General features: G+C 38.7%; 6 protein-coding genes across 8 annotated transcripts; 3 read left to right on the top strand and 3 right to left on the bottom strand.

Moving 5' to 3' along the window:
• Nucleotides 1-994: 994 nt before the first annotated feature.
• On the bottom strand, nt 995-8,306 carry ccr6b (chemokine (C-C motif) receptor 6b). Its single transcript, XM_017690717.1, has 3 exons — nt 8,239-8,306; nt 7,286-7,531; nt 995-2,648 (listed from the first exon to the last, which is right to left on the bottom strand). Exon 3 carries the CDS (start codon nt 2,645-2,647, stop codon nt 1,541-1,543), a length of 1,107 nt encoding a protein of 368 aa, XP_017546206.1. The 5' UTR covers nt 2,648; nt 7,286-7,531; nt 8,239-8,306; the 3' UTR covers nt 995-1,540.
• Nucleotides 8,307-11,431: 3,125 nt separating this feature from the next.
• LOC108423484 (protein disulfide-isomerase A6) lies at nt 11,432-18,822 on the top strand. Its single transcript, XM_017690804.2, has 13 exons — nt 11,432-11,552; nt 12,258-12,399; nt 13,570-13,627; nt 13,707-13,833; nt 13,998-14,104; nt 15,345-15,481; nt 15,591-15,705; nt 16,468-16,608; nt 17,167-17,251; nt 17,406-17,478; nt 17,685-17,843; nt 17,955-18,051; nt 18,329-18,822. The coding sequence occupies exons 1-13, from the start codon at nt 11,537-11,539 to the stop codon at nt 18,395-18,397; spliced, it is 1,326 nt and encodes a 441-aa protein (XP_017546293.1). The 5' UTR covers nt 11,432-11,536; the 3' UTR covers nt 18,398-18,822.
• Nucleotides 18,823-18,957: 135 nt separating this feature from the next.
• Nucleotides 18,958-30,009, bottom strand: atp6v1c2 (ATPase H+ transporting V1 subunit C2). The gene is made up of 13 exons (XM_017690806.2): nt 29,857-30,009; nt 29,031-29,098; nt 27,878-27,963; nt 24,709-24,771; nt 24,359-24,468; nt 24,156-24,247; nt 23,917-24,015; nt 22,713-22,781; nt 21,262-21,354; nt 21,086-21,173; nt 20,564-20,661; nt 20,335-20,464; nt 18,958-19,470 (listed from the first exon to the last, which is right to left on the bottom strand). Exons 1-13 carry the CDS (start codon nt 29,983-29,985, stop codon nt 19,375-19,377), a joined length of 1,221 nt encoding a protein of 406 aa, XP_017546295.1. The 5' UTR covers nt 29,986-30,009; the 3' UTR covers nt 18,958-19,374.
• Nucleotides 30,010-32,155: 2,146 nt separating this feature from the next.
• On the top strand, nt 32,156-57,023 carry nol10 (nucleolar protein 10). Of its 2 annotated transcripts, none has more exons than XM_037541705.1 (21): nt 32,156-32,360; nt 32,776-32,821; nt 32,942-33,040; nt 33,132-33,209; nt 38,081-38,118; nt 38,219-38,355; nt 38,883-38,948; nt 39,181-39,241; nt 40,692-40,777; nt 41,235-41,313; nt 42,169-42,318; nt 42,417-42,483; nt 43,020-43,072; nt 44,154-44,280; nt 46,765-46,844; nt 48,102-48,200; nt 48,307-48,393; nt 48,529-48,702; nt 50,143-50,444; nt 51,398-51,500; nt 56,225-57,023. In XM_037541705.1, exons 1-21 carry the CDS (start codon nt 32,295-32,297, stop codon nt 56,363-56,365), a joined length of 2,139 nt encoding a protein of 712 aa, XP_037397602.1. In that variant the 5' UTR covers nt 32,156-32,294; the 3' UTR covers nt 56,366-57,023. The 2 variants fall into 2 exon arrangements, with proteins under 2 accessions (XP_037397602.1, XP_037397601.1); XM_037541704.1 differs by having other exon boundaries at nt 32,157-32,360; nt 50,140-50,444.
• An 18,513-nt stretch (nt 57,024-75,536) lies between these two features.
• On the top strand, nt 75,537-80,328 carry odc1 (ornithine decarboxylase 1). The gene is made up of 11 exons (XM_017690808.2): nt 75,537-75,664; nt 76,666-76,817; nt 77,176-77,310; nt 77,432-77,605; nt 77,739-77,911; nt 78,014-78,230; nt 78,335-78,418; nt 78,534-78,696; nt 78,814-78,929; nt 79,064-79,278; nt 79,452-80,328. Exons 3-11 carry the CDS (start codon nt 77,209-77,211, stop codon nt 79,588-79,590), a joined length of 1,383 nt encoding a protein of 460 aa, XP_017546297.1. The 5' UTR covers nt 75,537-75,664; nt 76,666-76,817; nt 77,176-77,208; the 3' UTR covers nt 79,591-80,328.
• A 3,890-nt stretch (nt 80,329-84,218) lies between these two features.
• On the bottom strand, nt 84,219-115,722 carry LOC108423489 (hippocalcin-like protein 1). Of its 2 annotated transcripts, none has more exons than XM_017690810.2 (4): nt 115,341-115,722; nt 90,510-91,016; nt 87,041-87,146; nt 84,219-85,786 (listed from the first exon to the last, which is right to left on the bottom strand). In XM_017690810.2, the coding sequence occupies exons 2-4, from the start codon at nt 90,885-90,887 to the stop codon at nt 85,689-85,691; spliced, it is 582 nt and encodes a 193-aa protein (XP_017546299.1). In that variant the 5' UTR covers nt 90,888-91,016; nt 115,341-115,722; the 3' UTR covers nt 84,219-85,688. The 2 variants fall into 2 exon arrangements, with proteins under 2 accessions (XP_017546299.1, XP_037397771.1); XM_037541874.1 differs by lacking the exon at nt 115,341-115,722 and adding an exon at nt 113,557-113,625 and having other exon boundaries at nt 85,648-85,786.
• Between the last annotated feature and the right edge of the window lie 6,174 nt (nt 115,723-121,896).

Below are 121,896 nucleotides of genomic sequence, written 5' to 3'. Positions count from 1 at the left end.
CTTAGACTCTGAGCTCTGTATTATCCCACATGTAAACACAGTAAAGTTTTTAATTTTTTGAGAAAAGGAAGTTTGCTGAGGTTTGGCCTTTTTGATGCAGAGAAACCTGTCCATGTGTTTGTTACAGCAGAATTGTTTACTGTAATGCTCTCCCTAGGAACACAGTACATCCTGTACAACTCAAATGTGAATGCACGCGACAAAACAGAGATCATATCACTACCATTCTGAAAGAGGATAGGATAGATTTTAAAGTTCTTTGACTAGTTTTTAAAGCTCTAACTAGTTTTAATGCACCACTTACATTACCAAATGTCTATTTAGGTTCCTACACATGATCTTAGATTTGCAGATACTGGCCCTCTGCAAACACTGTTTTTCTCTAAAGTACAGAAAACATGGAGAGGCCTTTTTCAGTTACACTTCTAAAACTGAGAAACTCAGTTCCGCCTTTTATTAGACAGACAACCTCTGCGCACGCTTTCAAGAAACATTTGAAAATGTATCGCTTTAATTTAGCTTTTAGTTAAGTCTTTACCTTTCTTATATTTGTGCCATGTCTTCATATGATTTAAATACTTTTTCCATGTATTGCTGAACAGTAGCTACATAATAGAAGAAAATCTAGTCTAAAGTTTCTTTTACTACTGTTAAACTTCACCTCTCTGTAAAGCACTTTGTGCTGCCACCAATATAAAAAGTGTTCTATAAATAAATTATCATTAAAAAAGCAAAGTGCGTTTGTGCATCTGTGTTTTGATAGGATGGCAGTAGTCATAAATTCTGCATCAGGACTAATGTAAAAAGGTGAATTATTAACCCTTTGTAACGGCTCCTGTACACAAATACTGAGCGTAGCCCTACATGTAAAGCCTGAGGTTAATGCAAATACTGCATGAATATGGTGATTCAGTTACTCTTTCCTGATCTTGTTTGTAGAATCTGTTCACAAAGTATGTTAATGAAACACCTATTTTGAATAAATACACTTGCATCAACCAACTGGAATATGCTTTTATTTCAACAACGGCAAATGAGTACACTGAGCAAGAGTTTTGAAGCAGAAATGTAGCAAAAGTGTATATGCATGCAAGAAAGTAGTATCTGTTCTCTAATCAGCTAAGCAACATTGATGATGTGGCACAGAGCTGGCACACACCACTTTGCAAGTTATTATATCTGAATGTCAGAATTCTTAAACAGTTGTACATATTTTCTTCTTCAGTTAAAAATACACAATTGTAAATAAAAACAAAATTTTAAATTACATGAAAAACATGTAATTCGGTGATAAATAAAAATATTTAAATCAGGAATCTCAATTGAAGCAGTCCTCAACATCTGTGAAGTGTGTTTTAGAACGCCCTACCTGAATCAGCTATTGCTATGTACAAAAGCTCAACCCCCCATTGATAACAAATTCCCATAGAAATCAGTGCCTACACCAGTGTTTTGATGACAAATACCAACCAAGGGTAGAATTACAGGTTTTTTGTCCTTTCCCAATTAAAAAATTCATCGCTCCCTTGTATAATGTTTGTTACATTGTAAACGAGGAAGGGTTCTCATGGTTGACTTCACTTGATTTGTGTACCGCAATGTAGAGTTCTGAAGTTTGCTGGGAGGAGCGTGCCGAGGAGAAGTATCTCTTTCCTAAGCACCACAGGTCTTCCATAATCTGACAGAAATGATTCCTGAACTTCACTCCGATAAAGGCGTAGAGGATAGGGTTGAGGCAGCAGTGGAGGTAGGCCACGCTCCGGGTTATAGACAATGCCAGCAGGATGTTCTGTTCTGCCTCGCAACTTCTCTCTCCGAACAAGCTGCCAGTGTGGACCAGAATGAGGATGTTGTAGGGGAGATGGCAGAGAATAAAAACAATGACCACTGCCAGAACCACACGCACTGCCTTGTGCCTCTGGTAGTTCTGCACCCTGAGCAGAGTTAACACGATGCTGCAGTAGGAGAAGCCCATCACAAACATGGGCACAAAGAAACCCACAGTGACCTGTGTGCTGGGTACCAGGACTCTCATCAGATTCGCTGTTGTACCTGTCTCCAAGCTGAGGACACACTCAACTTCTACTATTCCATCAAAGCTCTTCTCCTCATACCGATCATAGAAGATGAACGTTGGCAGGGACAATGCAATGGCAAGAAGCCAGATTATTGAGCAAATGAGTCGGCTGTATATCTGGGCTTTGGTGCGAATTCCAATGGAACGGCTTGCTTTAACAATGGCCACGTAGCGGTCTCCACTGATGCAGGCCAACAGCAGCATGCTGCAGTACAGGTTGATGCTGTAGGTTCCTGTTAACAGTTTACATGCCCAGCTGCCCATGCTCCAGCTGTATTGCTCGTTATATATGATCAGTGGCAGGGAAATGACAAAGAGGAGATCTGCTAAAGCCACATTGACCAGGTAGATGTCGGTCATGGTCTTGGCCTTTCTATAGAATGCATATGTGACAAGGACCAGAATATTTCCCACTAGTCCAAGGGCACAAATTAAAGAGTATACGCAGGTTAGTATTGTCAGTTGTTGTCCATGGTTACCTTTCAGATCACATGGTGAAGTTTCATCTACCCCCAAGTCATAAAATGGGTTATCATCTGTTTCATTACTGAAATCCACGTCTTGCAACATCCTAGAAAGAAAGAAGAATGAATGAAACAATAACTATGCTGGATTTTATGTCACCTTACAACAGATGCTTCTTTGTGATTTTATCTCAAGCTGCAGTGGCATAATTTAGGCATGATTCTGCTGTGTTAAATTCCGAATTAAGTAGAACCCCTCTGATTTGATGACCACACCAAAACAAGACGAAGGCATCATTCACAATTAGATTCATCACATCTCTGTGGTCATTCAATTTCCTAGAAGAAATACGCAACTCGACTTCCCTAGAATTTGAAAGCTACCATTTGTTCAGGTGATAGTACTGCTTGGAAATCGCGAGTAAATATAAGTCATACAATACTTTTATAGAAGTGAATTAGAAGTATATTAAAAATTACTTATTCTGCTATCTCGATGATGGCATATTACATCCTATTAGGACTGAAAGCAAGCCCAAAGGTGAGACAATTGAGCTGGATGCACTTTTTGTCCCAAGAGATGATTTAAACTTCTACAGTCACTGCAGAACTGCAGGAGTTAATGTCAAAAAGTGTACATACTATGTTTGGCTCGAAGACAGTTTGAGGTCCTTTAACAAAGAGACAAAGTGACAAAACTTGCATAACGTCCACATGTACATGGTACAGACGTCATAACTCTCCAAACTACCCATTTTATCTGTTTGAAATGCGCAATACACTGGTTAAGATGTTCTCTCTGGTGTCTCAAAGATGGTAGATTTCTAAGTATTTACTATGTATTTGGTTGAAGCTAATAAACGTTTCTTTGTTTTAAATTTTAAGGACATACGTCTGTTGTCACAAGTGTGGTAGATGAAAGCCACTTGTGACTATATTGTGTGAACGTTTTTCCTGCTAATTTCATCTCCAGTTCAAGCTACAAACATGAAAAGGCTTTTGTGTACCCATTTCCTCATCAGACATGCTAGGGGTGACATAATTTTAACACGGTACAGTGGTGGGATGGTTACTTTGCCAGATGATCCAGGCTGCTGATTACTGTAGTCACATTTCAGTCACTGCATGTTATCAGGGACACAGTTCTGTTACAACTGGTCACTGATTCCATTATTTATGTTTACTAAATGTGATCTTTAAATTTATAAAATAAAGTGGCAAATGCAGTTGTATCCAAAAGTTTGGACACATGTTTTTCAGATTTTCTAAATGAAAATAAATTCCACCATTTTTTCTAAATGTCTACATAATTCAGTGGTTGAAATGTAAACAATGTCATTCAGAGTGGTTTGATGCGAAATGGTTCATTTGTACAGAAACTTACTGACCCTTATTGATTCACATAGTGGTAATAGGAATCTGACAATAAAGTGTATCAGTATGATGTAGAACAGTGGTACATAAACCAGGCCATTTTTGTACTTCTACTCAAGTTTTTTCAAAAGGTCCTTTCCAAAAGAATCTATTCCAAAATAAATGATTTTAATGAGTATGAGTTTATTTTACTCCACGTACCTCTTCCGAATAGCTAGAACGTGTGTTGGGAGCTGAGCGAAAGCAAAAATGCTGGCTGTCTGGTGTTGCCTTCGAGGGCTTTGACTGCTGCTGTATTAGGAGCTCAATGGAATACCAATTCTCTCTTAATTTAGCTGTTTTACATTATCTGTACTAAAATATTGAATAATGATGAGTAATTGCTTCAACGGTGCTGTGCAAAAATCAGAGACCACCCTTCATTTGTTTAATTTCCATCAAAACAGCTACATTTTAAAATTTTTCAGGAGAAATTTCTGAACAGATTAGACATGCCATTATCCACTTGCAAAAGGAAGTGAAAAACAGCTCCACTCTTGCTCAGATCTGAGTGAATCCATGGGTGTTTTTGTCCATCCTTCCACTGTGAGAAGATGACTCAATATTTTCAGTCTGAAAGATTTTTTTGGAAATCAAGCAAAGAAGCTGCTGGTATTGTCAGGACAATGGACTGACCACCCCTTGACATATTTTAGCAGGGTATTTTAGTATAGTATTTTTAGTATAGTTTGGTGGGAGTGAGATTTTTTTTTGGGGGGGGTGGGTCACCCATCGAGCCAACGGCCCATTGACCCTGCAAGTGTGTTCAACTTAAAAGAGAACAAGTTTGATTTGATCAAATTTCTCCTTCAGTTGTTCACCGACGTGTGTTAGTCACCCTCTTTGACTAGATCTGCCAAACGACAGAGCGATCTATATTCTGATTGGCTCAACGAGAGTACTTTATAATATGCAACCGATGGATTGGCTGAATAGGGTGTGGTAACTTCTCTAAGCACAGAAGCACTGTGACCAGTGGCTGTGACTCGTTTGTAGACAGGGCGAATTCATTTTTGATTGGATTTTTTTTTAGAAAAAAAAAAATCAAGAGTGAGAAATAGCATGTGTGGCGTGTGAGCGTGTGAACTCACTGAGGTGCGTGTGTCAAATGCTCAAAGCGTGAAACTTGAGAACAATGTATTTTAGTGTGTTTGAGATCACTTGGATCTTGAGAAGCAGAAACTGCAACCATGAAACTGAAACTGAAATTTGGACAGCTATTTGATATAAAAGCTGTAATAAAGGCAAAGAGTGAACACATTAAACTCTGAAAAGAGAAATTCTTTTTAGTTATTAAAGCTTCTCTTCTGATGATATTGACAGGAAAATAAATAAATGAAAGATGGTCTCTTATTCTTGCACAGTGCAGTATGCAGTATGATAGCTTTGAAACACAGAGGCCTAAGTTGAAGCGATACTGACGACTATGACAGAAATTCTGTTTATGGCAGAATGTGGTAAGTGGGTAACCTACATGTTTGTTTCCCAGACCTGCTTGTTTCTGTTTTTCATTGAGTGAGTTATGTTCAGCAGGAAAACACTAAAAATGCAGTGTAGTGCATTACTGTGCATTACTATGAGAAACACTGTCCTAATCAGTAACAATTGAATTTGTTGAAGCTTTAACATCCAACTGAGGAACTCCCGGTCACCCTGAGACTAGCTCTGAGTTTGCTGACAGACACAAATTATGTGCTTGAACAAGAACAAAACTGTTTGGAGCTTTAAGTAATTTCTTGAACTAGTAGTTGGGACTGGCTGAAGTAGTCTACTTAAAGGAGAATTGCACTAATTTTGACAAAACCTCTGCTTAATTCAATAGTTTGGATGTAAACAACAATCATTTAGAGTGGACTGATGTGAAATGCTTCATTCTAGAAAAACGTACTGAGACTGAGTCTAAAAGCTAGCTCAAAAAAAGCTCTTAGATGAATGGTTACAATTGTTTTATGATAGTTTTGAGATTTTATATTATATATATATATATATAGGCCACTGGGAGGGGTACATATTGGCCACTGTCAGGCAAAATGCACTCTCAGAAATAAAGCTAGTAAACAGTCATTGGGGCAGTACCCTTCTTAACACTGGGTCAGGGAACATAACTTAGTCAGGGAACATAACTGTACCATAATCCACTGAAGTCATATTTTCTAAGTTGTATTGACTCCACACACCCCGTCTCATCTCCAGGCTTATTTTATTGTTCTGTTTTACATTACATTATGAAAAGGTACAAATATGTATTTTTCACCTGGAAAATGTATTTAAGATACAAAATTAAAACCACTTTTGTACCTTTGAGGGTACATTTACATTGCTTGTATATTGAACGAAAAATATACCTGCACAGAACCTTTATTTCTAACAGTGTAGGGCAGAAAGTTGCTCTACGACACACAGTTTCACAGACCAATCTGAATGGTGTTGTTTACACCTCAACCCCTGACTTATGCAGAATGTTTAGGCTATTTAGGATGAAATCTTTTATACTAACACTGGAGCAGAAGTAATTAAAGTACAAACATCTAAGGATATCTGTACTTAAATTAGGGCCGGGCAATATGATAATATTGTTATTGTTATAAATTATGTCACAATACAGTACAACATGCTTCCCTTAACATGTTGTGGGTCTCATCTGACAAACTGCATGTTTCATTATAAGGAGACCAATATTAATCCAGTTTGACTGGATTTAGTGGTACACAGTATGCCAAATATTCCGTTTCTCATTATTTATTAAATGTAGCACTACTGTTTCTTTTATCTCTGTTCCAACTGATAATAAATATCGTGACACATTGTGTATCATGACGATTTCCTGAAGTATTGCAATATTATATTTTTGCCATATTGCCCAACTCTAACCGAAACATCTACACTCTTAAAATTCAAGGTCCCGAATGGAACCAAAAATATTTTTTTCTGGATGATAGGGGAACCACTTTTGAGCCCCTAAGGAACCTTAAAATGCATGGTTCTATAGAGAACCATGATACTTTTTAAGCTTTAAAAACACATTTACATAATATTAAGACATCAAAGATCACGTCCAAACCAAGAGCCATTTAGGCACCTCTATTTGTCAGAATGTAAAATAAAGGAATTTATTGTTTTATTTCTGTTTTCCAAGTTCAGACACTTTTTTTGCAGGCAAAATGTAACACTCCAATTATCTATACCTTTTTGCCTCCAAACTAATTCCCCTTTTTTCCATTTCTTTTTGATGTCTGTGAATGAGACAACTGACCTGGTTAGAGCTGAGAAAAATAGGACATGCAGGCGTAGCCTTTTTCCTACATAGAGAACAACAAACAGGGTAGTGTACCTGAGCTACGAGTCCCCAGCTTAGATGTCCTCTTCTTCTTCTTTAAGAAGTAAGTAAACAGCAAACTGGTCTGGTTCCAACTTCAGCTTAAAGACACCTGAGATTTGGCTGTTGTGAGATTTGTATGATGAGGTAAGACTATCTGCTCTGGATCATGCAGCCAAACAGTGCTGACAGTTTGTTGTCGGTGTTGCACCTACACGGCTCCTTTTATCTGTCGAGGCTTGCAGTCCTTCAACTTCCTACCTGTTTTGGCAACATATGTATGGTTAGCTGTAGTCAGTCAGTTTCTACCCTTCTGCACCCCAGACAGCTTTTCAAAGAGCTCTGAGAACCGATCCCAGCTTAGATAGACTTGAAGTGTGTTGCTCTGCATTTTCCCCCTCATTAGTAATTACGCATTTCAATGGAAAGGCAGGGTTGCCTGTGTTATTCACAACAAATGATGTGTATTTATGCATCTGTAAAGATGCACAAAAGGGATAAAAACATTTCAAAGAAAATGCTTAACATGAAATGACCCTAAACAATTCAACTACAGTAATATTTACTGAAGAAAACATTCTATTCTTCCTACTGTTTGCAGTTCCTGTCAGTGCGTTTACACCCTGGATTGTTCCTCTTATCAAAAACAATGAGATCCTCTCTCATTTAATCTGTTTTATGTCATTTTTCAGCCTTCTGCCCTCACAATCTTCCTGCTAGCTCGAACACTGAACATATACTGGCTGAATATGTGTCTGAACCTTTAGTACTTGTCTTAAAATGTGCTGTGGTAAACATCTGTTCGCAAAAAGAAAGAAGCCTTTTAAGTGAACGTCATTTCCATATTGTGTGTTTTGGCTCCTGCTCCATTGTCAGAAAGAACTCCAGGCTTAGAATGATTCCTTTTACATTGTGAAATACATGTTGCAAATATGTATTAACCTAACAGAAACATCAGAATCACTTACCTGAGGCAGCAGAGGGTGTTGAGGAGTTGAACAAACCCAGAAAATGCTGTTTTAATTACACACAACCTTTATAGATCAGTAGGGAAGTCACACCTACACCTACACGTGGTATTGTGACATTTATAAACACGTGATTTATAATTCTTGTGTTTGAGAATTTTTTTTGTGTTTTTTTTTATTGAATATACTTTATTGTTCCCTTCAGGAAACTAAAGTATACATCTTTAGTTGACCTAATTAGTCTCCAATCTAAAATAATATGAAATTTTAATAGTGCCTTTCTAAAAATATATAATTTGTGATTTTTTCTATTTTATATATATATATATATATATATATATATATATATATATATATATATATATAAGTGTGTGTGTGTGTGTGTAGGTTTTAGAGCTGCATTGCTCTGCCCCCTAGTGGTGACACCTCAGCATTCAAAGCAATAATAATAGTGAGCAGTTTGTGAACACAGACCACTTAATAAAGCAAATACAAGTGTGATGTAGTTAAGTTCTGTGCAAGGTGGAATAACATAAACTTTTAGTTTAGCTTTTGAACCGACTGCATGAACTTGACCGAATATAGTTCACTATCTGACACAACACTGCATACAAGAAGGCCACGCTACTATTACTAAATATTCACTTTCATGCTGAAGGTGAACGTGAACACAAACCGAAAGCAGACCATTGGAACCAACAGGATTAAAAGCCTTAATGGTTACAATTAGAGACCAAGTTGTTTCCTGTAGGACACTATTAGATCTCATTAGGAAACCCTTAGACGCTTCTGTGATCAATCCCAGAACACTTGTTAAACCCTTACACTGTCATTTACACTGTGATATCAACCCATCAGGAACGTGCAGAATACCATAGACTATATGGTATAAGAACCAACCAAAACTTTTAATGGATTCTATGATGTTTTTCAGCAGGGTGACCAAATGTGTAACTATAATATCCGTCTGAAGATAATACGGCAGTTTTGTGTACAAATGTTACATAAATACCTGTCATTTTAGTTCAATTATAAGCATGAACCGTGTACCCTGATAGCACATATACATCTCAGAGACGTCTTTTGGATGTTACACAGTTCGTCTGGAATACGTATTTAATAGAGCGTGTGCTCATCGGCAATACGTCTCTGATACGTCTCTGTTGGATCGTGAAAGACCTTCAGCTGCTGCATTCCAGACCTATCTGGCTGCGTCATAATCACGCCTGCGTCTCGGAGACGCTTCTGAGATCTCTCCTAGACTATTTAATAGAGTGTCTAAAGCACAAGGTCGGAAAAGTAAGTTGAACATATTCTGTTGAACCAAGAAGAACCACAGAATTAGTAACAGTAAAAATCACAGCTTGGGTCCAAGATGTAAAATACAGCAGGTCCTGGGTTTTCTGGAACATTCTAATTAATCTCTTGGAAACCCTGAATATCCTAAAATCCAAATTACTGGGGGTCCCCGAACATAAACTTAGACTGACTTTATGCTCTCCAGTAGTGAAAAACAGACGCTCCGATCCAGACTCAGTGAAGCTGATTGTTTCTCTGCTTCTGTCTCTGGTGGTCTTAACTACCTAGAGCTGCAGCTCTGCTCTGCCTCAGGGTGGCGCTGTATCGGACCAGTTCACCCAGTTGGTCCTTCATAGCCTAGAAACCGTAACTCTGCCCAGATTCCTCTGAAACACTTTCCAATAAGCTGCAGCAGCTCTGAAAACCGGAAAACTCGTCCAATTTCCCAAGAGACTGGAGTGAAGAGTGACTGTTCCTCATTCCTCATGCTGAAGACCGAAGAGGAGACGAGGAAGATCTGTTACTGTGAGGAAGAGCGCAGAACCACACTAGAACAGAGACTCTACAGAAGAACAGCTGATAGAACAGACACTGAAGCATCAGCACCGCTATGGAGAGTCCACAGACGGAACACGGGACCTGGTGACTTAATTATTAATTAACTAACTTCAGCCCAGGAGTAAAGAGCTGACTTCAGCCCAGGAGTAAACAGCTGCCTTCAGCCCGGGAATATGGAGCTGACTTCAGCCCGGGGAATAAGAAGCTGACTTCAGCTTTGGAATAAGGAGCTGCCTTCAGCCCGGAAATAAGGAGCATGACTTCAGCCCGGGAATAAGGAGCTGACTTCAGCCCGGGAGTAAAGAGCTGACTTCAGCCCGGGAATAAGGAGCTGACTTCAGCCCGGGAATAAGGAGCTGACTTCAGCCCAGGAGTAAACAGCTGCCTTCAGCCCGGGAATAAGAAGCAGACTTCAGCCCGGGAGTAAGGAGCTGACTTCAGCCCGGGAATAAGGAGCTGACTTCAGCCCGGGAATAAGGAGCTAACTTCAGCCTGGGAATAAGAAGTTGACTTCAGCCCGGGAATAAGGAGCTAACTTCAGCCCGGGAATAAGAAGCTGACTTCAGCCCAGGAATAAGGAGCTGACTTCAGCCCGGGAATAAGGAGCTGACTTCAGCCCGGTAATATGAAGCTAACTTCAGCCCGGGAATAAGGAGCTGACTTCAGCCCGGGAATAAGGAGCTGACTTCAGCCCGGGAATAAGGAGATGACTTCAGCCCGGGAATAAGGAGATGACTTCAGCCCGGGAATAAGGAGCTGACTTCAGCCCAGGAGTAAACAGCTGCCTTCAGCCCGGGAATAAGGAGCTGACTTTAGCCCGGGAATAAGAAGCTGACTTCAGCCCGGGAATAAGGAGCTAACTTCAGCCCGGGAATAAGAAGCTAACTTCAGAAATGGATTCATGATTGTTTTAACAAAACTGCTCACTTTAACTACATTTCATTCTGTAATTCTTCCTAAAACAGGTAACGCTAGCTAACCATACATATCTTTTTATATCCCTGTGGATCGTTTATACCCCAGTAGGTCTAAATTTAACTCATTTTCTTTCTTCTCTTCACTACAGTCTCCAAATTGTATGACTCCTTTATGTATACGGTCAAATTCCTAGAAATTAGCTTGCTATGTTACCCATGGAGCGTTGCGTCCGGGACTGAGCGAAGTAGTCGTTTTTATCTGGATAGGGCGTAGGGAGCAAGGGAACGACTGAAGCATTTGGAGCAGAGAACGGTGCTCAGCTTCCAAAGCCTCCAATTGGTTTAGAATTTGGAACGCATGTAAACACCTGATTGGACCGTTCCTGGGCTGGTCGTGTTCTAAACCAATCAGAGCCAGACACGGCTAGTTTCGGTTCCCCCTACAAGCTCCGCTTGGCGCTGAGGGTTCATCTTTCGAACCAGTGCAATTCCAGCAGGCATTCAGGGTGCTTTCACTTGCAAACATGGGACTTTTACATGGTATGCTGTTGTGATTTGACTGCTTATTGTTTTTGTTCTCTATCAAGAAATTGTGTTTAAATTTTCTCGTGTCTTTGCTGCTAGTCAGACAGCTTTCTGTAGCCAGCTATAAAATATTTCTAGTACCTATCGAGTATTCAGGTGTTGTAGTTAGCATCGTCCGTATTGCGCCTCAGAAGGGTGCGAATATAACGAGCATAAGCTAATGAACGATGAAAAGGAAAAAAGATACGTGTTAATGTTACTTGAACGCTAAAGTGAGTTTGAATTTGGAGTCAAATCAGCTGAGCAAATCTACGAAGCTGAAGTCAGCTTATTGTGCCAATTTTCCCGTTCCACCTTAAATTGTGCATATGCTACGTTCTGATTGTAACTGCTGAATAGGACTGCTGCACCATTTAAGGTGGAAGGGGGAAATACCTACAAGAAACGGACGAATGCGAAGCCAGCTTCAGCCTCGTAAATCTGCTAGTGGTGCTGTTAATGTTGGATTAGCTAACGTTCATTGTCGCGCACCGGTCTTGATCACGAGCAGTTGGAGCCAAGCTTCAGCCACGTCTCGTATGCATAGCGACTGAGCTTCATTTGGCTCTAATGATAACGTATCTGACATTAGTTTCCATCATCATTCTTCTAGTAGGCAGTAGCTGTCATAAGTACGTGCACGTCTACGTGTTTTATGTCAGTGCCTCTATCTCCATCCAGGTGTTGTGGTTTCTGCCCTCATCCTTGCTGTCCATGGATTCTACACAGCCAGTGATGACGTAGTAGAGCTCAACCCCTCCAACTTCAACAAACAGGTGCTGCAAAGTGACGGTCTTTGGCTGATTGAGTTCTACGCCCCTTGGTGAGTCTTTTCACATTTCATCAGGAAACGTAGCACATACTACATAACAGCAACGCCTGTTCCTTGGTCTGAACCTTCTGTAGTGTTTTGGTAAATTGACAGGGTTTGATGTGAGTGGAGGTATAAGGGGATGTAATACCCCCAATCCCCAAAAATCTCCTTTTTTTCCATTTAGGCATTACTTCAGTTATTCTGATTAATGTACAAGACATAAGGTATTCAATAAATTCGATTTTCTTTCCTTTACTGAAAGTCTAAGTGTAGTTCCAGTTTATAAACAACAACCCATTCAGTCATGTGAGTCCTCCACTCTCCTGTAAACCATTCAACCACTGTGGGCTGGATATTTTGATTACTGAGTATTACGATACATTGGCTTTGCCATAATTGGATGTTAGGTACAACACGTTTGGGTTTTCTCTGTCATTAAAAAAGAAAGACCAAAGAGGATCACGCCAGTTGGAACGACATGGCAATCTCTAGACTTGTATTGAATACAACCCTGCCTTATGCTTATTTCACACTTAGTTTTACCACATTACTGTCCCCTTTTTTGCCTCATTTCAAATATCCTGTGTGAAATATATGGTACAACTATTATTTCACAATTATTTGGAGGACTTTGAAGGCATCTGGTCACTCACTTCATCCACATACGATAATATGAGTGCTTCTGATAAATCCTAATTATACATTTCATATTATAGCTTCAGTGTCCAGTGTTGTTCTGGACATTGGAGGATGGGTTCACTTTTTGGGTCTTGATCCTCTTAGTGGCTCATCCTTATGTTCTTTGGAGGTTTCTCCTTTTGTGTCTTGTTTCCTTGCAGTTGGTTTTCCTCACGTTTTTAATGCGTATCTGCTTTTGAGTGTTGGTTATTCTGTGTTTTTTCCTCATGCTCTTTCCTTTTCTTGGTCTTGGTTCTGGATATCCTGGGGCTGTATTGAAGGTGCTTTGTGTCAATGTATTCACTATAAAAAATAAATCTGTCTTTTAATTGAGTTTTTAACCATGAGCAATCAGATCAGATCTTTATTGATGGAACAGTTTATTATCAGTGTAATGTGTGAGAATAAGGAGGGGCAGTCCAGTCAGAACAGGGCCCAGTGTGGGTTTATTTTCAGGATGCAGTGTGCTGCAATTTCTCAAAAGTGTGTTTGTTCCCACAGGTGTGGTCACTGCCAAAGACTTACACCTGACTGGAAAAAAGCTGCCACTGCCTTGAAGGTAATTTATTGAGTTCTCAGCTGTGTCCCGCTGTTAAGACCACTGTCCATTGAATAACAGAGTTTGTTTTCATTTTCAGGGCATTGTGAAGCTTGGAGCAGTAGATGCTGATCAGCACAAGTCTCTTGCCAGTCAGTATAGCATCCGGGGCTTTCCTACCATAAAAATCTTTGGAGCTAACAAAAATAACCCTGAGGAATACCAAGGTACGTGTTGCATCATGGCTGACATCATTTGCAACTACTTCTGATGGCCTTGCCACATTCCCTTCTTTATCACATGAGATTCAACACTCCTCAGTCTCATTCACTTTATTCTGGCTCATTTTTAATCTTGCTTTTCTTCCTGTTTCTTCCTTTCCTCTGTTCAGGTGGTCGTACAAGTCAGGCTATAGTGGAAGGAGCCATGACAGCGCTGCGCTCTTTGGTGAAGGACAGACTCAGTGGCCGGGCTGGAGGCTCTGGCCAGAGTAAACAGGCATGCTAGTTTCTTGTTTCTCTTTACTCTATGGTCTATTTTTTCTAATGCATAAATAAGATTATATGAGCTAGTTAATCAAAGGATTTTGTAGGTAGAGCCCTGATGGTGGTCTTTGCTTTTGTAGAACATTGCTTTGTTTTCCTACTTGATCAAAATCGTTGGTGTAATCCTTATGTTATCTCCTCCTGACTAGAGGCTGTTTGTTTCTTGTATATTGTCACTGTCATAATACAATCTTATAACCAAAATGATAATGTGAAAAAGGAAAAAAATATTCAAAATAATGTTGGACCACTTCTGTTGGTCCTTTTGTGTTTAAACAATGTGAACGTCGGGCTCCTGAGTGGCGCAACCGTCTAAGCGTTGGCCCTATTATCAGGAGATCGCAAGTTCGATCCCTGGTGATGCTACAGCCTTACAGCCTCTGGGTGTACTCATCACTCAACGTGATACTAGTCAGCGCAGACATCTGTCAGATGACGTAACAAACCTGGCGATTGGCACTTTCCTCTGCACACGTTCGGCTGTCCCATGGTGTTGTGTGAGCGGCAGTTCGAAAAGAAGCGATGGTTGGTTTCACAGGTCTTGGAGGAAGCCTGTGCTGCCTTCACCCTCCTAGCACTGGTAGTGTCCTGTGATTGGGGCACTCCTAAGTAGTGGGTAGAATTGGAAATGACTAAATTAGGGAGAAAATCGGGAAATAAATAAATAAATAGTTAAGGTTTTGACATATTGGCAAAGGTACATAGAGAAATGTACAATAATCTTAGGCATCTAAGCACATTGTTTAGCATTTGTCTCAGCTGTATGTATTTGCCAATAAAAACACAATACACCAATACAGTAGATACAAATAAGCATGTGCACAGTAAAAAGTCACAAGAATTTAATTTTGTGAAAAAGTCATTGATATCTTGTGAGCTAGTTTGAAGAACAAAATTTGGTCATGATTGTCTCCTGAATTTACAGTCATTCATCATCAGAATACTTCATAATGTAATGAAGTATGAATTAGGCAAACCATTTGTCCATTTTCATATTATTTATATTGATTCTAATATTAGTGTATTTTCTGAGCAATTAAATGCGTATTGCGCTAATAAATACCTTTGTAATGCTCATTTTCTCAGGTGCCTAAGACTTTTTCACAGTACTGAATTGTATGTGTCATGTATTATGTAATTATACAAAATGTCTGGGATGTGACCTTGGATGATGTTGTATTCGTGTACAACAGAGTGGTGGAGGCAGCGGCGCAGGCAATAAGAACGATGTGGTGGAGCTGACTGACGATAACTTTGACAGACTGGTGCTAAATGGAGACGAGGTCTGGATGGTGGAATTCTTTGCTCCTTGGTGTGGCCACTGCCAAAGGCGAGTTTATTCTCAGCCCACACTATAACAAGCATGTTGTCTTAGTGTTAATTTATAGCTTTCAGTAAAGACTGTCTGCATTATCTAATAAATGCCTACACTCTCTCAGGCTGGAGCCAGAGTGGACTGCAGCAGCAACAGAGGTCAAAGAACAGACAAAGGGCAAAGTGAAGCTGGGTGCTGTGGATGCTACTGTGCATCAAGGCCTGGCCAGCCGTTACGGTGTAAGGACACCAGTGTGGAAAAGCACGCAGCCAAGCACAGTGTTTTATAGACCATCTAATAGACACAGTTGTGCAGCTCGTTGGGGTGTAACAATCGCAAAATTCATAATTCTGTTTGACGCAATATGGCTGTGTCCCAATTCATTATATTTTTCGACACAACAAAAATGAAGGGTGCTTGAAAATGTGAGTTATGTTAATGTTTACATTAATGTTTCCATTTTCTCTTAGAGAAATTAGAGCATTCAACATAGTAAAAGTACAAGATTGGAGATTGGAGTTTTGGCTGATCATACACAAGCTAATAAACTGCTTTCTTAGCAACATAGAAAAACTAAACAAACTGTGATTTATAGTGTAAAAGTCTAATGCACTAGCCATTAGCTAATATTTTAGCATGTGGCCAGCATGTTCGATTGGGGCTGACACTTTACCCATGATGCATCATGATATGTAATGAAACAGTAGAATACATTTATTGTTACACCCTTAGCATGTTGTTGTACAGTAATTGAGTGTGGTTTCTGCTTCATATCTAACATGCATAGTCAGGATCTGACATTTAAATCTATTGTTATTTTGAGAAATTACATATTGAAATTGAAATAAGGAGATCCTGTATGAAAATGGGCAATAAAGTCCCTTACAAATTACATTACAGAGCCTCCTCTGGTAAAACTAATCCAACTTGAATCAGTACAAAATAGATGCATTTTGTTTTATTGTTTGATGATCATAATTGCTGCATTTTTGTCTATGCAGATCCGTGGCTTTCCCACCATTAAAGTCTTCAATAAAGGAGAGAATCCAGAGGATTATGAAGGAGGAAGGACTCGGTCTGATATTGTAGCCCATGTCATGGAGCTGTTCTCTGCCAATGCTCCTCCACCTGAGGTGACTGAGGTATGTCTGCTGTGTCCCTCCTTCCCTATAAGAAAAAACTATACCAATACATGCTCTGCACAAAGTAGCAAATGCTGCTATTATGTGGTAAATATTTAAATAGTGTAACTGATTGAATTAAATTGGTGAAACCAATTATTGGTGAATCAAATAGTACATGTTCTACTTGTGATGCTCAAGGTTTATGTATCATAGCATACAGTCTTGTGAAAAAGACTGAATGAGCTTTGAGATATTGAATTTTTGTGTTGTGAGGTATTATAAATCTCTCCTCTGCAAAGCAGAAAACACCATGACTTTGGGTAACATGCATCCTGACCAGTACAAAGATCTGAAAAGTATTTTTTTGTTGTGTAGTGACTCATGAATCCCCTTGTGGCACTGTAACTGTATTTTTTCCATAGCATTATTGTGTTATCAAGAATTATGATGCGAAACTTGAAACTGATATCAAAGTCTGGTATTATAACCTTCAGAACTGCAATAATATGTTTATTACTGCACTAGGCCTTTTTTACACATTGCAAACTTGGAGCTTTATACTCTTGTTCTCCCCAGGTTCTTAACCAGGATGTTTTTAAGAAGACCTGTGATGACCACCAGCTTTGTATTGTAGCAGTGCTTCCTCACATTCTTGACACAGGTACCTCCCTCCTCACTGAATAATGGAAACAATGAAATGAAGTGAAGCAAATCAGAGTGTTCACTACAATGATTTTATTTTGAAATATTTCATTTTCAAACTTTAGTAAAGACTATCAAAACTAAGTCAAACTTGTGTTTCGGTCATTCTGTAGGTGCATCAGGAAGAAACAGCTATTTGGACGTGATGAGGATGATGGCTGAGAAATATAAGAAAAAGATGTGGGGGTTTGTGTCTGAATCCATTGATTGTTAATGGATTTTTCTACCACTGTGCATCAGCTTTTTCAATTTGTCTCAATTTTCTGTGGATTGGACGTTTCCTACAAATTCCTAGATTCGTAATTCATCCATCCATCCAATTATCCATCATGGTTCTTCTAGCTCATTGAATTTGGCTCTGTTTCTTCATTTCTGTTATACTGTCTCTGCAGCTGGCTGTGGACTGAGGCTGGAGCTCAGATGGAGCTGGAGTCCTCTCTGGGCATCGGTGGTTTCGGTTACCCGGCCATGGCTGCCATCAATGCTCGCAAAATGAAGTTTTCTCTGCTGAAGGGCTCTTTCAGTGAGACAGGCATCCATGAGTTCCTCAGGTTTGCCCATTTGCAAACTTGCCCTTGAATATCATGTTTAAAATGTACCAAACCAGCATATGTGACATTGTTCTGATGTACGTGTGATGTAATTGTGGGAAATGTTTACAGGGATCTGTCTGTTGGCCGTGGGTCTACTTCTCCAGTTGGAGGAGGAGCATTACCAAAAATTCACACCGTAGAAGCCTGGGATGGCAAGGATGGCCAGGTAAGCTCATTTTGATTCTCAGCTACTATGTTTAAATGAGCTGTTTCAAATGACCAATGCTGTTAGTCAGATATTGTATTTCTACAGTTAAGTCACGGTACAGTGATGCAAAGATATTAACTGGGCTATGATTTAGCTCAAGGTTTGCCTCAGTGACCTTCGAAAGCAAAGATGCACTGTTATATTAATGCACATTTTCTGTTATTTTTTTTTAATTGAAATATATATCTTTTATATATTATTTTGCTAATTGCTGTATCTAATTATTTCCTCACAGCTTCCAGAAGAAGAAGATATTGATCTCAGTGATGTAGACTTGGATGATTTAGAAAAAGATGAGTTGTGAGAACTTCTTGTTGTTCTGGAGCTATTCTCTCTAATTCAGGTCCTTTTTATACACTGATTTCCTCTCCTATGGAAGAGGACCAAAGGTTGAAGGTAAAACAGAGGAAAACCACTCTGCAACCTCCAAAACTTGAGTTAGTGGCCTGTTTACCACAGAGTTGTCCTCTAAAATCTGGGGTTAGGGCCACTTGCAGGCACCAAGTACATGTTACAATGCCTTAAACCTGTTCTTCTGCCTTTTATTGTTAAAGCCTTGTTTTAAAAATACTTACTATTAGCTCCTTGATTGTCAGAAATATAGAGCAAGCTGTTTCTGTTTGAGGTAATCCAGGAAAGGGAAGAACTTGGTATGGTCTTCTTTACTTTGCACATGGTGTCTGTTCAGTTAAATGGCTGTTAAGTTTAAATAAACGTGTTTGAGAGTGATACTTGTCATTTATTTCAGTTTTGTTGCATTTTATGCAGTGTCCTTTTCTTTTTTAAATATTGCGGCAGTTTTACTATTGAACCACTAGAGTGTGCCAGAACGCAATGTTTAATCCTCACAGACTACAGGTTTGACATGGAGTCTTATTTATTCAGAAACTGAAAGACATGGTATTTTGTTTACATGTAAATCCCTGCCGGTTCAGCTTCACAAAAATAGCTCATTAATATTGCTTGTTGGGTTAATAAACGAGATGGTGGCTGTAAAATAATTCTTATTTGTAGAGCATCTTTACCTGTTTAGAGTTTTATTACACTTGTTAGCTGAAATGGAAACTGGAAATCTTATTCTGAGTCCTCCTTGTTGTATAAATGGTGATCATACAGTGTAAATGTCTTTCATGAGTTATTGGTCCTTTTTTATTTAAACCTGTGTGATCACAAACCTGTACAATCACAAAAACTCCAATACTCAGTATCTCATTTTAGAGCTTTTGCTTAAATTGTAGGAATATAAGGTACTAGTCTCTTGGTTTGGTATACAGCTGACTGCTAGCTGGAGTCCAGCAAACTAATGTTGATGGAGTAGCAGATGTAGGAGTAGTACTCCTGCTGTCCAGCATTAACTCCTGGGATGTCAACCCCCATCTAGAAACACAAGAACATGCATTTTAATACCTTAAAGGAGTAGGTTATCAATAAATTATCATTTTCCCCTTTAACAGAATGCTCTGGTCAGAATTAAAGGGGTGCCACAATAGTGTTTAGAGTTAGGTTTATAACAGTACATATAACATACTGAATGATAATTTCAGGCCAGAAAGCCCCTTTAAATATAGACACTGACAAAGGTACAGAAAAAATCAGGCTTCTGTTGGTAGTACTGTTTTTGATGTAATATGCTTTTCCTTTTTATAGATAATTTATATAATAGATTCATCATTTATAGATCACTGGTCACCAACCCTGGTCCTGGAGATCTATTTTCCTGCAGAGTTTAGTTCCAACCTGCATCTAACATTTTGCTGCACCCTTATCTAACACTAATGCATCTAACCCAGCCAATCAGACTTCAGAAGGAGTTAATTAGCTGGAGCAGCTGTGGCAGATTGTAGTTGGAACTTAATTCAACAGGAGACTTGATCTCCAGGACCAGGGTTGGTGACCACTGTCATAGATGTTACAGATTTTTTTCTGCTAATTGGTAAAGTCTAACCTTTCAGCAGATCTTAGCTATTTAACTCCAAAAATAAAGAGGCAAACATTGGACAAAACCTGTTTTCTTTTCTGATGTACTGTGTATGGTAAGGAATGTGTAAATTAGATTTTTCACCAGACTTGTTGAGTTTAAAGTCACCCTGCAGCTGCTATTTACTTTGTAAGTAGTTTTCTATAAAGGTTGTTTGAGAGTGGGATTATAATGTTCTCAGGGCAGCCAAAGGAGCATCAGTCTTCAGGGCCATGTCCTCTGTTTGAACGCAATCACAGACATAAACAAAGTGAATTTCTCACATCTGGTTTGCTGGCTGCTGCTGTAGGGTCCAAATCCCTGAATAAAGAGTTGAGCTCCTCTCTCAGCCGCTTCGCATGCTTCTTCTCTGGCTGCAGTAGAAGAGTCTGGAAACTGACCGGCAAGCCGTACCTGACCCACAACAACACCAGTCTAATACTTGAACAGATCTTATGTTTACAACTTACATACAGTGATTGCCACATCAGTTTTTCAGTCCTAAATCTTTACCTGAGAACTGACTCTGTGAACACTCTAAGAGCCTTGATGTGGATCCAGGCCACAAACATCTCACTGAAATTCACCTTCAGCCAGCGCACAAATGTTCCCTGGCGGCACAAATGATTCTGAAGTCAGTGTTGGCCAAGAATGGATTAATGATGTGGTATTTGGATCATTCAAAATGTGCCATGTCACAGGATGCCACACCAAAACAAGTGGACTCTAGACCTCGTCTCATCAGTTCCTTCTCATTTGCCTGTAGTGGTCACCAACCTTCTTTGTGGAGGTGTAATCCCACACAAAAAAGCAACATTTTAATTAGATTCTGAAAATATATTAACAACATACAGCAGCATATTTTCATTGGTGTTCTAACACAGTTCTCACACATACGATCCAGCTGATAAATGTTTTTGAAAGAAAAATGAGCTGGATCAAGTGTAAAAGATTAATGTTGGAACAAACTGCAGGAAGGCAAATGTCTAGGAGGGGGGTTGTTATTACTGTAAGGTACTGTAAGGTCCTACTCACATACTGTTCTTTCTTATCCGCAATAAGGCGGCTCATCTCTTGCCTTTGCTTCTCTGCTTCCTCTAAGTTGAACTCGCGCACTGTGAATCTATTAATAACCAAAATTTGAATGGTAATGAATTAATTATGAGTAACTTTCACAGAAAGTTGTGTAATGTGTTGTAGTGGTCACTCACTTGAGCTTGTTGGCATTGGCTTTGAATTCGCTGACAGCTTTTTTGAAGAGTGTCACTGTGAAAATCCCAGCATCCTCCTCCTCCAGCAGCTTCCTGACCCACACACACACACACAATGACAATTCCAACCATTTTTCAAAACTTTAGATGTCATTCAGTAAGGTGTAACGAGTTCTTTTTTCTTTTATATGTAATGCTGATAAGGATTAAATCGTGGAAAATCTGGGAAAATAATGTTTTCTTTTGGTACTATTTTGCTGGAAAACAGATGTACCTCTCGAGCATGGATGATTTAATCCTTTAATGTCCTCACCAAGAAAAAAGCAACAGTTTTTTTGTATTTTGTATTTGTTTTGGGCGATAATAAAAACAATTGGTGTTTTTTTTTTTTGAACCCCACAGTCTTTAACATATTCATGACTTCCAGATGGTCAAAGTGGCACTTTGTGGCATATATAGTGACTCAAAACGTGTGCTTAGCAGAACTTTAACGGGTTAAGAATACGTTTTAGGTGCAAAGCTTTTGAAAAACTATCATAAAACCATGTCTCATACATCTGGCATTGAATTGGTTCCTATTACCACCACTATGACTCTAGAATAGCAAATTCCACATAAGACAACTTTACATTGACATGCACACAGAGACACACACACACACACACACACACACACACACACACACACACACACACATACACACAGACACACACACACATACACACAGACACACTTTATCCCTCTTCCACCCAATTTTACTGTGCACTATGCATTCTGGTAGGTAGCTTTCTCTTAGCATCAGCCAAACCCAGGTTAGTCTATCAGACTGCCAGATAGTGACACGTAACATATTTCTCATATTTCTACTGCTCTGGAGTCCTGAGGCAGTGTGCTTAACATCACTCTACCCAGCACTTAGCAGCTGTTTGGCCATGGAAACCCATTTCATGAAGCTCCTGATCTATAATTCTTGTATTAATCATTGCAGATTGTTGAAAGTCTGTTACAACTAACATTATTAAACTTAGAAAGTTAAAATTAACTTTCATTCATTTTTAACATTGAAATCATCAGCTAGCTATCAACTGTTTTTGATATGAACTATATGTATATTCACTGATGCAGTATATGATCAAAATGTCCAATTATATATTTTTTTATATATTTTTAAAACAAGCCATCAGCAGATTCTTCATAGTGAACAGCAAGTTGATGTACACAGGGCTTCTGTCTAGGCAAACTACAGAGGAGGAAGTAAAGTGGGGCAATTAGAGTCAATGAGAAGGATGCTGGCTTCCAGACTGTGGTGAGACAAAGGCTTGCTTTCCGTTAGTAACTTTACACTGGTGTGAATTTAACCTTCAGACCCATGACTAGAGGAAAGGAGGTGAGCTGCACTGCAGTCACGACAGGCAAATTACTGAACAGAGCTAGAAACGCTAGAAACTAACCTGCTGGAGCGAGGGACCACAAACTCTGACATGGACTCATAGGTGTTCTCCCACAGGCTATTGTTTACCCTGTAGAGGTACATTGTAGTATAGAGTCAAATGATTGTTACAGTCAAATAAACAGCCTAATAACCACTGTGTAAAACTGAGTAAAATGTTTGTTTTGCTAAATTGATAATGGATTGGAAAGACAACCCCGCTGCCCTAGGAAGATCAAAAAGATCCGGTCAGACAGCAGTCACTGAGCGCTCTGCCTGTTCACCAAAACCAGACTTTGCAGCATCCAGGATAGAACAACCCGGTTAATGAACAGTTTCTACCCACAGTCTGTCATGCTTCTGAATAAGCTGTGAAGCTGTGGCTCCGTCCCCACCATTTCACTCAGTCACTCTGTTATTATTATTATTACTATTATTATATCATATCATCTCTGCTAGGGACAATAACAACTTAATACTAAGTCACTTTAAAGAAAATTAACACTTAATCCACTTTAAAATGTATATTGTCTCTATATTTTGTGCATATTTTCTCAATATTTTCTGTATATTTCTCTATATTTTGTGTATTTCTGATATATTTCAATTTGTTTTTTATATTTTATCTGTAGGCTGTTTACCTGAGGCTCATCACTCAATTTCAATGCATAAATGTCCTGACATGTTCTGCAGATGACAAATAAACTTGAAACCTTGCCTGAAAGTAATGCACTGAATGTACTTGATTCCAATGTGCACATCACTTATGCAAGATTGCACCGATGTAATGTACGTTATTGAAGCAGAAATTATGTAGATATTTGAATCAAGTAAATTCAGGCCATTACTTTTGTCAGTGTTATTAACCTGCACCATAAAAAAGGATTTTCACTGTCAAAGTACTGTAAAATGTAATGGTCAATACAGGGGTCAATTTTATGAAATAAAACCTTGCATATGCTGTATTTTAACACTATTGTTTTAATCCAAAGAAATGTAATGTCAATCCATAAAAACAAATGATCACTTTCACAGACATGTGTGTTAATTTTAATGGTTATTGCTGTTATTATCATGGTATAATACTGCATTTCAGAATGAGTAGTTGAATAAGTGAGCCTTTTTTACAGATTTTTACCACCATTGAGAAAACATATTTTTGCTTTTAAAAAAGACATTTTCTGTTTTTTTTTTACAGATTTCTGTTTTATATGGTGTGCACTGACCTGGGCACCACTACCAGTAAAGTGGTCAGATACTCAGAGTTGAGGACCAAGTCTTCCTTCTTCACAATGCCAGTCAAAGTGCGGGTCTGCAGGCTTCCCCTGGTGAATTAAAACAATTGATATCACTGATAAGTGCTATTTTTACACTATTTGTCTACTTTAAGTGAGAGAAAAGCCAACTATATATATAATATATTATTTCTAGTCATACTTCATTACTTCAGTTGACTAGAACTCACTCTTTTTTCTGCTCAAGGCCATGCAGTTTGGCTTTCATGTCATTGTATGCAGTGCTACGAGACTTCAGTTCTATCTCCACCTGAGACACTTGCTGAAACAGACACATGCAACCACCAACACAGATACACACACATGAATATTAATGCCATTAAGGATATGACAGGACATCATAGTGTCTTTGAAGTCGGCGTAGGGTGTATACCTTGGAGATAATCTCGGTCACTGTTTTTAGAGACAGGGCAGTGGGGTACTTGGCTCTGTCCCATTGGAACTTTGTCACATATGTAGCGAGGTCCACTGAAATATCAAGTGCTAGGTCATGGGTGAAAAAAACTAAACTGACTAAATCTCCACCACAACACAGAATGGATGGTATTTGAATGATAGTTCATCATTCATAGCACTCCATTCCTCAATAAGAGTCAGAGAGAACTTCAAAGTTCAAAGGCTTTCAATGAAAATACACACCATGCTAGTTAGTCCTGCAGCATTAGAATCAATGAGGAAATAAAACAAAACTAATACACACACTCCAAACACATGCCAGCGTACCCCGCAAGGCCTGAAAATAAACCTTCAGGGGTGACTGTGGAACTCTGCGATGGCCCTTGTGCTCTAGAGGGAGTATAAACAGGTGAAAGTGGGGTTAGTACAGGTTAGAAATACAGATTTTTAGATATATTTTAAAAACAAACCTATTCATATTTTTAGCTTGCTCTAAATATGTTTATTGGCCCCTTTATCAAGGCTACCATATACACTAACCAGCCATTTTATTTACACACAATGGTGCAAAAAATTCAAAAACATCCTGCGAGCAGAATTTGTGGACAGACACACCTTGATGGATGTGAGAGGTCAGTGGAGAATGGCAAGACTTGTTCAGGCCAACAGGAAGGCTACAGTAACTCAAATAACTCCTCTTTACATCAGTGGTCAGAAAAGCTTGTCTGAATGCAAATACGTCTGACCATAAGGTGGATGGGGTGCAACAGTGGAAGTGGGTTCCACACCTGTGAGCCAAGAACAGGAATCTGAGAATCCAGTGGGCACAGACTCTCCCAAACTGGACAGCTGAAGATTTGAAATATATGGCCTTGTCTGATCAATCTCAATTTCTGCTGCAACATGCAGATAACCCTGGAAAACAGTCCAAGACTATTATCCCTCTTCCACCAAACCCTACCAATTTGGAAGGTACCAATTTCTACCAATCTCGATTTCTGCTGCAACATGCAGATAGTAGAGACAGAATTTGGCATAAACAGCATCCATGAACCCAACTTGCCTTGTGTAAACAGTTCACGCTGATGTTAGTAGTGTAATGGACTGGGGAGTGTATTCTTTACACACGTTGGGCTGAGTATTGTTGCTGATTATGTGCATCCTCTTTTGGCCGCAATTTACTCATATTCTAATGGTTACGTTCAGCAAGACAGTGTGCCTTGTCACAAAGCACGAGCCACCTAAAACTGGTTCCATTTACATTATAATGAGTTCAGTGTACTTTAGTGGCCTCCCTAGAGTACAGATCTGAATCCAACACAGCACCTTTGGCATACTGGGTGCAGCTGAAAATCTGCTGCTTTCACTGTTGAATGCATGTCACAAAGAATTCAGGATGTTCTAAGAGCAAAGGGGGTCCAACCCAGAATAGGAATAGTGTTCTTAATAAAGTGACCAGTAGGTAAAGGTGCAGTAATGCTACAATTACAGTTTCTTTGCCTAATTTGTTCACCCCCTTTAATTTTTAAATAACTCCATGTCACTGCGGGACTGAAAATAAAAACAATAATATTCAGCCAACAGCATCCTGTGGCCAGAAACTGACCACTGATAAAGGACTAGAGAATGACAAACGCAAACTGTACAGCAACAAATGAGCTATCATCACTGGCTTTACATCTACAGAGTGGACCAGCAAGGTAGATGTGTCTAATAAAGTGGACAGTAAATAGACACAGTGTTAAAAACCTCCACCAGCACTGCTGTGTCTGATCCCCTTGTACCACTAACTCACTAATCATGACCGTGTCAATGCAATGCTGAGAATGATCCACCTCCCAAGTAATACCTGCTCTCTCGTGATCCTTTGAGGGTCCTGATCATTTATGAGTAAAGAAGGGCTAAAAATGCAGAGAAACAGGTGAGCTACAGTCTGTAATTGTAGCATGACAAAATGCCCATGTATGGTTAGTGGACCTGATTAAAATGGACAGTAAGTGTAGGTACATGGTAGGTATACCTACTTTAGTGGTGAGTGAGTGTCAGTCAACAAGCATGTACCACTTGTGTAACAACTTTTACCTACTGACTTACCACATATGCCTTCTGAACTAAAAACTATCTGTACTACAACATAAAGCCCTAAACAAGGACGAAACATAAAGGACACCAATACTGTGTGTAACACAAAAATATATTTAAATGACATCTGAAATAGAGAGCACTACCAATGAATGTTTGTGATACAGGTGTGCTACATAGAAGAATGGAACTAAGTAATTATTATTATAATTATTAATCTATTTCTTTTTTGAATTGACTTCATGATCCCTGTCTTATGAAGCCCCTAAGGGGCCGTGGTAAAAAAAAAAAAGTTCCATTCCCTCGCAAATGTTTTGCGTTCCTTTGCAAATGCTTTGCATTCCCTTGGCTAAGAAAATGCATTCCCTCACAAATGTTTTGCCTTGTGACGCAACAGTTTGCAGTCGCTTGCAAATGCTGGGCTTTGCTTAAGCTCAGAGATGAAGCAGCTCTTTGATTTTATGTTGATCTTGGATTGAAATATAAAGACATCAAACATGATTATGTTATTAGTGACTCAAACTGAAACTGAGATCAAGTGTCCTCGTACACAGAGAGCAGAGAGCAATTGTTGAATAAACTCAGCACAGACTGGCAAAACTGGGAAAACAGCTTTTAGCATTAGCTGTGCTACAAACAAAGCTCTAATGTAGTCAATGTCGTTGGGCACCTCTGGTCCTACATTCGCTTGCTGTTTGACAAGCATATATTTTGCAAAGGAATGCAAAACGTTTGCGAGGGGACACATTTTATTTGCGAGGGAATTAAAAATATTTGCGAGGGAACACAATGTCATTCACTTTTTTTTAACCACGGCCCCTTAGGGGCTCTGTACTGTCTTGACTATAAGATTTTTATTTTATTTTACCTATTTAGGATGAAATAAAATGCAGCAACATGCACCTTCTCCTGAAAAAGAGAATGAAGTGTACATATGAGGTACACAACTATACCTTCAGTGACAAAAATGTATCAGTACAGTACCTTTTTCCAGACAGTGCATGGAAACTAAATATTCGCGCAATCGACTTGTAATTAAAAAGTCCTTATGAATCTATGGGTATGAAAAAAGCTACAAAAGGCCTGAACCTTCATGTTACCACTGAAAAAAACTAGTGCTTTTAATGGACATGAGTTAGCTGGGTTGTACATGAATAAATAGTGTTACATCAATACATTTCTTGTCAATTCTTATAACATATTTAATTCAAGGGCTGACACATTTGAATCATGTAAATTCAAAGTACATCTTTATTTCAGTGTACAGAGGTAACAGGATCCATGTCCTGGCCTGACTGAGATGAGTGGAGAGTGTGGATGACCAGAGGCACCTCTGTTAGCTAATGAGTTCCTCACTATTTCATGCTGAAATGGGGCTTTGTAATCATTGGAACTGTTCTCTGCACAATCATACCTCCATTTGCCAGGGCGTTCTCTATGACTTTGTCAGTGGACTGCTCCATGACCTCCGCCATACACTGAGATGTCTTCCTCATAATGCTGTATATGATACAGAGAGTTCATAAACAACATCAGTGTTTAAAATCAGCCTTTCTAGACAACTGAATCACTGCTAGTCATGTAGGTCTGAAAAAGCCATTTGTCCAATTGTAGACCATGATTACATTATAAAGCAATTGTGCTGTAATTGTGTCTCAATTGAAAAAGCGGTCCAGACTGAAAAGCTCCTTGTAACTTTACAAGGAGTGTTTCAGTCTGGACTGTTTTTTGAATTATGGCACAATATAAGGAAGCCAATCAGAACAGAAGTCATTTGCATATGTCACTCATAAAGGCACAGTAACAATAGCAGCCTGTTTAATTCTATGGGATAAAGAAAGGTTGGAAAATAGTCATCAAACATATATTAAAAAGAATATATTGGCTCTTTAAAGCTATACTCAGATGCTTTCTTTCTGGAAAGTTCCAGTTGCTCTGTCTTACTAACTAGATAAATACAGCCCAGAATGTGAGAAGGATTATATCTGTAATGCATGATTTGAACAATTAGCACTATCTAGAATGTGATTGGTGACTTATGAACTGCTTTGTGGTTTTAAAAGTCTGCAGACAGGATTGTGGCTTTGAAACGGAGTAAAGAAGGAAAAATGCAGAGCACAGTTTCCACAACACAAGCACGCATGGAACATTGTGAGGTCGCACTTGAAATAAGAGACAGCTGGATTGAGTGTCTCAGTTAACGGCAGTTGTGATACAGTTGCTTGTGAATTTTCCCACAGGGTGTTTTAAAGAACAAAACACACACAGGACTGTATCCTTGTGCCAAACACTTACTACGGTCAAGATTAGGAAACAACACAACCAGACTGCTAACGCTAGAATCTGCCTGCATAGCCACCGTGCTCACAAAGTAAAAAGAGAATAATTACATTGAGGTTTTTGATGATGCATCCAGCATCAAGGTTAAACAAAATGCATTACTTGACCAAAACAAACAGAATAAAACTGACACATCTTTGATTATGATCAAATGAATGTGTTGACATATATTATGAAATAATATTGATACAACGTTCATGTCAAACGAATTCATGGAATTTCCTTACCCCTCTGTATATGAGTCCAGTCTGGAGAGGTCATCAGCCACACCCAGCAATACATCCAGAGTGCCCACCTGGTGTTAAATATTCATAGTCAACATCAACATATCGCCGCGGTCGGAACAAAACCTTGCATCTCCATTTTTGACGTTTTTCAGTTTTTCACATAATTAGAAAATACCTACTGTCCTTTACATTGAGTGTAAATTTAATGATGAATGGACCAAAAGAAAGAGCCTAATATTACTCGGAAAAAAGTCTGGTTCCATTGACTAACATTAAAAGTAAAGTATGTTTTTTCCTACTCCTGTAAAGTTACCATTTTGGAGATATGAGAAAAGAAGTATAAATGACGTGAGGACATTAAGTGCAGTTAGGGATGACCACCATCAATTCAGTTACATCTTAAACATAAGGTAAAACAGAAACAAATTGGAATGCATTGGTTTCTTTTACTGCTGTTTTATCCTAACACTCATCACTGAAGTCATTATTCAGCATGCACTACTGCACATACTCTGATTTCTGCCCATTATACGCATCTCTTCCGCAAAGATATAACATCAGTGTATTTAAACTGAGTAAGAATCCGTACAAGAAAATTACAAGCTGATTGTAAAAGATAGAAACCTGAGAGAACTACTTAGTTAGTGGTGGCAACCCAACACGCACATCCTCTAGAAATGCACTGTGCACTCATGACCCTGACTTACCATACATGCCTTCTACACTAATTTGTTACACTAATTGATTAATTTAAATAAGACCAAATTCAACCTTCATAGATCTCCTACCTCTGATCATTAATGGTGTGACGCTCACTCACTCGTACCTTCAGTTCAGGGATGTGGAATCTGAAGCTGGAGCCGAGGCCGGCTTTGGATGCAGCCCGTTTGAGTTTCTCCAAAGACTGAGAACTGGCTTTGTCCAGCGGAACTGAGATCAGCCAAAACTCTGACATGACTCTCTCACCCACCCCGACCCGGCCCCTCTTTCTTATTCAAAAGCTGTGATAAGAGGCGACATCAATTAAAACCATTCAAGGCCAGCCACCATTTATGTCTTACAAAGAAACGCTTTCATCTTTACAAAGACATGGTGAGATTATGTGTCACCCTCTGCTGACTTCAGCGTCTGGTAGGCTTGTGTTTCCAACACTGCAGAAATTAGCACTTAATGAGTGTGACTATCATGCAACGAGACAAAGTTGTCTTTATTTCTTACCTCTTACTTCTTACCTAATCTAATTAGTTACTGAATGCTGCACATGAAATTACCAAATTACAATTTGTAACTATTATATTTTGCATGCGAATCTCAGAATATTAGCATACATTTTCAACAGACAAATCCTGAAACCAATACATTCATAACTTGCAACATTAAATATTGCTTATTCACTAATGTAGGGGACACAACTGCGACTAGCTTTGTTGGGCTTCAAAAGTATCATAACTCAGTAACAAAAGTTTTATAAGGCCATTCAAGTTGTCATCATTATAATGACCGAGGTCAGCAATTATGCACAATATAATCTACAATATATATTTCACTTAACGGCATAAGTCCAGTAATTGGTTATTGTTTAAACTAACCAACTAGATAGATACAGTTGCATTTTTCCGGAATACTTTTATTTTGAAAATAAAAATTGTAATAAAAATATACATTTTCATATTTAAATTGTGATCAAATTGTTGAGTTACTAAGAAAATTTCTGGACCAACATTATTTAACAGCAGTAATACCAGATTCACAACAACATTAATCACAAACAATCTGGTTTGTAACTTTTACCCAAGTAACATTAATATAGTATATAGTAGCGGTTAGTTCCCTACCTTACATTAAAGGTCCATTCTGTGGCCTAACCTGCAGTGATGATGGATACAGTGATGTTGTCAGCGTGTCGGACATAACATGGGCCGTTGGAAAGCAGCTGTATCTGCCTTACACTATGGGAGTAACACAACACAATCTCAGGTAGGACTGTACCATTTAACCTTGCCTGAGGGTGGGCTGCATCATCTGACACAGCCTCAGGCTGGACTGTACCACTCCACACAGTTAGAACTAAACCATCTTCAATAGAACTAAGTAGAACCTAAAGCCAGTGTAAGGATGGCAAGGTTGGCTCAATTTACAGATTCTTTCAAACTGTCTGTGTCAATCAATTAATCTGATATGGAATCTTTTGGCATACTTATATCACTGAGGAAGATCAGACAGTTTGATAAGACATCCTAAAGGTTCTTGCTTGCTAACATCGTATATTTCAGACCACTGTTAAAGCAGTGCATGTTTATTGGTCATCCTTGACACTTCACACTTGCCATTGCCATGACATGGATACATACTTTACTTTACAAACACATTCATGATGCATTTGTTAGGATTGAAAAAGTGGTAAACTTATCTTTACATGTTGTTTTGAAGAGCAGAAGAAATAACAGCTTGCTACAAAACTTGGAACCTGCTACAAAACTGCATTACAATATTTTCACTGTAAAAATTGTGGTAAAATTCGTGGATCACTAAGAAAATTGCCTTATGCATGCATGTGGATGGTAACCAAACCGATTCTTTATGTCTGTCTTTCAATTAATCAGGCTTCTGATTCAACGATTAATTGATTCAAAGATAAAGTCGACTTCATTCTCATGTCCTGTACACACAGTAAAGTCGAGACAGCTGCAGGGCCGCAACCTGGGTCAAAATTTAGTGAGGTCCATTTTGCAGAAAAGTGAAAAATAGTGGAATATGAGTATTACACACATAACTGTCGGGTTCTCCTTTAGGATTTTCATTTTACCAAATCATTGCTCTTTTGTTACCCATCCATGACTGTACCTTTTGATTTTCTGCCACTACATGTTGAAATATGATGATGATGATGATGATGATGATTAGTAGCAAGTTAGTAACGTTAGTATAATTAGTAGTATTACTATTGTTATAATATCATTATTTTCAGTCTATGGCACGGACAGATGCTACATAAACGCTTTATTTAGTTGTACTTTGACGGATTCTTTTACCGACTTACTGAAAATAACTAGTTCAAAAGAACCGCCTCTGCGGCGCATAGAACGTCGGCCAGTAGACGGAACCAATTTGTTTAGAGTTACATGTTTCTCACGGACTGTAATCGGTGAACTCCGCATTTTTGTTGTTGTAACAACGTGGGGTGGAACCGCCGGCGGTAGTGCTTACAGTCTTTCAGGATTACACCTTAATTCTTCAGATTATGTCCAGTAAAGCCGTCTAACCATGCAGGTCTCCAGTGTGAACGATGTGAAGATATATAACCTGAGCCACGGGAAGTCTCTCCCTGAGGTAAAGTGCTGTTCTCTCTCTGCGCTCTGCCGGACCAGCGTCAATAAACCGTTAACGGGACTAAAATCTGCTCTTTTACAGTAAAACTCTACTTTTACTTTTATTTGGTTTTGAAGTTTATGAGGCTGAAGGCAGCTTTTTATTCGCCAGATTCTTGTTTTCCCGTTCCACCTTAAATGGTACAGCCAAAATGTGACTGGTGCGCCATTTAAGGTGGAACGGGAAAATTCTAGCTAGTTAGCTAACAAGGAGCTTGCGAATAGGAAGCCAACTCCACCTTCGTTTAATGCTGATGAACTCGTAGGTTTTTAGGGTTGAAGACATTATTGCTGGCTTAAATTAGTTCTCGTTGCTGATGGTGTAGGTGGGCTTGTGTTGTGTCTGAGTGAATAATCGTGTCTAATCACTTTTACAGTGGCTGTCAGATCGAAAGAAGAGAACATTACAAAAGAAAGATGTTGGTGAGCACATCTTACAAAGTCTGATTGATACCACAGCTATCGATAGCATCATGATTTGGTCATGTCTTTCAGATCACACTGGTGTCTCTTTTTTTCTAAAATGTCTTCTCTGCTCCACAGACATCCAGAGAAGGATTGAGCTCATTCAGGATTTTGAGATGCCCACTGTGTGCACCTCTATCAAAGTGTCACGGGATGGGCAGTATGTTTTAGCTGCAGGTCTGTGACTCTCTGTTTAAAATCATTCTCTGTTACGCAGCGGTCTTATGACAGATGTTTAATGTTTTTTTCATGTAATAATTGATTGTAGGAACATACAAACCCAGGATCCGATGCTATGACGTCCATCAGTTGTCTCTGAAGTTTGAGAGATGTCTGGATTCTGATGGTAAGCCTTTAGCTCACAGCTGCTTATTTTTACAGAGTAAATCACTGAGGAGACACCATCTGTTTATAGTTTATAGCCCAGATTTGTGGAAAAGTGGGTTGACTTTTAGTAGAAAAAAAAATTTGAGTTCAGCTTCATTTATCATAAGGGTTTAAAATTACATTACCCGTTTATTTGACTGGAAAGAAGACAGTTACAGCTCTCATATGATACCCACCTTTTGAATGTGGCTTATGAAAGTTGAAGAATATGAAGAATATGACGAAATGTGTTTTGGAACCATCAGAGGTTTTTAAGGAATTTAAAAGGTTAAGGTGTTTCAGCCACACTCATTGCTAACAGGTGCATAAAATCAAACATACAACCATGCAATATGCATAGACAAACAAAACAATGGCAGTAGTATAGGTTTTACTGAAAAGTTTAATAGCTTTAAACGTGGCACTGTCATAGGGTGCCACTTTTGCCACAAGTCAGTTTGTGAAATTTCTACCCCTGTCAACTGTAAGTGCTATTATTGTGAAAGGGAAGCATCTAAGAGCAACAACAACTTAGCCATAAAACAGTAGGCCACACAAACTCACAGAGTGGGGTCTGGGAATCAATCACAGAGTGGGGGGCCAGAGTGGGGCCCACCTCTGGAAGCAAAATCAGCACTACAAAAACTATGGGTCAGGACCTTCATGAAATAGGTTTCTATGGCTAAGCAGCCGTACATAAGCATAAGATCACTATGCACAATGCTGACTATTGGCTAGAGTGGTGTAAAGCATGCTGCCACTGGAGCAGTGGTAATATGTTCTTTGGATTGATGAATCAAACTGCACTCTCTGGCAGTCTGTTTATAATGATCTGGAGATGTTTTCTAGGGTTTGGGCTCGACCCCTTAGTTCCAGCCTGGATGCTGTGAAATCTCTTGCCTGATGGCAGGATGGTGAACAGGCCGTGTGCTGACCAGATTTTTTTGATCTTCCTGAGGCAGCATGACTGGTAGATGTCCTGTAAGGCTGGTAGTTTGTTGCCTATGATGCTTTCTGCCATCCTCACCACTCCTCTAAAGGCCTTGCGGTCGCAGGCAGTGCAGCTGTTGTACCAGACAGTGATGCAGCCCGTGAGGATGCTCTCTATGGTGCATCTATAGAAGTTGGTGAGGATCTGAGGAGGCAGACCAAACTTCCTGAGACTACACAGGAAGAAGAGATGCTGACGGGCAGATCTCATAATAGTGTTGGTGTGGTGGGTCTAGGTGAGGTCATCAGTGAGGTGTACGCTGAGAAACTTCACACTGCTGACTCTCTCCACTTCAGCTCCATTGATGAATAGGGTAGAGTGACCACCCTTCTGCTGTTTCCTGTAGTCCACAATCATCTCCTTTGTTTTGCTGATGTTGAGACAGAAACCTGTTTCAGTGTGACTGTGCCTCTGTTCACAAAGCGAGCTTCAAAAAGACATGACTTCATGAGTTTGGTGTGGAGGAACTTCAGTGGCCTGCACTGAGCCCTGACCTCAAATCTGCGGAACACTGGATGAACTGGAGCATCAATTGTGAGCCAGGCCTTGTCATTCATCACTGTCTGAATGGGCAAAAATTCCCACAGACACACTTGAAAGTTTTGTGGAAAGCCTTCCCAGAAGAGCAGAGGTTGCTATAGCTGCAAATGTGAGGCGACTCCATATTAATGCCCATGGTTTTAGAATAGAATGTCCAACAAGCTCATATGTGTGTCATAGTCAGTGTCCACATATTTTTGGCCATGTAATATATATTAAGAGTAGTATCTTGATGTATGCTTTTGGAGATGATGCAGATTCTCAGGTGTTGCACTCTTTCATCAAACTAGTTCATAAAATTGACTTTGTAAGGTTACAAATGAGAATCAGATGCTTTGGATCAATAAAGATAGTAATGCTTTACTTCATTTGCTTTAGAACAGTGAGATCATCAGTGACCTTCACTGTACTTGTGATACAGCCTTGACTAGAACTGAAACCAGATACCACAGATGTTATCAGCCTCTAGGATGTGGTGGTGTGTACAAGCCGTTTTAAATATTGTATCTTCCAGCTGCTACAATCAGCTTGATTGACAATTTAAAATAGAAAACTCAAAAATAGCTGACCACCACTCACTTTGGACTTGAGTGGAGAGGTTAGGAAGCAGTCAGGCTGGGGCTTCACCAATGATGAATGGTGATGAATGGAGATGAATGGAGCCATATGAACCTGTAGTTCTGCTGCCCCAACTTCAGGATCAAATGCTAATCAGTCATTTTGGATTCTTGATTGTCTACTTCTTTGCCAAACAATAGTTTTTTTTTGTTGTAACAAAGTTTATATAGGCCATTCAGGAAAGGGTTTTTTTATTGTTGGCATTATTCAAAGCAAAAATTTGTATCAAGCTGCTCGGAGATAAGCATACATTACAGAGCTGTGGGCAGATGCAGTGTCCTCTCGAAGTACTTTACCAACAGTGGCATTGAATTGGCTGTTTCTCTTTGAATTAATGACTAAAAGATTGTTTTTGGCAGGGAAAAAGACGGAAACACATATTTTAAAAATTAAATATCGCTGTTGTAGGAAGAAAAGCTTGTATCTCTGAAATGATAACTTTACTGGAAAAGGAAAAAACTTAATTTACTTTTAATGTAAGTGAATGGAACCAGGCTTTTTCCCCAGGTAAGTTTGGGCTGTTTCTTTTGGTCCAGTCTTCATGATATTCTCACACAATGTAAAGGCCGACACACTTTTTCAAATTGTGTCAAAAATTAAAAGCGACAAAAATGGAGATGCAAGGTTTTCTTCTGACAGCAGCGATATAATATCATATTTTCCACTATTTCGTGGATCATTTATTATGGCTTCTATTTTCTGAGAGACCTGCTTTCAAGTTTTCAAAGAAATCTGCAGGAATATTTTTCCACACCTCCAAAGTTCACTCATAGAAGTTGGTTGCATTTTCTACCTCTCAGAATTAAAGTAACCCCCATTACAAATGCATACCCATCAGACTATAAAACCTTATTCCACATTCTTCTCACATGTCTAGTTATGCTATTCCAGTGCTGTTTCTTTTTTTTGTTTTCTTTTTCTCAGTGATGTCTTCTTTTCAGCTATGCACACTTTCAGTGCTGTACTTTGAGTGAGCTTGATTATTCTCCTCTTTCTCAAAAATAAAAGCTTAAAGTACTGTTTATCTAATGGTGACAGTTTTGCTGGTCCACTGGGTCTTCCACGGTTGTTAAGGGTCACATTTCTTTGTGTCTTTGAATAATTTTTTAGCTCTAATTTTGAAAACTTTTGTATTTCAGTTATTTGCCATTGACTTTTCCTTGTGCACATGAGAGAGAAATTCACAAGGCAGCTGAGGTGTGTTTGGGTAGCTTGTGTGAATGTTAGTTTCTCTGAAGGGGAACAATGTCAGTGACACTTTTTGTTGGCAAGACACAGCTGTAACTCATTTGATTTAAAATTGGAAGGATGGAAGAGTTAAAGTGTGAGTTCTGTGGAATTTCTGTTGATACTGAAAAAACATGTTTAATGACAATTTAGACAGGAAATGAAGTAAACTAAAGGGTGCTCTCTGATGCTCTCTGACTTTTGCGCTGGTACTGCACATTGATTTAGTGTGAAGACAGGTGTGACTGTTTTCTTGATTTAAGCCTTGTGCTTTTTGTATGTGGTGTTTGCCTTCACAGTCTGTAGACATAAATAAACACAAAGACTCAGTGACTCAGCAGTTGTCTGAAAGAAGTGGAGCATGCAGTGTTAAATGGAAACTTTTCACAGCCTCTCTGTGTTAAATACAATATTGCCAGAAAAAGAAAAACAATCTGAATAGCCAGAGCTCTGAACACGTACAGCTGTCTTTATTTGTCTAGATTACATGCACTTGCCACTTAAGTCATAATCCATCTACACCAGTAGCCTTGATCGCCGTAGCTGCCCTTGAGCCGTCCGTGCAGAGAGAGCTGTGTGAGGGTTTGAGTGGCTCTTTTGTTGGAAGAGGATCTGCATCTCTCAGTGATGGTGTTGGGTATTCAGTCACACACCAGTGGTGCTGATCGCTCCTCTCCATAATGAAAGCCCAGCTCAGTGGATGAGTAGCACTCTGCTTAATATTTAAAATGCAAGCAGACAGACAAGCGCAATGCCTGCTTACTTCATGCCTAAACAGTACACTATGCAAGGGGTGAAATATGGAGGTGCATTTCAAGTAAACAAGAGGAAGTGAATTCTTTTTATATGCTATTTGTTGGTGGTAATTGTCATTTTCATGTGGAAGGGGTTATTGTGATGACAGTGGGACAGCCTATAAGGAGGGAGGTCTCACTGTTCACGTCTTTTGGACATGTCTTTTGTGGCTGTCTTTGCACCCAGATTTGGAGAAAGTCAAAGCGCTTGGGTAGCCCATATCATAGCCTAGATCAAAGGTAAGGGGGCAGTAATAGAGATGAGGTTAGTAGTTGCAGTCTGTCAGGGACAGAAATCATAACATAAACAAATGTGTTTAGTTTGTTTCTGTTAGCAGCACTTTTTGCTAGTTAGCCATCTGTGGTCTGGAAAGAGCAAAACTATCGCTGGAAAGAATGGCTGAGTTCCCCTCTCCTCACATTCAGGTCCCCTGTGATAGAGTGAACTGCTGCTCTTAAAGGTGCAGTGACTTGCTGGAGATTCATGTTCTTGTCTGCACTCCCAGATAAAATACACAATACAGTACAGCAAGAGAGCTTAAACAGCTGGTGGGAACTGGCAATAAATCCCATCACACTTCTTTGCTATAAAAAGGCTAGACAGCCTAGATGTCTGGCTAATGTTGAAGAAGTTGAAATGTTGAGATTTTTGCCAAATAATCAAATTTTATTCCTTTGCAGTGGTGACCTTTGACGTCCTGTCTGATGACTATTCTAAGGTAAGCGTCAAAGTATGAAAGATGTTGGTCTTATTATTGCAGCATGTAAATTGCTGTAAATTGGAGATGATTACCCTTATGTTTTTGTGTCTGTAAATAGTTGGTGTTTTTGCATTTCAACCGTTATGTGGAGTTCCATTCCCAGCATGGACACTACTACAAGACACGCATCCCTAAATTTGGGCGAGATTTTTCCTATCACTACCCATCCTGTGATCTGTACTTTGTAGGGGCCAGGTAAGAGACCAGACCTACAGAAAGTTTACTCATGTCCCTGAAATGCAGGGACATAAGAGATTTGACAGTTATTGTTGATTTGCTCTTTTAACATGTCAACTTCCTCTGCAGAGAACAAGTCTAAATGTGTCTTTTTTGTTTACCATGGAAAAGATTAAACAGAAAATTGAAGATCTGCCATAACTTATGCACAGGCCATTTTTATGTTTTATTTCATTCAGTTTTCCCCAGTGTGCTAAATTCTACAAATAATAGACAGTTGTTCATAATTATGCATTTAAATTTGCAGAATTTTTTTCCCTATAAAGGATGTGTTAACCTATTTTCACTTAGGAAATAAACAAAACATTTCATTTGACTACCTACATTTGTAAGATATAATTAGTTTTACTTCACTTTGTTCACTTTTTTTACATTTTGTCTATGTAATTTTTCCTCACTTTCGTTCTTTTTAAACAATGCATAAGCCCTTGAGTAATGTGACATCTGTTGTGTAAGTTCAGTTTGGTTCTGTTTTTGTTTTTCAGCTCAGAGATCTACCGACTGAACCTCGAGCAGGGCCGGTTCCTCAACTCCCTGCAGACAGATGCAACGTAAGTGCTCAGCCAATAGAGGTCGTAATAGCAGCAGCACAGTGCAAGTCCTTCTGTTCTGCATTGAGTGCTAGTTAAAATGAGAAGAAAGAATTTGTAACATAACCATCAGTTATTCTATATAAATTTGTATAAAATGTTTTTTTTTTTTTTTTTTTTTTTTACAAAATGCTATATTGTGCAGCATATTTTCTGTCTTAATAAATAAATAAATAAACATTTTTCTCTGCAGAGAGATCAATGTGTGTGACATCAACCCCATTCATCACTTATTTGCTGCAGGGACTTTGGAGGTGGGTATTGTGTGCAGTCATGTAGTATTCTAGGTTAAGATTTGTTTAACATGTTCTTTACAGTTTTTGTTAAACCTATGCATTAGGTTATATTCTGTAACAGTGGTGGTAGGACTTTTGGAGGTCTTTTGGTCATTGTTCTGTTCAAATACTCCTGATTCAGCTCATTAGTTAATTCATTAATAAAAATGTATTTATACTGCATTTTGACTAAAGCTCTTACCTCAAAATTTACAATGTCCGATTAGAAAAAAGCAAAGAAAGCTGGGAAAGTGTATACTTCATTCCGGGTTCAGCAAATAAGGTCATATTAACATGGATGCTCACAAAATCAGCAGCAATGAAGTACCACTTCTCCTAATTTAAATGCGAATATAGTAGCATTTTGCCACTGTCCAGAAAATGTAAAGGGATTTCTAATGGGCCCTTTATCATGGAATTTTTGCATAATGTAGAGGAAAGCTGCTGTATTCCAAAGATGTAGAACAATAAAAATGGATGAATGTTTGGACAACCAAGATTTACTCTAGATCTGTCAACCTACAGTAGTTGGTTAAAACAATATTGACTGTAAAGCTGTTTTGAGAAGGTAAACACATCATGGATCACTCATATCACTTAGCTTGTTAGCTTTTTGCTAAGAATATTTGCATTCATGGAAGCATTCTTCCCTACTTCCTAGTTTGGACACATGGAGGTCAAAATGATGTTATTAGGAGCTCTGAGTTCCCACTTCCAAGTTAATTCAAACATAGCACTATTTGTTGTGTTAAAGCAACGAAAGCAGCAAAAACTGTGCTGGGCAATCCTGGGGACCCACGTCACTGTTTCCACTTGATTCAGCTCAGGAAGGTGTTTTTGTGTTGTGTTTTGATCCTTGAGGTAATAATTGAGTGACTTTAGGCTATGATTCATTTTTGCAACATCAATTTTCCAATATCTTTTCATCCCTTAGACTTAAACAGCCTGATTTTGTTACTGTGCCTTTAAAACTAATGTATGTAAATGAGTTCTGTTCTGATTGCCTGACCTGTGTTGCACCAAATTGAAAAAACAGTCCAGGCTGAAACATGCCTTGTAACATTAATGTAAGTGGTCAGGGCTAAGCTACATTTTTAAAGTCAGTTATATGCCAGTGTATTGGGTTTTATGACATTATTAAAAACAACCAGTTCAAAAGCAACTGAGAGACTGCAGCTTCCTTTCTTCATGTGGACTGTATGGACCTGGAAGACCTGGAACAGAATATTTTGAAGCTTCAACAGTTTGACGTACTAGTGCAAACCCTTTTGTTTCCAAAAAGTGAACTTAGCTTTCCATGAAAACAGGCCCTTTAATAATCAGGTGCTGAGCTGGATCAGTGAGTTAAGTTAGGGTACACTGAAATTGTGGGCAGTATTTCCCTAGGACTGGAATCAACTGTGCATGTGCATTGTGTTACTATTTACAGGGGAAAGTGGAGTGCTGGGACCCTCGCGTGCGCAATCGAGTGGCAGTTCTGGACTGTGCTCTCAACAGCGTGACTGAAGGAACAGAGTAAGCTGTGTTCTCATGCCCTTAAGCTCACCTCTGCTCTCTGCTCTCACATGCTGTAGACTCAGTGAACACAGACTCTGATAGTCCAATCTGGGCAATCAAGGAAAGATTTTTGCACTGTATTATCAAATCAGTGGAAAGGGAAATAGGATTTATTTTACAAGTAAATACAATTGGTTAACAATCTAATAGCTGGTGGCTGTGATCTTGATTTACACATCGTATGAAAATATGCTTAAAGCACCATTAGCCTCCTTAAAGGGTTTAACGTTATAATGCTTATCATTGAAACATTGAATATTGAATTGAAAATTGAATATTGAAAATATTATTTCATGATATTTGTCAGTGGCTATTACTTTACAGAGCTACTACTTCTATATCATGCTCTTTTATTTCTTGTGCATATCTTTGTACATGTGAGTATTTAGGTACATGTGTGTTTTTTGCTTTACAGAGTGGAGGGCTTGCCTTCTGTCAGTGCACTCAAGTTTAATGGCTCCCTGGGTATTGCTGTGGGCACTACCACTGGACAGGTCTGTTGCTAGTAGCACATTAAAGGTTTTACTTGGTTTGTTTGTGCCTTCTGGTTGGTATTTGCAAGCATTAGCCAAAGAAAAATGGAAAGAGGTCATTGGACAGTGTTTCTGTGGTGTTCATAAAGATGATTTTTGTCAGTAATTAAGCATCTACACAACTGTCAATTCCAGTGGTTCGTGAAACTGCTCAGTCTTTCTTTAGAATCAATTCAAACTGGTTATATCTAACTTTAAATTGGACTACTGTAAAGACATAAACATGGATCCCTAAGTTTGCTATCTAATGTGGCATCTGTGATTTGTGGATTCCAGCTATTAGATGTACCAAATCCTTACTAATATCACATAAATAATAACACTAATTAATAGCATTATAAGATGACCTACGTTAGATGTAGGCGATGCATGCATTTTTCAAGCTTTGATGTGATTTTCAGTTTTCTGTAACAAAATTTCAACCCCTTGAATTTGTATGAAAAAAAGCCCAGTTCTTTGAGCATGTATGTGTGCATAATATAAGCGTCTCCCCCTCCCCTTGCACTTCACTCTGATAGGATGCGCAAGATTCTTAATTTGGATCTTTGACAGTGGTTTCCATTAAAGTTGATACAATGTGACTCTTTTTGAAGAAGCCAGGGGGAAAATTGGCAATACAGTTAATTTTGTTGATATTTTATTGAAATTGTTACACCTTGCTTATTTGCTATCTGGCTCTTACTTTAGAACCAGTTACCATTGGTTCTGTTTTGCATGTCCTCACATCAGACATCTGAATCAGTGTGGAAATCCAGCTCCATCGAATGGAAATCAAGATGTAAGCAAAGAGTAATCACAGCTTTTCTACCTCTGCAGGTATTGCTGTATGACCTGCGTTCCTCTCATCCCCTACTGGTGAAGGACCATTATTATGGCTTGCCCATTCATTCCATTCATTTCCATGAGCAACTAGACCTGGTGCTGTCCGCAGACTCTAAAATCATAAAGATGTGGCACAAAGACAATGTGAGTCAATACCTGCATCACCCTAAGGCCTTGTGTCTGGACTGCACAGTAGAATTATGTTCAAAACAAACATGTGAATGTTTTTTTCCCCTATTCAGGGGAAAATGTTTTCCTCCATTGAGCCTTCAACCAACATCAATGATGTTTGTGTTTATCCTGGTTCAGGTAAGTTCTATTCTTTTAATATCTTATGACTGAACCCTGCATTCACTAAAGGCTGTTTCCACTGACTGAGTGTGCTCCTTTATTTAGACAGTGAACTCTGTAATGTTTTTTAAATCGTCTTTTTATTTGTATACCTCTACTCTGTACCACTGCAAATCTTACTTTATTTAAAGTAGAGTTCATGAAAAATTAATTGAATCAAAAAGTTTGAAGAAAGTTTGCTCACCAAAGAAATGTTCTAATTAACCACTTAAAGATGCAGTTTCCCTGATGGCAATTGACTCATCTTCAATGTAGAATTAGCCTTTTCTCTGGTTTGCGTATGTCACAATTCTTGAAAAGGAACCATAAAGACGTACACACAATGCATATGGGATCCATTTCTCACCCGTCAGCTATTTGTTTGGGCTTACGTCACACAAGTCACACAAGAAGACTGGTCAGCTAATCACCCCATGTCATTTGAAACGTTCAGAAAATTAAATAGATCTTTACTGTCAAGCTAACATGTTTATCGTTTTTGCTCTGTTTTGAAGGTATGCTCTTCACAGCCAATGAAGACCCCAAAATGAATACATTTTACATTCCTGTAAGTTCCTACAAAAAAGTTACTACTGTTCAAATATTGCATGCAATAAACAGGGAATCTTCCAGGTTGCCTGTACTTGGAGTTCCTAGCATCACAGAATGTCAGAGTTCAGAGTATCAGCACCCTCTTTTGAAACCTTTGTGAATAGTAAGCAGTCATTGATGAGTCATTGTGTTGATATGTACATATTTCCTGACATATTACATATGTACATGTTTATCACTTTTGTCATTTTAAACAAATAATTTATTGTTAAAATGAGTTTGTTCCAAAGTAAACAATAGAAACTGAACTGTCCTTCTGTGGAATGGAGCTTGCGTGGGCCCAGTTCCAGAGCAAGCTTGCAAAATGAGAGGATGATAGAGGAGAACTGAGGACAAATGCACTTGTTTAAATATTAACATGCACCTTCAGGATCAGCACTAAAAAGTGACTCACTGTTCTTCACAGACTGACATGCTCAAAGAAGTATGCCTCAGCATCTGATTTTCTTATAAAGCTGAGTTACACTCTATGTCCAAAAGTATCTAGACAGCCCTTCTAATAGGTAAATTTCATATTAGTCTAATTACTTTTAAGCACCATTCATGCAGCCCTTCATGGAAAGCAGAGCCTATAGATTGGACATCTGTGGAGCAGCTGCACATGAGCATAAGGCCACCATGCCCAATTCCAGGCATCAGCTAAAAGAACATAATGCCCCACAATGGGCTGTGGTGCAGGAGAACTGCATTGTCTGGAGTGATGGAGCTCTATCTAATTCCTTTGAGTTTGAATTGGATTGGTGATCTCACTGATGTTCTTGTGACTTGAATGCAACCAAATCCTCACAGCAATGTTTCAACATCTAGTTAAAGCCATCCCAGAAGAGTAGAAGCTGTTACTACACCTTGAATTCTGAGAAATGTTGGAAGAGCAGGTGTCTGCATACTATTAGATGTGCAGGATATCTTCCTTTTGCAAGACTCATTAAGCAGTTATTCTGTTCTAATGTATCAAAGCCAATTTTAATATGCATGTGCTGTATTATAATCACACCTTCACTTTGTGTCCTCCTCCCCTCCCCTCTGTGGTCTTTCAGGCTTTGGGTCCAGCACCCCGTTGGTGCTCTTTCTTGGATAACCTGACCGAGGAACTGGAGGAGAACCCAGAAAGCACAGTCTATGACGACTATAAGTTTGTCACACGGAAAGACCTGGACAACCTTGGTAAGTTCCACACTGTTGTGTGTGGTTTTGTGCTTTGTTCTCTTAATGAATGTTCTATTTACAACTGGTGAGACCAAGAAGAAGAGCCGCCTGGCAGAAACTTTATCTGAGCAGAATGACGAACGTCATTGGTCGAGACGCCATGTGGCCAAATCTCCCAAATAATCAAATATTTTCTTTCTTTTTTTTGAAAATTTGTCTAGTATCTGTCTTAACCACATGAGCTTTGATTTCAAGGCCTTACATAAAATACGTTTTGTGTCCACATTTGTCCAAAAAAGGGGCTTCTCTCTAAAAGTTCTGTGTCTGTTCTTAGAACCCTGTTTAACAGTTTTTTCTGCTCCTGTACTGTGAACGCCTGCATGGTGAAACTGTCTGCAGACATATTTGTAACTCTGGGAAGATGACCGTTCATGTCTTGTCATGACACTAGAAAGTTTCTAAGGAGAGCATTATATGAATCCTTTAAAGTCAGGAATTGCTGCTGATGGTAGGCAGTTTTTTGGTACCATAACAATAGAACAGTAATGCTGCTGCAACTAATAGCATAGATTTACCTTACTCACTGTTTAGTCACTAATTTGAAAGCAGTTTTGGTGGTGTAATTGTTGGAATAGGTGGAATTAAGCTGAGGGAACAAGATCTTTTGAAGATGAGATCAGGTTGAGGGAGGTGACAAGGTGGGAAAAATGATGGAGAAGTCAGAGGAATGCTGCCATCAGCAGAAAACAGATTAAATGATGCCAGGGTGCAGAGAAGAGAGCAGAGGAGTAGTGGGGAGATGGGGAGGGCCAGGAGGTTCACCACAGCTGTGGAATGCTGGCATTATATAACAGAGGGGCTGCAGAGGAGGGGGTACTGATCTGTCTGCTGGCTTTTTTTTTTTTTCCTTCATCTTTTGCATGCCATAATCGTGCCAAGGTCTCACACACAGGGCTCCCTGCTGCTCTATTTGCCACTATTTGTCCCTTTACTGAGCTTTTGCATAGCGTGAAGAAAAGAATAGCTATCACAATACTACAGACTCAACCTGAACTCACATGCAAAAACAAAGAACTTAGTTTGTCTGAGATGTTATTAGTGTTGAAACGAGTTCAATTCTCTGAGTCCATTTAGAGTTAACCCTTTTATATAACTGTCATTATATGTTATAACTGTCAGCTCTGGCACTGGCCCTTTTAGTAAGTGATCAAATACTAGTGTGGTGCTGCTTGCAAAATCAAGCTGAACTAAAAATTATTTTGATAATACCTTCTATCCAAATTGTCAGAAGTCAGAAAGCTAAAGGCTACTGCACAGGGTAGCCGATAGTATAAAGCATAGCTATAGCACATAGGAAGTATTGCAGAAAAGTGCTGATACATTAGAACTTTTTATAAACTCACTATTCTCAAGCTAAACGATTTGAGGTAAAATACTGTGTAATTGTTCTAGTAAAGTTAACTGAGATCAGACAAATAGCATTTGTTTGTTTTAAAGATTGACACCTTTTGTTGTATAAATTAACAATTATAATCATAATTAGTCTGTAATCTGTTTCCGTCAGGTCAAATATCTACATCCAGCACCTCATACTCATTTCTCGTTTTAGCCACACCCACTTCCAGTTTGTAATGTAAAAGAAGGGGGTTAAAAAGTGTCAGTCAGGAAGCTGTAACAAAGTTAAGGTTTCTGTATTAATGTCACAAAGTTTTTGGAACTTTCCAGCCCCAGGCGTAGCTATACAATGCATTATGTAAATACTTTTAGATAGCAGAACAAAGTGTCTGTTATAACTCTTGAATTTGAAGGGTTAAATGTGCACTGCAGTAATAGAGCTTCAGCTGAGGAGGCCACCCAAGGCATTCCCACTCCACAGGCATCCTGCCAGTGCATGTGTGTTAGACATTGTAAATCTCAACCCCACCCCCCACACGCTCTCCCCCCCACTGCTGCAGGAAGCCATCTTGAGGGAAGATGTGTGTGGTTTCTGCATTCAATTTGTCTTTGGTTTTCTCATCTCTTTTCCAGCTTCAGCATAATGTAGTTGGGATTGGGTGAATCGTTTATCATTTTTCATATTGCTAAGGCCTCCTTCTGTTCACCATTAATGCTTTTCAAGGAACGGATCACTCCAGGTCACACAGGTCATCACAACCCCTTGTCCTGATTGCCTGGTGGTTATATCTTCCCATACCACATGACACTTTATCAGTGTTAACCATTAGTTGTACTTTATTGATCACCAATTCTGGGAAAGCAACAACTGCTAGTGCCTTCAATATGTATGTGTTTGTGCGTGTGTGCGCATGTGTGGTCTTCTGCTGCGATTTTTATGTCACGTCATGCAGCACAGCAAAGTGTTTCAGCATGGCTGGTGGATAGTTGATAAAAGCCAAATTAAAGCCCAGTGAAACTGTTAATGATTTATAATGAACTGTTGAATAGGTTTAGATGGCTGTTCCTGCTGTTCTTTGATTTGAGTTTTCTAACTGTTTTTCTCAGGCCTAACACATCTGATTGGCTCTCCTCTGTTGAGGGCCTATATGCATGGCTTCTTCATGGACATACGACTTTACCATAAGGTATGTGTAGATGTGAAAGTAATGTGAACAAATTATGTCAGTTCTGAGTGATTGTTTAAGAAGAAAGATACTGGCTACTGTTAGTAAAATGCTGTAGAATATTAGCTCCATTACAAAACCTGCAGCCCGTAAAGGTTTGTTCTCTATAGCACTTTCTTATGAAGGCTTCTTGTTTGTCTTACATAATGCCAAACGGAAAGATCTACTAAAGCTGCGTTGTTGTGTCATCAGAAATTGCATATAATTTGATGGAGAAAGTACTGTTGGTGCTGCCCTTCAAGCTAAAAAACTGACAGTTCACTGCACCCTGCGTTCCGTTCATTTGACTTAAGGAAAACTTGAACAGGATTAGTTTTATATGGGACTGTGAAGTAATGTACAGTCGTATGCAAAAGTTTGGCCACCTTGATCAAGTACTCATCCTCTACAGACAAAACACTTCTACACATTTTAATGGACAGTTCCTGTTTACCTGGTTGGTTAGTGTAGTGGTTAACACCTTTGCCTTCTGCGCTGTAGACTGGGGTTCAATCCCCCACCACTGTACCAAGCACCCTACACTATACCAATAAGGGTCCTTGGGCAGGACTCCTAACACCACCTTGGCCTACCTGTGTAAAATGATCAAATTGTAAGCCGCTCTGGATAAGAGCGTCAGCAAAATGCCATAAATGTTTATTTGCTGAATTTATGCTAAAATTAAATCGTAGTAATAACACCAGGTTATATTAATCCTCTGAGTACTGACGAATGCTGACGTATGTTTAATTTTACCATAACTAGCTCGATTTATAAATACAGACTGATAATTGGTAATTTATCTTTGTACATTTTAGAAAACTGACACATTAACTAAAGGTAATTAATTTCATCGTGTATGAGCTTAAATTTAAACAGGAATTCAGCAGATGTCGTCACAGATGCGAAAGCTTAATCTGCAAGCATTTCTATTCAGATATATTTGGGTCAGATGCATGCACAAAGTATTTTGGCCAACAGAAGACTGTGAAGTGTAATTTAGTAGCATTTTTTGAAAGTTGTCAGAATGTATCCTGCATATATTTTTTTTTTTTTTTTTTTTTTTTTTTAGTATTCAGAGGAGGCTTTGATAACATAGCAGTCTAGAAACTCATAGATTACAGCCTAGCCTTTGGAAAACAGCTATTATATATTACTTAATTCAATCATATTCTATAATAATAATGTTTAAAATCTTCCTGTAGAATGTCATACCACTGATATATTGTAATCTCCCAGGTTAAGGCGATGGCAAATCCATTTGCCTATGATGAATATCGCAAGGAGAAGATTCGCCAGAAAATTGAAGCGTCCCGAGCCCAGCGAGTACAGCTCAAGGTGACAAATCTCCACAGAATCTTCTCATTCATGCATCTTTCACTCTAGATGATGTGCTTTTATATATCTAATCTCCATTTTCTGTTCTGTCTCTGCACACATGTAGAAACTGCCCAAGGTGAATAAAGAGCTTGCCGTCAAGCTGATGGAGGAGGACGAGAGGGCACTGAGTGCCAAGAAGAAGAAGTCGAAGGTGAGAAGCTTATGTGTTTTATACATAGGAACACAGCAGAGATCATTGATTTACACATACTAGAAGTACATAGAGATTATTTAGATTTGACCGATGTGTTAATCTTACCTGCTGTATTTCTTCCACCTGTCGCAGGGCACCACCAGCATCCTCAGTGACGATCGTTTTAAGGTGATGTTTGAGAACCCAGACTACCAAGTGGATGAGCAGAGTGAGGAGTTCCGTTTGCTCAACCCTATTGTGTCCAAGGTGGGCCAGAAGAGGAGGGAGAAGATACACAAGCTAGTTGAGCAAGAGGCCCTTCAAAAGGTACATCATATGTTGGAGTTTAAGTTTATTTTTATAAGACCTTTATTACTTTAAAGGCATTTACAAACCAAGCACGTTATTTGTGCAATGGATTCGGACGTCTCTACATTTACACAAACATGTGTAAATTATATCTTTAACACCAGGCATGATTTTTCTGATGGCAAAAATACAACTGTTTTATTTGCCTTGTGTTCCATTTCTGTGAACTTTCACAAATGACGTGAACTTAATTGACCTGTTGTTATCTTTGTCATTGACATAGCAACAGGGCTAGACTGCTGACTTTCTGTTGTTTGTCTTTTGTTAGGTGTAGGGCTAGCATCTCCAAAAGCAATTGGGATAACTGGGTTAAAAAGTAGATTGGTTTGTTTATTTATTTGTTGTTTTTTTTTCTCTGGTGGGTAATTACTTGAACAAGATGGCCAACTTCCATAAAAATAGCTGATGGCTGATTTTTATTATCCTTTTTTATTTTTTTATTATTTATTTTTTTAAAATATCCAAAACTAACTTTGTGAGAGGGACTAAAGTATATAAGAAACACCGTAGTAGCAATCATTTTTATTGGCCAAAGTTGAATAACAAATAAAAATTTATGAGTTGTTAGAAACTCAGCTTTCAGGATTCAGAAGTCAGGAGACCTTCAGCGTAGACTTGATTTTATTGACACACAGGAAATGTGGGCACAGCTTAGTGGATCGCAGCCAGTCTATCACAGCCAGTCTGATTAGGGATATTTTAGGAGAACCTTATAAACACTGGAAGTTGTGGGAGGAGGATAAAGGTGCGGAAAAGGAGTTTTGGGGGGTAAGCGAGGGGGATGAGGGTGATAAGAGGAGGGGGTTAAGCAGGGGGATGATGATTACCCTATCAAAAGGACAGAAGTGCCGACTCCCTGCAAGGATGGTGAACATCAACACTCCTTGATGGTTGCCACCCTGGAGGGTTATTGTGTGACCATATGGTCAGCAATCAAAGGGCCAAACCAACAATGCAGGGAGTTGACCACCTTAGATCAGCAGATAGAAGCTTAATTTCTCTCAGAGTGAAGACTGTGTTGTCTATATTAATTACATGAAATCAAATGAAGTATACCATTGAAAGTAAGAGACACTTGCCATGACATTTAATTTTTGGTATAGGATCCTGCATTCAAATACAGTACCGATTACCTTTCCCTGACTCTTGTTATTTACATCATAAAACTGCAATGCTGATTGGCCACAATTGAAATAATAAATTACTTATTGCATGTTTGGAGCAAAAATAGAGAACCATTAGAATTTAATTGGACTGCTGTGGTGGATTTGATTAAAATCACCTGCTATGAGAACAGATTATTGATGATATTAAGGAGCCGGAGTGCTGCAATGATTAAATATTGGTCATACATTGGCAAAAATAGTACAGTTGTATTATAATCCTCTTTGGCAGCAGGATGAAGAAGATGAGGAGCTGGAGGGCCGGCCCAGTTCAGAGGAAGAAGAAAGCTCTGACGATGATAAGAGCTGGGTGGAGGAGATGAGGGAGCAGCGGCGCCTCCTACAGGCTGAGGAGAAACAGCGCAGATTTAAAGAGAGGAAGCAGCAGGACCGAAACACCAGCCTGCAGATTTCAGATCCAGTCAAGAACTCCCAGCCACGGGCTCAGGGCCAGAGCCAGCCACAGTTCTACCAGCTCAAAGCCGGAGAGGAGTTCCGCAGCTTTGGGGATGTGGCACGCAAACAGAAGATGCAGAAGTAAGTTTTTGGGATGTCTGTCTTAAACCTATTTTTTTAAACCAAGGTGCAGTATGAAGATCTACTTTGTTTGTTAAATAATCCCGAGTGCCAAAATTTAGATTCAGAGTGTTATGTTATTCCATATGAACTCAACCAAGCCAAGATTTAGTCCTGGGGGGGGAAAAAAAGAAATACGATCATTTAAATCTGTTGCCAGAGGAGTTGTGCCATGTGCATGTCCTCATTGGCAACAATAAAATCATTTTTATCTGTATCAGAGTGTAGAACTTGAGCTTTCCGTTTGCTACCATGTTTTCTATCACTGTATAAAATATGCACAAGGCAGATCAGCCATAAAGGGTTAAATGTGTGGGGGTAACGGGTAAGGATTTTGTGTGATTCTGAATATGTAATTCATACATATTGTATATACATATGTAACTCATAGAATGACAGATTTTTCTCCAGTATTATAGTTTAGTTTAGTTATAGTGTCATGTTTAGTTTTAGGAGCACATCAAAACTTATACATTTATAGACAGTTTTACTTCTGATAAGTAATGCATTAATGCAACATGTTTATTTCTCATTTGTTAACTCTCAGGCCTTGTGTATTGTTGATCACTGTTAAGCTTTCATTGTGTATTTTTGAAAGCGCTGTTGAAAATAGCTGTTACATCATAAGCTGAGAGCTCTACAGACATTTTTGATAGCTGTGAAATTAATATCAATGGTCATATGAATCATGTCTGATTACTCTTTGCGTGATGTGTGCTGAAACAGTTCTGACAGCTCAGCCCTTTAAAAGTTGACTAGATTGATTACATTTAGCCACTGCTGAAGTTAGAAGTTAGCCTGCTCTTGTCTAGAACTCTATGACTGTATGAATGTTGCTTTACACACTGTGCTATCTCTTAGTGTAATTGTGTCAAATGAGATTTTGAAAGAAGTGTTTGTTGTGTCTGTACCAGAACGTCTCTTGAGGAACGTCTGAAGCTGGAGGAAAGCTCAGGGATGCTGAACCTTGCTGACACTGCCGTCGGAAGCAAACAGCTAACATTCACACTCAAGAAGGTGAGCAGGAGTTTGACATGGTCTAACTTCTCAATTATACAGTAATGTCTTTTCTGTCCATCGTACCATGAACCTATATAGAGCATAGTTTAACAGGCATTTAGTTATTCAAAATAAGATTATACTCTTTCCACCAGTTCATCATAACTGAAAGGGTATACGTCGACATGTAAATTTCCAGTATTCGTAGATAGATTGATTATGTTGTAAAACCTGGGGTTGCAGCTAGCAATAATTTATGTAATTCTATAATTGGTTCATATTGTAATGGGGAGCGAGGATGCGGACGCATATGCGGAGATAAGCGAGATTTATTAGGGGCAAATCCAAAATCAGTGTCGAGAGAGTCCAGGGTCATAGAGCCAACACAGATAGATCGGGGGGCAGACATGACAGATACCAGAATCCAACAGAACAAAACAGAACAGAACATCCAACACAACCAGCAAACAAAGCAAACAAAGACCAGCAAAGACAATGGGGCAAACACAGGGCTTAAATACACATGGGAAACGAGGGACAGGTGGAAAACAGGTGGAGACAGTCAGGGGCAGAGTCATGAAACTAGGGGGCTAAACCAAAGCAAACACACATGGGCTAAACCAAAACATGAACACATGGACAGGACTGGGAGGGGCCAATCATGACACACATGATTTTTGATTAATCAGTTAACTAGGAAAAGTAAACATACAGTGAGTAGTGTCGGTAACTAAATATTTCACATCAACAAATTATAAATATAAGAATCTGCATAATTTTCTTTCAAACATAAAGCACCTTCCCTATCTTCTGTATCATATTTGCAAAAGAAAGAAAAGTTTTTCAAGGGCATAACAGCTCTTCTGCACTGCCCTCAAAAATGCTATTTTACTAAACACTATTTTATAAACACTAAAGGAACAACACACATGCATTTTAAATGGAAGTACTATGGAGGGGTTTGATTTTTATTTCAACTTATCTTTACTACTCGTTCTCTTAAGATCTTTAATCTTTTAAACAAAATATTTTAAACAAGATATTTTACAAGAGTACATCTTTTTTAGGTGATGGTAAGCTGATTGTTTATCCCTCGTTTGTTTGTTTGTTTATTTATTGCCATTCATCCACAACCCTCTACTGTAGCATCTATGTGTCTGCGTCTGTGTTGTCAGTGTTTTCCCATTTGCAGTCAGGAGATTTAAACATGGAGCAAAGATGTCAAGTCATTTAATCGATAACAAGATTCGTTGCCAGTAATATTTTAAAATCAATAACGTCAGTTAGTTGTTGCAATCCTAATAGCATTCAGGAAAAAAGAAACCTGCAAAAACCACCTCAGAGTTTTATTGCTTTCTCATTACACTGCACACCATGCCCATAAAAGGACAACAGTAGATCTGCTATTGCATAACACATGCCTGTAAAACATTCTGGAAACTTTCTTACCTAGACAGCTATGGTTATACATAAGTTACAAATATTATATCTGACCCTTTACTGTTTTTCGATGTAGTGGGCCTATTGTTACTGCAGTATGGCAAAACATCTACCTTTACTGCCAAGTAAGGCATTACCAGGATGCATTGTCACGCCTTCCAGCGTTAAAACAGACTGAAATGAAACTACCTGCAGGTCCTTACTACTGTTGTTGTTATCAAAGTATTTGGAAAGCAAAACCTTCTCCATTTTCTTCTGTACACCAACGATAGTGACTGCTTAGGCTAACATAAGACTGTCAGCCTTTTCAAATAACGCACATTGAACCCCATTTTAGGAATTTGCCTAAAGACTTTTATGTTGAGCAATGAAATTATTTTTAACAACTGCTTGGAAGTCCTTTTCATTCCCTGAAGTATAATGCACAGATATCACCTGGGCATGGGTACACTGCCTAGTAAGGCTCTGTCAGCATTCAGAGAGCAATTTCTAAAGCTGTCCCAGCAAGTATAATTTCTGATTTAGGAAACATGCTGTGGTGCTTGATGTGGCCTGGATGATTGAAAATCAATCATTTAAATTGTTCATAAACAGCCCTCACAGTACCTTGAACATAATATGCTTCTAGCTACTATTAGAACTGAACACCACAACCTTGGAGTACACCCTGTGGCAGCGCCCTGGTTGAGTATGAAGGAGCTTGAATGTCTGTGAACTCATGAAAATTGCTGGCTTTAGGATTGAAACACTGGCCCATTTTGTTGCCCCTTAGGGTGATCATGGGCCTCTCACTTCTCTCAAAGATATCTCTGCCTCGTCACCCACTCTCTCCTTCTTGCTTCCTTTTCTTTGTTTTTTTTTTTCACCCTCTTTCTTTCTTGCGTCCTTTTTCTTTGTTTCTTTCTGTGCCTTGCTCTCAAACCAGAGGTTGCAGGGTTAGAGGGTTTGGGAAAGTGGGGTCAGCTTGTTCTCTCGGGGTCCCTCGCTTGGCTTGGATTTCTGCTGAGCTTCTTTTTGGTCACCCAGAATGCCTGGCTTACTTACAGACACTCTCAAACATTCTTACTCATTCTTTTAAAATTCTTTTTCCACCACCATTGAACTTTACAGCCAGCAAGAAGTCAAAAGAAAATGAGCTTAGTGTTTTGTGGGTTCTGTAATTAAAAATAACCTTGAAAGTCCTGCTTCAGCAACCTCACTTGTCACTGAGCTAATGTCATTCAGATCTGTTCATAATTCCGGTCCAGGGTTGTATTTCTCTCAATTTGAGTTGAAAGAAAGGTAGAGGTTCTCAGTGGAAACAGCTGATGGCTTAGCTCAAGTCACAGCCATTCATCTCACTGTAGACAATTACTCAATCAAAACTAATAACTGAATTAAAAACATACACATTTATATTCTTAATGAATCAAGCTTAGTGATTAGTTTACAAGTTAAATAATAAGTAGGGTATCCACATGTTATTATAAACCTGTGTTGAGCAATTCTGAAGATACTCACTGAGGCTGTGCTATTAGCACTTAAGTTGCTTTTGTGTGCATCATTAAAAGGGAGGAAACAGCTTCACACCAGCAGGATCTCATGAATGTGTATGTTTATAGTTAAAAATTCCATGCATATGGTAAAGTGTTTGTTGTTACAAACTGTATTTGATGTAAATGCGTATATTACATGAAAGGTTTTGTTTAATTGGGTCCAGTCTAAACAGCTTGGCAGTCTAACAGGCTACTACTCCACTTATATTCATTTAGGCTTTACTGAAGGATTCACTACAAAGCTGTAGCATACAAAGAATATGCCACTTGAATGTCTGTTACAAGCTTCAAATATTTCAAATTGCTGCATTTAAGTAGAGCTGCCTTATGAACTAGTAACCCCTGTGTGGGAAGTTAATGTGCGCCATGTTGACATTGAAATTCACATAGAAATTAGCATTCTCTTAGCTACGCTGCTCAAGCTACATATAAAAAAAAGATTTCTGCTCTGCACTTTGACAGTATTTGTCATTATTGTGATAAATTACTTCACAATATATCACAATATGCTTCTTTGAATGTATTGTTGACATCATCAGCACTTAATCACTGACCATCTGTATATTTCAATATGAAGGGAGCATAATTAGTGCTGTTTCGTTCAAATTTTTGCAGCACAGGATGTGAAATGGTGAATGCAAATCACTGTATTCATTGTTTTTGATCATTTTATTTTTAATTGTGTTTCTAGGTAAGTTTGTACTTTATTATCATGTATACACATTTGAACGTCCTGTATCTCCTTTTTCTTATATAACCACACTGTATATATGTGACCTGGTATGTGAATTGACCAACCAGTAAGTGTGGTTTAGACATGAAAGACCAGTCAAGAAGGAGGAGAATGAAATAAAAGAGTTTGCGACTCCAGAGAGAAGCATCCTGCACTTTCTGTGGTGCCGTGAGAGATTAGAGATGATTTCAGGACAGGAGTGTGTGATTGCAGATTTCAAAGCTGCAGACGATGCTCTAATCACGCTGGAGGAGTGAATTTAAAGTGAAAGTGGGTTTTCGCTATGATTACCCTGAAAGCTTTTGGAGTTATGATGCTCATTGTGGCTCACCACCTCATCCATGTGGTGACAGAAAAACAATGAGTTAAGACTCAATAAACACAGGGCAAATTAAAACATCTAACAATGCCATGTTTACTGGCTGTGATGAGCCAAATGCAGGAGCTAAGCTTTCATATTCCAAATTTTGTGCTCCTATTCATAACCAGAAAGTATTGCTTACTCATATGAAATTATCACCTTGGCTTTAATTGGCAGATTATGCTGTGAAGTGAACTGTTCAGACCACACAGAGCATGAATGTGACATTTTTATAAAACTCAAAACACTTTAGAAGGTCAATTTGGTCCATTGTATGTTTGTTTATTTATATATATATATATATTAGTTTTTTAACCCCCCACTAAGACCCCCTTCTTCCTGTTTTTATTTTTTAAGTTTTTTTTTTCCCCCCCATTACTGGTTCAGATAAGCAGAGACATTCTTTCTGAGGTGTGAATTCAGATATGCGATACATAAAATATGTAAATGCGTGTCGTTTATTAAATAACTATGGAATTATGCAGTTATTTATAAATATATAATATATAATAATAATAATATGTAATATAAATCAAATATATTTCAGTTACAACTGTAATCAGTTACTGTTTCTAAAGTTTAACCTCTTTTTGCAGGACATCCCTAGTGGCCATAAATTGTCTGTCATCCCGTTTGTGTTCTTCATTCCTCGTCATTTCTTTCTGTCTTTCAGACGGAGAAGCAGCGGAATCAGCAGCAGGCCGAGCGGGAGCATCACGAGGAACGCAGGAAAATAAGGAGAGCTGCTGGTCACCTGTACACTCGAGGCAGAGGGCGAGGAAGAGGGAGAGGCAGAGGCAGAGGACGTTTCTGACCTCAGGACTGACCGCTGTCTTTAAGTTAGAGCAAACCACCTCATTGGCTTGGTGTCAGACACTCTTGCAGTGTTGATTTGCAGGACTTTGTTATTCAGGGCATAAAATACTGCCTTAAAGTGTCTTTCTGCCTCAGACACAGTAGGACAGATGGGCCTGTTTTTCATGTTGAGCAGAAGGAGCAATGCGCAGCCAGTTGAGAAAGATAGAACCAGCATGATTTTTAACATTTTTTTTAATTGTGGGTGTGCGTGTGTGAGCTCTCTGGCCTTCCTCTCCTCTGCTTTGTCCCTCAGTGCAGTCTAAACAGAACTTTGTGTGCTGTTAAAGTCCATAAAATATTTTATGCACATCTGCCTGTCTGTGATTGCAAAGAAAAGTTTTTTAATTGACCAGTAAGTGTTTGTTTGCTCAGGAATATACTATTATTATTATTATTAGTAGTAGTAGTAGTAATTATTTTTAAATTACATTTGTTCATTTGACAAATTCCAGACCTCTCCTTGTGGCAGACTGGTACTTTTTGTAGTTGTCATCCAAAACCTTTGGCTAATCAAGGCTTCCTTAAATTAAATGAAATCGGGTGTGATGCTGATATGTTAAATGATTATATCTGTTAATACACAAATACACTTACTGTTGAGACAAATGGTTTAAGACAGTGTTCTTAAGTGCCTAAGACCTTATTTGCTTCTACTACAAAGTTGCTCATTTGTATATAAAAGGTTTGTTGAGACAGTGACTGTTACATACTAAGGGCTACAAGTTCATGCATTTCTGTAGAGATTTTTCAGTATTATCTCAGCTGTACTTAGCTGACTTTGCTTTCCTAAAAGTAGAGCCCTCATGAAGACGAGAAGAAGCAATGATAGAAAAGTAGCAGGTGAGCATGAGTTGAATATTTCAGGAAGCAGCCCATGCCCCTCCCCCTCCTTCAGCTTTCCACATGGTAGGGACCACGCCACCTTTTTAGCCCCCCTCTCCAGACATGTTCTGGCAGTGCTGTATGCTGGTTGGTCCTCACAGGGAGCCCTCCTCTGGAGCTCCTGACCTTCGCAGACTAAGTTTCTCTCTCTATTCATCTTCAGCCTGCCTTCCTTAATGACCAGACGGGGGGGGGGGGGGGGGGACTAGTTTCTAACCTATGGAACTAGTTTGAGGCTGTTCTCAAGGCACCCCTATGACTAGCTGCCCTTTGTTAGCATGGTTGTCATCCGTGACTCAGTTCCAGTTTGCCATACCATTCTGTATTGGTCATGGTGTTAGTTATGAAAGTTTATTAAGTGTGCACACTCGTTTAGCATAAAAAAGGTGCTTTCTTTAAAAAATAGTTGAAAATCAAAGACCTTCAGCTTTGAGAACAGTGAAATAAAGTAATTTAAGGAATTATTAGTGATGTAAATTTGTCCAGGACTAAAGTCAGCAATCTGAAGATGAACAGCTTTCAAGGCCATAAAATAAGACTGTTGGAGTGGGAGGGCAGTGGGTCATGGTAAGCAGATCTGGTTGTATCCAGTTGGAACTGGTATGGAACAATACTCTACAAAGGGGGAGATGCTCACAATGTACCCCCAGTTGACTGATGCTCTAAGTCATCTATACCAAAGGAAGGGCAGTTGGAGACCTAAAGGTTGAGGTTTATTTGCAGTCTTTGTGGAATAACAGCAAAGGTGCAGAAACTACAAATTTCTTAAGCAACTTTGTATTTGTAAAATAAAGCCCTTCAGTACCCTGAAAACTGGTTGAAGCTGAGTTCCATCAGCAGATGGAACCAATCGTGGTACATGAAATAAGGTTCAAATCTGAGACCTGCCACTCATTTCACTCACTGACTGTATGTACATTGAATGCTGAGTGTGCCTAATGGACTGATGAGTGGAGAAAGTGTGATAGTTTGTTTCAAGCCTATGTAACAGTTTTTCACAGGTAAGACGTGAGAATTGCTGTTTGAATCCACCACATGCAGACCAACATATCACTGCTGTCACAACGAAACAAACCAAAAAAACCCCAAACATTATCATTTTTTAGTAATTAGTCATTTTTTCTAGTAAGATTTCTATTGATCCAATCCATACAAAATTCCTTAGTGGCATTTTCAAATGATGGGGAAAAAAGTTTTTGTCCCAAAAGAGACTGTGTGTACGTGTATACACACACACCCACCCACACACCATATATGCAATTACAACTGTAGTGTAACTGAAGTCTTCAGGGCTAAAGTTCTGAGTTATCAATTTGGTGGTCATGTGAGGTCAAAAATGTAATGTACACTATTACCCCAAATGTAGTTGATAAAGGGTGGTGTCTAAAGGTTGCTTATTTAGTAATAAATGTATTACAACTAAAACAGATTTTGGCTGACATAGACCTATATTACCTGTTAGCTCTCTCTCTCTCTCTCTCTCTCTCTCTCTCTCTCTCTCTCTCTCTTTTTATATATATATATATATATATATAAAAAATAAAGATTCAATCGAAATTTCAGTGTTTGGGCAGATTTTTTTTCCTGCCAAAGTTTAAACATCCCTGGTCAACTTACATGTTTGGTTCATTTTCTAAGTAAATTAAGTTAACACATCCTCTACATGGAACAAACTTAAATATGCCATTTTCCTGACAATTTTAGTGCACCATTCACTATGTTTATTTGCCAAGTTTAACATATTGGAAAAAATAAGACATAAAATGTGCCACAACTTTTGCACAGGTTACATTTTATGTTTTAATTTATTCAGGAAATAAACAGTAATTGTGTATTCAAATGTGCAGAAGTGTGTTCTCTCTAGAGAGTGTTTTAACTTATTCCCACATAGAAAGTCAGCATGTAACTTGACCAGGGACGTACAGACTTTTGGACCCGCCCGCATAGCAAAAGCGTCTCTTACGGGTAGAACGCTTTTGAACCAATCAGTTTGCTTGGTCGGATCTAACTGTTGTGTAATTGTACATCGAGAATATTAATCCAAGTCATATGTTTTTGATATGGTCAGTTTCTTTCGCCAACAAATGTAGTTCTAACATCAACTATTGTTTTTGCTACATGATAGTCCCAGAAGTAAATGAAATGAAAGAATTATATTTATGTACTATATTTTATTCATGCGGAAATTATGTGCACATTTGAATTACTTAAATTTAATAGTGGCGATATTTAAAGTTGTTGGAGTTGGAATGTGTTCTGTCTCTTCTCTCAGAGTAATGACCTCTAACCTACATCACTCTGCTGTCGACAGGAAAAACGTGTATGTCTGTCTGGAAACTACTGAAGATGTCAGAGTTATGTAAGAAACGGGCCTCATGCTGAGCTTCCTGCAGGTGTGGAGTGTGTATTTTTTGTAGCCTAGACCTCTTCTTGTCTTTCAGCTCATGGGTCACCCCAAAGGCTTCAGTCCTTCTGCCATCATTGTCATGGTGATAGGAAGTCTGGCTCTCAGGAACTAGGTCAGTCCAAGCTGACACTTAGCGCAACATGGCACACTTTTCCGCTGAACAGTGGCAACAGCAAGGAAAGCACAACATTGGCTTTGCTGCCAGCTGGGAGAATCTGTGCTAAATCCTGAGCTGTATGATGCCTCAGCTATAGCTAAATCTTTCATATGAGGGCTGTAATGTCACATGATGGTTACATTGCCTTACAAAAATAGTAGTAGTAGTTATAGAAATATAATAAGAAACTAAACAAATTAGTTCTTAGATGTAGAAGATTTAGATATAGTTCTTTGTAACATATCTGTAATAGTTTATTTGTTGCTTCCCTATAATGCTGGTGTAGCACCGTCATATAATTATGTATAATGCTTGTGTGCTATCCTGTAGTAAACTATAGTAATTGCCTAAACCTACCATGAGACTCTTCTAGGAATAGTACAGACATTCCTGAAGTATTTCTATGGATATTTTTTTATAAGGGTTAAGGGAAAAGACTGTTATGTGGCTAATTCATTTTCAATGCTGCATTTATCCTCTTTGTCTTCAGTTTATTAAAGCCAAGTAATACTAGAATTGAGTGCACCTGGTTTCACACTTAAATTCTTGATGGTGAACCTTTTTAGTGCTGCAGGCAACTTTGACGAGACAAAGATCCTCATCCCGGGCAGGCTGAGGGATAAGCCGAGCCAAGAGCCAGACACAAAGGTGAGAAGACAGTAGTAGAAAATAGGTCACTAGTACTCAGACACGCACAGTGGATGAGCAGTTCTCAGCAGTAACCACAGCTTCACGTAAAATGTTAGAATCAAACATTTTAAGCTTCAGTTCACAATTCAGTTGGGTTCATTCTATGTGTTATAAAGAATTGTGTCTTACATCATCATCTTTTGTTTAGACTGAGAGTCTAGATTGGAATCTACCATAGAACTGGCTCTGACTGCTTCAGCTGATGTAATGACTAACTGACATGAATTAAAGGCAAGTGATGTTAAGCAATAGAACATGAGAGTTCCGCTGCTTTTATATAACAGAACTTCACAGAGTTCTGAACATTGTTTGTTTCAAATATAAATTTATGATATTGACTTTCTTTTGCTTAAAAAGAAGCTCCATCAGCTTTTGTCAAATATAATACAGGGAGCTGGGCATTTCTGAACATTTTGGGGCCTAAGCGACTTCCTGCTCCCAAAATCAATGTTGTATACACCTATATACAGGAGAAATGATAAAAATAGGAAATAAATACTCTTTGAAATTTGGAAATTTCCATGCTTAGCTAGAATCTTTTCTGCCAGTATCATTAGGAATGACACAGTGACACAAAGACACAGGGCCCTAAGCAACTTGTACCTCTTATAGTTGTATGCAGAAGTGTGAATACCGCTGGTCACATTATGTTTTATCAATTTTCTATGTTTTTTCGATTTTCCTCTACATGGACATTTCCCTGCACATTTTGCGCACAATTTCTATTTATTTGCAGAGTTTAACTTTTTTTTTTGAAAAAAAAAATAAGACATATAAAATGTGCCATTAAATTTGCACAGGTCACATTTTATGTTTTATTTTATTCGACAAATAAAAAGTAATTATGTGTTAGAATGTGCAGAAGTGTGTGTTTCTGTAAAGAATGTGTTAACTTATTTTTATGTATGAAAATCAACAAAACGTAACTTGACCAGGGGTGTCCAAACTTTTGCACACGACTGTATAGCAAGAAACGACTCCGACAGGCAAAATGCTTTTCAACCAATAAGACTGTACGGTTGTAACTAACTGTGGTGTAATTGTATAATGTAAATCATGAACTTTCCTCCAAGTCATATGTTTTAAATATTGTCCGTTTCTTTTGTCAGCAAATGTAGTTCCAACCAGATGTCAGTGGAATAATACAGGTATAGTGAAATAACTATTTTTATCAGATGTAACAATATAGGTGGAATGCTTTTCAACCAATCAGATTGTTAGGTCAGAACTATGACAGTGCTAACTATTACTATAATCACAAATGATTGACTCCATGTCACATATCAGTGATACAGGTACGACAGCACAGGTGTTGTGTTTTTAAACCAACCAGACTGTGTGGTCAGAATTAACTGATGTATAACTGTGTAATGTAGATCATGAATATGACTCCATATCCTGTCCATTGCTCTTTATGTATCTCCTTCACGCAGCAGTTTTGGGCTGACATCTAGTTCAGGGGGTTGGCCGTAGAGAAGTAGTGAGGAGTCTTGGCGGGCTTTCAGTGGGCCACAGAGGGCCCAGCTCTGAGACAAAAGGGGGCTGCTTTTACAGGGTAATCCCCCCCAACACTCACTTCAGTGAGCACGGCTGTGAAACAGACCCTCCAGCGTCACTGTCTGGCTTGCGAGTGTGTGAGGTCCCGCTCAGGGATTTGAGAGCGCGGGCAGGTTTCTCTGAATTCCGGAGAGCACAGTGGTTAGGGGAGATGACGAGTTCTAGGAAAGGGGTTAGTGTGCCTCTCCGCGCTTCGGCTGGCTTGAAGTACATTTTATCCTCATGTGACCATTTCATGGTTGGGTGAGAGAAAGAGAGAGGTCAATGGTGTCAGACCACACGAGTAAAGTGGGTGCCCCAGAGCCTGTCACTGCGATTTTAGACACCTTTCATCTCTGCACAGCAAGAAATTAGAGCTACATGACTTTCCATTTTAGCAGACTTCATCAAAGTATGTATTTACTTACTTACCTACTTATTTATTTGCTAGCCTGGCTAATAGAAGGCTACAAATCCTCTGACACCATTGTTAACAGAATGAAGTCAAATTTCCTCTCAGTTATTTCTACCACAAGTATAAAGGTGCTGTTTGAATGTTTCCTTTAGACGTACATCACCATGTGAAGCCCTTTCTGAGTTCTTGTGGACATGTACAGGTGGGGCCTGTGTGTAGAGCTATGCGTGTGAGAGGTGCCTCAGTGTAGGGGAACCCTCTCTTTGATTTGGCTTTTCTCCCCCCCTCCCTTTCCCTTTCCCTCCCTCATCTGTCTCTCTTCAGTTATCCCTTTTGATCCCCCTCTTTTACACTCTCCTTCTGATCTGCCCCTTTTGTCTCTGTCTTTTTGCTGCTGGAGAGATAGAGTGGAGAAATGTGCTGACTCGAGCGCTACGGTCGGAGAGAGTGATCTCACTGCCGTTGGTCTTGGCGTCCATCCCGTCTGTCTGCCCTACAGGAGCTACAAACGGCCCAGGCCACTGAGCCTGCCCACTTTACAGGTCATAAAAGACACCGAATGAGATCTTATAAGTTCACCGCGCCGCAGAGCTGCCCAAACAATGCTTGAATGATGTCACAGAAGATATGCAGAAATATCCTTTATTTCTTTTAAACTGAGATTTAATGGTGAGAAATCCCAGCTGCAGAAAGCCACTCAGTGACCCACAATGTGGTTAGTGTTTCCCTAATAATCGCACACTGATTAAATGGAGGACATGCTGTTACCCGATGCTTTTTGTTTCTTCATTAGAGACTATTTAAGGTTTTCTTGAACTCTAAAATATCTAATGTGGTCAAAACTTTCTGATTTATGCACCATCTGAGAAGTGACATGAAGGCACAAAGTCGTAGGATGAAGTCAGATTTCCCCCCAATTATTTTTTCCACAAGTATTAAATTCATAGTAATAAACCAGATGTAATGATGCAGAATTGGATGCTCTTGGCCTTTTCTTTTGTCTTTTTAACTGATCAAATGAACTGCAAAAAGGCAAAGATGGAGGTGGCTGATTGTTAATGATAGCAATGAGATGAACTTTTGTTTGACTTTTTCCATCTTTGTGGTCAAACCCATCACTACAGATGCACATGAAGTTCAATCGTTTTAACCACTTCCTTCCTTATGTAGCAGCTGTGTATCTGTAAGGTAAATCATATTGACTGTATAGGCAGGAAACGCACAGAAGTCCAGTGTGGCATCCTTGTAGGCAATAATGCTTATATGCGCTTTATGCAACACACATTTTATCCTGAAAGTAAACTAAATTAGCTTTATTAATGTGTAATATTCTACTGTGTATACATTGCAGCAGTTTGTGCTTTTTCTGTACGATTAAAAAATTTAAGACAAACCTAAATAATGAGTTCTTCACTTTTTACTTTTTCTACACCAAACTGAGCAGTAATGTATGAATCATAATACTGAACTGGTTCAATGTCAGAGTTCAGGACACATTTGGGACTTTTAATTGACTTGGACTTCAGACTTATATCCTTTTGCTTTGAGTTTATTTTATTAAAATAAATATTTGATCATTCCATTTCACCACTACCAAAACAATCATAACACAAAACTTAAAGCCAAAACTTTACCAAATGTTTTGGTAGTGACTTTTTCAATAGTGACAATTTTGGCAAATTTTAGCAGAACTCAAATATACTAGCCAGTACATGACTAGCAAACACAGCTTTGAACAGCTGCACACACACAATATTATATGTTTCAATAAAGCACAAAAAAGTTTACTTAATTGCAGAAAAATGTATTGGTAGTAACAATTCTTAATATAATACACATATTTTCAGACTTCAAAAAAATGGAGTCTAAGTGCTCACCATGTGGCCATGAGGGACAGGGATGCAGTCTCACTCCCTGCTCTAAAATGCAGGGGTGTGGCTAAAATAAGACTCCACCTACAGACTAAAGCAAATGGAAAAAACATGATAAATATAAATCTTTAACTTCACTAAAAGAAGAGATATATTTTATACAAATAATGTGGTTTATATATATTTCTATTAATTCTTTAAGCTTAAATGAATCATAACATTCTTGTAAATACATACCATCTGACTTCTTATTTTTTAAACAGTAGAACCACAGTTCAAATATATTCAGTAGGATAGTCCATATGAAAACAGAAGTAGTCCTATATGAAGGGTGAAGAATATTCACCAACATCACTATCACACACCATCAACAACATCCCAGATGAATGGCAACAACAAAAAGCCATGAGTCGATAATACAACCAAGCATGGCCTGAGAATAGATAAGATTTCTTCATTTATTTAATCATTTGTACACATTCCTTGACTTTTCTAATGTTTAATCTGCAGTAGATTTCCCAGGTATTTGCTCCCTTAGGGCTTTGGTATCTAGAGACCCCTGGGCTGTGGCCCCACTGACCCAGTCAGCAGTTCATTTGTGTATGTTGCTTCAGTTCAGTTAAATTTCCAGCACTGTTAAGTATGATCTTCTTGTTGTTTGATTTTCACTGATTTTCACTTTTTAAGCAGCTCTATTCAAGACCTTTTTTGCTCTTGCACTGCAGGGTCATTCTAGCTTGTGGCCTCCAAGAAGCTAGCATTACTACATTACAATGCCTCCTTCCACATTCTAGATGCGAGCAGTGTTCAGTGTACCTCTGGGTTTGCTGCCTAATTTGAGTGTTTCTCATGTCCTAACATGACTGTTTGACAACTGATGGCTCCAACGAATACATTTTCACTCTAAGCCAGGCTGGAATCGGTTGAAGGTATTCATCCTAAGGAGGTGTACACTCCTTACAGGCATGTCGAAATGTAAGAATACAGAGGAAACGAGCCACATGGGACCATGCAAGATGCAACAACACATGGATGCTGAATCACAACTTAAGCATGCATGCAATGTGAAGTGAGTAACAATGTTCAGTGATGTTTAGTTTAGCGTTTTATTGAGATTTCATTTCAAATCAAAAAATGATTGGTTGATTTCACCATCACTTCCAAACTCTGTTAGTGGATTACTTGATGTGGTAGGCCTACAGTTCAGTGTTTTAGTGAGATTTGATGACACAGCATCTTTGGTATACGATAATCCACTTGCATAACAAATGAGAAAGTCAAAGGAAAACAAGGTAAAAATGTATTAAAATGACAAAATGGCAATCCCAACAAACAACCATGCCTTCTTTGAGAAACAGGAGAAAATCAAGCATGAGTCTTGCTTTAGATCAGAAAAATCCATTTATGAAAGGAAATAGACAAAAAAGAAGAACATTTGCAAATCAAGCAAGGAAGCTGCTGGTGTCTCAGAACATTTAACTGGCCACCCCAGAGTCCAGACCTCAGCATCACTCAATGTGTTTGGGATTATTTGGATCATGAGAAGCAGAAAATGCAACTAACTTTGCAAGATTGCAAGCCTGAACTTTGAATATGTGAAAAAAGAAAGTCTCCCCAAAAATATGTGATATAGGCAAGTATTGTACCATGTTAAGACTGCATTAGGCACACTTACATTGAACTTACTAGTGATTTTATCAGAAACACCGACCATATAGGTGCACTCTGTACGTTTACACTTATTGATTGTAGTCAGTGTGTGTTGCTGCACAATTTATGATCTGTCCTGTACTCAGTCCACCAATTTAAAGGTCCACTGATGACCAGATATTATTTGGACTGTGGATCGTTCTCAACAAAGCAGTGACAAGTGACATGGTAGTGACGTGGTGTATGTGGGAAGTGGTGTTGCTGGAGTTTTAAAACACTGCTCTACTTTGTACAAATTTCTACGTCTGTGTTGGTCAGATACCAGAACTGATTACATGACACCAAGATTTTGAAAGTGCTGCATGTGGGAACGAACAACACATGAGAGAATGTCTTTCATTTCTGCTACACTGAACACAGAACAGAATAAATACTTTTGAAATGTTCACTTAATATTTCATAATGTCTACCTAAATGTCACTCTAGACCACAAGTTCCCAACTCCGGTCTTCAGCGGTAAACCATGTCTGTTACAACCAGACCTCCAGTTCGGGCTATAAATGTTAAAACCTGGTCAAAAACAAGAAAAAAAACTATAATGATGCTAATTTCCGCTACTGCACCTATGGGATACTAATAGCATGTTAGCACTACGCTAACAACATTTCACATTCACATTTTTGGTCGTTCTTGATCAAATGCAGAAATCTGAGTCTTGTAAAAGACATTCCATGTTTTACTTCCTGGAGTGATGTATTTTCTCACAGAAGTGGCCGCACCATTGGAAATTAAAAAGTGAGTGGCTCTGTTAGTGGATTACCTGATGTGTTAGGCCTGCAGTTCAGCTTCTGAAGGCCTTACCAATGGGAGAGCAAGCTTGGCTGTATCTGCCTAGATACCACAGAGAAAACAAATCTTGAATGGAACAGTTTCTGTTGGATATATCAATAGTTTAACCCTTCTATGTCCAACGAAAACTTCACAATAAAATAAGAGTATTACTACAATATTTGTGGAGTTTACATACAAGAAGCATATACAAAAAAATACATACATGTACTTTCTTATTCCACTCATCAGGTCTTCTCTGAAGGGAGCCACAGACTAGAAAAGACACATTTATGGCATTTTGGCTGACGCTCTTATCCAGAGCGACTTACAAATTGATCATTTTGCATAGGTAGGCCAAGGTGGTGTTAGGAGTCTTGCCCAAGGAACATAGAGCAGTAGTAGTCAAAGCCTAGGCTTTTATATGTGTGTATGGAATAACATTTAAAGCAATTTTTAAAAAATGTCTGTACAACTTGATCATTATAATGTAAATGTCCTTCAGTGCAGTGTGTGGTGAAATGGTGTATTGTAGAGAAAATTACAGACTGATTTCTTTAAAGTGGTGATGATAGGAACCAGGGGGGACAATGTTTATTGTGCAAAAATAGCCATTTTATTTACTATCCAAAACAACCAGTGAACCTATACATGTCTTTTAAGTTTTTATACTAATAAAATACTAATAATAGTAAAATAGAATAAAAAAATATTTCTTTGGGTTATATTTTGTCTCACATTGTCCTGCATGTACTGTTTCATCATAAATGGATTATTAAAAAGCCTCTCAAAACTATTATGAAACAATTTTCTAGGCATGAGAAAGTGTGTTCGTAATCTTTTTAATATAATAATTTTCTGTGAGGGAGCTTTTGAGGCATTCAAATCTTCAGACATCTGGTTCCTATCACCACCTCTGTGGACCAATATGACTCAGGCTGTGTCTGTGCAAAAGAGCATTTTACCCAAACCCACTCTGAATGTCTAGATTTACATCTTAACCATGAAAGTATGCAGAAACTTTGAAACATCAGTGAAATTTCCCTTTAGGCCTTTGTAATATATACCATCTACAGTGCTGTATGAGAGAATGAGAGAGTAAATGAGAATTTGAACTCTGGACCAAAATACTCTACTTAGAAAAGCTGAAGAATGATATTTCAACAATGAATAATTTCATAATGAATAATTACCCAATAGGTGTTTCAACCAGTTAAATCTAGTATAGTTTTGTTCTCTGTTCCTATGCTAGTGCGTGTTGAAACCTCTCTGTTTGCACATGTTAGCATGTTACGAGTTTCCTGTTTGTGGGCAGGCGTGTCGTTACGTTACAGACGAGTACAGCTACCTCAGTAATGGGCAGTAATTACACTGTTCAGTGAAGAATGACTCACCTCCATCGTAAGGGGATACGTTTGATCATGTGATGATGAATGTGTGTGTTTGAGGTGGAGGACTGTGAGGGAGGGGAGAGTGTGTCTCGATGCATGCTCTTTCTCCTCCCTCTGTACCTTTGTTGTGTAACTGACGTGGTTTCCAGGAAAGTTTCCTTTTAGGAAAACGTTTGATATGCCACAGCGATACCACACCCTGGAGACTCAGAGGCTGAAAAAGGAGATGAATGACCACATGCTTGACCCCAAGACTCTCACACAATGTATGGAGAAAAAAAATCTTCATTGTGGTTTTTGGTTCTCTTTCTAATTTTAGGTAAAACTGGATAGTTCTTTAAATGGCTGAGCATTTGTCAGACACAGTCTGTATGAGAGCAGTTCTGGGCTGTGTTACTTTGTTTTGAAATGGTTGCGGATCTCACTAGCTCTGTAATACATTCATGCAGGGCGTGTGAAGTAATGAAGTAATATCCCTCCTGGGATGTTCTACTGGGATAATGACCCATGTATGTACGTTTGTTTTTGCCTTCTGTTCATTCTCCATCCATTGAGAGGTGAATCAATCCCATTAGTTGGCTCTAGAGCTCAGTGAGGATTAGCAGTAGTCGAATAATGTTGACACACTAGGCCATGTCCACACATTTAATTGTGTCACCTGGTTTTGTGACACAATATTTCCTGCATTTCTAATTCTGCAAGTTCCCTTACAGACCGTGGGATTTCAAGTGAGTGAAATCTTTTAAGTAACATGACTGTGTGGCTAGGAGTTCATTTAAAACTCATTTTAAACCACATTTACCTCACTTTTTTAGAATAAAGAGTTCGATACAGAGTTTGATAAAACATACAGTTCATATATGTAAATTAAGCTTCAATAACAGCCCATTTTGAATTCACTGTTTTGTGATTTCACAAAAACCAACACATTTGTACAGTATATATCCACCTATTCAGCTTACAGCAGGTAAGGCCTGCCCACTACTGTATTAAGTTACACCTAATGTTTTTGTCTGGACTGCTTCTTCTTTTTTGAATGAGGCAATAAGAGCAGATGTCTTGTATTCAGATTTGATGTACATTGGCAAGCTTCCTCATTTCAATCTCCGTTTTTTGTGCAGCAGACCCAGGTAGAGGAATTTCAGTTTCATCTTTGTTCGTTTTCAATAAATTGGTGCTCATCCAATTTAATATACTTGATAAATAGTTAACTCACTAATCAACAGCACTCATTTCATCAGGTACAACCGCTGTGTATTATCAGCTAAGCTACTGAAGTTGACTCCATGTTCTTGGATGATTTGGCCAAATGGCAACGTTTATACTGAAAATAAAAGTGGTCCGTGAATAGACCCATATGGTATGCCACGGGCGAATGCTTTCCTGATACAAATTCACTAAGGGTTCCAAACTACTGGCTGTCAGTCTGTCAGTCTAACATGAAGCCTGACTGAAATTATTCACACGTATTTTCATGGAAAGCATGTTATGGAAAACATTTAGCTAACTGTGCACCACTTTCTCCATGATTTTGCCCAGAAAGGGCAGAGTCCAGGTTGTGTTTCTTGAGAAGTGGTCTTACAGCAGCAGTTTTAAGTCAGGGACAATATTTAAAACAGTGGTGCAAACTGAAACAAAAATCTGTTTGAAGAAGAAGATTGCACATGGTGGGCTTTTACTTAGAAACAACAGAATGAAGCACGACTTCATAAATTTTGCTAAAATCATTTAAAGTGTTCTGTGGTCAGCAGATTATTAGGCCCAACACACTGCTGCTTGTGGATTGGATCACTAGATCTACTATTATCTTAAAACTATCCAAGCTTTGGTTCAGGATCACTTGTCTATTGTCCGTGTAGGATAAGGGCCCTTTGATCAATGTGTATCTTCCTATCACTTAACTGTCATATCATCTGTGGCAGTATCATAAAATATCCAAGGAAAAAGGGCAAAAAAACCTCCATATTCAAGATTTTCATCTTGTACAGGGGCAACAAATAAATGCACCAAAAATAACATTGTAGATGTAATTGATCAATGTTGGCAAAACTGTCTGATCTTGAAAAAGCTATATATGTATATTAATATTTATATATCCATTGTTTAATTTGAAAACTTCATATTGTTGGTATTGTCTCTTTAGTATATTGGGTCAAGAAACTGTCCCTTAAAACTACCATTTCTTACCCTGATCTGTAATCACTGAGTGTGCCACCTGCCAGAATGACACGGAAAGTATGTTTACTCTGAGACTTAATGCACTTAGAGCAGCAGATCCGCTAAGCAGTGATGTCAGACAGCAACAAATGTTGCTAACATCGTCACCTGCCCTCAGCAAGTAATCAGCCTTTCAGTGAGAAGGCAGCATGCTTGCCTAACAGACAGATATGTAGGCTTGGAGCCGTGTGAAATGCATTTATGTTTTACTGATGTATTACTAAGTAATTCTGAACCATTTGTGCTGTTTGCTGTTTTCTCTTCTTTAGCATGCCCCCCTCCCCAGCCAAGTCATGGCCGATCACCTTATAAGGTTGGCCTCAATACACAATGTTGTCACTTGCACCACTCTCATGTGTGGTAAACATCAGCAATGTGACCGCTGTGTTGTGTGGAAACTGGGCAGAAGCGGGTTGTGCCATGTTGGAGCACTTGCTGTCATTCAGGAAAGACTGGTGGGCACATAGAGCTCCTACTGAGGAATTGCTATGGCTGAAGGCTAATGCTGTTTCCAGCAATAAAGCTTTTGGGGTGGAAAGGTTAAAACTGTGTACACTTTGAGCATCTGAGCTCATACTGTACACACATAGTATTCATTATAAACACATACACATGCAAACATACCACAACTTGCACCGTACAATGTATAGCACCATCAGAGACCACCCTTTATTTATTTAATTTCCAGTCAAAGTAGCTTTTATGTACAAGCTATCAATTTTTCAGCATCAGGGAAAAAAGTACGTCAACAGCTACATATAACATCAAATCAGTCAGTAGTCAATGCTTTGTCTTTATTACAGCTTCTCTGCTTTTTTCAGGGGACTTATGTTCTATTTTTCAAAGAAATCTGCAGGGATATTTTTCCACACCTTCAAAGTTCAGTCATAGAAGTTGGTTTTCATTTTTTGGTTCTCACGATCTAAGTGATCCCTATGACATTCAGTGATGATGTGGCCTGGATTCTGGGGTGGTCAGTCCATAGTTCTGAACATACCAGCTTCTTTATTTGATTGCAAGTCTATCTCCTTTTCTCAGTAACGGCTTCTCGACAGCTACACATCCTTTCAGACTAGCGTTGAGTTGTCTTCTTACAGTGGAAGGATGGAAAGAAACACGTGATGAATCTGATGGTGAAAGCTTTGGTGGTCTATCAGGTTTTGCATAGAAGTTGAGTCTCTGTTTCTTTTAATATTTTTTGAACATCATCTGACTTTCTTCTTAATGTCTTCTTAAAGTGAATTCAATCATATGTGATCTCTTGAGGAAAAATCTGAAAAATGAATGACTTGTGCTCAATGGCCTTTTTGACTAGACGTTGAATAAATGAAAGGTGGTTTCTCACTTTTGCACAGTAACGTACACACAACCAGCTTTGCCTTGTAAGGCTAAAACAATAACCCACTTTGTTTCGTCCTTTGATAAGCCCACCTACGAAGGACAGCAGAAATTCCGACAGTGAATGGTGAACAGTGAATATGAACTGAGGACCAACTCTACCCCGTTCTTTCCATCCTGTAACCTTCTTTGAACAAGAAATTTGATATACAAATTTTTTAAAAATGGGAAATTTACATCCCATCTGGCTGATCCAACTGTCTAGAAGCAAATAAATTGGAACGTCTTCTTCTTACTCTTCCCCCGAGTTTTATTCCATTCATTAAAGAAGCGATGTGTTTCTTAGTGTTTGAAGCTAGTAATAAAGGATGACCTCATGCTCTGGTTTGGAGAAATATCACAGGGTTTGTCTGGAAACAGAGTGACAGATTAGAAAAGGCCTGGAAGGAGCACGTTTATGTCTGGAAAACGTATTCTCAACCACCACCACAGCAATGTAGTCTTCACGGACCATGAAGTTTCCTATGTTCAGAGGAGAGCGGAAATCTAGACAACTAAAGACCACATGCTGTTTTCCAGTTGTAAATGACTTTTAAGATTCAGAGGACACACTTTTTTTAACTCCATTCAAAGAAAAGTGAAGCCAATACTTCTTGCAGTGTTTTCTTTGTTTGGTCACTGATTAGATAGCACTGCATAACAAAATGGATACTCTTTTTGATTTAGATTTACTGAAAGCTGAGTCAGAACCTGTTATGTATCCCCAGATCTTAGTCATTGCACTGCTGATCTTGAGTCCACTGTTTACCTATTATAGACATCACTAAATGCATTTGAAAAAGAAGCCCCATCTTGTTTGCACTCATAGATTTTACACATCAGTGGAATGCAGCATCACAGGTCAAGCTCCAAACTACTCTTTAAAGCTTAGCTTGCACTTCAAAGATGCTTTGTTTTCAGTTTTAAAAAGGTGGAACAATATTCATGATCAGAGAGACTAATTAGAGCTTCAGTAGAGCTTCTGAGAGCAGGTTTGCTTTACTCAGCTTTAAATTTCAGGTATTTGCTATGTTTAATATGCTATCTGTGAATATATTTGTGAATTTAAACATGTCAATGTCAATTGCAGTGTTATTAGCAAATACCATATCCTTCAAACATTAGGAGAAACCATAGCACATAGATAGTTTACAATAAGACTTCCTTTATTAAGCGTTGATTAATGTTTTTAAATAGTTTATTAATGGTTAATAACTAGGTTATAAGCACCTTAAGATCAATAATAAGCAGTTACAACACATAAGTAAAAAGGGCAGCAGTGATCTGTTTTTGCCTATTAACGCACCCGCATTCATTTAGTTTTAAACCTCTTTAAGTCTCAGATTTTGACATTTACTGATCTTACTTTGTTTTCTACATCAGTCACTGTCAAATTCATCACATATTTATATTCATTAGATAAGACAGCATGCGTTTGCCATTTTTACTAATGTATTATAACCCCTTACTGATGATTTTTAAAGGATTTATGACCTAATTAAGAATGATTAACAAACTGCATTTAAACAATTCATAAATGCTTTATAAGGGTAGTTTTATATTAAAGTGGTACCTGGATAGTGTATCACTGAAGGTGTGTTTTTAATTCTTATAACAGAGGGTCGGAATAACATTTTTGGGCAAACAGCCTCTAATTGTCACCCTTACTATGTAAGATATATGTGAGCATTGTTGTGTGTAATACACCTTTTATTACTTGTATTTAGCTAACGGTTACCCTCCTGTTCAGAGAAACTTATCAGAACAAGGAAGCCCAAATTTAAGTTGGCTCTCAAGTACAAATACACACCAAACTTTTAAAAATGTGGCTGCTTTGAAGGTTAGATTTCGTTGAACGCCAATAAAACGTTTAGAGAATGTAGCACATATCAATCTGGCACCAAGACAGAAGAGTAGCATCATCTGTTGCTTTTAAAGACGTGGCTACTACTTTTGGAAATAACTAATTTTGTATTAACAATGATGCTGGGTCTACAGTTTACATCAGCAGACTGCATCTGATATTGATGTTCTAAAATATGTCCAGATCTGCAGGTGTTCCCTAAATACTTGGGCAAGTGGACTGACAAGTTGTATATTAACACCCACAGACTGCTACCAATCTCTACCAACTTCATACATTAACAGACATGAACAGAGCCACTCAGAGTTGTTTGATATTAGATATGCACTGTAGAAATATGTACTGAGTTTGATTTCTTTACAGTGGTGGTGACGGGGACTAGGTGTTGTGATGTCTACAACACATATATAACCATTTTATTTACTATCCAAAACCACCCGTAAACCTACACATCTTCTAAAGTTTTCTATGTAATATTGATGGTAAAATAATGGTTAACCACTGCAAAATTACAATTTTTTTGGCATTTTTGCCTTGTCAACAAATGTCTCTGTGTCAAACCATTAAATTTGCGTTTACGTGGATTTTCCCTTTAAATGAATGCAGTCCCCTCTGCATTAAAACCCGCTGATGTAATATACAGGTCTTAGCGTCTCTTATTTTATTGCTTCATTAGAGCTGATGATTTTCACACACACACCATTGTGAACTGTATCTCAAGGCAAAAACAATTACTATATCTACCACATTGAGCTCTCACATCTCATCGATTCTATGACATCTCCTTTACCAGCACCTGATCGGAAGATGCTCTTGAGAACTCAAAACTCCTAAAAACTCTATAAGTCTTAAAGGACTTGCTTTTGAGACTGTATATAGACATAACTTGAAAAGCTTAAAAACTAGGACACGTGCACAGCTCTGACTGTCTCTGTGGTTTATCATGTCTTACAAATCTCAGTCTTGGATCATACAAACAGACAAGAACAGTAACAAACACATCTGAGACATTATGACAAAAAATTTCCATCACAATCCAAGCATGCAATCGTCATAAAAACAGTCCCTGGGACTCAACTAGCATCTTTCTCATGGAGCATATTCATTTTCAGGCCTTGGCCCAGTTACAGCCAACAGTCCATCCCTGCAAAGCCTGTCTAGCCCAGTATTTCTCAACTTTGATCCTGTAGTCCACCTGCACCTGAGTCACATCAATGAGAAAGTCCTATTGGAGCTCTTTCATGTTCTTCAGAATTACACATTTTCAAAAAACTGATTATGAAATGAAACCTTTGTACCGTCTTTATTTGTATACTGGTGTGTCTTTTTGGCACTATGGCCTCTAGGACGGAACGTTAGGGCATCCCCTAACAAAAGAACCAAGGAACGAAAAAAAAAAGGAAACAAAAGAAAATTTCTTTTTCTGAGTTCCTAATTGGAAAGTTCTTATCCAAGGACTTATATTTTAAAAATAACTACTTATTTTTGTTACAACACATCATTATATAATTTTATATTAACTGAACGTTATGACTAGTGACTGAAGCTCTTTAATGCCCTTTGTCTTGTGTGTGTTTTGTGATGTCACGCAAACATCCTGAAGCCATAAAAGCACATTTCCAGAAATGGACAATAAAATGATCTATCTCAATGAATTTAACATGACAACAATAAATAAACGGAGTGTAAAGCGCCTTAACTTTTTCTAGGAGCTCGCCCAACCCGGAGCGAAGGCGCCAACAAGCCCAAACCGGTTCGCACACGGAGCCGAGGCCGGTTTCAGCTGGCGTGTTGCCGTGGAAACGCCTGAGCTATATATATATACTAGCTGCTGCCGCTTAACCGGCTTCATTCAACTCTGAGCGGCCGTGGAAGAGCAGAGTACGCGAGGGCGAGAGCTTGAAATCCCACTATCTTTCTTTTCCAGCACTCTGGTCTAATGGGAAAAGTCTTTGTAAATGCTTTTTAAGGTACGTAATGCGGAATTGTGTTTCCTTCTTTTGTACACGACGTTCTGGGTCAGTGAAGACGAGTTGCTTTAACACTGCGACAAAGTTAGCTTAGCACTGTTAGCAGCGAGTTCATTCATTGAACGCACTGCATGGCGGTAATGTCACATGAAAGATAAGTTCTTTTGACCACTATTATAAAGCCTACGCGACTCAACAACCCAAAGCTGTCAAGAAATTGTATCCTAGCTTTATTTATTCCTCGGCTAGCTAACGTTAGGTTAGTTTGCGCGGTTCCGTTTCAGTCATGGCTGGTGCCGCATTTAGTAAAATGGTCAAGTTAGGCTGAAACGCTGAGGCCTGTGTTAACGTAGCTCATGTATGAGCCAAGTACCCCTTTTTAATAATGTTAGTAATCAGTAAACAATAAACGGTGTTGTTTTCAAGAGAACTACTGTCCAAACGCACATTTAGCCGGCTTTCAAATGTAGTATAATGGACCTTTTCAATCCACGTGGCCGGTCATTTCAGAGGAACTGTGTCACAAGCAAAGCCCTGAGAAAGTTGACGCAGCTGGCTCATACTTACTCCCTTGTATATTAACATGGAGCCTTTAATTGTGCTCTAGCTTTCTAAATGTGAGCCCCTGTGTCGCAGGTTTCAAACCCAGGTTCCGTTAACTATAAATTGTAATCTTGATCTGTCGGAGTGTTTAATCCCAGACAGGGTTACTAGACTGTAGCGCCCCTTACTGGCGGGACAGACTTCTGCTCCACTCTGGCAGTGTTGGTCTTAGGCCAGTTGTGGGCGGTTTCGCTAAGTTAACTTGAAGAAATTAAGCTAGGCGTTTATTATTTTCTTCCAATTTTCATATATTCTTCATAGTGATATATGATCAGACATGTAGCTATTTAAGTAGTAGTCATAATAGTTTCTGGATATTGTGTTGTGTGTGTGTGTGTGTGTGTGTGTGTGTCTCTGAATGATCTAACCAGACACTCACAGTGCTTTCTTCTTTTTAGACTACTCACTTGAGAAAAGCACACACTGGCTGCTTTACTGGCCCTGGCCTTGAGGCTTATCTGAAAGGATTCAACTTCACGGGGGAACCGCCTTGGGTGCTCTGAACTCAACTGGCATTAGACATTTTATAATCCCATCTCTTTCTGTCCAAGTAAGAATTTTTTTTTTTTTTGTATTTTTTTTTTTTGTGTGTAACAGTTTGAAATAAAGATATTGTAGCCTCTTTAAATCAGCAATAAATCCACAGTAGTTGTTCAGTAGTTCATTTATTGACTGCTGCAAATGATAACTTTGTTTAGTGTCCTTTTGATTGCATAGTGCCATTGGTCCTTGTAAAATGGTTCATAACCATGGATTTGTCAGAGGGTAGCTCTTGTACATTCTGCAGCTATTATGCCTGAGAAGATAAGACCCAGCTTTGGTGTAGCCATACTTGTCATGAACAGATAATGACTGTAGTTGGGGGTTATGTGAGGATGTTTTGTCACACTTTGTTCCTCTTTCTACAGTTTTCTTTTGCTGTCAAATCTTAAATTGTTACCATGACCACCTTCACTCCTGCTGACTTTGACTTCACCTTCCTGGAGGAGGGATTCTGTGCACGGGACATTGTTGAGCAGAAAATCAATGAATTGTCTTTATCAGTGAGTTTACTCCTCCCACACACTCTTTGATGACATTTATATGGTGGTGATGTGTGTTGAGCATGCTACTAGGTATTGTGTTGATCACACTTGTGTTGATCACATCATCTTGGCTCTGCAGGATGATAAGGATGCCTTCTACGTGGCCGATTTGGGTGATGTCCTTAAAAAGCACCTTAGGTGGGCCCGTGCCCTGCCTCGTGTCACACCTTTCTATGCAGTCAAATGCAATGACAGCAGGGCTGTCGTGATGACGCTGGCGTCTTTGGGAGCAGGCTTTGACTGTGCAAGCAAGGTGTGTTCTCCTAATTTTGTTTCCTTATTATTCTTTTGGTGAATATGCAGCTTACTTTTTGTATACTTATGAAACAATTGAGTAGTAGAAATTGCACTGAATTAATAAATCTGTCCCATCAATCTCCTTTTAGACTGAGATCCAGATTGTGCAATCACTGGGAGTGGACCCCAGCAGGATCATTTATGCCAATCCCTGCAAGCAGGTTTCACAGATCAAGTATGCTTCTGCCCATGGGGTTCAAATGATGACTTTTGACAGTGAAGTGGAGCTAATGAAGGTGGCTCGTAGCCATGACAATGCAAAGTGAGTAGCTTTTCTTTGTCCGATGTTTGTGTGTTTGAGTTGGTGTGGAACATTGTCTGTGATTTATTGTTTGTAGTGTCTAACCCAGAGATATCTCTGCAGACTGGTGCTGCGTATTGCGACAGATGACTCTAAAGCAGTGTGCAGGCTGAGTGTCAAGTTTGGAGCCACGCTGAAGAGCAGCAGGCTGCTTTTGGAGCGGGCAAAGGAGCTAGGTCTGGATGTCATCGGAGTCAGCTTCCATGTGGGCAGTGGCTGTACTGACCCAGAGACATACAGCCAGGCCATCTCAGATGCACGCTGTGTTTTTGATATGGGGGTAAGTTACACAGCCATACAGTTAATTAGCTCATTTCATCATGTACATTGATTCATCACTGCTGCATACTTGAATTTACATCTGAAATTTGCATTATCTTTTAGGCCGAACTGGGCTACAACATGACCCTACTGGATATTGGTGGAGGCTTCCCTGGCTCTGATGATTCCAAGCTGAAGTTTGAGGAGGTGCGTTTCACTTATTTCTGTTTTGTGTCTGTGGAGTCCCTTCACTTAATTTTTTTAGAAACTTGTTTCAGGTGGCTGTAAAGAGATTTATTTTGGTTTTATTTTTGTTTCTTAGATTACTGCTGTGATCAACCCTGCACTGGATAAGTACTTTCCTGTAGACTCTGGCGTGAGGGTCATTGCTGAGCCTGGACGATACTACGTAGCCTCTGCATACACGCTAGCTGTCAACATTATTGCAAAAAAGGTTATCATGAAGGAGCAGTCAGGCTCTGATGGTAAGTTTTTTGTTTTGTTTTATTTATGAGCTGATGAGTATATTGATAACACATTTCAGAGAAAATTGAGTCTAACAATTTGTTCCTTCTTTTTCCTGTACATTAAAAAAAATTCAGAGGAAGATGATTGGACCAGTGACAGAACCCTAATGTATTATGTAAATGATGGGGTTTATGGCTCGTTCAACTGCATCCTATATGATCATGCACATGTGATGCCTGTTCTGCACAAGGTATGGATTTAAATATATTATCCTTGTTCATTAATTCTGTTTTAAGCTTTAATAGTCTATAAAGTATAGTGAGACTTTAAAGGTATTTGCTTGGTCACAGATTGGTGACATTGCTGTTTCATATTGCTTTGTAGAAGCCCAAGCCTGATGAGCGCATGTACCCATGCAGTATTTGGGGTCCTACCTGTGATGGATTAGATCGCATTGTGGAGCAGTGTACTCTGCCTGACATGCAGGTGGGAGAGTGGCTTCTGTTTGAAAACATGGGTGCTTACACTGTGGCTGCCTCTTCCACCTTCAACGGCTTTCAGAAACCAGACATCCATTACATCATGTCTCGAGCAGCCTGGTAGGTGCACGTTTTACTGATGTTTTTGTGAACTTGATTCATTTTTTATTTGTAAACTTTGCACATTCTAAGGAAGAGAGCCTCATCTGTGTTTCTTTCTAAGCATAAGTAAATGCTGTGAATATGAACTTAAATGCATGTTGTACTGAGAGAAGTGTTTTTCCTCTTTTTAGGCAGTGCATGCAGCAGATCCATGCCCAGGGAATGCCTGCTCTGGCAGAGGAGCAGTGCCCTGGCAACATGCCATCACACTGCGGTCGTGAAAGCAGTTTGGAGCTGCCTGCTAAGCCCTGTGCGCCCCGCGTGCTCTGAGCCGCCACCTCACCATAGATTTGGTACAGATAAAGACTATGCATTAAGTAATTTGTAACCGATTCTCTATTAGTGGCACAATTTTCTGATGCCCCCTGTTGCTCTGAGGGTTAGTTGTGCCTGTAGTTACACATTTTACAGTTATAAAGCACTGTCAGTTCTTATCTGTGCCAGGTCTATGGTGCGTACTCTAAGAATATTGTAGACGCACATGTTGATTTGTCTATTCTATTTTATTTTATTTTATGTTATTTTATGTTATTTTTATCTTATTTTTAAATGTCATTGATTCCTGTTTGTGTGCTTACTATATGTGAGGCCAGTTACTTGACAGGAGAATAGGAGAGAGCAAAAAATGTTTGTGTTTTGAAGGTCAACTGCCGCTGAAACCTATTCTTCTCTACTTCCCTTGATTTTTAAGCTATGAATGCATTTCAACCACTACTATGGACCATTTTGTTCTCAACCATAGAGGGATGCAGGGGAAATGTTTCATCATGAATTCTCAGATCTCATCACACACAGGAACAATACATTCCTCCTTTGATTCTCCTATTTAAAAATGTTTTTCAAACTTTTTTGTTAAACAAGTTAATAATTAAGCATGAACCAGTAATTATCATGACTCATTTCAAAATGGATACGAAAGAGATGGGATTGCACTCATACTGCTTTCCTATGGAAACCTTTTTTAATGTTTTGTATTTTTTTTATAAATAAAATATAGCTGTAAATATGTGCTGGCTTGTTTATAATTTTCCAATAAATGTCCTCAGTTTTCATGATGAAGAGCAACACATGGAGTTTAAATGTGAATTCAAATCCAATCCAACTGCACGATTAAAAGAATTGATCACAGTTCAAAAATATGTAGCATCATTTAGGTGTAGTAAAGTTTTTGTACTCTGGGTTCCTGCTGGCCTGCTGGTGATTGTGGGCTGCTCTTGGGTTTTAAATGTGTAAAGTATTATTTAATCTTTGAGCCCAGTGTACAAGGCCAGTAAGGAACCTGTAAATATGAAATTATTTACTAAAAAGTTACCTGATATAATGGCAAGGCAGAATAACAAGTAAGACCATGTGCTGCACGTATGCCTAAAACATTTAAGTAATTCCAATACTGAATAACCTATATTTTACTCCTAATCCTACTCATTAGTACAATAAGAGAAACAAAACCATGGTCAGTGTCCAAAGAAAAACAAGTATCTGAAAAATGGTACCTTTACAGGAGAGGACAAAACCTTTCTTTACTTTCAGTGAGTTAACTTCAGATTGCATTTGAAGCAATTTTGGAGCATTTCTATTGGTCAAATTCCTGAAATTTTCACACATTGTAATGGACAGCTGTTTAAATTATGCAGAAAACAAAAAAATTTTTTTGGACAGCAGTGCCAGAAGAAATTCAAAAGGCAGCTTCCATGGTCCCAGCTGTACCACTAGAACAGTTCATTAGAATTCCACAAATGCACTGAAGCCCATAGAAGCTGTCCTGTTAAAGAGGGAGATGGTGTTGAGCGTTTTTAAATTGCACTGAAATAATGGATGAGCGCTTTCTACACATACGAAACAGCTTTATCTTTAATAGGGGAGACATTTGTGGTCTTTTTTTTTTTTCAAGAAAGCAACATTCACTTAAAATATTGAAAATACAATGTTTGTTTCAGCATCAAATAGCTGGGTTATTTGCTTTTTTACTTTCTACATATTTTTATTCATTATTATGAAGGATGTCAATCCCAGACCTTACTGTACCTCAAACCCAGACCACCACTGTCCCTAGTGGTGATTTCCTCCCAATCATTGGACTAGTGCTTCCTAAGCCATATACAGTACTGTACAAATTCATAGGCAAATGAAATATGTAAATATATTCAGTCAGTAGACATTACAAAAACAACACTGGAATTAATACAAACACAGTACATTGTGATTTTGTGGAGAACCTTCCTGAGGTCAGTTTACAGTTATCATCCAACACCTTGTTTATCTAATCAGTCTTTCATTAAATGCCCTGCGATGGACTGGCAACCTGTCCAGGGTGTATCCTGCCTTCTGCCCGATGACCGCTGGGATAGGCTCCAGCACCACCCCCCGCAACCCTGACGGAGAAGCAGCTTAGAAAATGGATGGATGGATGGATCTTTCATTAAATTCACTGATGTAATCTCACAAATCCATGCAAAGACTGGAGAGCAGCAAGTCAGTAATTCGACCTGTGTTCTGTGCTTTTACAAAATATTCATTTTAAAAACAAAAGTAATTTTATTTTGAGGTTCTTTATCTGACATTCAACTAAATAAGTATTAAACTAACTTTCAAATGAATGTAATAGATTTGATTACATCTAAACCCAAACCTTAATTTCAACCCTAAACCTAATTCTAAACCTAACCATAACCCTGGTAAAATTAGGGACCCTGACCACACAGTTCATTAATAATGAAAGCATATGTAGATGCAATTAAAGCTTCTTCCTGCATCTCCTACTGTATTCATGTTTTATTTTTATTTACTCTAAAGTTGGGTAGTATCTTTTACAGACACTACACAACATTAGAGTAAACACGCTCAACTGCTAAGATCATTTTCACCTATTTCTTTGGCTGCTTTAGACATTTGCCCAATACTAGATATTTTGAATCTGTGGATTACAGTGGGGTCCAAAAGTCTGAGACCACATTAAAAATCTGGCATTTAGTTTTCATTTAAACCAGAAATAAACAACAAGTGTTTTAGAATGTAGAAAGAGTAAATAAATGCAGAAAAGTTATAAGAATCTCCACTTTTTCTAGGACACTATTCAAATTTAAGCAAGTTGGCTTTTGTATAGAAGGTCAGTTTTTTAGTCTCATCTCTTCCACTGAAGCTCATGTTCAGGTGACTTTCAGATGGGTTTGATTTTTATCAGAAGCTTTGTGGAGTCCAGCTCGAGTGCACAGTCATTAAAGCAAAAATAAGAAAATACTACATACTAATAAATTCTAAAATCCAGGTAAATATTTAAAATTTTCTACCTTCCACTCAAACTGTTATGCGGATAATATACATTGTAATGAAAAACTCTACTAACCTTAGAAAAGAGTTCAAAATAGAAACATTTCTCTGATCAGAGGGTTCTTGCAGTTCTAATCTCTGCTGCTGGGTGGCAGTGTTTCTCTGTGCAAGTCTTCAGTGTAGACCAACTCAGTCACACATTACAGTAATAAACTGTTACTGTAATGTGTGAGAAAACACCGTGGATTCTATTCTCCCTGCTGGTTTAGAACATCAACACAGTTAAATCGAAATTTTAAATGCTCTGTAAGCATCTCAATAGCCAGGCAGGCACAAATGCTGACCCCCCTTTTAGTACTCCATACAGAGGTTTCTAATCTCTTACTTTCTTGCCTGAACGCTCTACCAGTTTGCTTATCACTTCTGCAGCAGTTTGGTTCCACTAGGTTCTCTGCCACTGAGGCACAGACTCAGCTCACTGTTATACGCCAGTCACCGCAGGCTGAGGAAATTCATCCAAGGCCCATTTACTGTTTCTATCCTGTTCAATTTGTGCTTTATCAATTCCACACACAGCTCCTCCTGTCTCCATCCTCGGTGTGAGCACATGTGCTTGTTTGAAGCACTAGTCAACATCCCCTCCCCCACTTGCCATTATCAGGGAATCAAATACCTGAGGAGCTGCAGGCAGGATGCATTCAACAGAGCACCTTGGCTAATTAAGCAGCACAATTTGCAATTGTTTAAATGGTGTCCTGCTGGTAACTGAGGGAAGGCATGCAGCTGCATAATCCTCTGGGACATAAAGGTTCCTCACGATAGTTTGCTGAGAGCTGCATGGGCATAAAATCCATCTCTCATCTTACACACGGTCTAAAACAGAATTACCAGCGAGTGAATGAAAATACATGAGGAAAATAACAAGGTTTGCTCGGTCTCTCGATTCCATGGTGCACACACGGCAGCTGAACTCAAGACTACTGGCTGAGCTTTCCTTCTCCCCTAACCAGTAAGACCATTTATTGACAATTTTATATAACAAAATATGCAGTTGCTTCAGTCTTGGGTTTAATTCATAGTGCTATAATGTATACAAAAGTCAAAAGGTTTGTCCTCTTTTATTTTTCTTTATTTACAGACTGTGCAAAAGTCAGAGACCACATTTCATTTATTTCATTTCGAGTCAAAACAGCCTTTAAGCACAAGGTTTTATTTTTTCAGGTGTTTCTCTTGAGTAGATGTCAGGACTTTCCAAATTTGTAGTTCAAACAACTGTGACGTCCAAAAAAGCTTGCAAGATCTCCAAAACTGCCATCAGATAAACTGTCAAAAAATCTAATCTTTGATGAAAAAAATGAGAAAATCAAGCTAGAATGGAAAAATTTGATATGGATGCGTAGCTATCAAAAAGCCATTACTGAGGAAAATAAAAATACAAAAAGAGAACATTTGCAAAACAAATAAAGTCTGTTAGTGCTCCCAGAACAAGCAAAGCCTAGACCTCAGTCACTGAATGCAATTGGGTTTGCTTGGTGGTCACGACTTTTGCACAGTACAGTACGTGTCATAAATATCTGAGCCTGTGAAACACTGAGGTGATGCTTGGCAGACACATAAAAAGGCAACCACTATTTCAATCCAAAAAGGAAGCACAACATTTTAATACAAACAAAAGGGGAATTGTCACAATAACACTCCAGAGCTTTTATATTAATAGCACGGTTACAGTTTCTTTATAAATACTGCAAGACATCTGTTATAACCATGAACAGCAGTGTAGAACAAAAAAAATGTCAAAGCTAGCTGGCTTAATGCTCTGCTCTGGTGCCAGGGTCATAACTGTCATAGAGGGATTTAAGTTTTACGCTTATGATCACAATTTAGACTCGATTTTTCCTTCATTCTCACACTGTTTAACCAGAAGTGTTTACTTAACGTCTGAGAAGTCACAGTGGAGATTCCAGTGACACTTCGCTTGACATGTTCCTGATGCCATGTTAATGACTGTGCTAGAGAAAGCCAGTCGTGGGGTCAGAAGCATCCCAATCTCCGTCAAGTAGCATCTTATGACAGGCCTGTTTCTATGGCGATGGGAAACGGAAAACTGAAAACGACAAAGTCCCAGATGCGCAATCTACATTACTGAAATGTGCTATCTGACAGGTAGTGCATGAAGATACAGCATGTGGCACGCTGAAATAATGCGTCTTTTTCTGATGGCAGAGTAATATGACACTGAGAGAAGAATAAGGAAAGGAAAAAGAACAAGGCGTTCACATTGGGCTTCACTATATTCCATAGGGGGTGCACTATTTACAACAGTAATGGCAAAAAATACAAAACAATATCAGTACAGTCCTTACATTCACCACAACAGTAATATAAAAATTTTGTCAAAAAACATGCAACAGCAAGGTTGTAAGCAAACCGTCTGACAAAATGCAGAACCACGAACAGGATCAATCCATTGCATTTATAAAAGAACAGCCACTCACAAAGGCACACTGATGAACGTCCATGCAGTCCAGGAGAAGGAATCTGAAGGGTGCTGTGGATCTAGAGAATGCTTGCATTTTCAACCAGAAACTTATCAATACGCACAAAACAATGCAAATATAACACTTGGATGGAATTTTAAAAATCCAGCTAAAACAAAAGACTGAGATCATTTTACACTTAGAACTTGCCCGCTTAAACTCAGTCTTAAACTGCTCACTAAAATGAACATGACAGTCCTTAACAGTGCTGCCTTCTCATAAACACATTCTTTTTTCCCAATTGTTCCAATAACCATTAAATCACAAACGCAGAGAAAATTACACAACACCACATTCCCATTCCATAATATGTGGTACTCTGAAGCATAATGGTACTAGGACTGATGACTGAGCTCTTGAACTCCTCAAAATCCACAATTGCAAACAGGTCCACAAAACCAAACCAGGGGTTCTGTGACATGCTGTGAAGGAATCAGTGAATCTCATACTGACTACAGTGATAAAATTCCTACACAGTGACATAAAAACTTACAGTGTGCACTCTGCACTTAAATGAACACTATTAGGATGTGCTATGCCGGCCGGAATCACAATGGCTGAAGCTCAGAACTGGCTGGCACTGCTGGGGTCACACTGGAGAAGGCGGACAATAGAGGGGTCACTCCTGGCACCTTTGATAAACTCCTCCAGAGAAATCTTTCCTGTAACAGCAAAGCAGGACACTGGCATTAAATATCACAGGGATTTATGGACTCGTTATTCATGAATAAGGCTGCAACAAACGACTATTTTGATAGTCGAATAATCTATCGATTATTGAAATGAATAACTGATTATTCGGATCATGAATCACTTAATTACCAATGAACTCTTATGTATCCATCAGCTTTTAAATTTAGCATGAGTTAGTTTTATGCATTTGCTAACTAACAATGAAGACAATAGAGATGAATACCTTATTTAAGAGATGAATACCTTATTTAAAAATTCACTTTTAATCCACGCTCCTGTTAATACAAATGTTCACCGATGTTCTCCTGTTCTCTGAATCCGAACGCCCCGGTGGCCTCAACGTTAAGACAATCATGCCATGTTTAAAACTAAACATTATCTGGAAAGTGAACAGGGTCGTTGTGAATATTAGTTACTTGCTTCTCCATTCCAACTCATTAACAATTCCAGAGAGCAGCGTTTCACTACAACAAACTGCACAACTTACCATCTTTTTTTGGAGAAAGCGTGAAATGCTTCGTGAAAGGCAGTTATCACACTTTTGGTAACTCTCCGGTAAGCGGTAATGTCAAAACCTTCCTACTGAGCCCGAGAAACATGTGATGACATCACCAACTTATCGACTATTGAATTAGTTGCCAACTAATTTGGTCGTTGATTTTAGTCGACTAAGTCGATTAATCATTGCACCCCTATTCATGAACAGATCAGACAAGCTAGTAATGCTAGGCACTATGCTGCAGCTGTATACCAAGGTGTTATGTGTGAGCTGTACACTGCATACTGTACTGTAAGCTGTGCTCCGTACCAAGGCCAATCATTTAGGTGAATGAGCCAAAAACAAAAATAATGAAGCAGTGGCAAATACAGAGATAATGCTATGGGGTTGGTATTCAAGGGTTGGTCTAAACCCCTTAGTTCCAGTGAGGGGAAATCTTAAAGCTTCGTCATACTGAGACATTTTGACAGTTTTATGCTTCTAACTGTGTGAACAGCTTGGGGAAAACGCTTTTCTGTTCCAGCATGACTGAGCCCCAGTGCACAAAGCAAGTTCCATAAAGGCATGGCTGGGTGAGTTTGGTGTGGAAGAGCTTGACTGGCCCTCACAGAGCCCTGACCTCAACCCCATCGAATATCTTTGGGATGAACTAGTACTGATATTGCAAGCCAGGCCCTCTTGTCCAACATCAGTGTCTGATTTTTTTTTTTTTTTATGATTTTACCATCATTGTTGGTGTCCATCTGTCTGAAAATCTTATCTGTCCTCTTCTCTGGAGTAGACTCATCCTCTGGCATCTTCATCACAGAAGAAACCATCTTATAGATAGCCTGAAGGACAATAATTAACACGGAACACAGAATGAAAACATTGAGTCACCTACTAAAATGAACAAATTAAATCACTAAGATTTACTATCAACTACAATTTTGTGCTAGTAAAACTGTACTTGACTGAGATAAAAACAATGTACATTGAATGATTTTTGCTCCAAATATAATTAATTAAACTCCCCATACAGTCATTTGCAAAAAGCTGAGCACCCTGGTCAAATTACATTTTTATTGATTTTAAAGTTTAAAATAAAGTTATCATGTCCTCTATAGTGAACAAACATAAAAATGGCATTGTTCTGCAAAGGGTAGTGTGCAATTTCTATTTATTCAGAGAATTTAACATACAGGGGAAAAAAGTGCCATAGCTATTGCACAAACCATTGTCCACCGTTTTGTTTTATTTTTCTTCCCAATGTGTTAAATTCTGAAAAAATACCTTGCAACTACGTGTTTTCTGTAGAGGACGTGAACTTTTCTTCACTTAGAAAACCAGACATGTCATTTGACCAGGGGCAACTAAATTTTTACATAACACTGTATGGAAACGAAGCTGCAAAAACAGCCCATTTTAAACCCATCATGGTTGTGATGTCAGACATACATATTTATGTAGGCCCATTTAGCAACAGTTTAGTCCTTCCAGTCACATTGAAGTGCTAAGTAGTGTTGTTACTGCATGCAGACTGTAGTTACTAGAGTGAAAGATGTAGGGGGAAACAAATGTCGTTAAAAAGAAGTCTCCATCAAGCTTCACCTTGTGCAGCACAAAGATCATCTAAGATGGCAAAGCAATATCACTAAGTCTAACAGTACAGTGATCCAGGGAAGCTGGGCCACCTGTATAAAGACTATACTTGTGATCAAGGCAGATATTTCTCACATATTTTTCCTCATGTTCTCCCTCAAGATTCAAAGCTCTTGCCTCACTTCATTTTTGTTACTAATATGATTTTTAAATGTCAGTACCACAGAGCCACTCTTTCCAATTTCCCTCATTTACATCATTAGATTTAATGAGAAGAGATGGTCCCTTCATGTTCATGAGACTGTGGCGCTCTCCTGAGCATGCTTCATTTTCAAATTCATTTTCTTTTACTTGATTATCTAGTCTCTATGTGCAAATACTGATATTACTCACAGCGTTCTGGCTCAGAAAAGCTTCTTACATGTGGTCCATAACAGGACAGGGAGAAGAAACAACGCAAACAGTGCACCAACTGGAGTCATATAAACGTGAATGTAATTTAATCTCTTACTAAGTAATAAGAAATTGTAGCATCTATGCTGTTTTAAAAGGAGATGTCACTGACACCACATATGACTGACCTGTAGAGGAATGTGCCCCTTAAAATGCATTTTAAAATTATTTTTTTTATCACTGATCTATCATTTCCTTGAAAAGGCCTGGAAAAATACTGTATCAACAATTAAATAGATACAAAGTGTAATGCTCTCCAAATATCAATTAGATATGGTGACCTTCAGCTTGATCTTATACTGAAAATATGAGAGGAATGTAACTTTTAACTGAGGAAAAAATATCCATAGAAAACATGGTCTGCTAAAAGAGAGAGTGAGTAAGTGAGTGATTCTTTGGCCACTCACTGGACTGTCCTTTTTAGCTCAGCTGAGATGTCCACCGCAAAAGCTATGTTTGGTCCAGAAACTCATCTTCAGAAAGTCTCATCTTCAAGAATGTTAATTGTTAACACTTTAAAGAATGAGTATTAATTAAAGAATTTTTTTTTCTTGCTTTGTTAAAATATAAGATTTTCATGTATATTGTAAACACTGTTAAAGTTACACTATGTAAGTTTGGGGGATCTGGGGACCTCTCTGGTGGAAATGTGTAATTGCACTCAATATGTAAAAGAACATTTTGGAGCATCAGAGCCCTTCACCAAGCGGATGAATCTGATGATTATGAGCGTGTTAAGAATATTCATAGAAAAGGACATGTCTTCCGTTGATGTGGGTGACTTACGTACTAATGTCATCATATTTTTTAAATGTTGATTTCGCATATGAGACTTAAATATCAAGCTGGGCCTTCTATTTCAGCCTTTATATCTGACGTTTATACGTAAAGACAACTGGCATCCGAAAAACGCCCGTCAAATCCGACATTTACAGTTTGACGCGCTGCTGTGCATGCACACAATGTTTTCTACTGACTCAGTAAAGCTAGTTTTAAAAATAAATAAATAAATAAAGTTTTTCAATATACTGTTCACTCCCCAATCCATGCAGGCTACAAATCATCTCTGAGGATTTAAGCCCAAACTTTATTGTCCACTTTGTAGCCTAGACTGCTTTTAAAGGTGGTCCGCCTCCTTTGCCTTTCAAAGGTATTGGCAATTCAAAACAGAGGTCATTTTCATAGATCAGTCTTAAAGGACAGTAAACAAAAAGACCTTTATTGTGTAAACGATAGTTGAAGAGGGCCTAGTATGCATTTGGGTTGGTTGGGGAGATAAAGTCTGATATTGTGGATTTTACTGTATTTTTCCTATCGTAATTGTGTTTACCTGCCCAGGGACTGCAGAGGGAAACTAGCCTATTGTATAACTCTGGTGCAAAGCATCTCTTAGATGAGATTAATGTATTTTGTGGATGATCCATGACAAAATAAACATAATACACTAAACTAAACAAAAAACAGTGTGCTTGGTGCCAGTGGATGAAGAGAGGTTGAAAAAATAAATATTACTGTTTTTGGTACATAAACCTATGTAAACATTAAAACATTATATATATATATATATATATATATATATATATATATATATATATATATAAAGAAGAGAGGAATGTAAAATATGGGTACATTAAGGCGCATATGTAGGAAAAAAAATAAAAAATTAATAAAAATGAGCAAAAAAGGGCCACTAATCTGGATAAGCGCTTTTAAGAAAAATGTTATTTGCACAATAAAACATGAGAGGGAGTGATGCACTGTGGGATACTGGCACTTGTGTGCAGCAATCAAAGACACAAGGCTGAAGTGTCAGGTAGAGTGATAAATAGATTCAGTCAGAGAGCCATTATCAGGATATACTGGCACTCATAGAGGACCTCTTAGCCAATCACACTGCCGTGTTGGAACTAACTGGTGTACAGTTCTGCATTTGTATTTGTTTTCTTTCCATAATTTTATCTCAACGAAAGGTTAGATTTCTTAAATATTGTCATGTTAATGTGCAAATATGTTATTCAGCATCAGATCAAGTTGATAAACCAGAATTTTCTGTCCCACCCCCCCACCTCTACCAGTGGCACCAATAATTCTGGAAAGCATGATGTGTTTACAGTCAACAGAAAAAACGTTACCTCTGAAAGATAACAAAACATCCTCACCTGAACAATTTCCAGCATCTCTGCTCGGCTGATGTATCCGTTGCCGTCCAGGTCGTACATGCTGAAGGCCCACTTGAGCTTCTGCTCTAGCTTCCCTCGTGACGTCACACTCAGCGCGATGATGAACTCCCTGAAGTCAATAGTCCCGTCGGCGTTGGTGTCGAATGTTCTGAACACGTGCTCGGCAAACTTGGAGGCATCTCCGTAAGGGAAGAAGTTGGCATAGATCTTTTTGAACTCTTCCACAGTGAGATGACCTGTGGGGCAGTCCTTCAGAAAGCCTTTATACCACTCCTGCAGCTCGTGGTCAGTGAACTCGGTATTCTCCCGCAGGTCTTGGAGCACCTCGGGCCGCAGCTTGCTGTTCTGTTTCCCCATGCTTCCTAGCTGATCCCCTCGCAGGCCTTTCTCTCTACTTCACGCTTTCCCTTTTCCCACAGCACGGCTCTTTTGTACTCCTGCTTGTTTTTTCTCTGCTCTTCCTCTTATCTCCTCAGACCTTGCACTCTGTCAGATGACAGGCGAGAGAGAGAGGTAGAGAGAGAGAGTGAGTGTTAGAGAGACAGTGAGAGGTTATCATGTGGAATAAAGAGATAAAAGTCTAAGAGGGTGGTTTAAAAAAGTCACAGTTTTGGACGGTTTTCTTCCTACCAGGGTTCCCTTTTGTTTCATAAAAGACTTTATGTGGATAATTTATCAGTTCAGATGAATTCCAATGCAAAAATGACTTCGATATTGCACAGAACGCCTCTGTCAGGGCTCATTAATCAAAAACAGACTTTAATATTTAACTAATCAAAAAGCATTACCATTCTGAAGACCATGGGTCAAGAAATAAATTAAGCCCTAATGAAACCATTAAGAAACAGAGCAAATGTTTCTTTCTCTTCCACCAGGTAATTACGATGCTCTTAGGTCATTAACCAAGCACAATAGAAGTTTGAGAAGGTTGAGGCTCACTTGAACTCTCTGCTCCCATGAGCTCTTAATGGCATTTAGAACAAGTACAATCCAATCATAAAATCAGTACACAATATTATTATGAAAATGATTCATGTAAATTCAAATCTTTAAATAAAAATGCATTAGTTTTAATAGTAAGTAAATTGTGGTGAAAGTATTAAAAGGGTTTGGACTAATCTACTGTCTAAGTAAGTACCGCTATATTAAATTCACTGAAAATTGCTTATTTAAGCCCCCATTGTACTGTAAAATGATGTGACTAATTGACCAAGCTGATGTTTTCAACATTTTTCTTGTTCATAACATTTTTATGCTGACAGACAGCTGAAATGCACTGTGGGTAGTTGGAATATAAGCCCAGAGAGCCGACCAGCTCATGAAGCTTAATGACGACTGCAGCTAGGTTCCAAATTGCCATCCCCACTGAGGTGAAATTATCTGTACTCCACAGGCCACTCTCTCACAGCTATCAAAAATGCCCATTTCCTGGTATAACTGAATGAGCACCGCTGTGTGTCATTTGAGTCAAACATGTTCATTTTTTAGTGTTTCAGACCTTAATTTTCAAATATAGTAGGAAGTCTCTGCCTATCACAAACATAAAGACAGCTTTCCAAACTACTCTACTAGAGGTTAAGGGTTACTGGAGAAAGCAGTGGACATACTTCTACCCCGCATAAACGCATAGTACCAAAACAAACCTTACACCAGCACTTACAGTTTATGTGCCTACAACACTGACACAGCAGTATGTATGAGGTCTAAATTTGAATCTACATTCATAATCAACAGCGAAACCTATAAAGTGCATACACATGTACATAATAATAATAATTTAAAATAATATAAGTCAATGACAAATAATTAAAAACAGAAATACCAAAGAAGCAGAATTTTAATACATGGCTAAATTAAAGAGACACATTGTCAAATGTTTCTTAAAAGTATACTTGGAGCTTAATTGTCCAATAAAAGGTGGAAGTGAGTTCCACAGTTTAGAAGCATAACAGAAAGAAGGCTCTTCACGTTTTCTGCATTTCACGGAAAGTATCTGCAGAAGGCCAGTATCTGCAAATCTAAGATCACATGTTGGAACATAAACAGACAGACATTCTGTGAGATAAGTGGGTGCTTTAAGGTTATTTAGAGCCTTAAAAACTAGCAGCAGAATTTTAAATTCTATCCTAAAAGATACAGGTAGCCAATGCAGTTCTTTTAAGCTCATTTTTTTGTTTTTGTTGGGATGTGAGATGCTGCATTTTGTACATTTTCCTAGGAAGCTCAGCATAAAAATCATTACAGTAATCAACATCAATCAACTCTGCAACTCAGCAATATTTCTCAAAAGACAGAAAGCTACTTCACCAGCATAGACATAAAATTAATATCATGTTTCCTAATGACAGTACCTAAAGGTAACAAGTACACAGAGAAAAGCAAGAGCCCTAAAACTGAAACCTGTGGGACTCCACAAGAAATATTACATCTTTTAATAATTGACTTCCTAGTAAAATCAAGAACTGTTGATGTATTAAATATTATTTAAATTATTATAAATAGTGTATGAGAGGCCTAGAGGCATTCAAAATGGCAGATTAGAATACTGTAATCAACGGCATCAAAAGCTGCACAAACATCCAATAAGGTAAAAATAGAAGAATTTTGTGCATCAACTCAAAGCTTCAGGTCACTGACAACATGAACCAATGCTGTATCAATACCACAGTTAGAATGAAAACATGACTGAACCATCTCAAAAAACTTGTTTGATGTGCAAATTTTTACCAGGTAGGTGTACTCGATGAGACATATAAGCAATTACAATCCCATCCTGCTTTGTGACATATAAAAAGGCCCAGAGGACCATGATTTTGGATCAAGATGGCAAAAGGAAAAGATCTACAGAGGGTTTATTATTGGAGCAAAAACTGCTCAACCAGCTACTATTTCAACAGGAATAGTGACTGAAGTGTAAAATGCACATTCAGTGACTGTGATGCTCATGCATTAATGCGATATGTAAGGAAAAAAAACGGAAGAGTGACTGTTCTTCAGAAGATTGAGAATGTCAATGCAGGACATGATCAAACTGAGCCAGCAAGAACAATCCATCCACAACTACATAGAGCGAGATATTACAAAGATCAATGCACACTTGTCAAATGGTTTAAAAACCATATAAAGATGCGGAAAAAAGTGATCTGGTCAATGTAATCCTTCACCATATTCTCCACAACTAGGTAAGTGCATGTGTGGTGTACAGAATGCTCAAGCTCTATAGTGATGGGGTCTGTGGCTCTGTTACTGCTGTAGGAGGGCATTTTCCTGGCATTGGTCCACTTGTCCCCTTAGAGGAAAGACTCACTGACTAATCACCTTTAACCTATGATGAAACACTCTCCTGATGGGAGTGGTCTCTTCCAGGATGCAGTGCTCATATCCACAGGAAATGTGGGGTCACTGAATAGGTTATTGAGTATAGAAATGATATGCAACAACCTTCACAATAACCAAATGTCAATACAGCTAAACACCTATGATAAATTTATCTTTAAGATGAATGATGTTCCATCCCTCCAGTAAAATTCAGCTACTTCCTTGACACCATGGCCACATTCAAATGCTATTACTGCTTTTTGCCAGTCATGAACATCTACTTTTTGTGACCCATTTTCTACACATCGAATGAGACATTCAATGCACTGTACCACCTCTTCTTAATCTATGAATCCCATTGCACACCCCACAGGTATTTATAGCCCGATCATTCTTGTGCAACACCATCTGCAGGAGCCTGAACTTACTACCACCTTACACACTATTTTTTGTCAGGAGAGCTTATATATATATACACGCACACACATATAGCTTATTATGCATGCAGCTTCAAGCAAATGTCTCTAGAAGTCTTAAGAATCCTAATGCATTACTATCTGGTGGATTATTAATATTTAAGTTATCGTAGTTTGTGGACACAACTGATAATAATTCTAAATTTCTGCCAAAATGTACTATTTTTCTTTGGAGGCCTATATATGGCAATTAGTAACACAGAAGTATCACTAAAAATGTTGATTTGGTGCTACAATGGCATGTATGTATAGAAGCATCTTAAACATATTAACACATTTCCCAGTGTATTTGTGGCTGATCTGATGAATCAAGGTATTCATTTAATCCAACATAAGTAAATTATTTTGGTCAAAATAATGCAAACTAATCTTTAACTATGCAACATTATTGATTTGCTCATGTATTTAAATATATTGCAAAACATATCACAATTGCAGTATCTGGAAATCTTATATCAGTAGTCTGTTACTTATCTTTGTTGCCCAGCAGATGCTTAGGAGTTGCTACAGTCAACAGGTTGATTATGCAAAGGCCAGCGAGAGCAGCAGCAGCAGTTACGGGTTAACAAGCAGCCATGGCAGCTGAAAAGGCAAGTTTATTATACAATCATTAGAGTAGGTGAGGGGTGATGAGCACCCCAGAGACTTTTACGAAATTGATGAATAATCATAATTCTGAGTAAGTAAATATATGCAAAGCAGATGTGTTTTCTCTTTTTTCCTTCACTGAATGTGGGAATTACAGTGAATTGACCAGCTGTGTAACTTAACAAATACTAACAAAAATCATCACCTGCTATTAACACAGACCTCCAGAGATATCATGTACAAAACAGAGCACCTTCTCAACCTTTAACAGGTACAGTAAGGTCGCCATGGCTACCATCACAAAAGGACAAGTAGACGTTGCCTTTTCAGTGTGCATGAGTGCAGGGACCTGACCACATTCACACAAAAAAATCTGATATTCATAGACGCTTTGCTATATTACTATATGCATTAGGGCTGCACAGTATATCATTTGTTAATCATTACTACGATATTTGTCTTTGAAATACTGATATGGAATATGCACATGTGTGTTTTCTGTGTGCTGTGAGCATCCTGGCCAGTCACAGTTGCATATGACCATTTCTGTGAGACTGAAGGAATCAGTGCATTCGTGTTAATGTAGAACCTGATTTATACTTTCTGAAAGATGCAAGTAAATGAGGGATTCATGGGTAAGTGTAGCTTGCAAAAGCTTTGTGTTGCACAAATCTGCAAAGCTGTGCATCCAGCAAATGCTGAATACCTGGCTGGCACAATTTGGGGTGAGACGAGATTAAAAAAATACCCAATTTGAACCAAAACTAGCAAAATACCAGAGTTGATTCAATTATAATGTGAAAAACATTATTCTTCATCGCATCCATTTTCGAAAGCATAACATGAGACTTTCTTCTCTTTGTCTGCTTTCTGTATATTCTGGTTTGAAAACTGCTATTTGGTGCAGACAATGGCAGATTTGCTAAGCATAATTCAGCCTTAAAGGAACTACATCAATTTGTAAAAACCATACGCATGCATTAAATTGTTAAGATGTGAAAAAGTCCTCCAAATCAGTTTTGTTTGAAATGTTCAGTTCTAGAGAAATTTCTATAGAGTCAGGATGGTTCACAGTGGTGGTGAAAGGAACCCAATGTCTGAAGAGTTTAATGCCTTTAGAAACTGTCTCATTCAAAGTTATTACATTAAATGGTTTTGAATACATGCAGGTTGTTGTAAGAAAAAATAGCCACCACTAATTTTTACCACTATTTTACAACCCCATTTCCAAAAAAGTTGCAATGATGTACAAAATGTACGTAAAACAGAATGCAATGATATGCAAATCATTTGAACCCTATATTTAATTGAAAATAGTATAAAGACAACATACACTATATTTCCAAAAGTATATTCATGCTGACTGCTTCTACAAACATTTGTGAAAGAATGGGCTGCTCTGGAGCTCAGTGAATTCCAGCGTGGTACCGTGATAGGATGCCACCTGTGCAACAAGTCCAGTCGTGAAATTTCCTCACTACTAAATATTCCATAGTCAACTATCAGTGGTATTATAATAAAGTTGAAGAAATTGGGAATGACAGCAACTCAGCCACAAAGTGGTAGGCCACGTAAAATGACAGAGTGGGGTCAGTGGAGGCTCATAGTGCGCAGAGGTCACCAACTTTCTGCCGAGCCAATCACTACAGGCCTCCAAACACCATGTGGCCTTCAGATTAGCTCATGAACAGCGTAGAGAGCTTCATGGAATGGGTTTCCATGGCTGAGCAGCTGCAGCTAAGCCTTACATCACCAAGCGCAAAGCAAAGCGTCGATTGCAGTGGTGTAAAGCACCGCCACTGGACTGTAGAGCAGCAGAGACATGTTCTCTGGAGTGACGAATCATGCTTCTCTGTCCGGCAATCCGATGGATGAGTCTGGGTTTGGCGGTTGCCTGGAGAACGGTACTTGTCTGACTGCATTGTGCCAATTGTAAAGTTTGGTGGAGGAGAGATTATGGAGTGGGGTTGTTTTTCAGGAGTTGGGTTCGGCCCCTTAGTTCCAGTGAAAGGAACCAAGTGATTTTGGACAATTTCATACTCCCAGCTTTGTGGGAACAGTTTGGGGATGGCCTCTTTCTGTTCCAACATGACTGTGTACCAGTGCACAAAGCAAGGTCCATAAAGACATGGATGAGTGAGTTTGGTGTGGAAGAACTTGACTGGCCTGCACAGAGTCCTGACCTCAACCCGATAGAACACCTTTGGGATGAATTAGTGTGAGGCTGCGAGCCAGGCCTTCTTCCGGTGAACCAGACATTCTTCTTTCAGTCCAACTTCAGTGTCTGACCTCACAAATGCACTTCTGGAAGAATGGTCAAAAATTCCCATAAACACACTCCTACCCCTTGTGGAAAGCCTTCCCAGAAAAGTTGAAGCTGTTATAGCTGCAAAGGGTGGGTTGACATCATATTAAACCCTTTACATTAAGAATGGGATCTCACTCAATTTCATATGCATGTGAAGGCAGATGAGCGAATACATTTGGCAATATAGTGTACACTATATGGCACATGGCATGGATGACTGGCACTTCTGTGAAGGCATCATTAATGATGAACTATATATACAAGTTTTGGAGCAACATTTTCAGGGAAGGCCTTGCTTATTTAACCAAGACAATGTCAAATCACATTCTGCACATATTACAACAGCATGGCACCACAGAAAGAGTTCAGGTGCTAAAATGACCTGCCTGCAGTCCAGCCCTGTCATCCATTGAAAACATCTGGCATTATGAAATGAAAAATACGGTTGGGGACCAAGTCCTGTGAGAGTCATTGGTCAAGACTCTTAACGCAACAATCACCTCTCTTTGTAAAATAATTAAACTGAAAGTAGGCTTTGGTAAGAGTATATGCCAACAGCCATGAATATATGTACTGAAATTTTAATATTTAGCAATATACTCACAATAGTAGTATTTTGTCTACAGCATGCAGCTGTAACATGTACTGTATATCTAAATGTAAACTGTGGATTAATTTCAAATGGCAAAACGCACAAGAATAAATAAGCCCCCCCAAAAAAAAATCAAGTAAGCTCGCCACACGAAAACTTCCACATGCACAAACTCATCCCACAAGCTCCAAAAGCAGATGCTGCATCCTTCTGTATGAGAAAATAACGTGCCAAGACCTGACACTCACTCATGCCTCATGCTGAGAGAATGCCCACCACCTGCCACACAAAGCAAACACAGCAGACCATTCCAGGCACACGCAAAGCTTCCACCAGTGATGGGCACTGCTCCTTTGTGAATAACAGAGGCTCAATCAATTGGCTACATTTGAGCTACGCTGGGCTAATTTCATAGAATGGTGGCAACCATGACGTACTGTGCCACATTTATCAGTCGCCATCACTTGTTTTCATGCCACATGATCCATCAAAAAACATTCAGAATGAGAAGGCAGTATGCATTATTAAAAAGTCCGGACAGCATGCAAAGCACCAGACATGAGATGGCAGAGCTAAAGCCTGCCAGAGATTAAGCTAAAGCTCCTTGACAGCCCACTGATCCCCTGCCACGCAAAATCAAGAGGGAGAAAATGTGAATATCGATCAGAGGAAGAGATGTGTCCAGAGGGATGGAGTTAATTGCACAGAGCTCAGCTCTGCACTGTCAAAAGCTCTTAAGGCTAATGACAGTAATAGCTCTGTGGAGTAATTCAGGGAATAGCGGCCCAACCACGATTCATAAAGACCGCTGTGCATAAAACCAGTTCCAAGTTACAAATCATCTCTGCACTACCTGCTGTTTTTATTGAATACATTTGAATTTAATGAGCGCCACCTGTTATCTGCATAATTATGGAGAAAACAGCGGTGGTTTCCTGAAACAGGACATGCTCCTCTGTGTTCTTCCCTGTAATCTTAAGACCACTGATTGAATGAGAGGCTTTATTATTAGTAGGACTGCATATCAGAATCATATCAGTATCAGAATATTACTGAAAAAAAAACAACAACCGATTTTTGGATTTGACCAATATTTCAAGCTGGTATTTGATGATGATATATTGTACTCGGGAAGATCAGGTTGTTTAGGTGACAACTGGCTACCGTTATAAAATATATACATTTTATTTATTTTGCAGGGAATTCAATTTTTTTGATACAGGGGTTGAAAGAGTTTATTGAATTGAATACAGTTAGATTTCATGCTGTAAAATGTGTGATAGCTGAACATGATACTCCTAAAAATAATAACCATCAATGTAAAAAAATAACTCCACTGTGTAGCTTTGTGAACTGGAGGTTTGGTTAGTCTACCAAGGATAAAGCTGAAGTTAGCTCCTTACTCAAATTTTCTGTTCTACCTTAAATAATGCAGCAATTACACTCCGGTGCCTCTGAGAAAAATGCAAATAAGAACTTAACTACCTTGGATGGTTGATTAGCCAAGCTGTTTGAAATGGCGTGGGAACTTATCCTCACATTTACCTCCTTTTGGGAACACTTTGGTTTCCCCATTAAGTGTTATGAGACAAAGAGTGGTAGACCGTATGATGACAGTGTGCCGACATTGCGCGAGAATTAAATACCTGTGCTGACACCTCAAATGTGCTAACTCATTTGTGAAGATATCACCCAAATGTGTCATATACCAGAGGGAGGGGAAAACATGAGCAAATGCTTTTCCACACAGGATTCATGCAGCTGCCAAGTGCTGATTCTGAACAGGAAACAGTAAAGCAAAACGGCGAGATAGGGATGCTTATAGCATCTGATTGGAACCTCTATTTGGTGGTAAAGAGTCGGGAGTCATTACGCCAGGTTAGAAAAGCCCCTCTCACACTCATTTCAGCCAGGAGGACACATAAAATCTTATGGCAGTTATCCCTTCAAAAAGGAATGTTGTCTTCTTTGGAGGGAAAAAAAACATTGTTAGAAAAAAAAAACCCTAAACCCTAGATATAAAAGTTAAAATCTAATTACTCCACTTTCTGCATTTTATAAATGTTTTTGTATCAGCATTGGCAGATATGTATGTGAAAAATATCGGCCCAAAATTCTCATTTCAAATGCACTGTATTGCTCCTGGCATAATGCTCTTGATGGATTAGTCTATTCATTTAATTTTCTTATCATTTTAATTGTCCTCAAAGAGATGTTCATAATGGAACAAACAGGGCAGAAGAACAACAGGATGTGGGGAAAAAAACACCCACCCCAAATATCCTGTAGGTTTATGGGTAACAATAGGTCATTCCTCTTCCTGCTTTTGACTTGGCTTAAGTCACTGACTCCTCTAGGGAAGGAAAGAGTTATTGAGCAGGGATCACAATACCTCCAAGAGGATATCCACCCATCACACACATGCATACACACCTATATACACACTCACACATACACACACGCAATCCAGGTGAAGATAAATCATCATTAAGTACCCACACAGATAATAACTCCACTAACAAGCATGTTTATGAAGGACTATTGCATAATGTTCTGTACCATGCGGATAATATTCCTACAGAAGTTTCCTCAAAAAGTTAGATAACACAGCAGTTAATAAATCTCACAGGAGAGAATGGTGTGAAGTTTTTCTTCTGTTTTTCCTCTCCAGAGTGGGTTTTCTCCATCTCTAAAAATACAGTTATTAAAAACTACTATGCCATAAGGCAGTAAGCACTGGAGACCGCAGGCACAGACATTGTACTCCCACGAGACTAAAGAGCGAGAAAAATATGACCATATTTCGATGCGGGAAATGCTTGTCTGCTCGGGAATGACTATGAAAAAGACATACACCCCAAATTGATACACAGTCCCACACGACACCAGAGATGCACAAGAGGAGAAAATATTATTGCGATTATTTTGCTATATTATTTTGTGAATGCAATACGGCTTTCAATATATTAAAAACACAGTGGTAAAAGCTGCACTGTGGTCCCCCCTAGATGATCAACAGAGGCTATAACTGTTGTGCTACTATCTGTTGAAACAAAGTTATTTATCAATAATTATTAGAGTTAGAGTTACAGTGCTATGAAAACTGTTTGCCCCCTCCTGATTGTTGCATAATGAATAGTTTCAGATCAGATTCAGTTTTAAATGATTATTTCACTGATTGAAAGGAAATGGTGTTATCCAAGACCAACTGGACCTGTGTGAAAAAGTAATTGTCCCCTTAGTGACTCACTAATCAAAATAACTAAATTTAGTTGATAATTGTGATCAATTAAATTAGACACAACCAGGCTCGATTACTGCCAGCCCTGTTAAAACTAACCATTATTTCAATAGAACCTTTCCAGTAACGTAGGCTAAAACGTCCTCAAGAAGCAGCATGATAGTTTGCGATGAAATGAAATTCTGGAAGAGATGAGAGAGAAAGTCTGGAAAGGCCTACAAAGCCAGGTCTAAGGCCGAGTAACAGAGGTGTTGCAAACCGTTTTTGATTCAATAAATTAAATGATCACTTCAAAATGTTGTGTGTTCTCATGCTATCCTCATATTACGTTTTGTATAAAAAAAATCTGAAATCATTTATCATGATAAAAATGCAAAAAAAAAAGGAAATCTGGGAGCAAATACTTTTTTACAGCACTGTATGTTCAAGATCTATTGAATTCAACTTATGGTACAGTTGCTTTTAATAGATGTTTATTTGAATGACAATTAAAGGAATAGTTCAGAGAAAAAATCTGATTTACACAATTTTCTACTTACCCCAGATGCACTGAATCAGCCAAAATATGTTCGATATGCAAATTTTGCTTCTTTAAAATAGAGCTCAGGCTACAAGGCTTTTAAACATACAAGATAAATGTTTAAAAATTGAAATAACAGAAATTACTAATAACATCTAATATTCATATGCACGTTTGACGTCAATCTGTGTCCTAAATCCCTTTGTTAAGCCTGCACGACTTTGACAAAGACCTGGAGGAGGTTAACGTGGATTGAGTGAAGTTTTGTAGTATTGGAAAAAGTTTAGGTGACTAGTGACTTCTACTTTTGTTAGTAACGTTAGCCTCCCAGCTCCAGTGCTAAAGAATCAAAATCTGGACACTGTGTCTCAGCTAAGTGGATAACAATGCTCAAATAAAAGTGTTACTTAATAATTCACCTTTGTTGGATTTTATGAAGACCATGATTCATCAAAACACTCACAGAGCTGCTCATCCAAAAACAGGGGTTGGTTAAGAGGCTCACTGCACAAAGAAAAAATATTGTGACTGGTTGCAGAGCTTATTTACATACTGCAGCCTTGTAGCACTATCACTGGCTATTATAAAGGGCAATAATAATTAACATCTGTGCTGCCATTGAGGAACAATGAAAAAACACAACAATGATGTAGCTGGACAATACGATGACCCTCCATCCTCACAATGTGAAATTCTTATTGCCAAACATGTTGCATATCATCATAGCTTTCTAGCAATAATGATGAAAATAAGATGATGTGCAGGCACAATAAGTTATATAAAACCAATCTTCCACAAATTAAGCAAGAAAATTGGCTTTTTCACAGTAACTGATTCCAATATAAGGAATCAGTTTGCTATTTTGGAGTCAATTAAAATTCTGTTCTCCTAGGAACCGACTACCAGTCCTATTATCCTCTACCAACACTAACATATTCATATACACTTACTATAAACATAAATACCTTTGCTGCTCATCTGGCTTCATCAGAATCGTAATCAGAGGCCAATCCTGAAGGGCCAGTTTTATATCCACAGTTGGTAGCAGCCTGTAGAGCCATTAGCAAGTGGAATTATTATAAAAAGGGCATGTATTTATATATTATAAAAATGCCTTAAATTCACGAGTTTTTGTAACGTCTGGGTTCCCCTGGCTCTTGCTCTTTAATAACTACTTTTTCCAAACTCACTCCGCTCCCTCTGCGCTGCTTCATTGTGGCAATGAACTCCATCCCACACACAGGCTGTTGCACCACACAAGAGGAACCCAAGCTGTCATCTCGGCCAGCTTTTTTCTCTCTCTCCCGCTCAGCTCCTCACACTTCACCAGCCATGTGTGACCTTCATCTGAGACACTCCGGCTGCACTCTAACACGTTTATTAAAAGTTTTCTTTTCACACATCAGTCACCTTTACTTTCATTTCTCAAGCAGGTTCGACACTTTACAGAATTATACAATGACTGTAAAAGGAGCCCACATATGTACAAACACCAGCTGCTTTTTTCCCATAATGCTCACTGCACTGAAAGACAGAAAATGAGCTGCAACTGAATGAGAATTACTCAAGTGTTCTCAGATACTCACACATTAACTGAATGAATTTGAATGATTCCCTATAAACTCTGAGCTTATTATTCTGTTATTACTATACTTGGTGTGCAGAATTCAACATCATGATATTTTCAAAATATATCTTTATTAACACTAAAGAACGCAGTGGTACTCTGTGCTAAAAGAATGTCTAACACAGCAGGCGCAGTTTGTTTTGATGAAACTGTTTGTTTTGTTTCTTTTAGAATGACACCAATGCATAGTTTAATACATTAACCAGAGAGAAAACTCTTTGACTTAAACTCCTTTTCAATGCTCTTAGACTACAACACATTTTTATGTATTTTGAAGTACTCCTTCAAAACAATCTAAAAATCACATACTTTACAGTTAAGTGTCAGATATTGGACACCATCTGCAGAAAAGGGCACACAATAGAATATACAAAATTTCAGAGATGCCACTGTTCAATAAAACTTTAGTTTTCATGGATATAATTCTTGTTATCTAACCATAATGCTAAAATCAAAAATCAATACTACACAGTACCATTATATTGTTATAGATGATATGCTATTTAGGCCTATTACAGTCATGACATTTTGGCTGGCGATTAACTACCATTTGTCTTCTTACTCTAAAATGTGTCACAACACCATTCACAACACAATGCAAGTGTTAGCTGCATTCTAAATGTTGCAGCAAAGTGGCACTACAGCAACAAGCCTGGACAAATTGTCTTGTTCTATAATTGTTCTATATAATGTTAGCATGCTGTATAGAATAAAACCATTTGTTGCTGCTGTAGCACCGCCTTGCTGTAATGCTCAGAATGCAGCTCACCATTGCGATGCATTGTGAATATTATATATGTATATATGTATGTGCATAATACTCCACTCTCTACATTTTCAGTTGTTTTGGCTGTTGAAATAATAGTAGATCCTGTTAACAGATGCTCTGATTTGTCCTTGATAGCCCCCTTGAGTACTGAGAGTTTTGTGGTGGCTGGCCACTGGTGTACGCATTTGCTCACTTGTGTTGAGTGTTTCTGGCCAAAGCCTGAAGCGGTCAAATGACGATCAGCTGACTTGCTTCCTAGCTGTCGATAGTTAGTAGCTCCCAACTGATGACAGCCATAGCTTGAGCTCAACAAACATCTAAAAAACAAACAGTACTCACCGCTGCCCTCTAGAGCCGTTACTAACAACATCAAATAAACAAACAGTACTCACCGCTGCCCTCTAGAGCCGTTACGAACAAACATCAAATAAACAAACTATTCTCACCAGTGTGGTCGGCATAATATCACACAGCACTTATTGTCCAGAAACTGTTACAAATTATTCAATAACTACTACAAATCGCCCATAAAGTAATATGAAATTAATATGTACGTAATGTTGTTATGGGAATGAGAAATGGAAGGCTGCTAAAAATTAATAGCATTTTTATCCCATAAAAAAATAACATCATTGTTGATGAACTGTCAGCGCTGCATCTGAATGAGTAGCACATATCCATTAACACGTATACAAGCAATGGACAATGCCTTCATTCTCTCAACCCCCTTTAGCAATCTCTTTCACACCATCTGGTCCCAGAGAGAGAAGAAAAAAGAGAGAAAGAGAGAGAGAGAGAGAGAGAGAGAGAGATCACTACAAGGAAAAGAAAAGTCAAAGCTCTCATCACTAATGCATGCCGTAAGGTATTCACTCAACCAGGTCAACTCACAATGCAGTGAAGGTAACCTGACCGGACCTCAAAACCACACCGCATGGTGTATGGATCACCTGATACTAACAGCAGACACATGCATAAGGCAGGATACATTCTTCTGCCTTTCTGTGGAGGTGATATAGATGTGCACAGCCTTCCAGAATGATTGCTGGGTATATAATAGGACCAAATTGCTTCTGCTCAGAGAAGGTAAGAAAAACATGATTTTTGTGGTGTAACTATCACAATTACTGACACCCCTAACATTATTACATTTTGCACTCTTGCCAAGACAACAGCACTCAATGGTAGATAAAGTGGGAGAATACATAGCAAGACATGACATATTCTGCAACAGATCTGAGATATTCCTCCATATCAAGGCAACTTTATTTATATAGTGGATTTCATTCAAAGTGATTTACATAAAAGCAAAATGAACAGCATAAAAAAATCATCGTCTGAAATTTTCTGGCAGTTGGTTCCAACTGCTAGCTGACCAGCAACCAATGATCGGAGAGGCCTGTTAGGCTTGTATTCAGAGATCAGAGATGTGTCTTGGTCTTCAGTCATGGAGTGATTTTTAGATTTTTAGCAATACCTTAAAATTAGTTCTGTAACTAACTGGCTGTCAGTGTATGGATCTTAAAGCTGGGGTAATACGCTCAGTTCTCTCAGACCTGGCGAGCATTTTGAAAATGCAGTCTGAACATGCAGAATGCACTATATTGCCAAATGTATGTATCCAAATAATTGAATTCAGGTGTTCCAATCACTTCCATGGCCACAGATGTATAAACCAAGCACTTAAAGCATGCAGACTGCTTCTACAAACATTTGTGAAAAAAATGGGTCGCTCTCAGGAGCTCAGTGAATTCCAGTGTGGTACTCTGGACTCTAGAGCAGTGGAGATGTGTTCTCTGGAGTGACGAATCACGCTTCTCTGTCTGGCAATCTGATGGACGAGTCTGGGTTTGGCGGTTGCCTGGAGAACGGTACTTGTCTGACTGCATTGTGCCAAGTGTAAAGTTTGGTGGAGGGGGGATTATGGGGTGACATTGGACCCTTAGTTCCAGTGAAAGGAACTCTTAATGCTTCAGTAGACCATTTTGGACAATTTCATGCTCCCAACTTTGTGGAAACAGTTTGGGGATGGCTTGACTGACCTGCACAGAGTCCTGACCTCAAGCTGATAGAACACCTATGGGATGAATCAGAGCACAGACTGCGAGCCAGGCCTTCTCGTCTAACATCAATGTCTGACCTCAAAAATGTGCTTCTGGAAGAATGGTCAAAAATTCCCATAAACACACTCCTAGACCTTGTGGAAAGCCTTCCCAGAAGAGTTAAAGGGTGGGCCGACATCATATTAAACCCTATGGATTAAGAATGGGATGTTACTCAAGTTCATATTTGCATGTGAAGGCAGACGAGCGAATACTTTTGGCAATATATCTCCAGATCAGCAGTCTGCACTACATTACTTAAACATTATCAATGACCATTCAAGTTTGAAATTGAATTCACCTCTGCTGTTTTTATCTAGTATACCACAGAACCAGGCTGCACTTTATGTTCTAATGACCTTCAGCAAGCTTTGGATGGGGTTAAGGGCTTTCTCTTTGTGTTGGCATGGGGTTGGCAGCCTTTTATAGTTCTGGAAACCTGGTGACCCCCTGATGCACGAACATCTAAATTTATTCCAAGATCAATAGCATTTTCTCATACTAATTTCTGTGCTCTCTAACCTTCCCCACATTGATAGAGTAATAAAGGAGCCTCATATTTAAACCCCAGAGAAACAGAAAAGCAATCTGACAACGTGTAAAAAATATGGAATTTCAGCCTAGGCTGACCTTAAACACCTTCATCACCTTCAGGATGGTAAACAGCTATATTCTTTACCAAACGTGGCAATTAATTCTGAGGATGCTGTAAATTTGATCACATAGTTATAACATATAGTTATATCACTGTGTATTTGTAGACATATCCCTTAATAATCTCTATGAGAGATGAATCTTCTATAAATTTTAGCATTGGATTAATGATGGTGGATTTCAGAAATACCCTGGTGTCACCAATCCTTGAGTTTCATAACAGTATGGAGACAGCTGAGACAGCCTGCAGACATTCCATTGGAGGAGCTTAGCTGGTAAGAAGAGTGTGTGAACCTCCAGGGATCATGCATATCGCTGTAATACATTGGCTGTTCTACAGAGCTATCATTTGCATTGACGTGACTGATGGGAATCCTCTGCAGCATTAACCTGAAATGACTGTGCAAGCAATTTAGCCTTTCAATAAAACTCATCAAGATTTCTGGAATGAGATATACCACAATGGTATGGCACCACAAAGAAAACCATTAGTAATATCGTGCTACAAGCACAGATAATAACTGTGTAGGAAATGTGGTGATCTATACATTTATTTAACAGAAAATTTCACAGATGCCTCAACAACTAACAAATGTAATATTATATTTTTCAGTATTTAGTGTGTCCACTACCTGCCTTTATTTCAGCTCCCACTCATTTCAGGAGACCTGCTTTCAGTTTTTGTTTTTCAAAGAAACCCGCAGAGATATTTTTCAACAGCTCCAAAATTCAGTCTTAGAAGTTGGTTGCAATTTCTGATTTTCACAATCCCAAGCACACTGAGTGATGTTGAGGTCTGGTCTCTGGAGTGGTCAGTTTGTTTTCGTCCATTTTCTTTATTCAGTATTCAAGCTTTCTTCTCACAGTGGAAGGATGGACAGAAACACCTGTAGATTTCTACCCAAGTTGTTAGGAGTCCAATTTTCTCTAAATCTTTACATTTTCTTTAACTCCAGGTTTGGAAACTCATATTTTTTATGTATTATCTCCTCAGATATATATCCTGAGAAAACTGTATAAAACGCTTGGTGCATCATATTGGTTCTTTATACAGTTCCTTCAGTCGCATTTGTGTTTTCAGTATATTCTGAACTGCACGAGTCAATGGTGGAGTTTGTGGTGAAATTAGGTGTCAAACTGTAATCAAATTAATGAGGTGAGATGTTTACACTAATAGTCACAACATATTGATACACACAAGCTTTTAAACATCCCTTCTCAGTCGTCTTCAAACCATTCCTTAATGAGCAACAGCTTTGTAACTAACAAGTTCAAGACCTTCTGTGACATCTTATGCAACGACTCTATACTAGCCCATCTACTGATCTTGGCCTGCATAGTTGATTAAAACACAGCTCATCCCATATAATTACTGCTAACTCTCCATTTGGTAAGATTAAAGCAGGACTTTCAAGGGAGTGGATGATCCCTCATTCAGTACATTTCAATTTTCAAAAATATACTTGCTGCCTGCACCACATTGTAGAAGGCCCCACTGCTATGAATTAAGCTGCTTACACTCATCCATTGAAAAATGTTTGTCCTACAAACTGTTTCACACAGCAGCCGTCAACCAAACAGACACACACAAAATGTTATTTGTAAGCTGATCAACACCTCAGAAAAAAAAAAAAAACGCCCACCATTTCCAACAATATGCTTGAAAAATCAGTCATGTCTGTGGCAAACTTCCCTGTTTCCTGCCAGAGAGGCACGGAGAAGCTCCCTTTCTATAAATGACTGCACGGAAACCCCAACAGAGGAAGAGTGGCGCCTTGTCTAAGCATGGAAGATTTCCTATATGAGGTGTGAAACAGTTTGGTGTATGCATGTATGTGTCTATTGGGCTTGTGTAAGTTTGGAATATCATGCAGCTCTTCAGTTGCACAGCTATTGAATCACTCTGTAGTCCTACATGCCATTTTTTCTACCGTTTGGTTATCTGCAGCCCTTATCCTTTAATCCCCTTCACTCTCAATCCCTCTTTCCAGTCTTTTGTTTTTCACACTGGCCTGTTCTCTCACTCACTCCTTACTCTTCACACCACACACTTCCCCAACTGCCTTTGCTCTGGTGACACTGGAAACTGCATAACAGTCACAATGTAGTCACTTTACAGCAATCACTTTAAGTGTTTGGTCAGTGTGTCATTTAATATCAATGCAATGCAATGTCTCAAATGAAACGAACAACGTCTTCAAATGAGAAATAACCTCACTCAGGCCTGCGAAGCTGACACAGAATAGCCAGAAAATGTTCCTGGCCCAGCGGGAAATAAATGTCATTGACAGACACGAAGCAGGCTTGAGACAGACCCTCTTTGTCCTGTACTGCAGTCTTCCACTGCAGTCATGCAGGGCGGTTAATCATTAGCAAGCATACACACATCTACAATGTTTCCTGACTGAAACATTTCTCCAGGCAGTTCTAGTGACATTGCCTGACATTTAAAGACACTGCCTTGTTCCTGGTTGTCAATCCGGTCAAACCTCTGAGAACCAACATCTGAAATACGAACTCTTGCTCTTTCTGTCAGTAAGTAAGTATTAGTGTCATCTTAAACTATATACAACAGCAAAACTCAACAGAAGGTGGTTATTTATCAACTGTTAAAATGTGCACACACCTGCCTGATTTCTGTTCCTGTTCCACAGAGCTTAACCCAAACCAGCCTCAGTGAATGTAATAAGGGATTCACAATGATACCAGAATTAGATCAATACTGGCAGATGTTTACTCAACCCCTTAAATGGCCAGGGCCCAGCAGAGTGCCCCAGGTTTTAGTACAACTTAAGAATAGCTTAGCCAGTTTGCACTGAAGTCCATGGAGTTGCTGAATAATAAGCCTTAGTATTTAATAAGCCTGGGATTTTAAGGGGTAAAAAACTGCATCTGACAGATGTGTAGATTTGGCCTATTCTAATCCAGGCAGATTTTGTCCCAAGTCTACATTTTATAAATGCTCATGTATCAGCATTGGAGGTATCTACATGAAAGATAGCTGCATCAGCCTACAGTTTCCATATCAATGCATTTAATGTTGTTATGGAATAACTGAAGTCTGATGAGGTCAGCCCTCCTACCATCAAAAAAGGAGGGTCTCTGAGAGAGAGAGAGAGAGAGAGAGAGAGAGGGAGAGAGGTTATGTTGGATTGCTATTCTTAAATGTCTGCATTTTTGCTTTAAATTTTAGGGAATGTGCAATTTGTAAGTCTAATCCAGGTAGATTTTGGCCTAGTTACTAATGTTCTAAATGTTTTGTGTATTGGCATCAGAAGATCTGTATGTGAAATCATTCATTGTCCTGTCTACCATATGGTGATGGTGTTCTTTTAAGTTCTTTTAAAATCTTTAAAGTTTCCCACATCACAGAATCAGTGGCCTCAGTAAAATGTCAGTATCTGATTGTGGCTGTGTGGTCAAGCACTGTCTTAAACAGAATCTGGCAATGTCCAAACATGATCGTTTTGATTTCTTCACATCTCCTGACAGATGTGGCTTTATTAAGAAGTCACTAAATGCTCCCTGGCATTAATTTATTCAGCCTTATTCTGCCTATTGTTCTACAGTCTTATGTGGTATAAGACAAGGACATGACAACATAATAACCTACCTTCTATTCAAGATACAATAAAACCAACAAGTGCACACTTGAGTCACTCCATGTCAAATCACTGGGCCTTTACACCATCCATAATAAACCTCAGAGACCACAGAAAACTAAAGGTGATGTTTGAGAATTAGCGTACGACAGTATGGAAATTGTCTCTGGAAATACTGTAGAATTACTGAATGGCAATAAATTACATTGTTAAAAATAACATTTTCAATTAACTGATAAGGCTTATTACATTAGCATGATTAACAATGTTATGGGAAGTGCCTTAATTCTGCCTTAGACCTAAATACCCACTCCCACCTTTCATCATACAAACTAAATCATGTTTCTCTCACAGAAATAATAATAATACTTTCAATAGAGCCTATAAGCCAGTGATAGTCGATGTGGAATATTCCAGATGATTTGTGGAACTTGACCTTTTTTACTGGAAATTAACCACCCACATGTGGCACATTTTGCCGCGGTGGGTTCTCTTGATTAGATGCAAGCCAAAAGCAGGTAAAAAGCCACTGGGATGAAAAATTAGTCCTACTGTCTGGGGAATTTCATGCTTTAGAAATTAGGTGCAAGCTCGTCAGTGCTTCATGAGCCCTTGAAGGTAAAAAGGCTTCTGCACATCTGTTCCTACAAAGATACTGCACTCACTCTTTCCCTATGTCTGACTATTTCACTTATCCTTCCACAAATCAATCCATATATCCATCCATGCACCTATACTTCTACCTTTAAGATGTTATCCAATTAAAGCACAGCTCTTCATTTTAAAAAATGTATGCAAGCAGAACAAGGATATGTCTTAATTAAAAAAAAAACATCAGGAGAGCTACAGTAATGGGGTAAACTCAATAATTACATCGTCGGCTCTCTTTTCCTGCTCTCTTCCATTTAGAGCACCCACTGCTTTAAAATAAACATGAATAGGAAAATATAATGCATTTTTTACATACCTTGCTGCATTTCTAAGAACAATAATATCAGGGTGGGTCTCTGATAGGAGTGGAAATATCTAGGCACCTCACGATTCAATTCCATTATGATTCAGAGGCTGCGATGCGACTATAAAACGATTATCGATGCTTCTTTTTTTCTGCACAGGATTTCTATTTTCTCACTGTGTAAGGACTTGGTACTTTTAAAGCAAAGTATTCGTAATAATCCATAATTAATTTACTTCCAGTGTCTTTTATTAATAAAACTAATGGAAATGAAATAAGATCCAGTGGCAATAGATGTCCAAGGGGCACAGGTTCGGTTTTGGTTTCGCTGTAGAGAGTCGGGGTGGCTGTGTGAGTAAAAAGAAAAAATCGAGACGGGACACTGTATCTCGGCTCCAAAGTCCTGGTTCTCATCGTCTGAGTACTGACATAAATCCTTGACAATGAAAGATGCGATTTTTGAAGAAGTTTTGACATCACTTGCATATAGTGTGGCTCCCGTCCAGGTCCCTTTTCCCCTGGTGTGTAGACTGCAGGTCACCTAGCAATGCAGACAGTATCGCCTAGCTAGTAGCGAATGAAAAGGTAAAGAGAGAGATTTAAGACGAACCTTTAGAGACGAATGGACTTGTTCGCATTTATAAGCAGTGCAGTTGGTTTCCTGGTACGTTAAATCTGCAAAGGAAGACTGTCAGACACTAAAAAGTTGCGAAGATGAACATGAACTTCTGCTTACAATACCAGACTTTTAAATTTATAGATTCATATAGTTATGATTACAAACTCATATAAGGAAAAAAACATGATAATGCTAATACACACAGAAGAGCTTTGGTTAAATATCACTTCTTGATCTTTTCTATTCATTTCTAATCTTCTTGCTTATCTTTAAAAAGCAACTGTTCACAAAATTAAACAAGAAAGCCTTAAGAAAAAATGTTGTGGGAAGTGGTAGGACACTTCCCACTGAGAACTAAAATATTGACTGCAACAGGAACACAAGAACCACAAGGAACACATAGGCAATACATTCATAACTACAGCTTAGATGCTTACCTGGCTTTGGCTTCTTATGTCAACAAATTTCATCCTGAGTTATGTTAACACTAAGGCGGGTGCCGTAGATCATCACAGCCATGACAACCTTGCTTTTATGCAACAGTTAAATAAATAAGAGTAAGAAATTAATAAATTGGGCCGTGATCGTGGCATTTAATATCTTGTTCCTTCCGCTAAATTATAGTTCCTTAACAAGCAGCTCATTTTTATGTCACAGTAACGAGTTCTGCTCACTCACTGCACAGCCAGCAGTTCATTACACTAAACTCTGAAACTGTCATTACCGCTGAGCAAGCTTTTTTGTTTTTTACTGTGGCAGTTTTATGTCTCAGTCTGATTTGGTCAGACTCTGAAGACGAGGCTACATGTTTGGCGAATGGTATTTGGTTAATTTCTGGCTGATTCCAGGTGGTTTAGATTTTCATCTGTCACACCTGCCGCTCAGTGGAGATGACAGTCTGGGAATTTAGTTTAGTCTCATCTTAGTGTAGTCTGATCAAAACAGCTGTTTTAAATTGATGGCTCAAGGAGGTGTAATAGTTATATATGTTAATATATGTGAACTCTAGGGACACCAAAATAGAAGTTTCCATAGAACGTCCACAGAACAAACAGTAACTGACTTGTTATCACACATACTTGTTCTCTTTTCTAGTGACAAATCGTGATGGTTACTTGAGTAGTGATTTCAGTCTTCTAATGCTGGCGCCTCAAGAGGTTAATGTTCTCGAGCACTCATGCACATTCCTACCAGCGACACTGCATTGATTTTATTAATATAAGAATCCAGGCAAAAATCTAAGCCGTAGTTGTTAATGTATTACTTCCCAAAGTTAAAAGGTGGCTGAATCTAAAAGGTGACTACTGTTCTCCCAAATAAACCAAGCCAAATGCTCAATAACTGTCACTGCATCTCTCTGGCTTGTTTTCAGAACTGTTCTTTCACCAAAAAAAAAACAGCACAGTGGAGAGAATGCACTAATCGCAGAGCACGTAATTAACATACTGTCACCGAAAACATCTTTGTCTTTAACAGAATGTCGTTTCTCCTTTTGCAGAGCAGTGTTGGTTTTTATGGAAGATGCACAGAGACAGTTCACCTATATCCATGCCACACTGAGCAGAAAATTTGACAGAAATACCACGGCAGTGAACCTGTGGGAAGTGGCTGACCTCTGTGATCTAGATCAAGGTCATGTGACTTGAGGTGTATACCTGGGCTGCTGAAAATATGGACCACAATCAGCAGCTTGTTGTTGTGTCAGTGAGATGTCATTGCTGCCACTGCTGCTGCCGCCTGCCAACTTTCTGTGCTTGCAACAATGTCACTGCTGTCACCTTCCAGGGAGCGTCTGACAAAAGCAACACAAACACCACCTCTTGTGGTTTTGTCACCATGCCACTGACCATATTTAGCAAAGCTATTAGAAACTGGTCAGTTTTAAAGTCACAGTCATGACTGAAAGCATTAAAAAAGTGCGCAACGACCAAACAGCAGTATAATACGTACTGTGCCAGTTACACAAGGACTGCGCTGTCATCGGGGCTTATCACCTGAGTGTGTGTTTGTTCTCACTATCACTGCTGCTGACCCAGAGCAACTACTTTATAAATCAGACCCTTTAATACCCACAGACAAGACTTACACAAGGGACAAGTTCTCCAAAGATTGCTCTGTGACCGGCTCAAACCTACTTTACTGTTCAAAAGTCAGAGACCACATTTATTTAGTTTCCAGTCAAATCGGCCATTAAGGACAGGGTATTCATTTTCTAGCGTCAAGGAGAAAACACTACATAAAATAACAAGTGTTTCACCATTTTATGTGTACACGATTTGTGTTTATTACAGCTTCCATTCTTTTTCAAATCTGCATGAATATTTTACAAACTTTAGTCTTAGAAGTTGGTTGCATTGTCTGCTACTTGCAATCCAAGTAATCCCAAACACATTCAGTGATGCTGAGGTCTGGACTCTGGGGAGGTCAGTCCATTGCTCTGAGAACACCAGCAGCTTCTTTGTTTGAAATGCAAATGCAAATGCTCTTCTTTTTTCTACATGTTCAGTGAGGGACTCCTGACAGCTACACACCCTTTCAGACCCATAGTGTTGAGCTGTCTGGATGGATGGATGGAGAGAAGCACCTGTGCAATGCTTCGGAACTGCACCAGGGACAGTTTCGGTGGTCTACCAGGTCTTGCGCTTTTTTCCTTTGGCTTGCCATTCAAGCGGGTTATCTTATATCTAATCTATCTAATCCCCTGAGAAGTATCTCCTGAAAATGAATAACTTGTACTTAACGGCTGTTTTGACTGGAAATTAAATAAATGAAATGTGGTCTCTGACTTTTGCGCATTACTGAGCATTACTTACTGTATGTCATGGTAATTTAGACACACACATACACACATGCACTTCGGATTTACTTAGTCTTAATCCACATTTTTGTCTGCGCTTATAACAAATAAATGTTGGAAAAAATACTCGTATCTCCAAAACGGTAACTTTACAGGAGAAGGAAAAAACCTACTTTACTTTTAATGTAAGTCAGCGGAACCAGACGTTTCTCCAAGACATTCTGGGCCGTTTCTGCTGGTCCATACATCGTAGAATTTACACACAATATAAAGGGTAACAGAAATGATCAAATTATGTCAAAAACGAAAAAAACAACAAAAAAGATAGGTTACATGTTTTTGTTCCGTCAGCAGCGAAGCGGCATGTAGCTTCTATGCTAGACACGAGCTGCAAATCAATATGCATGTACTGTATGTACTGTAATTAAGTGTACAGCAGCCCAAACAGCAGCGAGACCTGGTTAGCTTGTTTAGTTTGAAGAAACAGTATGAAAAAATATACAAATAAGTCTAGTTACAGTTCAGCATCTGCAGGCTCCTCCTCGGAAACCCCAAAAGCCAAAACGAGGGAATGTTCAGGAACAACCATCGATATCTTAGCCTTCACAAGAAAACAGCTGATAGGAGGTATCGACTACTTACTCTCGTCTTCAAGTCCACTTTCTGTGAGTGCTGGAAGTCGATGAAAGGCTGAAGAAGCGTCCAGTCACCCATACGAGCCTCCTCGCCTTCCCTCTCCTACGCTAGCTGTGACCACAAGTGCATTTTCCACAACTAAGTGCGAATTTAAGTGCAGGATTAGAGCGAGAGTGAAACCGCCTAAGCAGCGGAGACGCGAGAAAGGAAGTGGGAGAAAAGCCCGGCAGGGTGGACCGCTCTCGGCTCGGCTGAGCTTCTCTGAGGCTAGAGGAGCTTTAGGCTGGATCAGCGGCTCCGCTTCACCTGAACACGAGAACCACGACAGACCTTCACTCAGCAGAGCACTGGACCCTCAACACGGGCTCGGGAACTTTGAATGGACGCCGCGGCAGAAGGGGGCGGAGAATTATGATGACGCAATCATCATCATCCTCTTCTTCTGCTTCTTCTTTTTCTTCTGAAATATCATGATTTATTATCATATATATCTTTAGAATTATCATCGTCATCATCATCTTCGCCTCCTCCTCCTCCTTCTTCTTCTTCTTCTTCTTCTTCTTCAGTATCATGAATTATGTTTATGTATAATTTCATTATCATCATCATAATTTTTCTTCCTCATAATTACAGTCATCATAATCATCATCTTCTTTTTCTTTTTGTCGTTTTTCTTCATTATCATAATTTGTCTTGTGATTTTTCTTCTTCTTCATCATCATTATAATCATGATAATTTTTTTATTTTTATTTTTAGTTTAATCATCATCATTTTACGTCATCATTATGATCATCATCATTTTCTTTTTCTTTGTTATCATGGTCTTCATCTTTTTTAATTACCCATCATTACAGGCATCATGTGTAATGTATTGGAACTGGGGAGAGAAATTAATTTACATTCATACATACAACCATGCATAAGTACAACCATACATACATACAACCATACATAAATACAACCATGCTTAAGTACAACCATACATAAATACAACCATGCTTAAGCACAACCATGCATAAATACAACCATACATACATACAACCATACATAAATACAACCATACATAAATTCAACCATGCATAAATACAATCATACATACATACACACAACCATACATAAATACAACCATGCTTAAGTACAACCATACATAAATACAACCATGCTTAAGCACAACCATGCATAAATACAACCATACATAAATACAACCATACATAAATACAACCATGCATAAATACAATCATACATACATACACACAACCATACATAAAAACAACCATGCATAACCAGACATAAATGCAACCATACATAAATACAACCATGCATGTCATACATAAATACAACCATATATACATACAACCTTGTGAAATACAATCATACATACACACAACCATACATAAATACAACTATGCATAACCATACATAAATACAACCATATATACATACAACCATACATACACACAACAATACATAAATACAACCATGCATAACCGTACATAAATGCAACCATACATACACACAACCATACATACACACAACCATACATAAATACAATTATACATAGATTTTCATACATAAATACAACCATACATACACACAACCATACATACACACAACCATACATAAATACAATTATACATACATTTTCATACATACATACAACCATACATACATACAACCATACATACACACAACCATACATAAATACAACCATATATACATACAACCATACATAAATGCAACCATACATATATACAACCATACATACATACAACCATACATACACACAACCATACATAAATACAACCATACATACACACAACCATACATAAATACAACCATATATACATACAACCATACATAAATGCAACCATACATATATACAACCATACATACATACAACCATACATACACACAACCATACATAAATACAACCATACATACATACAACCATGCATACACACAACCATACATAAATACATCCATGCATAAATACAACCATACATACACACAACCATACACACTCAACCATACATAAATACAACCATACATACACACAACCATATATAAATACAACCATACATACATACTACCATACATAAATACAACCATACATACATATGTACATACATACATTAATTTACATTTCAATGAAATGCAAAAAAATCTTTTGAAATACAGGATATGCATATACTGTTCTAGACTATTTCCCCAAAATATCTTACACAACATACACACTCAACCATACATAAATACAACCATACATACATTTTTGTACGTAAATATAACCATATATACATACAATCATACATAAACACAACCATACATATATACAACCATACATACATAGAACCATACACAAATACAACCATACATACACACAACCATACATACATATGTACATACATACATTAATTTACATTTCAATGAAATGCAAAAAAATCTTTTGAAATACAGGATATGCATATACTGTTCTAGACTATTTCCCCAAAATATCTTACATTTTAAGTTTTTAGATTTTATTGATATTAAATATAAATGAATTGTCATTTTTCTCCATTTTCCCCAGTTCCCCCTCACAACTGTTAAGAGTGATTCAGTCATGAAGATGAAGCTGTATGACAGTTTATGCATAATTTTATGAATAGTTTTAAATATATGACTTTATAAATTATATAACTGTATAACTATATGAATTATGTAAGACTGTTTTACAAGATGAGTCAGTCAGGCCGGATCTCAAAACAACAGTGATGGATGAGTGATAAGATGATTCTTGACTTGATTTGATTCTTGAGTTTTTATTTTGGTCCATCAGCACTGATTCAGCGTGGATTATAATTAGAAGAAAGAATTCTATTAGACAGAATAGAATTCAAATAGACAGTCAGATTATATGATAAAAATGATCTACAGTGCTCCCCTCAGAACAAAAGTATTTGGATACCTTAACTGTTTAAGTTTAGTTTGTAACTTTAATCATATTTTGTTTCCTAACATAAGCTTACAGCATTTTTAAGTGTTGCACAACTGTCCAAATACTTTTTGGAGCCGCTGTATGTGTAAGCTTTCGGATGGTGCTGAATTCACAAATGACCCAGAAATGGATGAAGATTATATAGAGATTAATACAGGCAATACAGGATATCTATCTATCTATCTATCTATCTATCTATCTATCTATCTATCTATCTATCTATCTATCTATCTATCTATCTATCTATCCATCCATCCATCCATCCATCCATCCATCCATCCATCCATCTATCAACAGTGCATGGTGTGCCCTGTAGCAGTGAGACTATCCCAGCTCTTCTGTAAAACAGTACATGCTCCAGCCTGTTATGATAAAATGGTGCACATTGTCACTTTCAGTTTAGGATTTAAAAAACACTTCAGTTCAATAATTCAGCGATGATTTCTTTCAGTAACCCTACAAACTGGACCTTCCTGGCACCAAAAAGGCTTCTCTACAGAGACAAGTTGAAGAACTCCCAAAAATGGCTTGACCTGAAACAGTTTCTTTTAATAGAGTAGGGAATGGAAGAAGTAGGCTGCATAATACATGTTACATAACATATCTCAGGAGAGCCTTTCTGTGGCAGCAAAAGTCCCTCAAAGACGTTTGTCATACTAGCCAAACCGTTCTGTTCTTTGGACACCCGCAGGAGAATTCGCTAAGGGAATATAGCAGCTTTATTAAGAAGAAGATGATTAATGTAGGAGAATAAAGGGATTTGAAGTCTTCATAACTGAAACTTTATATAGATGTTCCATCACCATATGCTGAGGTCTCTTTTATTTGCAGTGCAGCACCCAGTATGTAACTGGACAATGATATAGATGATATTATTTGAGTTTTATCTTAAAACCACACTAAGAACACTGTTGGACTGTGAGATTAAAGCAGCAAATGTCACATTTAATTTGAGCTGCTTTAGTGTTTGCACGCCTCAGTATCACTGCTGGACTGAGAATGGTCCACCAGCCAAAAATATCCAGCCAACAGCGTCCTGTGGGTGGCGTCCTGTGACCACTGATGAAGGACTAGAGGATGACCAACACAAACTGTGCAGCCACAGCTGAGCTGTCGCCTCTGACTTTACATCAGAGACCAGGTAGACAAGGTAGGAGTGTCTAATTGACTGAACAGTGAATGGACACAGAGTTTAAAAACTCCAGCAGCATTGCTGATGTGTCTGATCCACTCGTACCAGCACAACACAAACTAACATGCCATCACCACTGCAGTGTCACTGAGAATGATCCACCACCCACATAACACCTACTCCTAGGTGGTCCTGTGAGAGTCCTGACTATTGAAAAACAGTGAAAGGAGGCTAACAAAGTATGCAGAGAAACAGATGGACTACAGTCTGTAATTGCAGAGCTATTGCACCTGTGGAGCTGATGAAAGGGACAAAGAGTGTTGAAACAACATGACGTACTTAATGAAGTGGCCAAAGTGGCAGAGTAACAAGGGCCTGGATTAGGCGACCAGGGTCTGTTCTTTGTGGAGGCTGCTTGTTTTCCCTGTGTTCCTCCAGGCGCTCTGGTTTCCTCCCACAGTCTAAAAACTTGCTACTAAATTGCCTCTGGTTGTGGGGGTGTGTGTTAATGGGTATGTCTATGTGTCTGTCCTGCCATGGTCTGGTGACTTGTCCAGGGTGTTTCCTGCCTTCCGCCCAAAGGGTGTAGGGGTAGTGTCCAGCTTCCCCCATGAACCTAAGAGGATAAGCAACCTAGAAGACGAATGAATGATAATGTTTTGCCACTGTTTTAGAGATATAACATTTTCCTTTGGAAATTATAATAGAAAATTAGAGAAATTGTAAATGGCAATTGTGCCCAGTTGTAAATAATGTTATCATGTTTACTACTTAGTTGTAACTTCTTTGTGATTGATTACAGCCTGAAGTCTGTGATCCATAAACCTCACCAGACACTGTATTTGTGCCAACCCGCCCATCCAACCCCAAACTCTGTGTTTGCTAACAGACTGCATTGTAGTGTTCTACCCACCTTTCTATATAGTTATAGAATGGCAATCACCCCATGTTTCATCAAGTCTTTAAACGTATCTCTGCAGTTATAAATGGGTATATTATACTTCTGGTGAGGCTCAGAAGATCAGGTTGCCTCCTAATAGTAGTCCACCCATAATTTTATGGTAACTGTACTGACATTTACTGACTTTCACATTCCGTTAAATCAAATGTTAATTAATTACATTTAGACACATAGTCTGAACCACCCCCCAGGCGAATTACATGTTTTGTTGGTTTGTAAAAGTGGTATTGAGTTAAGAAGACCTCTAAAGATCTTAAACTTTAACTTTTTCCTGCTGACTTCAGTGCACAATTTCTATTTATTTGCTGAGATTAACACATTGGAAAAAACACAGTATAAAAACATTAAATGAGCTGTAGCTTTTGCACAGGCCAATATGTTTAATGTGCTTTTTCCTCATTGTGTTACGTTAATCAAATAAACAGTAATTGCACATTAAAATGTTCAGAAGTGTGTTCTCTGTAGTTGATAACTTATTTTCACCTGAAAAATCAACTAAATACCAAATGTGGCCAAACATTTACATTTGAATACAAATTTCCCTCTAATAGGACTGGTATTTGGAAGACAGACACAGATGCTTAAGATAAACCTTTAGCTTAAAAACATCTGGACAAAATGCATATCATTTTCTTTCATTTGTAAGAAATCCCGGTGTTTACGAGACATGTCCAATAGATGGCAGTAGAGTACTAACAGTGCTACATACCAAACAGTCCAATGACACATCATGATTAAAGAATGCAAACTATAAATGACTAAATTCTGCTGTAAAAATGACACAGATGATTCTTAATGTCAATAGTTGGTCACAAGAACCTCATTTAACAGATGTTTCTCATGTTTTACAAACAAAAAAAAAGCTACATCTGTATTACAGTCATTCAGTTCTTTTCCTGGAGGTCCAGTGTCCAGCACAGTTTGATGATTTGCCCACTTAAATACACCCTAATCCACTAAACCTGCCAATTAACAGAGGAGTTAAATCAGGTGTGTTTGAGCATTAAAGTCCCCGTACTGTGCTGGACACTGGCCCTCCAGGACCAGAACTGTATGACCCTGCCTTAAAATCTCTGTGAAGACGTGACTGTAAAACAGGCTTCAGCTTTCTGGAGTCTATTTTCTCTGGCTATGCTGTTCACTTGGTTATGACTACACCCGATCAAGAATGAAGATCTGTTGGGTCCCACTCTTTTCATCTGCCGGACACATGAAAGCTCTTTTGAGAGCTGGCAGAAGTGCTGAAACTCTGGACCTCACCAGCATAAGTCTGCCATTGATGAGGCCATGTAAAGCAGCCCTCTCAACAAAGCGTCTGTTCATGCATCTTTCCCACACTTCAGCGGGGTGAGGGAAGCGGCCTGAAAGGGTTAGATCTCAGACGGATCAGAAACAGAGAATCCAGCATTAGATGTCTATGACTGGAATTTTGTGGTTCATTAGAGTTGAACGGTTAATGGATGTTTAGGGCTGTTTTGTGTAACAGTGAACAAA

This window comes from Pygocentrus nattereri, chromosome 10 (genome assembly GCF_015220715.1).
Source record: "Pygocentrus nattereri isolate fPygNat1 chromosome 10, fPygNat1.pri, whole genome shotgun sequence".
Lineage (NCBI taxonomy): Eukaryota > Metazoa > Chordata > Actinopteri > Characiformes > Serrasalmidae > Pygocentrus > Pygocentrus nattereri.
This window is presented reverse-complemented; position numbering and strand designations above follow the sequence as displayed.

Bases quoted from the DNA above. Each gene is read 5' to 3' on its own strand.
- LOC108423489 (XM_017690810.2), bottom strand. From the start codon at position 90,887: ATGGGGAAACAGAACAGCAAGCTGCGGCCCGAGGTGCTCCAAGACCTG. The intron at 87,147-90,509 runs GTGAGGATGTTT...ATTGTCCTTCAG, and splicing joins AGATGCTGGAAATTGTTCAG to GCTATCTATAAGATGGTTTC. The intron at 85,787-87,040 runs GTAAAATCATAA...TTGCTGTTACAG, and splicing joins GATGGACACCAACAATGATG to GAAAGATTTCTCTGGAGGAG.
- odc1 (XM_017690808.2), top strand. From the start codon at position 77,209: ATGACCACCTTCACTCCTGCTGACTTTGACTTCACCTTCCTGGAGGAG. The intron at 78,419-78,533 runs GTGCGTTTCACT...TTTGTTTCTTAG, and splicing joins CCAAGCTGAAGTTTGAGGAG to ATTACTGCTGTGATCAACCC. The intron at 79,279-79,451 runs GTAGGTGCACGT...TCCTCTTTTTAG, and splicing joins ATCATGTCTCGAGCAGCCTG to GCAGTGCATGCAGCAGATCC.
- nol10 (XM_037541704.1), top strand. From the start codon at position 32,295: ATGCAGGTCTCCAGTGTGAACGATGTGAAGATATATAACCTGAGCCAC. The intron at 39,242-40,691 runs GTGGGTATTGTG...TACTATTTACAG, and splicing joins TTGCTGCAGGGACTTTGGAG to GGGAAAGTGGAGTGCTGGGA. The intron at 42,319-42,416 runs GTGAGTCAATAC...TCCCCTATTCAG, and splicing joins AGATGTGGCACAAAGACAAT to GGGAAAATGTTTTCCTCCAT.
- ccr6b (XM_017690717.1), bottom strand. From the start codon at position 2,647: ATGTTGCAAGACGTGGATTTCAGTAATGAAACAGATGATAACCCATTT.
- atp6v1c2 (XM_017690806.2), bottom strand. From the start codon at position 29,985: ATGTCAGAGTTTTGGCTGATCTCAGTTCCGCTGGACAAAGCCAGTTCT. The intron at 27,964-29,030 runs GTAAGGAAATTC...TATCATATACAG, and splicing joins CTGGACTCATATACAGAGGG to CATTATGAGGAAGACATCTC. The intron at 24,016-24,155 runs GTGAGTTCTAGT...TTAATTCACCAG, and splicing joins GGCCTTGAGCAGAAAAAAGA to GGGAAGCCTGCAGACCCGCA.
- LOC108423484 (XM_017690804.2), top strand. The intron at 12,400-13,569 runs GTGAGTCTTTTC...TTGTTCCCACAG, and splicing joins ATTGAGTTCTACGCCCCTTG to GTGTGGTCACTGCCAAAGAC. The intron at 13,834-13,997 runs GTACGTGTTGCA...TCCTCTGTTCAG, and splicing joins TAACCCTGAGGAATACCAAG to GTGGTCGTACAAGTCAGGCT.